The 144,179-nt window shown below is 40.4% G+C and overlaps 2 protein-coding genes, 2 long non-coding RNA genes and 1 pseudogene across 5 annotated transcripts in view; 3 read left to right on the forward strand and 2 right to left on the reverse strand.

The window, feature by feature from the left end:
• Window positions 1–17,499: 17,499 nt before the first annotated feature.
• Window positions 17,500–37,554, reverse strand: LOC115892426. 2 transcript variants are annotated; one of them, XR_004052325.1, is made up of 6 exons: window positions 37,147–37,554; window positions 34,715–34,869; window positions 29,995–30,095; window positions 29,253–29,360; window positions 22,348–22,468; window positions 17,500–18,618 (listed from the first exon to the last, which is right to left on the reverse strand). It is a non-coding gene; the product is annotated as an uncharacterized LOC115892426 (long non-coding RNA). The 2 variants fall into 2 exon arrangements; XR_004052320.1 differs by lacking the exon at window positions 37,147–37,554 and having other exon boundaries at window positions 34,715–36,273.
• Window positions 37,555–38,701: 1,147 nt separating this feature from the next.
• On the forward strand, window positions 38,702–39,130 carry LOC115894249 (annotated as a pseudogene).
• A 3,303-nt stretch (window positions 39,131–42,433) lies between these two features.
• Window positions 42,434–58,815, reverse strand: LOC115894252. Its single transcript, XR_004054322.1, has 3 exons — window positions 58,496–58,815; window positions 50,570–50,674; window positions 42,434–44,125 (listed from the first exon to the last, which is right to left on the reverse strand). It is a non-coding gene; the product is annotated as an uncharacterized LOC115894252 (long non-coding RNA).
• Window positions 58,816–58,962: 147 nt separating this feature from the next.
• BOD1L1 (biorientation of chromosomes in cell division 1 like 1) lies at window positions 58,963–118,144 on the forward strand. The gene is given in 27 exon segments (XM_030923594.1): window positions 58,963–59,335; window positions 66,758–66,882; window positions 71,879–72,069; window positions 72,571–73,185; window positions 73,714–73,863; window positions 76,289–76,455; window positions 77,987–78,098; window positions 78,727–78,865; window positions 80,203–80,275; window positions 82,301–88,063; window positions 88,065–88,422; window positions 90,183–90,247; window positions 91,390–91,474; window positions 95,092–95,135; window positions 96,447–96,507; window positions 98,107–98,177; window positions 99,123–99,192; window positions 100,419–100,498; window positions 104,251–104,335; window positions 104,670–104,743; window positions 105,741–105,816; window positions 105,895–105,929; window positions 106,975–107,020; window positions 109,329–109,378; window positions 109,470–109,554; window positions 109,957–110,110; window positions 116,756–118,144. Coding segments are annotated over 27 exon segments (9,129 nt in total). The 5' UTR covers window positions 58,963–59,098; the 3' UTR covers window positions 116,874–118,144.
• Window positions 118,145–141,243: 23,099 nt separating this feature from the next.
• The window catches only part of NKX3-2 (NK3 homeobox 2), a 3,665-nt gene continuing 729 nt past the window's right edge, over window positions 141,244–144,179 (forward strand). Inside the window, exons 1-2 of the mRNA XM_010355920.2 lie at window positions 141,244–141,796; window positions 143,205–144,179. The exon at window positions 143,205–144,179 is cut by the window's right edge and continues 729 nt beyond it. Of these exons, the coding sequence (XP_010354222.1) occupies window positions 141,331–141,796; window positions 143,205–143,740 (1,002 nt within the window). The 5' untranslated portion in view covers window positions 141,244–141,330 and the 3' untranslated portion in view covers window positions 143,741–144,179. The remainder of the gene's footprint in view (window positions 141,797–143,204) is intronic.

Genomic DNA, 144,179 nt, shown 5'->3' on the forward strand with positions numbered 1-144,179 from the left:
GATAATCAAAACAACCAGAAAAAAATTCACAAAATGACAGAAATAAGTAATCTCCTACCAATAATAACCTTGAATATAAATGAATTACAATCCCATTTAAGAGATGTAAACTGAATGAATTCCAAAAATTATCCAAGTATATGCTGCCTACAAGAAACTTACTTCACCTGTAAAGACAGATACAGACTGATAATAAAGGAATGGAAAAAGATATCACACAAGTAGAAACCAAAAGCTAGCAGAAGTAGCTATACTTATATCAGGTAAAATTGAATTAAGTCAAAAGCAGTAAAAAAAAAAGACAAGGAAGGTCATTTTATAAAGATAAAGGGTTCAATTAAGCAATACAATATAACAATTCTAAATATATACGTACCCAACACTTGAGCACCAGATATATATAGCAAACATTATTAGATCTGAAGGGAGAGATACACTCCAATGCAATAATATTTGGGAACTTTAACACCCCACTGTCAGCATTAGACAGATTATCTAGACAGAAGATCAACAAAGAAATACTAGACTTAAAGTACAATTTAGACCAAATGGACCTAACAGACATTTACAAAATGTTTTAAACAACAACTGCAGAATACACATTCTTCTCATCAACACATGGAACATTCTCCAAGGTAGACCACATGTTAGGCCACAAAACAAGTCTCAATAAATTTAAAAATTGAAATTATGTCAACTATCTTCTCAGACCACAGTGAAATAAAACTAAAAGTCAATAACAAGAAGAACCTAGAAATTCTATAAACACATGGAAATTAAACAATTTGCTCCTAAATGACTATTGGGTCAGTGAAGAAATTAAAAAGGAAATGTTTAAAATTTCTTGAAAAAAAAATTAAAAGACAGCATACCAAACCTATGGGAAATGGCAAAAGCAATGCTGAGATGGAAGTTTAAAGCAATAAACACCCACATCAAAAAAGCAGAAAGATTTCAAATAACCTAATGGTGCACCTCAATGAACTAGAAAAGAAAGAGCAAGTCAAACTCAAAATTTAAAAGAAAGCAATAATAAAGGTCACAGTAGAACAAAACAAAATAGATACTAAAAAGATACAAAGGATCAACAAAATAAAAGTAATGTTTTGTAAAGATAAACAAAATCAATAAACTGCCAGCTAGACTAACGAAGAAAAGACAGAAGACCAAAATAAAATCAGAAATGAAAAAAAAAAATGCATTGCAACTGATATCACAGAAATACAAAGGATCATCATAACTACTATAAACAACTATATACTAACAAATTGGAAAACCTAGAGGAAATGGGACATATACAAACTACCAAGATTTAACCAAGAAAAAGTCAAAAGCCTGAACAACCCAATGATGCATAATGAGACTGAATAAAATGTTTCCCAAAAAAGAAAAGCCCAAGATAGCTTTACTACTGAATTCTACCAAACTTACAAAGAAGAATTAACACCAATTATCAAATTATTCCAAAAAATTGAAGAGGAGGGAATTCTTTCTAAATCATTCTATGACACCAGCATTACCCTGATACCAAAATCATACAAGGACATGAGAAAAAGAGAAAACTACAGGCCAATATCTCTGATGAACATAGGTTCTAAAATTTCAGCAAAATACGAGCAAATCAAACCCCATATACATCAAAGAGATAGTAGGCCATGATCAAGTGGGATTTATCCCAGAGATGCAAGGATGGTTGAACATATGTAAGTTAATAAATGTGATACATCATATCAAAAGAATGAAGTAGAAAACCAATAAGATGGTATCAATAGATGCAGAAAAATATTTTATAAATTCAATATCTTTTCATGACAAAATTACTGACAAATTAGGTATAAAAGGAACATACCTCAATATAATGAAAGCCGTGTATGACAAACCCACAGGTAACATCATACTGAATGGGGAAAAGTTGAAGGCCGTTCCTCAAAGAACTGGAACAAGACAAAGATACTCATTTTCACCACTCCTATTTAATGTTGCACTAGAAGTCCTAGCTAAAACAATCAGACAAAAGAAAGAAATATAAATTGGAAAAAAAAAGGAAGTCAACATGTCCCTATTTGTGGATGACATGATCTTATAGAGAGAGAAATCTAAAAATTCCATCACAAAATCTCTTAGAACTGATAAAAGAATTCAGGAAAGTTGCAGGATACAGAATCAACATAAAAACTCAGTAGTCTTTCCATACACTCACAATGAATTAGCTGAAAAAGAAATTTTAAAAGCAATTCTTTTACAGTAACAACAACAACAAATACCTAGGAATAAAGGTAACCAAAGAGGTGAAAGACCTCTACAAGGAAAACTATGAAATACTATTGAATGAAATTGAAGACCCAACAAATTGAAAGACATCCCATGCTCACAGATGAATTAATATTGTTAAAATGTGCATACTACCAAAAGCAATCAACAGATTCAATGCAATCCCTATCATGATATCAATGACATTATTCATAGAAATTAAAATAATAATAATTCTAAAGTGTGTATCAAACCATAAAAGAGCCCAAATAGTCAAAGCAATCCTAAGCAAAAATAACAAAGCTGGAGACATCGCACTACCTGCCTTCAAAATAAACTACAAAACTATACTAACCAGAAACAGCATGGCACTGGCATAAAAACAGACACAAAACCAATGGAACACACTAGAGAACCCAGAAATGAATCTACAGACGTACAGCCAACTGATTTTCAAAAAAGGCACCAAGAACATGCATTGGCAAAATGACATCCTTTTCAGTAAATGCTGCTGAGGAAACTGGATATCCATATGCAAAAGAATGAAATTAGATGCCTATCTCTCACCACATACAAAAAATCAACTCAAAATTGATTAATGGCTTAAGCATAAGACTCAAAATTATAAAATTACTAAAAGAAAGCATAGCAAAAATGCTCTAGGACAGAAGTTCCCAACCCCTAGGCCATGAATCAATACCAGTCCTTCTCCTGTCACAAACCCCAGGTGGGAGCTTTACTGCTGGAGGTCCACTTCCCATCAGATCAGCTTCAGCTTTAGGTTCTCATAAGAGCATGAAACCTTTTGTGAACTGTGCATGTGAGGGATCTAGATTGTACATTCCTTATGACCATCTAATGCACCCTCCCACCCCCGCGACTGCAGGTCCGTGGAAAAATTGTCTTCCATGAAACTGGTCCCTGGTGCCACAAAGGTGGAGGCCGCTGCTCTAGGACATGGATCAGGACAAAAATTTTATGGCTAAGACCTCAAAAGCACAAGAAATTAAAAAACAAAAATAGGCAAATGGGGCTATATTAAACTAAAAAGCTTCTGCACAGCAAAGGAAACAATCAACAGAATAAAGGGATAATCTTTTGAATAGGAGAAAATATTTGCAAACTATGTATCTGACAAGGGACTGCTTTCTGGAATATAAAAGAAACTCAACAACTCAACAAGAAAAAATAATAATAATCTCATTAAAATGTGAGCAAAGGGTCTGAATAGACATTTCTCAAAAGAAGACATACAAATGGGCAACACACATTTTTAAATGCTTAACATCACTCATCATAAGGGAAATGCAAATCAAAACCATGATGCGATATCCCCAGTTAGAATGGCTATTATCTGCCAATTATTAAAAAGTCAGAAAATAACAGATGCTGGCGAGGTTGTAAAGAAAAAGGAATGCTTATACACTGTTGGCTGGAGTTTAAGTTAGTTCTGCCATTGTGGAAGACAGTGTGCTGATTATGCAAGGATCTAAAGACACAAATACCATCGCCTCAGCAATCCCATTACTCAGTATATAACCAAAGGAATATAAAGTGTTCTATTATAAAGACACACGAACATGTAAGTTCACTGCAGCACTATTTGCAATAACAAAGGCATGGAATCAACCTAAAATCCCATCAATAATAGACTGGATAAAGATAATGTGATTCTTACACAACATGGAATAATATGCAGCCATAAAAAAGAATAAGTTCATGTTCTTTGCAGGGACATGGATGGAGCTGGAGGCCATCATCTTTAGCAAACTAACACAGGAACAGAAAAGCAAATACTACACGTTCTCACTTATAAGCGGGACCTTAATGATGAGAACATGTGGACACATAGAGGGGATCAACACACACTAGGGCCTATTAGAGGGTGGAGGGTAGGAAGAGGGAGAGAATCAGGAAAAATAACTAATGAGTACTGGCTTAATATCTAAGTGTTAAGTAATAATATATAAAACAAACCCACATGACATGAGTTTACCTTTGTAACAAACCTTGCACTGTACCCTGAACTTAAAATACAGGTTATGTAAAAAAATCACTATTATTAAAAAGACAAAAAGTAACAAATGCTGGTGATAATGCAGAGAAATGGAAACTCTTCTACACTGTTGGTGGGAATGTAAATTAGTATAGCCATTAAAGAAAATAATATGGAGGCTCCTCAAAAAACTGAAAATAGAGCTACTACCTGATCCAACAATCCCACTACTGGGTATTTATCCAAGAGAAAGAAAATAAGTATAACAAAGGGATACCTGCACACCCATGTTTATTGCAGCACTATTCACAATAGCCAAGATATGGAATCAACTTAAGTATCTATCAATGAGTGTATGGATAAAGAATGTGTGGTATATATATATACACAATGGAGTGCTGTTAAGCTATAAAAGAGAACGAAATTCTGTCATTTGCAGCAACATGGTTAGAACTGGGGTTCATTGTGCTATGTCAAATAATTCAGGCACTGAAAGACAAATACCAAGTTTTCACTCATATGTAGGAGCTAAAAATGTTTACCTCATAGAGGTAGAGAGTAGACTGATGTGGAGTGGTGATAAAAGAGGTCAATAATGAGTACAAGCACATAGGCAGAAAGAAGAGGTTCTAGTGTTCAAAACACAAATAGGGTGATTATCATTAACAATAATAGATTGTATATTTCAAAACAGCTAGTAGAGAAGAAATGTTCTCAATACACAAAAAAATGATAAATGTTTGATATGCTGGGTAGGTAAACTAAGTAACATGGTTTGATAATTACACACTGTATGCATGTATCAAAATATCACATATACCCTCATAAAAATGTACCCATATTATGTATCAACTAATAAGCAAAGTCTACCCCAGACTAGGAGGTAACAACAGGTTAGTGATCACCCACAGAGGGAGCATCTGTTCTCACCCAACCCAAGTTGCTAAGTAGTGACCACCAATCCATGGTGTTCTTCTTATGCCTACCCTAGGTTGGGAGGCAAGCCCAAGTCTACATATAACTGTGGAGCATAGCCTTTTGCCCTCCCCACCCTAAGTGGTTGAGCATCAATCCCAGAGACCTCACCCAGCCTTACAGCGAAGCACATAGCCCTGTCCAACTACAGATTCCAAATAACAGCACTGCCCAGCCAGGAAGACAACTTCCCCAATATGCAACGCTGTCCCAGCAGAGATTATCACAAAGCCCAGGCAATAGTTCCACCTCACTACAGAGTCTGGTCAGTGTTCTCACCAGACCACAGAGCACAATAAACAGTACCATTCAACTTTAGAAAACAGAAAGCAACCAAGCCCAACTAGAGAGCTTGACACCAAGGTCTGCTCTCCTTAGATTGCTACTAGTGGCCCTTCCAGAATTTCAGGCTAGGCTAAACAGTAAAGGTCTATTACCACCAGATAATACCTGCAAAGGCCAGAAGTGGTGGTCACCCCTCCAAATGACCAGACATCAATGAATGGACACAAAGATTATGAAAAAATCAGAGAAATACAACGCCATCAGAAGTTACATAAATCTGCAGAGAATATGGAGATCTAGGAAATGATTAACAAATAATTCAGAAAAATTATTTTAAGGAAGTTCAGAAAATGACAAGAAAATATGGATAGAAAATTAAATAAAATTTGGAAAATTATTCATGAGAAGCTTGACAAGGAAATAGAAATAATGATAAAACAAATAGAAATCCTAAAAATAAAGAATACAATAACTGAATTTAAAAATTCATTGGAAGCTTCAATAGTAGAATTGATCAAGCAGAAGAAAGAATCAGTGAGCTTGAAAATAACCAATTTGAAATTATTCAATCTGAAGAGCAAAAAAAAAAAAGAATGAAAAAAGTCTACGGGAATTATAGAATATCAGTTGAACAAATATTTACAATACTAGTTTCTGAAGTAGAAAAAAAAAAGAAAGAAAGAAGCCTAGAAAGCACATTTAAGGAAATAATGATAAAAAGTTTTCAAAATCTTTTGAAACCAATAGGCCAGAGAAGAAAGCAAAAAGAAAATTAAAAAACAAAAACAAAAACAAAAAAACCTTAAACGAAAATTGAAACACAACACACCAAAACTTGTGACATGCCACAAAAGCAGTCCCAAAAGGGAAATTTGCAGTAATAAATGCCTATATCAAACAAGAAGATTACAGATAACATTACATTTAAGAAACTAAAAAAGGAAGAATAAACTAAGCCCAAAGTTAACAGAAGAAAGGAAGTAACAAAGATCAGAGCAGAAATTAAGAAACTAGAAAAAAATAGGAAAGTCAACAAAACTAAAGATGGGTTTTTTTTGAAGGAAGAGAAATGACAAATCCTTTGCTAGACGAACTAGGGAAAAAAGAATTTACAATTAAATATAACCTTGGAATTGATGGAAAAACGCTGATTTTTCCAAATTTATAAAGGCCAGGCACACTCTTTTGAACCTTTGAACACATAATGAGGAAACAATTTTTGACCTTTACACCATATACAAAAATCAATTCAAAATGTATTAAACACTTAAATATAAAATCTGAAACTCTAAAACTACTAGAAGAAAATATAGGAATAAAGCTCCATGGCATTGCTCTGCGCAATGCATTTTTTGGTATCACCCCAAAAGCACAAGCAGCAAAAGCAAAAATAGACAAATGTTATGGCATCAAACTAAAAAGCTTCTAGAAAGCAAAGAAAACAATTAACAAAGTGAAGACAACCCACTGAATCATGGAAAATATTTACAACCATACATCTGATAAGGGGTTAATATTTAAAATATGTAAGGAACTTGTATTAGTTCATTTTCATGCTGCTGATAAAGACATACCCAAGACTGGCTAATAAAGAAAGAAAAAGATGTTTAATAGACTCACAGTTCCATGTGGCTGGGAATGCCTCACGATCATGGCAGATGGCAAAAGGCACGTCTTACATGGCAGCAGGCAAAAGAGAGAATGAGAGCCAAGTGAAAGTGGAAATCCCTTATAAAACCATTAGATCTCGTGAGACTTACTACCATGAGAAGAATATAGGGGAACAGCCCCTATGATTCAATTATCTTTTGTCAGGTCCCTCCCACAGCATGTGGGAATTATGGGAGCTACAATTCAAGATGAGATTTGGGTGGGGACACAGCCAAACCATAACAGAATTCAAACAACTCAATAGCAAAAAAAAAAAAAAACCTGATTGAAAATGGACAAAGGACTTGAATAGACATACCTCAAAAGAAGACATACAAGCGGCCAATAAGTACACGAAAAAATGCTCAGCATCACTAATAATCAGGGAAATGCAAACTAAAACCACAGTAAGATGTCACTTTACACCTGTTAGAATGGCTTTTTAAAAAAGATAAAACATAAGTGTTTAAGAAGACACAAAGAAAAGGGTGATATTATATGTCGTTGGTGCAAATGTAAATTAATATAGCCATCATGAAAAACAGTATGGAAGTTCTTCAAAAAACTAAAAATAAAACTAAATTATGTTCCAGTAATCCTACTTCTAGGTATATAGCCAAAAAAAATGAAATCAATATGTTCAAGGCATATCTGCACTCCCATGTTCATTGCAGCAATATTTGCAATAGCTAATATATGGCATAAACCTAAGTGTCCAACGATTGAACAGACTTTTTAAAATGCAGTATATATACAGAATGGAATTCTATTTAGCATTAAATGGGGATGGGGGAAATTGTGCCATTTCTAACATCATGGATGAATGTGGAGGACAGTATGCTAAGTGAAATAAGTCAAGCAGAGAAAGACAAATATCACATGATCTCACTTATATGTGAAATGTAATGAAGTTCAACTCATAGAAGTAGAGTAGAATGAGAGTTACCAGGGGTTAGAGGACAAGAGAGGGAGGGAATGAGGAGCTGTTGATCAATAAGCACAAAGTTTAAGTAAACAGAAGAAATATGTTTTGAGACCTATTACACAGTAGGGTAATAGATCAATAATAATAATGTATTGTATATTTCAGAATAAGAGTAAATTTAAAATGCTTCACCATAAAAAAGACAGGTAAGGGAGGTAATATATATCTCAACTAGCTTGATGTAATCATTCCACATTGTATACATATATCAAAACTTCACATTGTGTCCCAGAAATGTATACAATTATGATTTTCCAATTGAAAATAACATAATAAAATAAAAAATTTAAAAATAATCTATGAGCTAGTTTTGTTGATACTATTATTACACATCTTCTGTAGACCTGAGATCAGAGTTGCTAACAAAAACCCTGGAAGAACTAGTCATATAAATGCCCATTTTAAAGCCTGTTTAAATCAACAGACACAATCTTTTTGAAAAGGAGTATTTCTTTTTTTTTTTTTTTTAATTATACTTTAAGTTCTGGGATACATGTGCAGAACATGCAGGTTTTTTACATAGGTATGCACGTGCCATGGTGGTTTGTTGCACCCATCAACACATCATCTACATTAGGTATTTCTCCTAATGCTATCCCTCCCCTAGTCCCCGACCCTCCAACAGACCCCAGTGTGTGATGTTCCCCAACAGGGAGTATTCTTAACAGTGTATTAAATTGTAGTCTTTCTTAGGTTTAGTGTTGCGTACTCTCAGTTTATTTCCAGAGACATGAGGATGGTAAAGTTTCTCAAAATTATATATTAAAAACAGATGGGTCAGTGTAGCGAGAATGGGAAGAGCAGAGTGGAAAGAGGCTTTGGTTTTATTCCTGCATGTAAATGAGCTTCATTCTCTGCTCTCAACCTTGGTTCTGCAGCAACCTTGAATCTGTAGCTTCCTGGGACAGCTCATAGCCCTAATGAATCAATCTGCCTGACTAAATTTTTCTTCATTTAAGAAATAAATAAACTTTCTCATTTGAAACCTCTGATGGCCAAGTGAAATAATCTATCTCTTGCTTTGGAGTTCACAGACTCCTAAGTCATTATAGATGGCTAAGATGTCTGCTTGTAGTTCTTTGTTCAAATTTCAGATCATATTCAGTTCTTAATCTTTCATCATAAATTAGTATGTCAGGTCTTTTCATCACTCTTGTGTGTTGTGTTCTGAACTGGTTCCAGAATAATAAATCAGTCAGTAAATGTTTATAAAGTGCTTTACAAGATTAAAAGTGTGGATAAGAGTAGCAGGTTATGGAAACAGAAAAGTACACTTAAAAGTGAATCTGGTGTTCTAGGTGTGGCCCTTGCATGCATGGGGGCTTGTTTCTCAGAAATTTCTCAGTAATCTCAATGAGGTGAATTGATTCATTTCCCCATTGATGTCTCCCTTGTTTCTTAGGAGCAAAGCAAATCATTTTTCTTTGCAATACTTGTTAGAGTTGAAGGACAAGGAGGGCCCCATTTTTACAGCAAGAGAGCTTATATGTGGCTACTAAAACTTTCCGATGGTCAAAAAAATGGTAACAAAGAAATAATCAGCAAATAAGACTGTGGAGTTTCTGTTAATGGAGATCCTCAGGAAAGTAAACAAACATGCAAAATAAAAAAGAGTGCTCTTGAATTAAGACTATGGATGGATGGCCGGGCGCGGTGGCTCAAGCCTGTAATCCCAGCACTTTGGGAGGCCGAGACAGGCGGATCACGAGGTCAGGAGATCGAGACCATCCTGGCTAACACGGTGAAACTCCGTCTCTACTAAAAAAAATACAAAAAACTAGCCGGGTGAGGTGGCGGGCCCCTGTAGTCCCAGCTACTCGGGAGGCTGAGGCAGGAGAATGGCGTAAACCCAGGAGGCGGAGCTTGCAGTGAGCTGAGATCTGGCCACTGCACTCCAGTCCGGGCAACAGAGCGAGACTCCGCCTCAAAAAAAAAAAAAAAAAAAAAAAAAAGACTATTGATGGCAAATAATCTTCAAAGTAAATGCCAATTTTGAACAATTGGTATTAGCTGTCTATAAAAAAAAGTTTTAAAAATAACATGAAGGCCATGTAAAGGAACGTATCACAATCAATTAATAATATTTGCCCTGCGTTTGCAGGAAGCCATTTGCCAGTAAACAACTTGAAGGCAAGATATATAGATGATGCTCTTACACAGGACAGGACTTCTCCTGCTTTAAAAGATTTCAGATTTCTATGAAAACAAACTTACAGTATGCTCTACATTCCTTACAAGACATAGGACCTATCAGTGAACATCAGCTGCATACCTATTCTATAGAGAGATTTATGCTAAGCTCTTGGAGATGAGCAGAACAGAATATATTGAATTTGTATCATACCCTAAGTTTACAAAGATTTGCATCTATGTTCTCTTATTTTACATTCTTTCATTTTTCAACAAGTATTGTGTTTATTACATGCCAGGTAGTATACTCTGAGTTAGATGTAACTGGTAAATTAATAAATAAAATAAATATTGACTCTACCTCTCTGGGGTTTACATTCTCAGTGGAAGATAAGAAATAAGAGTTAGGTATGGACTCCCTTTTGAAGATGAGAAAATTCATGCTCAAATAACACATAAGTCGCCCATGAAGAAAAATGACACTTGCAGGGATCAATACTGCAGCCAGAAGCTCCCACTGTAATTTCTCTCTTCCACTTAGTTATCCTGAGCTCCTATTCCATTGTCTCATGTGGCCCCTGATCTCAAACTGACATCTTCTAGATTGCACTACTCTGGTATCTTTTGTACAATGTTAACTTTTGGGGGCTATACATGGTACTATGAGATCTCCCCAATGATGTCCTCCATTCCACAGGTCCTGCAGCTCCTTCAGAGAATGATACTCCTGGTATGAAATAGGAAAAGGGGGTTTATAAATAATCTGGAATCAAGCCAGACTTCCAACAGCTACATTATAGATGACTAAGATGCCTGCCTGTAGTTTTTGTTCACAGCTCAGATCATATTTGGTTTTAATCTTTAATCATAAATTAGTACACCAGGCCTTATCATCACTCCTGTTTTGTGGTGTTGTGTTCTGAACTGGTTCAGATCTAAGATGGAGAAGAGGGGGAAAGGCATTGCAGGTGGAGAGAGTCACAGAGTAGAAAGAAAAAAAAATGATATAAGCTACATGTGAAGATAGAAAATCACAAAATGAGTGAGTTCAGGAAACAATGAGTAGACAGTTTTGGTTAACCCAAAGGAAAAATGAAAATATTATTTAGTGCATATGTGCCAGGTGCTTTAAGAAAAATGATTTCATTCATTAATCTTTATAACAACTGCATGAGCTAGGAAGGCAGACATCTTTTCTCTGTACATTCAGGGTAACTAATATTCATTGTGTCAAGTAACTTGTCCAAGGTCATAACCTAGTAAGTATCAGAGCCAGGATTTATGCCCATGGCCTTTCCATCTCCAAATCCAGAGCTCCCTCCACTCAAAACATTCACAATGGGGCGTGCAAGGTACTCAATGCACAATAGGGTGAGATTTATGGAAAGAGTAAAAGTAGACATCAAATTTGGACTGGAGAGAAGAAAGACAATCTTTGCCAATTTGACAATGTTGCTCTTACCTCCTCTTGCATGACATATAATGTGTTGAGAGGAAGGTGGGAGTCAACTCTTTATCAACAAAGCCAGGCCTTCTGTCTGCCACAAAAAGGATATTCTTGATTGTTTCTACTTTGAAAAATATTTAAAAACCTAAAGACAGATTCTTCATAAATCCTCTGCTTTCTCCTGCTCCCTTTTCTCTCCCTACCCCTTTGACTGTTGCTGAAGATACCACTGGTTGGCTTCTCAGTATCAACCCTCTCTTCTTCAACCTTCCTAAAGAATCTCAAATTAATTCATTCACCTCTACTCTCCCCTGTAAAACTATGTGCATCAGAGAAGACAGTATGCATTCCCAGCCTCAGCAGGTGACTTCTGCTTGATCTAAGCCAATCATGGTGTTTCCATTGCCCTTGGCAGTGTTGACATAGGTGTGAGTAGGTAATGCAACTGGGTCAATGAGACATGAGGATGAGTCTGCTGGGAAACTTCTGGGAGAGGGCTCTTCACTCTAAAGGAGATGGAAGGAAGAAATGGCCTCTACTTTCTCTGGATACTATTCTATCTCGTGATGCCTGGAACTGTGGCAGCTATTGTTGCACACACAAGGGTTCAAGGCTACGGACAGACCACCTTTGCCAATTTGACAATGTTACCTTTGCCTGCCATGTGATGTGTTGAAGGAATGATGATTCTTTGTGCATGGCAGAGGCTTTCTTTGGGGGTTTTGGCAATTAAGAGGTTCTTAAATGGGAGTATGGGCTATAAATGGGAGTATGGGCTATAGAGCAATGAGACAGAAGGAAACTATGATGAGAAGTATTGTTTTAGTAATTAAATGAGTGCTATATAATACATTTTGAGAGGAGGAAAAAAATAATATTTAAAAAAATTTTGGTTGTTGAATTATGTTTTTTTAATATGATGCCACTTTGAAACTAGACCACAATGATCACAGCTTCAATAGCATTAAGACAGGCCAAAAGGGAATGAATCACAACATAGGAGGAGAAAGTTGCTATTTGCACATTTGTTGATTTTGTGTAAACTCTTCAGTCCAGAACTGGGGTCAGTGAACTGGGGCCCTCGGGTCAAATCAAGCCTGCTGCTTGTTTTTTAAAATAAAGTTTTATTGAAAGATGGCCAAATCCATTTGTTTATCTATTGTCTGCTGCTACTTTTGTGCTTAAGTGACAGAGTAATTGAAGCTGAGACTATAAGGCTCGCAAAGCTGAAAATATTGTTTCTTAATCTGGCTCTTTACAGAAAGTTTGCTGGCTCCTGATCTAGAAGGAAGAGAATTGAACTGACAGAATATACAAACAATGGCCAGACTTTAAGACAAAATGAGTCCTAAGAGCCCATATGAACTCTGACCCATGATCTGCAGCAACCAGCTCAGGAAATCAACCCATTGTCTTCAGTACCCAGCCCAGGAGTCACACTAACAGGAAGTCAGTGAGTCACACTTACAGGAAGTCAGACAGTTATTAGGTTGGTGCAAAAGTAATCGCGGTTTTTGCCATTACTTTCAATAGCAAAAACCGTGATTACTTTTGCACCAACCTAATAATCTCCACCAACCAGTCCTGGAAGCCAAATAATAGCCCCTGTAACAATTGGCCCAAAACAACTAGGACTTGATTAATAACTGACAGCTTCTCTAATTTTTGTTCCTGCTTCCACCTTAGGACCAACCAAAGAAGTCAAACACATACCCCTAACCAATCTCATAGGATGCTCACTTCTTGTTAGCCACCTCCAGCATTTCCAGGCCAACAGTCTATAGCCAGGGCATACCAGAAGTCTTCCCTTTTTTCCTCTATTAAACTTTCTCATTACTCTGTCTGTCTTTAACAAGTGATAATAGTTGTTGACTCCCTTGCTATTGCAAGCTCTGAGTAAATAGCCTTTGCTTAATCTCATTCGGTGGGTCTTCATTTATTTCCACAGAACTTTGAGTCAAAGGATCTGCATCCTAATCCTGGGTCTGCCACACATTCCATATGTGACATGAATAACTCACCTTACCTGTTAAAACAAAAAATTAAAGAGGTAGTATCCCTGCCCATAAGTTGCTCATTGGCCATATATACTTTCAGAGTGCGATTACTGCCATACCTGAAGTATATGCAAAGGACAGAGGCAGCTCTAAGGAATGACAGATTGTATCTGGGTCATATATCTAGTAAATGCCTTGCATTGATTAACTAATCAATTATTATCTTTGACCACTATTAATATACTCATTAAGAAGATATCTTTCCCCTAAATTCACAAATCTCTTTTCTAAGGAAAATCTTAAGCCACTTATTTTAAAATATGGACTAGTCATTTGCTTGAAATCTAATTTCACAAATGGCTCATTTGTTAAAGTAATATTTTAATGGGTCCTGATTCAAACAGAGTCCTTGACTCAAACTGTCTTTTCTACGGTTTCCTCTAGTGGAATAATTTGAGTTTGCCTAAAGCACTGTCTAGTTTGGTTCTTAGATACTTGCAGATTTCAACAAATGATACAGTTTAAATGTTTTGAATTCCTTTGATCTTTCATAGAACACTTACTTGACTTATGATGTGCAAAACAAAGCTAATTGTACAGAACTTTCACTTGAGGTCCCATTAAGTGCCATTTAATTGTACTGTCTCAGTTTTATTGCTCATAAGCATTCTATAAATGTCCTAATTCAAGCCCTAAAAATGTTCATTGTTAAAATACCCTCTTAAAACTACAGGTTTCCATTTGTTAACAATGCAGTAGACGAATATTTGTTTAGATTTTTCAGCTTTAATTCAAATATTCTGTGATGTATTAGTAAAGCTCATTTTGTAAAGTTCATAATATTCCAAGTTTTCTTTCTATATGTAAATTGAAAAAGACATATACAGTGTTGGGCATCCTGGCTTCTAGTCTGTAATCTTCCCCTGACTGTGTAAGTTCCAGAAAGTAACCTCACATCTTTGGATCTCTATTTCTTCTCTTGTGGCCTATCATTAAGATTTCAAGACTAAAAATCTATGATCAGACCTGCACTCGTATATTCATCGCAGCACCATTCACAATAGCAAAGATATGGAATCAACCTAAATTTCCATCAATGAGGATTAAAGAAAATATGGGGGTGTGTGTGTGTGTGTATGTATACAGTATATATGTGTATATATATGCAAGTTCAGTATGTGCATATGTGTGTATATGTACAGTGTATATATGTGTGTACATGTGTGCACATGTGTACTGTGTTCTATATGTACAGTGTGTACATATGTGTGCGTATATGTATGGTACATACATATATGTGTGCACATATGTATGTGTGTATATATGTGTACATAAACATATATACATGTACACTGCACATATCCTTTTCAGCTTGCATATAGAAAAAACAGAATATTATGAATTTTGCAATGTGGGCTTTACTAATATGTCATATATTTGAATTAAAGCTGAAAAATCTAAACAAATACTCATCTTTTTTAGGATATACATAAGGATATTTATAGCATGTTCATATATACATACATATACACACACACACCATGGAATACTACTCAGCCATTAAAAAGAATACATCCATGTATTTTGCAGCAACATGGATGGAACTGGAGGCTATTATCCTAACTGAAATGACTCAGAAACAGAAAGTCAAATACTGAACATTCTCACGTATAAGTGGAAGCTAAGTAAAAATGGGTGCATATGGATATACAGAGTGAAATAATAGACACTGGAGACTACAAAATGTGAGAGGGTGGGAAGAAGGTGAAGGTTGAAAAATTACCTATTGGGTCCAATGTTCACTCTTTGGGTGATGGGTCCACTAAAAGCCCAGACTTCACCACTGCAAAATACATGCATGTGTGAAATCTGCACTTGTACCTCCTACATTTCTTTTACAATCTATGACCAGGGAGCTCCTGATAAACACAAGTGGAATACGGTATTTTCCAGGTGCCCAGCTGAATGGCTTCCATTCTAGAGGCAGCCTAATGTCCTGGAATTTCAACAAAGTATACCTCAAGCAAGAAGCATTGGATTCAAAGTGGAATCTAAAAAGACTTCCATCCAGGTGGTGTTCCCAGAAAGAACAATGCTTTATTAGCATCATCAACAAAAATACCATAATCAAAAAGGTAAATAAGGGGATAAGATTGACAGCTATTCATTGAGCAAGGGTTGAGCTTAGTGTTGAAAACTGGGGTAAAACACATCCCCTCCAGATGCCCACAGAAAGTAGGGAGAGAAATGGTTTGCAAATGAATAGAGACCATTCACTTGGCCATCTTGTCATGTTATTGTATGACGCCTTTGGAAAAGAAAGGGGTGTGTTGTTGTTATTATCAGAGGCAGCATATTAGTTACCAGTAAGATGCGTACAAGCAGGCTTCCTGGGTCCAAATACCCAATCTGCCACTTACTAACTGTGCTTTTGAGAGTTAACCTAAATGCCCTGTACCTTGGGCTTTTCTTATTTATAAAACTACCATTATCTACAACTATTAACTACCATTAGAGATAATAGTAGTACTTACCTTATGTGGCTTTCTGAGGATTAGTCAATATATGCACTTCATATAGTGCCTAGCCAATTATAAGCACTCTTTAAGCAGTAGTAATTATTAGCTATTTATTGAGCATTTTCTAAACAATGTATATGTATGATGTCATTTAACCCTCACTAAAATAGGTCCTATTATTCCCATTTTAGTGATAAAAGAAGTGTGGTTTAAACAGCTTAGGTGAGACCAACATTCACACTTGTTAATCTGCTTCTAGTGTTAGCAATAAAATGTGTACAGTACAATATTTAAGGATGGTTAAGATGATGCATTCCTTGGCTTTAACCATAGCAGCTTGCTATTTCACATTCTAATTGATGGTAATATATATAATAAGGTATAGTTATTGGAGAACTCTAGTTTCAACATATAAACGACAAAAATATTTTCATTTCCCATAATAAAAGTAACAAACCCCTATAAAATTTTGCTAACAATGTACAACAATCTAAATTAACAATGATGAAACAAACAAGCTGCCATTTATATCTAACAAGGATGATAGCAGCATGTGACAAGCACAACCATCTACCTTTGATATATAGCAACTGAGAGTTCATCCAGTGGGAGTGCCGCCACCTCGATGCGGCCATGCACAGACACTTCATGAGGCTGCCTGACTTCTGGCTGAGTGCCAATTTCATTTTCCCTGAAATGCCAGTCCTGGCAAATTTCAACTTTTAAAGGCTAAAATTTAATATTCTTTAATGATTCATTTGAAAGTAGAAGTATGTGAGAGGAAGGGAGGGAGAAAAAGAAAGCCTATGGAATCTGACATCATCCATCAATAAGAAGTAAAGATAAGGATGTTCTCTGAAAGCTTTTAAAACCTTTCCTTCCAAAGTCTAGGGTGCAACCCTGACTAAGTTTATCTAATCTTCTCATCAGTGCTCAAAAACTCAATAAGGTCATATACTCCAAAAGGGGAAATCCCATCTGGCTCTCTTAAGATTCCTGCCACCTCCACTTCACCAACCAATTAACAGCTCATAATTAGGTCCAGAGTAGAAATTTCTTTTGCCACTGGCCCTTGTGAAATGAAATTATCAGTTAAGAAAGAAAAAAATCATGTCACACTTCCCCACTTTCAGTCAGATAAAATGTGTAGCAGATATCTGGACAGTTAACATGAGTTTCCAACACTACAAAATCTTACTTTTGAGCCAGCTTGTGACACAGGAAACAAAGACATCAGTTCATTCCAATGTTCACATGGCGTTTTATTATACCTTTAAGAACATCACTTCAATTCATTTTTATTTATATCCTCACCCTAAGTTTGCTGGCCTGATTCCCCTCTCAGGACCTCTGATTTTCATAAATCTGTCTTTTGTTGTTGTTGTTAACACAAATTCCCTCCCCATGTAACAGGTATATTCTTCTTGTTTATGTTTATACCAAATAGCAATTTCTAGCCCACTTTTTGGTGACTTTGAAATATCACACCCACCACCTTTTCTCATTACTTTATTTTATATATTATGCCCTAGCAAATTGGGTGAAGATTCTAAGACCAAAATTTCTATCTTCCTCTAAATTTATTCTTTCCTGTATGTCCCAAGACACATTCTGCGTCTCTATTCTTCTCTCTAAGTCATACTTATTATCATCCAAATCAATTATTTCCATGAATGCTTCTTCCTTCCCATCTGTACTAGTTTCCTAGGGCTGTCGTAACAAAGTTCCACAAACTTGGTGGCTTAAAATTACAAAACTGTATTCTCTCACTGTTCTGAAAGCCAGAAGTACAAAATCAAGATATCAGCAAGCTTGTTTCCTTCTTCAGGCGCTGAGGGACAATCTGTTCCACGCCTCTCTTCTGGCTTCTGGTGTTTGCTTCTGGTGTTTGAAAGCAATGGCAAAAAATGCAGTTACTTTTGTACCAAACTAATAGATGCATCACCCCAATTTTTGCCTCCATCTTCATATAGTGCTCTCCCTGTGTGTCTCTGTTTTTACATGGCCTTCTTATAAAGACACCAGTTATTGGACTTACAGCTTCATTAACTCAGTATAATCTCTTCTTAACTAATTACATCTGTGAAGACCCTATTTCCAAATAAAGTCACATTCACAGGTTCCAGGGTTAGGACTACAACATATTATCTTGGGGAACACAATTCCTCCTACAATACCATCCATATTTATTTCATATCCATGCATGTTTGGTCAGCTAGACTTCAGGGGGAAAGTGTATTCTTCATCTTCAGTGATGTAGCCAGCCCAAGAAGCCATCACCATCTCCTCCTTTGCTCAGGATGTCAAATCCTATTGTTCAACCCCATCGATGCAGCCAGCCTTTCTCCTCCCAGACCTGTATCTCCATTCCAAGATCAAAGTATCTGTCAGAAAAATAAAAATAAAAACACGTGTGTGCTCTCAACTTCTCTAGCCTTCTGGATCCCTTTCCCTGATGGTGCTGCTTTTCCACACACAATTAGGAGGAACTGCTGACAAAGTGCAACAGGCTCTTAGCTGCACCCAAATATACCTATCATGAAGGCAGCCATGTTTCATTTGGCCAGCTTGGGTGGCAAGAATGAAGACTCTTCGTGGATGATCTATCTAATGCTGTCCGTGGGGTATTGAAGTCCCCCACTATTACCGTGTGGCTAAGTCTTTTTTTTAAGATCTGGTAGTAATTGCTTTATAAATCCAGGTGCTCCAATATTGGTGCATATATATTCAGGATGGTTAAACATTGTTGAATTGAACCCTTTATCATTATGAAATTTCCTTCTTTTTTTTTCTTCTTTAGTGTTATTGGTTTAAAGTCTGTTTTGTCTGATACAAGAACAGCAACCTCTGCTCTTTTTTGATTTTTACTTGCATAATACACCTTTCTCTATCCCTTGACTTTGAGCCTATGGCTGTCATTACATGTGAGCTGGGTCTCTTAAAGATAGCAGATGGTTGAGTCATGGTTTTCATCCAATTTTTCACTCTATGTCTTTTAAGTAGAGTATTTAGGCTACTTACATTCAAAGTTAATATTGATATGTGAAGTTTTGTTCCTGCCATGGTGTTGTTAGCTAGTTGTTGTGTAGTCTTGATTGCGTAGTTGCTTTATGAGGTCTGTGGGTAATGCACTTACCTGTATTTTTGTGGTGGCAAGTATCATTTTTTTGTTTTTATGTTTAGAACTCCCTTAAACATCTCTTGTAAAGCCAGTCTGGTGGTGACAAATTCCCTTAGAGATTGCTTGCCTGGGAAAGACTATAATTTCTCTTTTGTTTATGAAGTTTGGTTTGGCAGAATATGAAATTATTGGTTGGAATTCCTTTTCTTTTAAAATGCTAAAAACAGGCCCCTAATCTCTTCTGGCTTATAAGGTGTCTGCTAAGAAGTCCTGATGGAATTTCTTTTATAGGTAATATGGCCTTTTCCTGTAGCTGTCCTAAAGATTTTCTTTGGTGTTGACTTTGGAAAGTCTGATGAGTACAAGCCTTTGCAATGATCACCTTGTATAGTATCTTTCAGGAGTTCTCTGGATTTCCTGTATCTGCATGTCAACCCATCTAGTGAGATTGGAAACATTTTTCTGGATTATACCCTCAAATATGTTTTCCAAGATGCATACTTTCTCTTCTCTCTAAAGAGAGCCAATGAATCATAGGTTTGGTCACTTCGCATAATTCCATATTTCTCAGAGGCTTTGTTTATTTTTCTGAATTCTTTTTTCTTTATTTTTGCCTGACTAAGTTGATTCAAAAGACCAGTCTTCAGGATCTGAAATTCGTTCTTCCGCTTTGTCTAGTCTGTTATCAAGGCTTCCAATTACATTTTGAAATTTCTGTACTGAATTTTGCAAAGGAATGAAGACTCTTATCAGACAGAACTCTGTATAAATAAATTCTGGCTCTGCATTACCTTGTATGACCTTAAAGAAGATACCTGATCTCTTTTTGCCTCAAATTTTATATCTGTAAAATGCATATACTGACAGTACTAATCATGAAATTATGAAAGTTTAAACTCATTATATAAAATATATAACTTGATGTCTTTTGTAGGCTGGATTGTGCCTCTCCATCAAATTCATATGTTGATGTCTTAGCCCCAATACCTCAGAATGTGACTGTATTTGCAGACAACCTTTAAAGAAGTGGCTAAGTTAACACATTGCTGTCAGACTGTGCTCTAATCCAATCTGATTGGCGTCCTTACGAAAAGAAACTCAGACACACAGAAAGAAACCAGGGATGTGCTTACACAGAGGGCAGACTATGTGAGGACACAGTGAGACTCAAGTAGCCATCTGTAAGCCAAGGAGAGGAGCCTCAGGAAAAATCAAACCTGACAACACCTTTGCTTGGTTTTGTCATCTCTAGAGCTTTGAGCAAATGAATTTCGGTTATTTAAACCACCTCCTCTGTGGTCTTTTGTTATGGCAGCACTAGCAAACTAATACAGGTTCCAACACCTAATGAATGTTTGATTACTGTTAGCAATTGTTGTTATCATGGCAATGATGACTAAAGCTTCCTCTAAACCTGTGACGTTCAGGAAGGCAGCAAATGCTCACATGTGGGTATTGAGTACTCAAAACATGGTTAGGCCAAACTGTGATGTACTTTAAGTGTAAAATGAACATAGGATTTCAAAGATTTGCTACAAAAATATAAATATTTCCACTAATAACTTTTTTAGTATTGATTCCTGTTGATGATATTTTAGATATATTGAGTTAAATCAAATATATGATTAAAGTGAACTCCACATGTTTCTCTTCCTTTTTTAATGGGGCTAATAGTAAATTTAAAATTGCCTGTGTGGCTGGAATCATATGCTCTAAAGACTTCAATGGGAAGTGACCACCACAGCTCCAAGCTTGCCTTTTAAGGCCAACAGCAATGTTCTTTCCACTGCCAAGTCCTGGAAAATCTCCTTCTAGTACCAAAGTGTAGTGAAAGAAGCAGAAGGTTTAGAGTCCAACACAGCAGAAGGTTTGAAAGCCTACTTCACCCCTTACTTGACCTGTGACCTGGAACTTCTCTGAGCCTGCTGGCTTCTCCCCTGCAAAATGGGAATAATCAAGACTAGCTCAAAGGCAATACACATACAAAGTGCTTACCACTGTCCTTAGCACACAGAAAGTACGTGCTATAGACTGAATATTTGTGTCCCCAAAATCATACATTGAATTTTTCACCCCAATCTGATGGTATTTGGAGGTGGGGCATTTGGGAGGTGATTAAGTCATGAGGCAAGGCCTTTGTGGATGAGCTCAGTGCCCTTACAAAAAGCCCTGGAGAGCTCCCTTGTCCTTTCTGTCACATGAGGTTATACAAAATGGTACCATCTGTGAACCAGGAGGTGGGCTTTCTTCAGACTCCAAATCTGCTGGTGCTTTAGCTTGGACTTCCCAGCCCGCACAGCTGTGAGAAATAAATTTCTGTTGTTTATAAGCCATGCAGACCATGGCATTTTTGTTATAGCAACCTGAATGGACTAAGACAGTGAACAATAAAGGTTGACTTTTACTCTTAACTTTGTGAGACATGAAGGGTCTCTTCATCCTCCAGGGAGATGTGACAGGTGAAGGTTTCCAATGGTGAGATTGAGTGGAAAGCCCATGCTGAGGCTACCCTATTATCAGAGAAGAGCATCCAAAAATTTTAAGAGTCACATTTTCCTCTGCTGCAAACAGAAATCTCAAGCTTATCTGAAATGTCCTCTGCTTCCTTCAGCTCATCTTGGCCTTTCTCACCTCCATCCCTAGGCTCAGATGGTTCTGGATTTCTGAGCTATACTTCCTTCTCCTTCTATCAAAATCCAAGCATCTTTCAAGTCATGGGTAAAATTTTACCTCCTTCATGAATACTTTCATTAGGAATTATCTGCCATATCCCAGAGAGTTGAATATAGAGTCTGAATCCCCTTCAGTTTGCTTTCTCTATGTTATTGGGCACAGAGCCTGACAGATAAAATCTCTGTGGAATAAAGCAAAGTGAACAAAAAGTTGCAGCCTGGACTAGAGAAGAGGGAATGCCAAGACATTATCTACTCAGGGAATAGCTTTATATTTGAAATTTTCACAAAATGCAAAATAGAAAATCCCTATGACTTACATTTCAAATCCAATTGTGCTCACGAGGATTGAATTCTACAAACTCTTTGAAAAAGCATCCATCACTCAGGCACCATGAGTAAACATCCTCCACCTCCAAGATCCCAGATCCTCAGACCTTCCTAAATAAGAAAGACATGAATTGGTTCTAGCGAGGAATCAGTGTGGGCCACACCCACAGTAGTCTCTGAGGAACTGGAGATCCAAAGCTAAAATGACTTCAAATAGAAATTTGAATAAAAAAGAAAAAACCTCTAAGTATTGACAGAAACAAGTTGCAAAAGACTAAAACTCAGCATGTACTGCCCACAAACACACACTGAGACAACCCAACCATTACACAGGTGGACAAAGTACATCACGGATGAGAGCTCAATCACATAACCACATGGCCTGTATTCAAACCTTAGGTCCATTGTTTACCAACTGTGCAACTTTGGGCAGGACACTTAACCTTTCTGGGCCTCAGTTTTTCCTTATCCAAAAATACAGTCATATAAGTTAACATTAATTAAACTATTACTATATGCTAGATACTGCCAAATTCTACACAGCATACAACAGGATTAAATGGGTTAATATACATAAATCTCTTGATTCAGGATCAGGCTGCTATGGTCTGAATGTTTTTGTCCACTCAAATTTCATATGTTAAAATTTTAAACCCCAAGGTTATGGTATTAAGTGGTGGGGCCTTTGTAAGGTGATTAGATCATGAGAACAGAGCCCTCATTAGTGGAGTTGGTGTCCATGTCCTTATGAAAAAAAGAGACCTGAGAGAGACCCCTCACTCCTTCCACCATGTGGAGACACAGCAAGAAAGGACTATGAACCAGGGAGCAAGCCTTTACCAGACATCAAGTCTGCCAGCACCTTCACCTTGGACTTCCCAGACTCCTGAACGATGACAGATTTCTCATCTTTACAAAGCTACCCAACTTGTAGTATTTTGTTATAACAGCTCAAATTCACAAAGAAGATTGGAACCAAGAATTGGGGGCACTGCTATAACAAAGATCTAAAAATATGGAAGCAGATTTGGAATGGAATCATGGGTAGAAGTTAGAGAAGTTTTGAGGTATAGTCTAAAAAACAGCCTACATTGCCAGGTGGACTGTTAAGGGTGAACCTTGTGAGGGTCAGGATGGAAAGAAGAAAGCTGTTTAAACAGCCTCAACCTTCTAAGGAAATATTTAAGTGGTCATGAACAGAATGTTTGTAGAAATATGGATGTTTTAAAGGCCAGCCTGGTGAGGTTTCAGATAGAAATAAGGAACATGTTATTGGAAACCTGAGGAAAGGTTATCCTTGCTACAAAGTGGCACAGAACTTGGCTGAATTGCTGTGTCTTAGTGTTTTGTGAAAGGCAGAATTTGCACACAAAGAATAGGATATTTGACTGAGGAAATATCTAAGCAAAGTGTTAAAGGTATGGCTTGGCTCCTCTTAAATGTTTATAGTCAAATATAAGAAGAGAAAAATGATTTAAAGACAGAATTTTTAATCAAAAGGGAAACAGAATTTAAAGGTTAGGATATTTCACAGCCTACCCATATTAAAAGTATGAGAAAGTATATTCCGGAATAGGGTGTGGCCAAGCAACCTTTTGATAAGAAGATTAGTATGGATTATCCAGGACCTATTGGCCAAGACAAGGGAAAAATAACCCCAAGAGCATTTCAAAGATCATCAAGGCTGCCTTTACCTTCTCAGGCCCAGAGTTCAGAGCCTGCAGGACAGAACAATTTTAAAGGAAGAGCCTCAGACACCTGTGGGCCCTCAGCACTGGCTGCCTGGCACTATCTTAGGCTCTACTCCCTACTTTCCAATGGCAATTCCTGGGTGGCAATTCTCAGCCACCCAGGTGTGGCTCCAGTGAGGCCAGGTGTGTGACGACTGCCATAGTTACTACTTGAGACCATCATTACAGCAGTTATTACTGTTACTGCTTGAGACTATCATTACAACTGAATGAAGGGAAAAACATAGAAATGATAACAAAAAACAAAAGTAAGTATTTTAAGGAAAGGTTAGCATGGGGAAGAAGAAGAGAGAAGAAGAGAAGAGGAAAAGGGCTCCCTGCTTCTAGAGAGCAAAAGCAGCCACCCGAACTTCCACAGCCCTTCTTATTTATTGGGTAGAATGAGGAGGGAGGAGGAGGTAACGACGGGTGAGCTGCTTAATTGATCACAGGTTCATATTGTTACTAACAGGCTTAAATTATGCCTAATTACAAGAAACACTTGCACCTGGGTCATGACTGCCCTCAGCAGTCCTTCCGGGTGGCATATGCAGTTTGTCAATTTGCCAAAATGCTGCATTTATGAGAAACAGTTTGCTGCTTACTCATATAGCCTCCAGTGGTATACTGAGTTGATCATGACCCTCACTCTTTCAGTCTCCAACAAGGTGTGGTACAGGACACTGTGGCTGCCCCTCTGGAAGACACAAATGATAAGTTTTGGCAGCATCCACAGGGTACCATATCTGCCGGTAACAAAGTGCACGAACCATGGGTGTATGGCTGCCTCCACCCAGATTTAGGAAGATGGAGCTGCCCAGATCCTCAGACTCATGACTCAGGCTGAGAGTTGCCATGGGGTGCAACCACCACAGAGAGCCCCCACTATAGCAATGCTCAACAGAGCCATGGGATCAGGGTCACCATCCCAGTAACACTAGAGGACAGAGCCTGGAGTCAAAGAAAATCATTCTCAAGCCTTGAGATTTTAGACTAGCCCAGGACCTATCGCTCGTTTTTTCTTTTCTATTTCTCTCTTTTGGAATGTTAATGTCGTACTGTGCCTGTTCCACCATTGCAGTTTGGAAGCATATCACTTGTTTGGCTTCATAGTCTCACAGCTAGAAGGGAATTTGCCTCAGAATGAATCATATCTTGAGTCTCACCCACATCTGATATCTAAATATCATATTTAGATGAGACATTGGACTTAGACTTTAAAGTCATTGCTGGCACAAATTAAGATTTTTGAAGCTATTGGAATGGAATAGATGTATTTTGCATGTAGGAAAGACATGAATTTTGGGGGAAGCCAAAATAGAATGCTATGGACTGAATGTTGATGTCTCCCCAGAATTCATAAGTTGAAATCCTAGCCTCCCAAGTAATGGTATTTGAAGATGGAGCCTTTGGGAGGTGATTAGGTGATAGGTTTAAAGCCCTTATGAGTGGGATTAGTGCCCTTATGAAAGAGGCCCCAGAGAGACCTCTCACTCCTTCTATCATGTGAGGGCATGGTGAGAAGGTGTCGTCTGTCAACCAGAGAATAGGCCCTCACCAGACACTGAATCTACCAGCACCTTGATCTTGGATTTCTCAGCCTCCAGAACTGTGAGAAATAAATTTCTATTGTTTAAAAGCCACCCAGTCTATAATATTTTGTTATAGCAAGCAGAATTAAGACACTGGCACAGGGTACATACGTATAACAGTAAGTGGTAGTAATTGTGGTGGTGGTGGTTGGCTTTGTTTTGAATAAAGAAACTATCTCTATCGGTTATGGTCAGGTGAATGAACAGGTTCTTTATTTATGAAAAAGCTCAAGCACTAGCTGTATGGCTTTGGCTACACTTATGAAGCATCTCGGCCTTTGTTTCTCTGATCTCCCAAACATGCAACATGCATAGCAATCAGTTTTACAAGGTTGTTGGGAGACCCAAGTGGGATATTGGAGGTGAAAAGCTGTGAAACTTAACGTTTGTGGACATTATTCTTGCTTCTGCCTCCACCACTGGGTAATTTTCTGCCCCATTCCCGCAGTAAATGGCATGACTTAATGTTTAAAAGAAAAAAGAAAAAAAACTCCCAGCTTTCCTATGGGCAAATACATGGTAGTGAGTCATTACTCCTTGTCATGTCATCCCAGAGTCTGAGCCATGTAGTCTTCAAATTCAGGCAACAGTAATAAGCCACATCCTAGAAAGGTCAGCAGGGAAGTAAATGGACCAAATGCATAGAGCCAACCCATTTGCACCTCCAGTCACTCTCACACCATTCTGGCTGCTAGAAGGGCATCCAGTTAGAAGGTAGTTGCAATGCCAATGAGCAATATGGTGGTTTTCACCAAATAATGGTGGTGCAGGGGTGGGGTGAGTGGAAAGAGGACTATGGATCTTAGAGATACACAAGAAATGAACACTTCCAGCCCTGCTTATCTGTCACCTCCCACGGAAGTCTTTCTTGGCCACTCTGTCTAAAATGCCAACTGCTCCCCATTGCTTTCCAGCTCTTTATAAAATGGAATAATAACTTTATTACTCCTTGAAAGAATAAGATGTTGATAAGGATTAAACATGTAATACAGGCAAAGGTTTAAAACAGTGTGTGGGCCGGGCGCGGTGGCTCAAGCCTGTAATCCCAGCACTTTGGGAGGCCGAGACGGGCGGATCACGAGGTCAGGAGATCGAGACCATCCTGGCTAACACGGTGAAACCCCATCTCTACTAAAAAAATACAAAAAATTAGCCAGGCGAGATGGCGGGCGCCTGTAGTCCCAGCTACTTGGGAGGCTGAGGCGAGAGAATGGCGTAAACCCGGGAGGAGGAGCTTGCAGTGAGCTGAGATCCGGCCACTGCACTCCAGCCTGGGCGACAGAGCGAGACTCCGTCTCAACAAAAAAAAAAAAAAACAGTGTGTGGTTTATAGTATTTAATAAATGTTAGCTTTTATCATTATTATTACCATTACTATTTTTATCTAATTACCATTTCATTCTAGCATGTATGATATTCTAAAAGTATTATCTTGGTTGTCTATTTATTTACATAATTGCTATCTGACTTGCCCACTAGATCTTAACCTCTATAAGGAGGTGTCTATGTTACATCCCTACTAAATACTTAACAAATAGCAGTTGGTTGGATGAATGATTTAATGAGTGAATGAATAGACAACTATCACACTCAGCAGACTCATTTTGTCCCATATCCCAAGAACCTATTTGTAGGAGACACTTTCTTATCTGAATTTTAGGCATGAAGAAATAGTGACACTGAAAACATTGAGTGACTTCTTCACACAGGATGAGGATGAGCAGGAGATGAACCTTTATCAAATTCTGGCTCTACATCAAGCACGGTGAGAGACCCATTGATTTATCCAGGCTTCTGGTCATTCCACAAAAACATATTAAGTTTCCTCTCTGGGCCATGCATTGGGTCCCTGGCCCCATCCAAAAAGAGGAGCTTTAATCCTGGATTACATCCCACTTTTGTAATCTCAATAGGAAAGCAGGTCTCAGGGCAGACCTCATGGTGAGGAGGAAGCAGGGGCACCCCCTCCCCAGAAGCACAGGCCCTGAAGCGTTGTTGGGTCCTTTCTCCCTTTGACATCTAATTTCCTGATAGATGACTGGCATAGCCAGAATTCAATTGTCCCAGGACCAGCACATGTGGGTCCAGTTTTGTCAGCCTGCAAGGACATTGTGCAGCTTTGTTTGTTCCAGTGTGGGGGTGGGGAGGTGTTGATAAGCATCATCACAATCAGGATCTGCCATCCATGACTTACCATTCATTTCCTAATCAGTCATCACATTTTGTTCAAGCTTAATGCTGACCTATTGAATTTAACGCCACATTCCGCAGCAAAAAGCCACTGCTGTATTTACTGGGGGAAATCAGCCAGCTCTTGCCCTTGTTACTGTAGCACGCACAGGAAACTTAGATTTTCAGGCTATTCCCCCCCTCCCCTTGTTATCTAGGAGTTCTCATTTTGTTCAAAGATTGTTCCCTCTGTCTTCCCTCTTTCCCTCCATGGTGCCAAGACAACCTGAATTACATTAAAGCCCAGGTGGTTCGATATTCAGGCTACCCTCCTGCTCTCTTCCTTCCCCCATTCCCATCAACACACACGCACACACACATCTGTGTGCACACACGCGTGCACACACACAAATGGGATGTGAGCCAACAGAACACTGTGTGACCTTGGGCCGGTCACATCTTTCTAAGCTTCTATTTCATCAGCTGTAAAATGAGGAGGGCAGACTCAGTTATCCCTTTCTTTTCTAGTATTGCATGATTCTAATTTTCCCATGATTCTCAAATGATGGAATTAGAATTATAAAATGTCTGAAACGGAAGATATGCTGAAAACTAATCCACTATTATATCCCCATATTTCAATTATTTCTTATTTTTTGAGACAGCATCTCACTCTATCTCCCAGGCTGGAGTGCAGTGTCACAATCTTGGCTCACTGAAGCCTAAACCTCCTGGGCTCAAACAATCCTCTCACCTCAGTCTCCCAAGTGCCTGGGACTACATGTGCTCACCACTACACCAGGCTAATTTTGTTTATTGTTTTGTACAGAGAAGGTCTCACTTTGTTGCCCAGGCTGGTCTTGAACTCTTGGGCTCAAGTGATCCACCCACCTTGGCCTCCAAAGGGCCGGGCCTACAGGTGTGAACTGCTGCACCCAGCCCCCCCATCTTTCAATTATTTTAGTGACACTTTTATCCTTTTTGCCAAATCTCCACACTACTATCATTCACTCAACTGTTTTTTTCTTTAAATTGACCTTTTTACTTAAATACATATATTTAAAAGACATCCCTTATCATTACCACAAATAGAAAACTGTAATCATTTGCTATAAATGTAATCATAATTAAAGGAAAATAAGGCAATCTAAGAAAATTTTGGCTGGGCCCCACTGCCTGTCCAAAGACCCCAGCCTGCTGCTTGTCCCTCTCTGTGGAAATGGCAGCATGGTATATGTTTAAAGGCACTAAGGTCATGCTGGCATCAAGGAGACTCTTTTGGCCCTAATCAGAATTAAAAAGAGCCACATTCTCTCCCAAGGGATGTCCATTTTATTTAATACAGAGGCTAGGTGCCACCCAAGATTGCCCTCAAGAACTTCACTTTGGGTAAAATGTTCTCACCACTGGTATTTAGGTTAATGTTGTCATTAGTTCATCGAATCCTCCAAATTGCCAATATCTGCATCTTCTTCACCATTACCTTCACCTGCGACCATTGCCAGGCAGCTCCTATGAGAAAACAGATAGGCTCAGAAATACACACACACACAAGCACATGCTCCAAACAATTTTTTAAACAGCACAATGCTTCCCTGGCACTCCCCCAAGTCCACAGCTCTAGGAATCACTGACCTCAGGCAGGTCTATGTCACTACGTTTTCTAAAGAAATCACTGCCCATGTACAACAAAGAGCAGCTTCCATTGAGCATTTGGGGAGCTCTTGAAGCAACTTGCTTTTTTCCTTTTCTCTCTTCATAGACGCAACATGGAGTAGGGAGCAGGTGGTACACCCTTGTGAGAAAACAGGTACAGAGACAGGGGGGCGGACAGGGACGAGAGAGAGAGAGAGAGAGAGAGAGAGAGAGAGAGAGAGAGAGAGACTGCCTTCTGTTTATTTTGTGTGGTATAGGAAGAAAATATTTAAACGTCTCTACTTTAGATACAGTCTGGCTTCCAATTCCAATTCTATCATTTTCCAGCAACACAAATTTGGGCAAGTTGCTCAGCCCCCCTGAGCTTTAATCTCCTCCTTAGCAAAATGGCTCTAGTGACACACCCTTCCTTGCGTTCTGAGGGTGTAAGGCAGGTATAGTACCTGGCACCGAGATAAACATTCATCCAACACTCAGTCCCTTCTTTTACCTTTTTTTTTTTCCACTTTGGCACCATTCATGAAGGTCCAAAATTAATCCCCTTTTTATTTGTGTGTTTGTTTGTTTTGCCTTCTAAATCCTGAGTCTCATCTGCAAAATGGAAAAAAGATTGTGAATTTCCATAATGTAAGTTTTGTTTTCTGTGACTCGATTATGGCGAGTGATGTATGAAGGCTGAGTGGAGTGACAAGGAGAGGCACAGAGAAGAGGGAAGATAAACTTTACACCAGCAAACCCAACAATCAACCCCTTTTGAATAATCATTAGCAGCCTGCTGGAAGCTCCAAGTCTCCCAAAGATTTTGGATATGAGAGCGTAACAACATGAATCTAGAAAATGTGGTGCATTTCGTGCATAGATTTGAATTAGAGAATTCTTGGTCAGTTTTGCATATGAAGTTGGGGAGAAGGAGCGGGAGGCGCAAAGAAAAACAGAGAAACACCTCCCCCTGCTGCCTGGATGGCGAATAGCAGCAGAGATGTAAACAGAAAAAAAAAAAAAAATCCATGATCACACAAAAACCTTCACCCTATTCCAAGTGTTTGCCAAGGATTCACTATGTGCAGGTAGCTGAATTTTATGGAACGCATTTTCCTATCCTAAGTTACCTTCAAAGGTCATAAAAAATGATCTTAGGACACTATTACAATGATGATTCTTTCCACTGGGCAGGTTGTTATTTGTTTAACAGGAAATATATTAGCATAACTTTTCAATTAAAATGACATAAAAGTTATAAATTGAAAAGTCTTGTTTCTGACTGCCTTACGTATACCTAGCTACTTTTATTAGTTTTTCATATAAATATAAGTAAATGTGACTAGGTAGTCTTTTTTTCCTTCTTACACAACAATTAGCTATGTGACACTCTTCTGGACATTGTTTTTGTCACTGAACAACATAACCTGGTGATCCTTCCAAGGCAGAAAAGCTCTCCCAGATATGTTTCAGGGCAGAGTAAGCTTCCTTGTTCTTCCTTCCCTGAGCATGTTATATGTGGAAAGAACACAGCCCCTCTTGGGGAAATCAGATAAGTTGTTTAAATTATTGCAAATGTGAATGATTTTAATGTAGAAATAACCTTTTTTGGTCCACATTAATCACAAATACTGTTCACAACACTTCGCAATAAACTTGTCTCCTGCCCATATTTTTTTTCTGGCATTCCTTGTTATTAGACTCTCTCGCCTTGGTATCCACTGTGTTCAAGAGCAGAACAGAGCTTTGAACTTTATAGTCTAATGCTCAGAATTAAAAGTGCTTAATGCAACCAAGATTTCTATTTAAAAACCCAGGGTAAAGGAAAAAGCCTTTTGCTTCAGCTGAAATATTCTTGTAAAGGGCAAAATGGAAAATACAAACACCACTGCCGTTTGCTGGTTGCATGTCACAGCCATTGGCACCTCCTGGAAATGGCAAGCCCGCGAGTTCCTGATGGAAGCCAGGTTAGTCTCACTGCATTTGAGAGAGCTAGAAAAGTGTCTTCCAGTGTGATTGAGCCAGCAAGATTGTGAAGGTCAAAGAAAAAACCAATTATCCATAGCAAACACTGACCATACAATTAAATTACACCAGTCAGGAAAGCATCTGATCTTCTGCAACAGACTTCCTCCAGCAAATTTACCCTCGAATCAGTCTGGGCCATTCATTGGCATCCAGCTGATCAGTTTCCTTCTGCTGCCCCGCATGCCTGCAACATGTCTGTAGCGGATGCATCACTGCCCACCTACATCCCCTTGGCCCACCCCAGAGGTCACCTGCAGCTGCAGTGGTCAACTCCCAAGCACGAAGACATCTCAGCATCAAGATCCTGCTTCTCTCTGCCCAAGGGCTTTTTCTGGTCACAGAAGTATCCCCTGCACAGTCCACATATGCAGGGCAGGACAGAAGTTCCCGGGAGCTACCAGCCCCAAGAGCAAGCCTCAAGCAATGAGTCGGGGAATAAACAACCAGCTCCCTTGCTTGCCACTTGCTGGGGCAATCCCAAAGTGTGTGGTGCCCATACTCTCAGAGAGACACCAGTGCGACTGAGCCCCAGGTGGGACCTACTCATTAACATACTGCTTATTGGCTTTTCTCTCGTCCCTACTCTCTTATCATTTTTCTGGGATTGACTCCTGTGACAGCCTTGCTCCAGTCAAGAGACAGAAACCACACAGTAAGTTCAATAGGACAAATGTAACACAGAATCATTAACTACTATGAAGAGTATAGACATAAGGAAACTACAAAGCACCCTAGAGCTGAGAGGGAGAACTTAGGAAAAGATGAACTTGAGAGGGATTCAGACCTCTTGGGAAACGGTGAGGTTCAGCCCACGAGACAGCAAAGAAGTTAGCTGCTTTGGCCAGCCTGGAGCTGGCCTGGAATTGCTGGGAACCACCAGAGTGCAGCCAGCCTCCGGAGTGCACGCAGGGGGAGCCAGTCAGCAACTGATGGTGAGGGTTGGAGCCCGGGAGCTGGCGGGGGCTGCTGGAGGCTGCAGAAGCAGCGGCTACTCAACGCGTGACCCTGCCAGCTAAGTGCAACTGCACACAGGCCGAGCAGAAGCTTGTAAAGGGAGGCTGAGTTCCGGACCCAAGAGCAGCAAACAGGGAAAGGGAAGGTAATCCGGGTACCGGTACGGGCAGGAGCCCTTCGGAGCGCTCACTCTGTGCTGGGGGGCTCTGCTTTCCATGTCAAGAGGGCTGCACAAAAATTATCACCAAGCCGGGGCTGCAGAGTCACAGAAGGACCAGTTCCACCCGCTGTCCTTGCTCACCCACACTACTGAGCCGCTGTCCCCGCACAACCGGCAAGAACCCTCCTCCAGCTGTGGTGTCCTCCAGCGCCCTCTACTGAGGAAGCCTAGCATCGAGCGCACTTAAAGAAGACAGGCTCAAAGGCAGGCCTTTGTTAGGCCCAGAACATACATTAATAAAGGGTCCATTCAGAGCTGACAGGCATAAAAAAATATTTTTTAAAAAAGATAAATACACCTCCCAAAGTCCCACTTGCACTCAAACCCTTGTCTCAGGATCTGCTTTTGAAAGAACCCAAATCACAACAGTGTCAGACAGAGAGCTGATTTTTGTTGACAAAAAGAGTCAGACTCTAAAATATTTAAAGAAATTTATTCTGAGCCAAATACGAGTCACCAATGGCCCGTGACATAGCCTTCAGGAGATCCTAAGAACATGACCCCAAGGTGGTTGGGGCTTCGCCTAGATTTATACATTTTAGGGAGACATGAGACTTCAATCAAATACATTTAAGATACATATTCAGTCCGGAAATGTATCTTAAGGGAAACTGGGGGGTCTGCTTCCAGTTGTGGGTAGATTTAAAATTTGTCTGATTTGACAATTGGTTGAAAGAGTTATTATCAATAGAAAGAAATGTCTGGGTTACACTAAGGGGTTGTGGAGACCAAGGTTTTATCATGCAGATGAAGCCTCCAGGTAGCAGGCTTCAGAGAGAACAGAATGTAAATGTTTCTTATCAGACTTAAGGTCTGTGTTGATGTTAAATGCTGGTCACTTTTCCTGAATTCCTAAAGAGAGGAGGGTATAATGAGACATGTCTGACACCTCTTCCTGTCATGGCCTGAACCAGTTTTTCAGGTTAACTTTGGAGTGCCCTGGCCAAGAAGGGGTCCATTCAGTTGCTTGGAGGGGCTCTAGAATTTTATTTTTTGTTTATATTTTAATCTTGGCTCTGTATGAGCTCAAGAAAGGGTCTTATCAGCTTAGAGTGCCTGCTTTCTCATCTGTAAGATGGAGGTGATCTTAACAGTCCACCTCACAGGGACTATTCTTGAGAGAATGCAACAAAATAGACCACCTGCAATGCACTTGGTACAAAATAAGTGGTCAAAATAAGTGCTTGATATCACCTCCCTTCTGCCTTTTCTTTTTTTTTTTTTTTTTTTTTTTTTTGAGATGGAGTCTCGCTCTATCACCCAGGCTGGAGTGCAGTGGCCAGATCTCAGCTCACTGCAAGCTCCGCCTCCTGGGTTCACGCCATTCTCCTGCCTCAGCCTCCCGAGTAGCTGGGACTACAGGCGCCGCCACGTCAACCGGCTAGTTTTTTGTATTTTTAGTAGAGACGGGGTTTCACCATGTTAGCCAGGATGGTCTCGATCTCCTGACCTTGTGATCCGCCCGTCTCGGCCTCCCAAAGTGCTGGAATTACAGGCTTGAGCCACCGCGCCCGGCCCTCCTTCTGCCTTTTCAAACCAAATCAAAGCCCCAAAGGTTCTTCTTCCTTTCTTTAAGTAAGAGTCAAGGTATGAGAATGCTCCGAGCTACCCTGCTTAAGACATTTTTCCCTTCAATGTGGCCCCGAACATCTTGGAGGAAAATGGGGAGATTAGAAGGAGGCCTTGTCCTGGAAAGGAATGATTTGAAGTATTGGAAACAAATGATAAACAAGTGTTTCTCTACAGAGAAAAAAGTTCAAGTAGAGAAGTTCTCCAGGATATGACAATTCCTGTTGGCATTTAAATGAATGAGCTTTAAAGCAGGGAATAAGCAGTGTGATAATTGCTACCATTAATTAAGAGTTCACTATGTGCCAGGAATTCAAAGTCATAACCTCTCTTAGTCCTCATAACAATTCTTTAAGGTAAATGCTATTTTTAATCTCATTTATGCAAATGATGAAACAGAGGCTTGAAAAGATGGAGCAGTTTTCCCAAGGTCAGAGCCAGGATTGGATCCCAAGCCTACCTGACTCTAATCCTTGGCTTCAATTGCTGTGATGGATACAACTGGGATTGAGCCTAAGGAGTCAGAAGTCTGTGGTCCTGGTTCAGGCTTTATGTTTGAATCCCTATGTTTTCCAGCAAGTAATTCTTCCCTCCCCAAAGGGATGATTCTTTCATCTGTAAAATGAGAGAGCTGAGTTAGAATCAGGGTTTCTGCAGAGGTGGCACCACACCCAAGGATATTTTGGAAAACTGTGAGGATAGTTGGTGCTATGATGAGAGGGCACTCAATAGATTTCATGGTTGAGGACCAGGGTGAGTAGATGCCCTACATATCCCACAAGATATTTGTGTAATTGAAAAAGTTATGTGAACCTAGAACCTTGCTCCATTTTACATCTAAAAACAAAACATTATTATACCATTTAATATCCAGTGAATTTTCCAGGGTCAATTGAAGAAAGATTGTACTTTATTTTATGATAAATTTTACCAGGAGTTGGTCACTATTTGGTAAATCATATCACCAACAACAGTGCAAAACATGATATGCATTAGCAGATCATCCCCTCTCACTTTGCATTTGTACTGATTATGGATACAGTCACAAATGTCTGTGTATTTCATGGGGCCTTTGAGTGTAGTATTCCCCAGTTATTTGTATATTGAAACACTCATTACCTTATTATAAATTATTTTCTTTATAGTTTTCCTTTGTAGAATGGTTAGGATACAATATTAACAATAAAACACATGTGTAAACAGGTTGTATTATCTGTGAACTTCACTTCAAGACATTTAAGGAGGTATTATAAGATACTTGTTTCAAAAGAGGAATTCTGGATGCAGGGAGAGAGGTTCTGACTTCTCTATTCACTGAAACAATAGCCCTAATACAAAGCCAAGAACCAGGATACCCAAGATACAGACCTATTAATTTACTCAAAAATGACTTATTAGCACTGACTTTGAGTCAGGTATGGCTGTGGATTCTGGGGACATAGCAGAGAATAAGAGGACCTGAGTCTCTGACCTTGTGAAGCATTCCCTGTAAAAAGCAAATGTCTATGTCTTAGTCTCTTGCTGGTGTTATGACAAAATCCCATAGATTTGTTAATTTATAACAATAGAAATGTATTGCTCATAGCTCTGGAGGCTGAGAGATCCAAGATAAAGCACCAGCAGATTTGGTGTCTGGTGAGGGCCCGTTCCTTATAGATGGCACCTTCTATGTGTCCTCACACAGCGGAATGGGCAAAAGGACTCCCTCAAATCAATTTGCTAAGGGCATTAATCCCATTTGTGAGGGCTCCACCCTTATCTTAGAACATCACTACCTTACAAAGGCCCCACCTCTTAATACTATCACACTGACGATTATGTTTCAATACATGAATTTCAGTGGGACACCAACATTTAGATCACAGCAGCTCATATCTACTAAAGTTTAATATTCACCTAAATTATGGCAATTTCACTACTAGGTATATACTGAAGAGAAATAAAGTCACATGCCCACCCAAAGACATTATGAGCAAGTTCATAGAAGCTTTTTTCATAATAATCAAAAACTGCACAACCCAAATGTCACTCAAGAGGAGAACAGATAAATCATGGTATATTCATAAAATGGAGTACTACAAAGTAAATTAAAAAAAAGAAAAAGACTACTAACATGACAACATGGATGAATCTCATAGAGATTATGTTGAACAAAGAAACCAGACACGAAAGTGAAAATACTGTACAATTCCACTTGTATGAAATTGAAGAAGAGTCAAAATTAATTGATGGTGGTAAGTATCAGAATAGTAGCACACCTCCTGGAGACACTTTTGACCAGGAAGGTACCCAAGAGAAGCTTCTGGAATGGTAAGAAGTTCTATGTCATGGTCTGAGTGATGATTACACAAGTATATACAACTAATTAAATATTCATCAAGCTAGACCAGGTGTAGTGGCTCACGCCTGTAATCCCAGCACTTTGGGAGGCCAAGGTGGGTAGATCATCTGAGGTTAGGAGTTCAAGACCAGCCTGGCCGACATAGTGAAACTCCATTTCTACTAACAATACAAAAAAATTAGCTGGGTGTGGTGGTGCCCGCCTGTGGTCTCAGCTACTTGGGAGGTGGAGGCAGGAGAATTGCTTGAACCCAGGAGGCAGAGATTGCAGTGAGCCAAGATCATGCCATTGCACTCGAGCCTGGGCAATAAGAGCAAAACTCCATCTCAAAAAAAAAAAAGTTCATCAAGCTGAGCACTTAAGACTAATGCACTTGGACACACCTTAAAGTACCTACATTTTACCTCAGTATTTTCTTTTTTAAGACTCTATTTGAACACCCAAGTTTAAGTAGTCACAAACAAAAGGCTTCTGGAATCAGGCATCTGGGTCCAAATCTCAGATTCTTCGTACCACTTCTTACTTTGTAAGATCTTGAGAAAATGACTTACCTTGTCTACGATTCCATTTTCTTTCATACAGCGTGAGAATAATGGGAAGCAGATCACTATGCACTGGTTGCCAACTTGTCTGGGTGCAGTGAGACAGAACACATTCGCACACAGGGTTACATGAAGCAGATTACTTACAGATAGGCAGCAAGGATAACAGAAGACTTGGATTCATTGTAAGCTCATCCCCAAGGCTCAGAAAAGCTTCCTAAGGCAGATGATGCTCCGTCTGCCTGTGCCCTACTTGCACCGCAGCTAAGGAACCAGGGAAAGCAGCCCACACTCGGTTGTATTCCCTATGGTCACATGACATGATGGGCTAAAGCACTGAAGGACACCCTGTTTCTTTCTCTTTTTTCATATACTTTTAAGTTCTAGGGTACATGTACAGAACATGCAGGTTTGTTACATAGGTATACACGTGCCATGGTGGTTTGCTGTACCTATCAACCCATCATTTACATTAGGTATTTCTCCTAATGCTATCCCTCCCCTAGTCCCCCACCCCCTACAGGTCCCGGTGTGTAATGTTCTCCTCCCTGTGTCCATGTGTTCTCATTGTTCAACTCCAACTCCCACTTATGAGTGAGAAGATGCGGAGGACACCCTTTTTCTTTAGGAGGACAGGACAGGACTGGAACAGAACTCAGGCTGTTCCAGCCATCTCCCCCTTTATCTCAGATGCTACACTCGTGGCACATTCTATAGTTACTCTTGAGAATTACAAGTGGAAAAGGAGTAAAAACTGGTTCGTTCCAAGGCCACCTGGAGCACTGTCCTGCAAAGAGTAATTCATTCCTCTCCAGTTTGCTAAGTGCATTCAAGACATAACACATGTAAGAGTGTCTACCACTCTCCTTATGTTCAATAGCTATTCATTTCTTCTACACAAATTTTACACTCCATTAGCTCTGACTTCCCAAAACAGAGCTGTGTCAGTGATGGCAAATTTGTGACATTTGTGTTCCTCAATGCCCCCTCCTGAGCCTTGAAAGATATGGCTAATCCACTACAACACTCTTCCCTGCTGACCCTTAAAATCCAGCTCAACACAGTACTCCCTGAGGCTTCACCACTTCATGGGAGCTGGGCATGAAAGAAAACTTATTTGCCATCCTGGCCTATGTCATATTCATCTTTGCTTTGGCTGTAGTATCTAGTACTAGCACTTGTCAGGCTTGTGAGAAATGAAAAAAGAGCCGATATTTATTTCACATCTAAACAACACACTGAAGCTGGAGATTTTTTATACGTTGCCTCTTAAATCCACACACAAAAAATTCTGTGGGGGGAAAAAAAGCATAGTTCTTGTTAAGAAATTAAAAAAAAAAATCAAGCTTATTTAAATAAGAAAGGCCTGTCCACAGATGACAGATGGTTAAGCCAAGTTTAAATCCAGGTTTGTCTGCCCCAGATGCCCAAGGTCTGTCCTACCATGGCATGCCACACTTCATCAACTGTGGACACACAGTGCAAGTCCAACATTAGAAAGTAGGTATGTTCTCTCTTCCTTGGCACTGCCTATGGAGGTGGCAGCCATGTCCTCCTCAGCATCATGGCCGCCTTCATACCCCTTGTGAAGCCCAGAATAGTCAAAAAGAGAACCAAGAAGTTCACTGGGCACCAGTCAGACTGATATATTAAAATTAAGCGTGACTGGCAGAAATCCAGCGGTATTGACAACAGGGTCCGTAGAAGGTTCAAGCTCCAGATCTTGATGCCCAACAGTGGTTATGGGAGCAATAAAAAAACAAAGCATATGCTGCCCAGTGGCTTCCAGAAGTTTCTGGTTCACAACGTCAAGGAGCTGAAAGTACTGTTGATGTGCAACAAATCTTACTGTGCTGAGATTGATCACAATGTTTCCTCCAAGAACTGCAAAGCCATCATGGAAAGGGCCACCCAGCTGGCCATCAGAGTCGCCAACCCCAATGCCAGGCTGTGCAGTGAAGAAAATGAGTAGGCAGCTCATGGGCCTGCTTTGTGTTTACATAAAACTGTAAAAAATAAATAAATAACAGAAAAAAGAAAGTAGATATGCAATATCTACTGTCTTCCCTCAATAATAAAATCATCCAGAATTCAGAACGAGAGAAATAGATGTGCTATCCTATTAGAAGTGAGTTAAAAAGAGGATATAGGAAATTATTTCATGCCAAAAAATAAATAAAACTAAGTGAGTTCTGATGGTTAAAAAAGAGCAAGATATAATCAACAGCCTGCAAGACTAACAATTCACTGGCTGCTAATTCTGCAGATTTGCTTCTTCAAACACAAGCACATTAGGTATTCTGCTAATGGAGCCAAAAGCGCCTTCTCTAATCCCAAGTGAAGTGCAGATAGCCGCTCTCTGCCAAGCCTTGTTTTTCTTGCTTTCATTTTGGTTTGCTTCCTGTGGGTTTCATGTACCTCATCAGAAACTGAAGGTAGGAAAACAGAGCTGTCCCCTGACCAAAGTAAAGCTCTCATAGGGAGGGCCAAGGGGACTCACTAGAGCGCAGACCTCGTGCATGTCAAGGCCACTGTTTTGAATCTGAAAGTACACATTGTAATGCCGTCTCCGTTGAGGAGGACATGACCACAGAGAGGAAACAAGAGAAAAGATGGGGAGGAGGAGGAATGCTAGAATGTCACAGCCAGGAGGGCCTGTGGAGGTCGCTTTGCCCATTTTCCCAAATGTTAATCATGTTGGCCATAATCCTATACCACCTGCACTATTACTTATTCTCTTTCTTCAAGTAAGCTCACTTATTCAATTAAATGTAGCTTCATCTTAATCAATATCAATGAAATCACACATTTGATGTGATAGTTATATTTTTTTCCTAATACACTTTAAAATAAATGTAACTATGAAAACTTAAAATGTTCATCCATGCATCATATATAAGCTTGTATCTCCCTAGTGGGACCTGCACCACACACTGAGAAAGACTGATAGTTCATTGGATTCTAGGCTTGTTTTTTAGCAGTGGAAATACTTCAGGGTTTTAATGGACCCCAATCTGTCCAATAGATAACTGCTCTGAAGAAAGCTGCCCAGGGCGGCTTGGAAATCTGGACTTTTAGCATCTACATTGCTGCCCACCTTGCTCAAGACCCCAGAGGTCACTTGGCTCAAGGCTCAGTAAGCAGCATTTGAGGCCAGGCACAGTGGATCACACCTGTAATCCCGGCACTTTGGGAGGCCAAGGTGGGCAGATCAGCTGAGGTCAGGAGTTCGAGACCAGCCTGGACAACATGGTGAAACCCTGTCCCTACTAAAAATACAAAAAATTAGAAGGGTGTGGTGGTGTGTGCCTGTAGTCCCAGCTACTCGGGAGGCTGAGGCAGGAGAATCATTTGAACCCAGGAGGCAGAAGTTGCAGTGAGCTGAGATTGCACCACTGTACTCCAGCCTGGGCGAATGAGCAAGACTCTGTCCCAAAAAAAAAAAAAAAAAAAAAAAAAAGTTTGAAACTCTGTTCCAGCTCCAGCTCGTTTTACAGAAAAGTAAATTAAAGCATGAAGAAGAGAAATGATGACAAGTGGTTGCACAGAAAGTTACTGTAGAAATACATGTGGAAGCCAGAGCCCTTAATGCACATCTAGAGATCGTGGCACTACCCTGTACCCTGGAAAATCTTCAACATGGGCCACAAAGATGGCACATAGCCTTCCTCCACCTCTCTCCCTCCACACATGGTGGTTTGAAGAAACACTGGAGCTGAGAGGGGAGGAAATCTGTGGCTAGGTAGAAAGACAACGAGGTAGAATTTGGACAATTAATTGCTAGGGTGCTACTTGGGCTGAAAGTTGTTTGGACTGAGAATAGAAGACCAATGCATGGGAGCCTCAAGGTGACAGACACAACCCAAATGCACCACGTCATGTGGGCACCTTTGTTTCCCCAGTTTTCCTCAACTGACTGAAGCATCTAGAAATGCACCCAAATGCCCAAATCCTACCTGAGAAGCTTTGAAGAATAATTTGAGACAATTTCTACACCTTGACTCCTTCCTCATCTGCAGCTCCTCCTTCACCCTACCCCTATCCAGCCACGCCCTTCCAGCATCCCTTTGTGGGTCTTTACTTCTAGGGACATCCAGCATCTCCATGTAGAGCAAGTTTGCCATTGCAGCATCTTCAGGTCTCCTCCCCATCCATCATGCTGATCCACACAACACAGGCGGTGCAGCCCATTCTGCTGGTGATGACGTCTTCCTCCTTCAAAGGCTGGAGAGGGGGTCATAAATAATAACACTTTAATAGTTTTTCTCATCCATTGCAGCCTAGCTCAATATAAGAAATCATTTTCCAACAGCCAGAACTTCCCTCAGAAAGCTGAGCTGACTACTACACACAATGATATGCTTCCATCACTAGGGGATTGCTTGAAGGGGCACCAATGGACGATTCTGGCCTTATATGAGGAATTGCACCGAATGACCACTAATACCCCCTTCCAACCCTGTGTTCTCTGATTCTACAAGGGTTTTGTGGCCTTTGGGTCACAGTGAGGGGGATTATGAAACATACAGCAATTTGGGGGAGTATTTTTGACGGAGAAGCATCTTTGACTCTAGAGCAGGAATCAGGAAACTTTTTTCATAAAGAGCCAGAGAGTACAAATAAGTTATTATTGCAATTATTCAATTCTGTCACTGTAGCATGAAAGCAGCCATAGACAATATGTAAACAAGTAAGAGCTGTAATGTTCCAAGAAAACTTTATTTATAACACAGGTGGCAGTTGAGTCTGAAATCATTTCAAAATAAAAAGTTAATAAATGCTGACAGCAGGCGAGATTTGACCTGCTGGCTGAGGTCAACCAACTCTTGCTCCAGAGAAAACCTATCTACCTGGATAGCTCCCCTCTTCCTTCCTGCTTCACCCAGTCAATCATTGAGCCTAGTCAGTACCACCTCCTGAATATTATGTGACCACCCATGAGAGAGATAAACCAGTCCCCTTAGGTAATCAAATTCACATCATCCATGAGTGAGGATCCCAAACTGACCTCCCCTTTTAGGGACATGCATACATTTCTTAAAATGTCAATGGTCCAGCCTGGGCAACTTGGCAAAAACCTGTCTCTATGAAAAATACAAAAATTAGCTGGGTGTGGTGACACGTGCCTGTAGTCCCAGCAACTTAGGAGGCTAAGGTAGGAGGATAGCTTGAGCCCAGGAAGCAGAGGTTGCAGTGAGCCAAGATGGCACCACCACTGCACTGGGTGACAGAGTAAGGCCCTGTCTCAAAAAAAAAAAAAAAAAAAAAATCAGTGGTCAGTAAAACTCCAGGGTGGAAATGTTTTAGCCTTTCAATCAGGAGAACTATTGTCTATTTAGAAATGCTAAGTACAACCCTCCTCCCTTCCAGATTCCTAACTAACAGAGGGCAGAGGCAAGGAGCTCCATGAGAATCAAGACACAGTAAGTACCACACTTCCCTTAGGGAAGGCAAGTACCGAATAACTCCAGTACTTAATGTTTTGGCTTTACTCTGTTGGAGAACATGGATGATAACAGACCTTCTCCAGTATTCTCCTCAACCCCTGAAGACCTTTAGGCCAATCCAGAGGAAAACCAAAGCTCAGGAACTAACCCAAAGTCTACCTGAGCAAGAGCTGCTTTCTTGAATTTCTCTCACAACCAAAGCAGGAGACAGCAAGACAGCAAGTATCACTGATCCCACAGCCCTGCATTTCAATGCAGAGGCCCCATCACCCTGGCTAACATGACCATAATCTTAGTGGTGATGTGGTTGAGAATCTAGAATCCACTGGATTGTACTGACCAGAGGTCAGGGCCACCACACTGACTACAGGAAGGGCGCAGGAGGAACAGGAAGAGGGATGTTCACTGCCCAAAGGGGCAATTCTAATGAGATGCTGATTAGCTTAACTAATTAGTAACAGTGTCAGTAATAAAATATTACAAATTGATCTATCTACATCTTATCTCATGTATTATTCTCAACAACCCTGTGAGATGGACATTCATATCAACGGCATTTACATATAATGACTTGACTAGCGGAGATTGAATCCTAAAACTGGTTGAAACTAAGAAAACCTGGGTGTTTCATGTTCATGATGAAAACTTGAACTTACCTTTGGAGCAAGTCATCCCATTGTTCTGGAAATAATCACTCAGTGATTCCTTTGAGTTACATCTGGGTAAAGTAATTTCATTCCTACTCACTGGTTTTGGAATAGGGACTTATTTAAATTGGATATGCAGCTTGGAAAGAGCATGGGTTTAGAAGAAGCTGATAAGTAAACTGATGAAAGATCCTTTTTCATACTTTTTTTACATATATGAATCTACACACATATGTAGAAGGAACCAAGGATGCTTCTGGAAGAAGAGGGCTTGGTATTTAACTATTTATTAGAACACATCTGATGGACAAGACTGTACCCACCTGGGGCCAGGTGGTGGGAAGAAATGAAAGAAAATCACCAACAGGAAGATGGAGTGTGGACTGGGTAACCCAGACCTATGTTTTTGGAACAAAACGGTGGTTCTAGGCAGTAAGTGGATGGTGCTGTAACTCATTGCAGTGTGGCTCCCCAGGTGCTGAGCTGTGCCTTGGGAAGCCTGGCTTCACTTAGGTGAAGTAGAAGACCTGACCTCTTAAGGTCAGGTCTTATGGTCAGGTCAGGTTACCTCTTATGACACTGATCAACTTACCATTTCTAAGGTTCTGTTTCCTTGTCTGTAAAATGATGATATTAATGATACTCTCAAAGCAGTTTCTCAGATGAATACTCTCTTCCCTGGCAACCCAGGCCAACTGGGGAGAGAGTATTCTTGCCCAAGGATTACCCAGAGAAAGACCAGCATCCACTGTTCTCAGATGAACCACTGCAAAAGTTGGCATTTCTCCAGACCACGAGGCCTTCCAGCTTCAGTAAGTGAACAAGGATCTCAGTAGCTATTTTTCTCATCTGCAGAGCACCAACGGGGTTCTTGCACATTCCATGAAAGGGCTCCTGAAGACAAGAAGTTACAGATGACTGCACTGCCTGCCAATCTGAGCAGGCGGAGGGTTGGAGTTACAAAGTGACTGTTAGCAATGGATTGTTTTGTATGTTGTATTTACATGAGCTGTTGTGGTCCAGCGACATCCAGGTAATGAGCATGGCGGCCAGACGGGGTCCAGAGAGGCTTAATAAGAGAAGCTCAGCAGTTCCTAACATTCACTACACATAGTATTTCACTGAGAGCTTCCAAAATAGATGGATATTTGTGCTGAAACCTAGTCCAGTTGAATCAGTCTTTTGGAGCAGAGCCCAGGAATTAACTATTTTTGAAAAGCTCCCCAAGTAAATATAATGTGTAGCCAGGTTGTGAAGTACAGAGCTAGCCCAAGACAGATAAAAAGAGAGAGAGAGACAAAGAGAAAAAGAGAGAGAGAGAGGCATTTTGTAGATCAGGAAGCTAAAGATTAGAAATTCAAATGACCATCACAAGGTCATTCAGCTGATAAGTAGCAGAATCACATGTCATATTCAGGTCTGTCTGATTGCTGATCACATACTGATTTAACTCTAACATGGTATCTTGGGGATTCTGTAGAATGAGGAGAGAAATTGACAGATAAAAGGGAACAGAAAAGCACACCTTCTCCAACCTCAGCTTTCTCCTTAACCTGATAAAAACATCCTTGCAGTAAATAAAGGGGGAATCTTGCATAGAGACACAAAATACTACTTCTGCAAGTCAATGAAAAGCCATCAAGCCTAAATCAACATATTTCAAGATAAGTCTCTTCTCACACCCACCCCTTCGCCCCAACCACCACTTATTTACAGCTGAAAAATTTGTCAAGCTCAATACACTTAGGGTACCACTGGAAGGCAGGCACTGAACGGAATGGAAAAATATGTGCCTGGTGAGACTTGGAATGTACTGGAATCACACCTGTACTGGGGCTCCCAGCCCACATAGGGCACAGGCAGAGAAAGAGCGAGATACTGAGAAAGAGAGAGCGAGCTCATGGGGAAAATGGTACAAGTCAGGCTGGTTTAGAGGCATCAGACATTACCAGAAAGGCCTTTATGAAATGGTAGTTTACAAGTGCCCTCTGTTAAATCAAGTTTAGCATAAAGCTGCCTCCTTACATATTTTTATTTCAGCCTAAGGATTTATCTGTACATCGTGAACTATAACAAGTGGAGGTGTAAACAGACCATAACCTATGATTGTGCCAGTCACGAGTTCTGGTCAAGTAAATGTATAACTGTTCAAACCATGTTCAAATAAAGCAAACACCAAGCTGTAACCAATCCAATTCTGTAACTCACTTCTGTTTTCTGCACCTCACTTCCGTTTTCTGGGCATTACTTTCCTTTTCCCGTCCATAAATATTTCTCCACCACGTGGCTGTGCTGGAATCTCCGAGCCTACTCTGGCTGGGAAGGCTGCCCAATTCACAAGTCATTCATTGCTCAATTAAACTCCTTTAAATTTAATTCGGATGAAGTTTTTCTTTTATTACCTCTGAGCATGTGTGAGAACTTACTGAATAATATCATTAGAGCTATTATTTATGGAGAGCCAATGCACCAAGTCTTCAGCAAAGACTTTATGGGAACCATATCATTTACCACCCCATCCCATCCCCAACACGCCCCACCCTGCTGCCCATGCGCACATACATCTATACACAATGAGGTTGGTGGTATTATTCTCATTGTAATGATAATGAAACTGAGCCCTAGAGATGTAAATAAACTGATCAGCCAAAGTCCCAAAGTAAGTAGTTATGGAGCTGGTATTCAACCCTAGGGGGGAAAATGATAGCAAACCTCATTTGTTACTAGGAGTGTGGGGTCTATTTGACTACAGAACTTCTGGCAGTTTCTGATGGCAGTAAAAATGCAGGCAAGAAGCCAAAAGCCCATTGGCAGTTTCTCCTCTTTCCCTATCTTCTCCTTGTCCTATAACTAGGAAGAAAACAGGGAGAACCTGCAAGGCACTTGCAATGGTGTACTGCTAGGTCTCCAGAGTCTATAGGAGCTCAATGGGCTTTACCAAACCACCTGCTTTACAGCTCCCTCTCTTACAGACTGTTTGTTTCAAGCCCTGTGTGGAATGCAGCCACCTAGTCAGTTGAAACCAGTTTCTGACAGACCCCGGCAACTTATAGATGAACCCAAGTGAACTTTCCTCATTACCATGCTAATGTCTCCCGCCCAGAAGGAGCTATAAAGCAGGTGACCTATGTGCTGGCATGATGACTCACTGCATCTGCGCCACTGGGACCCCTTCCTTGCATGAGATGACACATTCTCTCCCCCTCCATCACCCCATAAAACTCTCCTGTCACTTTCCCTCAGAGAGACACTGCTTTAGAGAATGCTCCCAGTGCTCTCCTCACTTGTGATGAGTAATAAAACTCCTATGGATCAAAACCTGTGTTATTGTGGAGAGTTGTTGATTGCTTGCCAGGAAAATGAACCCTGGTTTTGTTTGGGTAACATCGCTAAGTGTTTAAAAACAGACTCTATGGGGAAAGAAAGCCCTGATTTGTGGCATTTGCCAGCTTCTGTGGCATAAATACAGCCACAAGGGCCATTTTAAAGCTACAAAGTTGTCATGAACTATTTCACAAATTTCCTGAAAATGTAACAGGAGTTGATTGAACTGACTCCAGTACACCATGGAATTGATTTCATTCTAAGAATATAATGCTTGTTAGTTAGAAAAGGGATCCCCCATCCTCCAGTCCAAAAGCATCCAGATTGTTTTAGCATCCCTCAGTGATCTCATTCAAGGTTCTTCTCACAAGAACCAATGCGTAATTTACTTCAGCTCAGCAGACCCACACAATCTGGTTGAGTTGATTGGCATAAACCATATACACTAATGAATTAAAGCTCCAGCCTGGATGGGCTGAAGATCCAAGGAAGTGACACTCTAGACCATAAAAATCGATTAAATGGCTCTTGATAAACTGGAGAAAAGTTTCACCCAAGTCAAGATTGGGTTCAATTACTGAAAGAACAAATTAGAACTTTTCAAAGTTAGAAAGCAGAGTGAGAGTAAACTGCACACATATATCTTGGGGGCAAAAAGAGGGCCCCAATGAATCAAAGACTACCAGTCTTTACAAATCAATATGAAATAAAACAGGTAATAATGGGATTCCAGTAAAAGAAATGAGTGATTCTTTTTTTACTGGGGACTGAGACCTCTTGGGTTCAGATTTGCTCTGTTGCTTCCTAGAACGCTGGCTTAATTTGCTCTTCCTGGGTGTAGGTACGATGGAGCGCTTAAATGCACAGGCTATGGTTTTCTTGTCTGTAAACTGGTGATATTAATAATACTGTCAAAGCAGTTTCTCAGATAAATTCAATGGAACATTGACACACATTTTATTTCAAGCTTGGTGGAAGGGAAAAGATTTCAAAAAAAAACTAGTTCAAAAATTTACTTTTGGGAGGAAAAAAATGACTTAATAAATATTATTCAGCTAGAGTTTGAAAAGAAGAATATCTGGTTTAAAGATTATTAGGATAGCATAAGGCTTAAAGAGTGTTGTGCCCTTAAATGTCTGGTTAAAGGTTACTGAACACATCTAAAATATAATAGCAGAGTGGTGCCAATCTAGCTTCCCAGAAGGACTCTAAACTTCATTAAAATCTATCAGAAAGGCCAGGTGCGGTGGCTAACACCTGTAATCCCAACACTTCGGGAGGCCAAGGTGGGCGAATCGCGAGGTCAGGAGTTCAAGACCAGCCTGGCCAACATGGTGAAACCCCTTCTCTACTAAAAATACAAAAAATTAGCTGGGTGTGGTGGCAGGTGCCTGTAATCCCAGCTACTTAGGAGGCTGAGGCAGGAGAATCACTTGAACCTGGGAGGCAGAGGTTGCAGTGAGCCAAGATCATGCCACTGCATTCCAGTGCAAGACTTCATCTCAAAAAAAAAAAAAAAAAAAAAAAAAAAAAAAAAAAAAAAAAACCAACTATCAATAAAATAAAATACTCCAGTGCTTTATCAGGAATGCTAGATCCTTTCCAAAGAGGCTGAAAATCCTATTAGCCTACAAAGTTCTGCCCCAGCTCAGGTTTGGGATAATTTCCTTTCATAGTAACCATCACATAGGGCTGGTGTGAGGATTAAATGAAATGGCAACAGCTAACATACACACACTTGGGTGTTTATCTTGTGCCAAGACTGGAAATGAGCTCTTTACATCTGTTATGAAGTCATGCCACTACCCACTTTAAAATTTTTGAGGGGCTTTGCACTGCACTTAGTACAAAACACACTTCCTTATCCTTGTTTTCAAAAACTTACATGATCTAATTTCATTCGCTGCCACTCTGCCTCTTGCCCATTAACCTCAGCTGCAATGACCTTATTTATGTTCTTCAAATACATCAAGCTGATTCCTGCCCCAGGACCTCAGCACCAGCTGTTCTCCCTGCCAGGGCTGCCCCTCCTTATTTTCTCACGGCTGACTTCAACGTGACGTTCGGAGGTGAGAAAGGCCTACCCTAACCTGTAAGTTGCTTCCAGTCACCCTTTATCATATCACTCCACTTAATCTTCTACAGAGTGCTTATCTCTATCTGATATTTTATTTGTGCGTTTCTTTTCTGACTAGCAATTCCACTAGAATGGAAGCACCATTAGGGAAAGGGTTTTGTCTGTTTTGCTCAACTGCTTTCTCTCCCATTCCTAGTACAACACCTGGCACATAATAGGAGCGCAAAACATATCTGTGAATGAAGGAGTGACCTCAATCAACCGTACCTAGAACCCTATGGCAAGGTCTGTAATTTTTACAATTTCAGAAGAAAAATGGCACAGAGAGGTTGAGCAACTTGCTCATGGTCATAAGCTGGAAAATAGCAGAGCTGAAATGCAAAGCTGACATGCAAAGACCCCAGGCTTCACCTCTTCATCCTTATGCCTGTAAAAAAAAACTTCTTCATCCATCCTTCCTGTTTTATACTAATACATTTCACATTTAGTCTAAGAAATTGAAACACGTCTGCCTTTGCTTTAGATTTCATTTAAATTATTTCCTCTACCATTCATTAAGCAAAGAGCTATCTAGTGTTTTCTGTAAATTAAGAAAACTGAATATACCTATGAATGTCTGAATATATATTTTCTTATGACTGATCTTGAAAGTTAAGCTGCTTACGACTTGTTCCTGTCTTCAGCCCATCATCTCCTGGTTCAAGGCCACTCTCTCCAGAGTGTTTCATTGGTTAGCTTAGCCCATCTCAGCCACCCTTCTATTAGGTTGGTACTAAAGTTAGCAATGCTGTTTTTTCCATTGAAAATAAAGGCAAAAAACCACAATTACTTTTGCACCAACCTAATACATAAATGCACATCATTTTCTACCACTTTGCCCTCATTTCTACTTATCCAACTACTCCTGTTGTATTTTATGTATGTATTGTGTATATAAGAAGCATGTTTTATGCTTACAATTAGCACATTGGCTCCCAGAGACTGGGGTCCATGCCCACTGGGCTTCCTATCCTAAGCACATCTACATGGGCACCAATAAGATGGTAAGAATCCCTGTACAGTTGCCTAATAACAGAAAATGTTAATATATAAACAAAATGCATCTCCTCCTCCCTTCTCTGTTGAAATGCTTTAATGAAAAATTGTTTAACCACCATCATAATTTGTTCAACATATTTGCCACATCAAAGTGCATTTCTAATAACTTAAAATAGTAGAAATTTAAATTTACACTCAATCAAGAAGAATCATAGCTGTCACTCAGTCTTTTTGTAATGATTGTTGGAATCTCAACTTTCAATCATAGTCTCTTATTCTCATCACAGGAAAAGGGATTCGTTTAACCACAATCACTTCACTTAAATACAAAAATGTACAATTGTCAATTTAGTATTCATTATTTAAAATAATCACTGATTAGTATTTTTATTCACTTTTCTTTCAAGAAATAGGCATATCTTCTCTTTTCTTTTACTATTTATTTATTATCTTAAAAAATGAACAGCCTGATTCCAACTTTTGAGGCATATGGTTAAACTCCATAGAAATCATTCTTGAATCAAATCTTTCTAGCAAGACAGTTCTTGTTTTAAAAGACTTGTCCCCATCCAATCCATGACCTCTCTAGAGCAACTGAGGCACCAGTATGAAAGGAACAACTCACCTAGCTTGAAGAGTATCAGACTTCTATTGATGTTTTGATGCATGCCAGTACTGGTGTGTCAAGCCAATGTTCAGTTTGCTTACAAAGGGGTAAATGATGCTGGTAAATGTTGACATTCACTAGATGCCTATCCACACTGCACAATTCCTCACAATCCCTACCTGTGTTAGTTTCCTTCCATCACTGTAACAATGCACATTTCCTATTAAAAATAGGACTTTTATTAGTTGTGAATTTGTTTCACATAATCAAATGATGGTACAAACAAGCATACCTGGTCCTCGGGAATATGTGGACTGCAGGCAGGGTGTTCGTTGTCCATCCTCATCTGTGCTTCACTCTGTAGATTAGTGGATTTCTTTTTTTCTTGGCAGATTGGCTTGATGAACAAGACAGAGGATCTGGTTATTACCTACTCGACATCTGCTTACAATATAGCCAGGAGAGGGATACCAATTACCTTCAAAAATCCCAAGGAAGGGTTCTAATTGGTCCAGCTTGGGTCAGGTCCTCATCTCCAGCCTATTCCCTGTTGTCAATTGACTTCTTTGTCTTTTCCTAGTTTTCTACAAGAAAGACTTCCTTTTCCTAGTTTACTAGTATTCTGCTCATTCTCTACAATTTAAGTTGTAATAATGACAACTTAAATTTAAAATATGGCCAATATAATTAAATGTTACCTAAGATAGGTCAGCTGGTCACCCTGACTGGACCCCCACAGCAACACTTCAATTTGTTGACCATAGTGTAGGGTCCAGCCTTCAGTCTTGTAAGGTAAGAGGTGACTATCAGTACAAAAAAAAAAAAAAAGATCTGAATCCTGCGTGGTTTAAAAATTCACCAAGCTCTTAAGGTTTTATGCATAAAAATCATTCATGGGGAGAGATGTAACTACCAAGTAGACAGTTTCCTCTATTTACTAATCAGCACTTTTCTTCCTATAGGCAAATCCAAATGTGAAGCCAAATATGATCCAAAAATTACTTAACAATCACAGAATCAGAGGAGAAATGAATGAGATCATCTTAATGGCTGGCACCCAATAGCAAATGCATGCTCTCCAGATTCCAGACACTTTGAATTCCTTCCTTTCATAGATGCATGCCAACCACCTTTTATTCTAAAAAAAAAAAAAAAAAAAAAAAAAAACCCTCTTTCTTCAAATGTAGAATACAATCTTTATTTAGGTATACAAATTTTTATTTATATTTAAATAAATCCTTCCCAGAATTTCTACCCAGATGACCTGGATTAGATTTGAGGTATTCAGATAATATTACATCATTTCTAGGGAAGTCCCTCCAGTTTCTACTTTTCCTAATTTTATTCCTGGAGGTGTGACTTTCAGTTTTCAGAATACCATGTACCATCTAGAATATTCAGGAAACACACACACACATACATACACACACACACACACACACACACACACACACACACACACACACACATATTAAGGCTATTTTTGAAATAAGAACAATTTTCACAAAGACTAAGTGGAAAATGCTAAATGCAAAGCTTCTTTCCATCTTTATAAGCATACAAAAGATACCTTGTATTTCAAGTCTTCTGTAATATTGACATCTCAATTTTCAAAATAGCCAGCAATTCAGTAGCATTAATAGACACAGGCTACCTAACTTCATAATAAATCTTACTTCTATAAATTTGATTGCTATCACTACCAGGAGTTTAAACCTTATGAGCAAAGAAATGTATAAAAATTAATGGAACTTGCATAAAAGGAGTATCATCTTATGAAAAAAAAAAAAAGTTCAAACTAGAAAGTATGGTTTCAATACAACTTTGTTTATAAAAACAGGTAGACTGGATTAGGCCTGTGGGCTGTGATTTGTCTAGTCCAGTGTTTCTCATATAGTGCTCTATCAGCATTTCTTAAATGCATTTGTTAACAATGGAAACTCTCAGGCTCTGTCCCAGACCTATCAAATCAGGGACTCAGGATGGCACACCTAGCACTCTATTTTAACAAGTCCTCTAGGAGATTTTGGTGCAGGCTAAAATTTGAGAACCACTATTAGTCTTCCAGATTACCTACAGAGGACTCCCCCATCCCATAAAGTATTAATAACTGATGTGATTGACAGGTCAAACTTCACCAAACCCCCTTCACCACTCTATTTCCCTCCTCTTCTGAAGTTCCTACCCCAATGTCCCAGGGGCTGATGTATCCCAATCCTCATCTCAGTTGACATTACTGCTGTCTTGCTGCCCCAGACACATCTTCCTTTTTCCCACCAACTAGGATGTGGTCACTCTCTTGAATTCTGCAGCTCCTCAAGGTAATGCATTCTCACAAAGCCACCATTTCCAAAGCACCCCTACCCTAGAACACTCCCAGCCTGGCAGGGAGCTGAAGTTTCCATTCTCTGCTAAATGTCCCAGAATCACCCTTCTCCCTCTCTGCCTTACCATTCCCCTGTACCACTCCACCTCCATGCCCTGACCCTAGGGCAAGTAACAATTCTTTCAAGGGAAAAATCAATACCCGCTTTTCACATTAACATTGTATAACACTCTGCAGCCCCACCGTCATGGCAGTCCTGCCTTATTTGAGGTTTTGCTTTCTGCAGTTTCAGTTACTCATGGTCAACTGTGGTCTGAAAATATTAAATGGAAAATTCCAGGAACAATGAACTACATTTTAAGTGTTGCACCATTCTGACAAGCATGCTGAAATCTCGCACCATCCCATGCCATCCCTTTGTCCAGCATATTGACTCTATATATGTTACCTGCCTGTTAGTCACTTACTAGCCATCTTGGTTATCAGATCAGAAAAAAATATATATATACACAGTATAGAGTTTTGGGGGTTTTGTTGTTGTTTTTGTTTTTGAGACAGAGTCTCACTCTATCACCCAGGCTGGAGTGCAGTGGCACAATCTTGGCTCACTGCAACCTCTGCCTTTCAGGTTCAAGCAGTTCTCCTGCCGTAGCCTCCCAAGTAGCTGGGATTACAGGCACATGCCACCACACACAGTTAATTTTGTATTTTTAGTAGAGATGGAGTTTCACCATGTTGCCCAGGCTGGTCTTGAACTCCTGCCTTCAGGTGATCCACCCGCCTCACCCTCCCAAAGTGCTGGGATTACAGGCATGACCCACTGCGCCCAGCCCACGGTATAGAGTTTGGTCCTCCATGGTTTCAAGCATCCTCTAGGGGTCTTGGAACATCTCCCCCATGGATAACAGGGCACTATTATACTGCAACAAAAATAGAATACGTGTGACCATGCCGCTTGCATTGGAAAGACAAATAATATTAACACATGTCCTCTCCCCCTCCTCCTGTGTTTTCTGTTATCATTGAAACATGAACTTTCAAAGTTTCTACTAAGCTTTGGGTTGATGAACAGTCATTTAGGAAATATTAATTTCCCTTTGATTATCAAAAGCCTAGTCAGGAATGGAGATGCCAAAGAGTCGGGATCCCATGGGGGTACAAGGGGAAGAAAATAAGGAAACAACTCTGCCGAATAATCAGATGGGATCCCTGGGGTTAGGAGATCAATGTTTGACTTTCACTGGACAAGCTCACAGAAACAGTCTGGAGGACTGGGTAGGGGTGGGGGACAGGCTGGACTGTACAAAGGAGAAATCCCAGGGGCCAACCATTTGTCAGGAATCTGGTGCCTAACCATACACATGGCTACCAGTAAGGCAGGCCATCATCACCTACTGTTGCTTCCCTAATTCACAAACAGTAAAGTCTGTCACCTTGACATCAGACTTGGGGAACAGAATGAGAGTCAATCCTGTTAAGGGAGAAAGTATCTGACCCCTGTTGGAATGTTCTGAATTCAGACAGGCATACAGTAGAGCAGGAGAAGGATGGAAATTTCTTTTGTGAAGATCTCACCTCTTCTATGCCCTAACTACTGCTAGAAATTACTATACTCTTTTCCTTTCAGCCGGAACCGCCATCTTCCAGTAATTTGCCAAACTGACGAACACAAAGGGAAAGAGGAGAGGCACCCAATAGATGTCCTCTAGGCCTTTTAGAAAACATGCAGTTGTTCCATGTATGTATCAATCCAGAAGAAAGGTGAGGCCGGGCTCGGGGGCTCACGCCTGTAATTCCAGCCCTTTGGGAGGCTGAGGTAGGCGGATTGCCTGAGCTCAGGAGTTCAAAACCAGCATAGACAATACAGTGAAACCCCGTCTCTACTAAAAATTAAAAAAAATTAGCCGGGCATGGCAGCGTACACCTGTAGTCCCAGCTACTCAGGAGGCTGAGGCAGGAGAATTGCTTGAACCCAGGAAGCGGAGGTTGCAGTGAGTGGAGATCACGCCACGGCACTATGGCCTGGAGGACAGAGCGAGATTCTGTCTCCTGTCTCAAAAAAAAAAAAAAAAAAAAAAAAAGTGATATTGTAGACATCAAGAGAATGGGTACTGTTCAAAAAGGAATGCCCCACAAGTGTTACCATGGCAAAACTAGAAGAGTCTACAATGTTACCCAGCATGATGTTGGCATTGTTGTATACAAACAAGGGCCTGATTCTTGCCAAGAGAATTAATGTGCGTATGGAGCACATTAAGCTCTCTAAGAACCAAAATAGCTTCTTAAAACGCGTGAAGGAAAATGACCAGAAAAAGAAGCCAAAGAGAAAGGTACCTGGGTTCAACTGAAGTGCCAGCCTGCTCCACCCAGGGAAGCACAGTTTGTGAGAACCAACAGGAAGGAGCCTGAGCTGCTGGAATCTATTCCCTATGGATTCATGGCAAAATAAGTACTAAAATAATAAAAGACCTCTGGACTGTAAAAATGTTTCTCTTCGGCTGGGCGGGGTGGCTCACACCTGTAATCCCAACACTTTGGGAGGCCCAGGCCGGCAGATCACGAGGTCAGGAGATCGAGACCATCCTGGCTAACACAGTGAAACCCCATCTCTACTAAAAATGCAAAAAAAAAAAAAAAAAAAAAAAAAAAATTAACTGGGCATGGTGGCGGCACCTGTAGTCCCAGCAATCAGGAGGCCAAGGCAGAATGGTGTGAACCTAGGAGGCAGAGCTTGCAGTGAGCCGAGATGACACCACTGCACTCCAGCCTAGGTGCAGAGCGAGACTCCGTCACAGAAAAAAAAAAAAAGTTTCTCTTCATTGAGTAGAAGTGTGGTGTCCTCTACCTTAAAGAAATATTTAAAGCAAATTTTAATTGTGTCCTAATTCATTATGTAATGTCTTTACTATTCAAATTTAACATATTTCTTGCTGAAAGATGTGAGGTAGCTTATTGTGCAACAAATTACTCAATTGTTTAGAAAATGGCCAGATACTATTTGTGAAATATTTGTACTGGTTTAAATATAGTACTTCTAAATCATGATTTGTACTTCTAAATCATCATGGAAGAAATAAAATGATTTACCAAAAAAAAAAAAAAAAAAAAAAGAAATTATATACTCTTTTCTAGAGAGACGATCAGGAGGAAACACAGCAAAGACGTCATTGGTAGGAAATGCTGACTGCTTAAAGCAGTCTTTTAAAAAAATTAAATGTATGCTTTTTGTTGTTGTTTTTCGAGTATTTAAAATACTCATCCCTAAGACCTGTATTCATATGAAAAGAAAATCACCTTTGAACAGCCAAGGCAGTACAGATCAGTGACCCAGATTCTTTTCAATGTATCTAGAATGTTTTTCAAGGCTACAAAATTGTTCAAGTTACACTGTAACCAGTATAATGTGTCTACCCAGTGTAACCTGAACTCAGAGATACAAATGATGTATCTTTTAGATTCAGTGTGAGTTATTCAATAAGGCAATTAGGGCACATTTGAGAAAATGGATTGTGAACTATTATAAAGATCTCATCTTACTGTATTGCAGAAAATATTTAATATTTTCTATATGCTGTTCACAAATCATTTATTAGTCACTGACCCAATTCATTTTTAGCAATAAATACCTTATTGTCTCATTAATTTTTTTAAACTTGGACATTATGCCTAACTAAATTTGTAAAGTTTTTCAGAACTTTAACAGATGATTTCTACTAGTAATCGCCAAAAAGCTAAATAAATTTGATTAACACATCCAAATATACCAAAGAAATACCATGCCTTTTATCATACTACACACTTAATAACTTATAAACTTAGAATTTAGCAACATACGTTGTATTGTTGGTAATTAAGTATTATAGTCTCACCTTTTCATGACTAATTTTTAAAATGAATAAAACATGTATATTTTACGCTATTTTAATCCTGTAATCTTGACGGCCTTTTCCTTTTTTTTTTTTTTTTTTTTTTGGAGACAGGGTGTCACTCTGTTAGCAAGGGTGGAGTGCAGTGGCACCGCCATAGCTTACTGCATCTTAACCTCCTGGGCTCAAGCAATCCTCCCACCTCAGCTTCTTGAGTAGCTAGAACTACAGGTCTGCACCATCACACCTGGTTACTTTTTGTTTTGTTTTGTTACTGGTCTTGAACTCCTGGCTTCAAGTGACCCACCTGCCCCAGTCTCACAAAGCTCTAGGATTACAGGGGTTTGCTGCCATGCCCAGCCTTGACTGCATATAGTAATTAATCTTTTAAGATTCATTCCATGATTTTTTCCTCTCTGCTGTCTTCATCAAACGCCTCAAAACACACAGGATACTTTGAATTGAAACAATGAAGTCAAACTGTTTCTGATTTAAAGTAAATCTGATGTGTCTAGTTTGACAATGAAAATGGGCTGTTTATTAGGTTATAAGGTAAACATTTAACATACTTGCAAATCTTTTTTTTTTTTTTCTTGTTTTTGAGAAGGGTCTCACTCTGTCGCTCAACCTGGAGTGCAGTGGCCCCACCATAGCTCACTGCAGACTGGACTTCCTGGGCTCAGGTGATCCTCCCACCTATCGCTCAACCTGGAGTGCAGTGGCCCCATCATGGCTCACTGCAGACTCGACTTCCTGGGCTCAAGTGATCCTCCCACCTAATCCTCCCAAGTAGGCAGGACTACAGATGCCCAGCACTACACCGCCTAATTTCTTTTATTTTTTTGTAGAGGTGGGGTCTTGCCATGTCGCCCAGGCTGGTCTTGAACTCTGGACTCAAGCAATCCTCCTGCCTCAGCCTCCCAAAGGGCTAGGATTACAGGCGTGAGACACTTGCCCAGTGACAAAGATTTTGAACTTGAATGAGCTAAATCTGCAGTTGCAAATTTTGACAAAAACATAATTTAACCACCTGATAACAAAAATAAATCTTATCCAAAACTATTTATGAAAATGAACAATGTTTAGATATTCTCTAAACTTTCAGTAAATCGGGTGAAAGGTTCATCTCATTGAAAAAATCAGGTCTAATTCATAGTCATTTGGTATCTTGATAAAACCTATCTGGTATATTTCCCAGAATCTGAAAAAGTGAAAAAATAAGTATTAAGTAAACAAATCCTTTGGCAAGTCAGGTGGTTTTCAGCTCTTTGCTTCTGATAAAATGGAAGGAGGGCCTAATTGAAGTCAGCTCATATTTTTTTATGTCAACCAACTTTTTGAGGTCAAGAATTGAATGATATTGCTACAACAAAATTCTTCCATTCCTAGGCACAGTACTTGTTTATATTAGCAAGGTTTCTCAGGGCACACAGCTATAAAAATTACAAATAGGAATAGAATTGATGTTCAACCCTTTTTCTCCTACTACTAAGACATATTCAGCCACAGATATAGGAACTCTAAAAAGCAACAATATGCATTTTTCAATAAAATTACATATACTATTTAATAATTATGAAATTTTCTAATATTTATGTTGCTTTGACCAGGTACTACTAATAATTTTAAGGATGATGTAGTCCTAAAGCAGGTGATTTGCTAGCTGTGTAACCTTACTCAACATACTTCATTTATCTGGGTCTTGGTTCCCTGATTTGCAAATCGGGGATAGTAATCGGACCTAGCTCTTAGTGTTTGTCCAAAGATTAAATGAGTTAATATGTGTAAAAGCACTTAACGCCACGCTTGCTACGTAGTATGTGCTATGGATGTTTTAACGGCTAAAATCATAGTAATCAATAGCAAAAAGCCTAAAACCAAAAGCCTGTCGGTTTGTCTTCACACACAGGAAGAAGGGGCTGGAGGGATACGGTCTAATCCACAGGCACACTGCCAGAAACAAGGGACTCCCAAAGGGAAAACGGGATGTGCAAGCAGAAGAGAGAGAGAAGGATCGTGGAGCTACCTGCTGGGACAAGAATAGTGCAGGTTCACAGGCTAAGAACGACGAGGGTTGGGCGAGTTTAGAATGAGCAGATTCACGTAGGGTTCGAATTATACATGTCTATGATCTCTCTATGCACTGCTCCGGGAAACAGGAGCAAGAGAGGCAGGCCTAAAATGCCGTCGCGGATGAAGCGGGGCCAGAACCTCACTGCTCCCGCTCAGACCTAAGGCCCCAGGTGTCGCGCGGGTCGAAGCCCTAACCTCCGGGGACTCCAGACCCCAGCCGGTGACCCAAACCCCACAACTCGCGGCCAGCACAGCCTTCTCGTCTCGGTCGCCACAGTCGCCGCCACTTCCGGTGCACCTCGGCCTCGCGAGGGCGCTCGCGCCCGGCGACGGCCGAAACTGGTTCCTCGCGGCCTCCGTCGCCGGACTTTCGTCAATGTTGTCACCGTCTTTTCCTCCTTTCCCCCAGTTCCCTTTTACTTCCGGGGTTGCTCTGGATCCTCTGGTTCCGTAACAACATCCCGTTGGCTTCCCTCAGGCAGCGGGACCAGTGCAGCCGCCGCCTCCCAGGTGCGCCCGCCGGTCAGGGCCCTTGCCCTCCCCGGCACAGGCCGCCATGGCCACCAACCCACAGCCGCAGCCGCCTCCTCCAGCGCCGCCACCTCCCCCGCCGCAGCCGCAGCCACCGCCGCCGCCGCCGGGCCCCGGGGCTGGCCCCGGCGCGGGCGGGGCGGGCGGCGCGGGTGCGGGCGCCGGGGACCCGCAGCTCGTGGCCATGATCGTGAACCACCTCAAGAGCCAGGGGCTCTTCGACCAGTTCCGCAGAGACTGCCTGGCCGACGTGGACACCAAGGTTCGGAGCGCGCCGGGTTTGGGGGTCTGCGAGGGAAGGGGAGGACCCAAGGGCGCGCTTCTTTTGCAGTGGCTTCCTCTTGGAGCTGCAGCTGGGTGCCACACACTGTGTAAAACACAGCGTGTTCATTCGTTAGCATGTCCATTGGTTCCTTTTACCGACTAGTGTTTAAGTACCTACTACGTGCCAGTCATGGTTTCGGCGCAGTGATTACGCCGGTCTGGTGAGCAAGACTAAGAAGGCATTGTTCTTACAGGAACTGGTTTGAAAATAGTAGCGCTAACAGTGGCTAGTTTTGTATTCATTCTCGTATATGATGATTTTACTTTGTATCGAAGTTATGTTTGCCTTTTTTCTTGAAGGTTTCTGGGCGGTAAGGGCCATGAACCTTTATCCTTTGGAGAAATCGCAAAATGGTAATTGAATCAAGTTATGTGCAATGTGCTTTGCTGGACATCGTGGGGGTGGGAGCGCAAAGATAAGGAGGCAAACCTGAGAAAGGACTTTAGTATGGTTTCTAGCAGTGACTACCTGATTTAGGTAACTTAGGCCATGTCACCATTCTAAGGTAAGAAGGGACAGGAAGGTGGGGTAGAGAGAACCGAGTCATGCAGTGGAGAAAAGATGCAGGAGAGGTGACAGCAGATACTGAAGTGGAGAAAGGACAGGAAAGAGCAGATTCAGGAGAGTAATGTAGAGAAGGGAAAGGTCAGCAACGAGGTTCCCTGTCCAAAACGAGAGGCTGGAAAGGGAAAGGGATTTTGTACCAAATGTCAGAGTGAAAGGGACATTAGCAGGAACAAGTAAACTTAGCTGGATTGGCAAAGAATTAGCCAAAGACACCAGGAAAGAGCAGTCAGTGAGGTGGTGGGAAAACCACAGTAGAGTCTAGAATTCTGGAAACAGAAAGCATGTTGGAAAATTTACTGGTTTGTGGGGGTTGCTTTTGTCTGCTTGTTAAATCTGGTTGGGTCCATTGGATAGGAGTTTTGATGAAATGAGGGTTTCCTTTTTTTTTCTTTTTCTTTTTCTTTTCTCTTCTTTTCTTTTTTTTTTTTTTTTTTTTTTTTTTTTTTTTTTTTTTGAGACGAAGTCTCGCTCTGTCGCCAGACTGGAATGCAGTGCCGCGATCTCGGCTCACTGTAACCTCCGCCTCCCGGGTTCAAGAAACTCTCCTGTCTCAGCCTCCCACGTAGCTGGGATTACAAACGCACGCCACCACGCCCCACTAATTTTTGTATTTTCAGTAGAGACGAGGTTTCACCATGTTGGCCAGGATGGTCTCCATCTCCTGACCTCCTGATTCGCCCAATAGGCGTGAGCCACCGCGCCGGCCGAGGGTTTTCTCATAGTATGTTTAGTTGTTCTGAGGAGCCTTGTTTCTTTGAGAAATGCACGTTTACAACATCCGCAGATTCTTCTAAATCTTTCAGGTGAACTACACACAGTTCCACTCTCTCTTCTGGGGAAACTCTCTTGAATATCCTGGTATATCTTTCTTTATAAGGACTCATACTGGGCCCACTATGTAAAATGTGGTTTTTCAGGATATTGGAAGTTTTGCACCACAGAGAATTCAATTCACTTGGGAGTGTTCATCTATTTAGGAAGTATGGTTTTTTTACTTTTGTCTTCAGGAATGTGCACTGCTACCTTTTAGAAATAATGCTATTGCCTTTATTATTTTTGTTATTTAATGGGAAAAGGTTAGACATGGCCAGGTAAATGTTACCAAATGAAGGTAGTTCCACAAGTAAAGGTATTCAACAAGTAAAATATTTACTTTGCTGTTCTCAGAAACCCATGAATCTGTGTGTTATCATTATGTATACAAACTAAAAATTGTAATGTACTGCTGCAATGTCTAAGGCTCAACTTTTTTATTATCCTATTCCCACAAAATGTTATTTGTATGTGTCTGTAATATCCCTCCCAGATCCTTCAAAGTAAAGGATTAAAACCGTTTTTGGAGGAAAGGAGAGAAGCACAGTAGCTCTGATCATCTGATGAAAGTTAGGACCTTCTCTCAAGAAAAATGTACAAGTAACACATTAAAATGCTGTTTTTCAGGCCGGGCGCGGTGGCTCAAGCCTGTAATCCCAGCACTTTGGGAGGCTGAGACGGGCGGATCACGAGGTCAGGAGACCTAGACCATCCTGGCTAACCCGATGAAACCCCGTCTCTACTAAAAAATACAAAAAACTAGCCAAGTGAGGTGGCAGGCGCCTGTGGTCCCAGCTACTCGGGAGGCTGAGGCAGGAGAAAGGCGTGAACCCGGGAGGCGGAGCTTGCAGTGAGCTGAAATCCGGCCACTGCACTCCAGCCTGGGTGACAGCGAGACTCCATCTCAAAGAAAAATGCTGTTTTTCTGCTTCAAAATGGTCAACTATAGACAATTTCATGAGAATCAATCTAATAATGTATACATTTTCAGGGAGCTCAGGAACCATGGAATAAGAACCTATTTTAATGTTCTTAGCCTCTTTTTTGAGGTCAAGAAATGAATGATATTGTTACAACAAAACTCTTCCATTCCTAGGCACAATACTTGTTTATATGAACAAGTTTTCTCAGGGCACATGACTATAACAATTAGAAATAGGAATAGAATTGATGATCAACCCTGCTTCTTCTATTAATAAGACATATTCAGCCACAGACTTAGGAACTTTAAAAAGCTGTGGCTCAGGCTTGTAATCACAGCACTTTGGGAGGCCGAGGCAGATGGATCATTTGAGGTCAGGAGTTCAAGGCCAGCCTGACCAAAATGGTGAAACCCCGTGTCTACTAAAAATACAAAAAAAAAATTAGCCATGTGTGGTGGCAGGCGCCTATAATCCCAGCTACTCGGGAGGCTGAGGCAGGAGAATTGCTTGAAACCGGGAGACAGAGGTTGCACTGAGCCAAGATTGTGCCACTGCACTCCAGCCTGGGAGACAGAGCAAGACTTGGTCTAAAAAAAAACAGTTTTTAAAAAAGCAACAATAATTTTTCAATACAATTACAAATACTATTTAATAATTATGAAAATGTCTAATATTTATGTTGCTTTGAGAAATTAGAACTGAAATGACACCCTCCCAGACAAAAAAGAACACTCGGTTATGGCTGAAGTTGTCACTCAGACGCTAGCTTAAACTTTCCCACAAAATCTCTCTCTCTCTCTCTCTCTCTCTCTCTCTCTCTCTCTCTCTCTCTCTCTCTCCCCCCCCCCCTCCCTCTCTCCCTCTCTCCCTCCCTCCCTCCCTGCTTGCCACCAACATCTGTACCTGCTCCTGGTTATGTTACAGGTTATGTTATGGTGCTTCCTTCCCTCCATGACTCTCTCCTTCTCTTCCACTCCCTTAGTTAGCAATTAGTAGATTTTAATTTGATTTAAAAGATTTGTTCTCGTTGAATGCCATTTTATACTTCATTTTCTTATTTGAAAAAAAAAAGTTATTTCCCCCCTGCTTCCCAAAAAGCCAAAGTTTTTTTCTTCAGAGCATAGCATTCATATCAATGTGATGAGTGGGCCAAAGTAGAAGATTCCCTATTCATGCAAAGAACCATCACTTTAATGGAATCCTTGAGTTTCATCTGCCACTTGAACCTCAAAGACTGACCTGCTTTCTGTCAAAAAGTCTTAACTTGTAGCATATAGTTATAGTGGATTATGTCAGTCACATACATGTTTAAGAATCAAGACATTTGTTACCTGCCAGGTGCTATCTAAGAGCAAAACTGTCATCCAGTTTAGTGTTTAAACCAGGATGAGAAGTACCAAAGTCTGCTGCTACACCAGAAGACCATAGAACCCACCTCCTAACTGTCCAGGGTCATTGATAGTCCTTAACCAGGAGAGAGATCTGACTGTAGCAGACCAAATCAACCCTTCCCACCCAAAGAAATGGTACCATGGGCAGCCCTAAGCTCCAACAACTGCGAAGACAACTCCGTTATAGACTACCAGTTTCCAGATCTCTGGAGCAAGCTTAGTGGTCACAAAGCCATTCTGTCTCCTTTGCACTGATTAGCATCTGGAGAGTGTGAGGAGGGATGATCAAGAGGCCCTTCAGGGAGTTCACCAACCAGGTAAATATGGCACCTCTCTTGTCAAGTAACAAAGTCTGATTTTTTTTGGACACTTCCTTAGTTATAAATAGCCCCTGGTCAATTTATTCACCCAACAAACATTGATTCAGCAACTCTTATGTACCAGTCATTTTTTTAGGTGCCAGGGATACAGCAGTGAACCAAACATCCCACTGTTATGGAGCTTACATCCTAGTGGAAAAAAAATAGACAACAAATAATGTATGATAAATCCTATGGAAAAAAGCAAGATGAGGATGGATGGGCTTACTGTTTTATTTCGAGTAAGCTGTTCAGGGCAGGTTTCAATGTGGTGATACCTAAGCCATCTGTGAAGGAATTGAAGGAGCAATGCAGCTGTCTGGGGCTTGAGCATTCCAAGAAGAGAGCATAGCAAGTATAGAAGCCCTGAGACCCGCTAAGGGGAAAGTGACAAGAGGTGAGGTAGGTATGCCTTCACAGATCCGGCAGGTCTTGGGAGCCATCAGAAGAGTTTGGCTTTTACTCGAGCTCAGAAGCCATTAGCAGGTTTTGAGCAAAAGAAGGACATGATCTGACTTCCATTTCAGATGGGTTGGCCATGTGTAATGGCTTCCCCTTTCATGCTAAGTTGTGATTTGAATGGGTCAGTGAATTACATGGTTACCCTATTTTTAGAAGACTTACTTTGTTGTAGGTAAGGATAGAAGCATGAGGGCAGTTATTATAATTCAGACAGGAGATGAGAATGCCTTGGAACAGAATGGGGTCAGTATAGTTAGTGGGAAGTGGTCAGATTCTGGGAGTATTTTCATGCTAATGTTGAGAGAATTTGCTAATGGTTTGCAAGTGAAGTAGAAGACAAAGGGAGGACTCAAGGATAACTCTAAGGCTTTTCACCATAGCACTGGAAAAGGAAGAAAGGGTATAAATATGTGTAATATGTGTGTGTGTGTGTGTGTGTATGTGTATATATATGTATATATGTACATGTGGGTACATACATGTTCCTAGGAGAATACTTCTCAATAAATACTTAATATTTCTCTAGTCACTCAACTTTTTACTGAAAGGAGAACTTGAAAACAAGGAAAATTACCTGAGTAGTTCAAATTTGAACTTGTTACAGGAAGACTAGACTAGAATGCCAAATGCATTGTGATGTTAGAGCCTAATGAATATGTGTTAGATTTGAGAATACTGGAAAGAGGAATTAGGCTTTAGAATCATTGGGGAGAAAGAATTGGCTAAGAATTAGTTTTAGGGCTGGGTATGGTGGCTGGCGTCTGTAATCCCAGCACTTTGGGAGGCCGAGGCAGATGGATCACTTCAGGTTAGGAGTTCGAGACCAACATGGCCAATATAGCAAGACCTTGTCTCTACTAAAAATACAAAAATTAGCCAAGTGTGGTGGCACATGCCTGTAGTCCCAGCTAATCGGGAGCCTGAGGCACTAGAATCACTTGAACCCGGAAGGTGGAGGTTCCAGTGAGCCGAGATCACACCACTACACTACAGCATGGGCAACTGAGCAAGACTCTGCCAAAAAAAAAAAATTAATTTTAGTTCATATTGATTTTGGATAAATGGACAGGCAGGTGGGAAATGATCATGAAACTACCTTGTAGGATAGGAAATAAGTATCAGCAAAGGCCTGAAAATTGGAACTGATGAAAGGGCATCAGAGGGATAAAATCTTTATCATTCTGTGTTAGAGATGGCTACCCATTCAGCTAACGGACTATATTTTAATTGCTCATTTGCCAAGCAGTGTGATACGCTATATGAAAACAAAGAGTAAGAGAGGTAGAGGAGGAGGCTTACACTTCAATGGAGAATAAATATGCCTTGCTCCTGAAAATACAATGTAGTACAAGAATTGCTCAAATGGTAAAATGTATAGAAAACAGTAGGAGTGTGGATGAAGAGCCCATAAGTGTCAAGATGATTTCACAGATTAGGGTGAGCTCTGAAGGTGAGAAATTTGTCAGATGGACAACCAGAGGGAATGGTAGTTGCAGGATGGTAAGTGCAGAGATGAGAATTTATCACTGGAGTATAAACTTTGAAGCTAAAAGGAGGCAAATGGCAGGTGAGGCTATACAGTACTTGCTTAGTATCAGTCAGGGACACTCAAACTCATCCCCACTGAAAGCTGTATAGAAGAAAGGTAGAAAGAACATCAGTGGTGGAGGACAGCCTCTAGAAATGGAATGCAGTCCTGAGTGCATGGTCACATATTCCTTCCAGGCAATGCCCCTTCAAGTAGAGATGATATGTGTTCCCCTCCATGCTCGCCTCAGGGAGCACATCAAGGGTTCTTCTCGGACTCAGCGCTGTCGACATTTGGGACTGGATAGTTATTTTGCTGTCAGGGGATTGTCCTGTGCATTGTAGGATATTCAGTAGCATCCTTACCCTTGACCCACTAGATGCCAATAGCACTCTCATCAGTTGTAACAACCTAAAATGTCTCCAGACATTGCCAAGTGTCCCTTGGGGGGTGGGACTGAAATCCTTCTTGGTAGAGAACCATTGTCTTACCTCAGATTTAATGCCTAGTTCAAGTAGTTGCCCCTCAGTAATTTCTCTTGGGTCTATGCCATTAGCTGGTTTCTGCCACCCCAGTACAGACCTTCCTCACTGTAGTTATTGCATGCTTTCCTAAAAGTATTTTGTGTCTGTTTACTCTTGCGCTGTAGGATGATTAACCATCAAAAAGCTTAGCTGTTTTATCACTCTGCCCATATGTGCAGTGGGCTCCCATTCTCTACCCCGTAATTCCAAACTTCTTGTACAAGTACCCAAAGCCTTTTAGCACCTGGCCCCAACCTCTCTGTCTTAACCTCATTTCTCTGCTTTTTGTATTCTCTGCTTTTTATATTCTCTTCTGTAGCCAAGCTGGACCACCGATCTGGGGGCTCACTAAATGCTCCTGGCCTCCAGTTTTCTCATCCACTTGCTCTTTGTTTACATTGACTGTATGAGCAAAGCCAGCCATTCCCATTCCCAGCTACCTTGTGCAATTGATTTTTCCAGCTCAAATGGCACATTTTCAATGAAGGCATGCTTCCTCAGATCTTCTCCCTTTTTTACTCCAAATCATCTAATAATAACACTTGTTTGTCTCTTATTTTCCAGTCCTCTGTCTATAAATAAGAGGTGTATCTTTCTTCTTTATATTCCTCATCTCTCCAAACACCTTGTCTTACACAAAAGCAGTAGTATTTGAATGAGTGTAAGTTATCTTGAAGCAGAATTGTCAGAAACTGTGAAACTTTGTTGTCCCATGGTAAAAATAATTTTCTGAGAGGTGAATATTGATACTGTATAACATTGAAGACTCAACCTTCCTTTTTTTCTCTCTAGCCTGCCTATCAGAATCTGAGACAGCGTGTTGACAACTTTGTTGCAAATCACTTGGCAACTCACACATGGAGTCCCCATCTCAATAAGAACCAGCTAAGAAACAACATTAGACAACAAGTCCTCAAGTAAGTGTCAGAAATAAGAGTTCTGGGCAGGTTTTAAAATGTCCTAACCTACTTTGCCTGAAAGCGGAGAAATTACATACAAGTTTGTTCACCTAATGATGTTGACAATTTTACTTGATTTGGTGTAGCTGTTTCCTGTGATTTAGCATAATTTTGGATTTGGGTCTAATCACTTCACATTTTCTTATACATTTTAACAGTCTGATTGTTCCTGTAGACCTTTGGAAATATTTGAAGGAAGGAAATAACAATATGACTTTCTAAAAAATCTAGATATAATATTAATAGATGATATACACAGTTGCCTTCACAACTATTTTCTTGACCCTAAGAGAGCAAGCAGGCTTTATTATTCTTATTTTACAAATAAAGACATTAAAGATTACTGAAATTAAAATATTTTCTCTTGATTTGAGGCCATGTCTTCTTTTAATACAGTGCCCCCGTCTTTTGCCTTTGACTATGACTTTTAACTGCTACTTATGGATGATATAGCTCCCCACCTCCCCTCAAAGTGTTGGACCTGTCAGAGCCATTTTGAGTGAACATAAGGTAATGAGAATTAGAAGAACTCGAATATTTGGAGCATCCTTAGAAAACTAGATTTACAGTCTTCTACTTTTTTTTTTTTTAAATGAAACAAAACAAAAAAGGGTCTCATTCTGTTCCCCAGGCTGGAATGTGGTGGCATGATGATAGCTTATTTCTGCCTCAATCTCCTGGGCTCAAGCAGACCTCCTAACGTCATCATCCTGAGCACCTGCCACCATGCCCAGCTTCTCATTTTGTTTTTTTGTAGAGACAGTGTCTCATTATGTTGCCCAGACTGGTCTCCAACTCAGGCTCAAGGGATCTTCTCTCCTTGGCTTCTAAAAGTGCTGGGATTACAGGCATAGGCCACCTCGCCTGGCCACTACTTGTTCTTGAATGTAAATATTTGCAAAGACAAGAAAGCCTTCTACCCCTGCTATAATACCCTTAAAAAAAGGGTGACTGAGTTATTTAGAGAGCATCCAGTCTCCCTGACTTGACAAGTATTTATGTTCAAGTACATCTTTGAGAATGAAGTGTAGCTTTTAAACAGTTAAACCAATCTGTTTTATACCTGCCACCTGTTAATTTCCTTGTGTCCCACAGGAACCTCTGGAAAGCCTATCTAGTCTGATAGTTTCAACCAACAGGAAGTCCCACAAATCAAAATTCACACCCTGACTAAAAGACAAACCTATTTAGCCACAGGTAATACTAGAAACCAGGAGCCTGGGGGCTCAGACAGTGTCTCCTTGTGCATAAGAGAAGAGGGAAATTCACAATAGCTTTTTTGTCTACATTTTAAAGGACGTCAGAGGAACCTGTAAAAGAGTCTAGGTGAGATCAAAAGATGCCATTAGAAGGCTGCATAATAATACCTGGTAGGAAAAGGTCAAAGCTGTTTCTAGAAAAAGTAGAAACAAAAGAGATCTGTTGGGTGACAGGCCTGCTGCCTGTCGTTTCCACAAAGGCCTTCAAAGAGAACAATGACCAAAATAACTTAGAACTGGGGGATAAGGGAGTGGAGGTAGGGTAGAGCACCCCTTCACAGACATTTATACAGAGCTCTACTGATTACTTTCATTCAACGATTTGCATAGCCACCTCCCTGTTCACAAATGATCGCATTGCTTTAAAAGCATATTTTTTGGGAGTCTGGCATTCTTTTTCTTCATATACTGACACTCAGATTAAAGGCAAACTTCTTAGAATTGCATTTACTTTTATAGCGTACAAAATCTATAAGGTAAGGGAACAGTCATTCTGTTCTTTTATTTAAGTGAGCTAAGTCTTACACATGTGAAAATTAAGTGACATGCGCATCCGTGTGACGAGACCACCAAACAGGCTTTGTGTGGGCAATAAGTCCGAAAAGATAGTTAGCTGATAAGGGTGGGGCCGTTTAATAGGATTTGGGTAGGTAAAGGAAAATTACAGTCAAAGGGGGGTTGTTCTCTGGCAGGCAGGAGTGGAGGTTACAAGGTGCTCAGTGGGGGAGCTTTTTGAGCCAGGAAAAGGACTTTCACAAGGTAATGTCATCACTTAAGGCAAGGACCAGCCATTTTCACTTCTTTTGTGGTGGAATGTCATCAGTTAAGGCGGGGCAGGGCATTTGCACTTCTTTTGTGATTCTTCAGTTACTTCAGGCCATCTGGGTGTGCAAGTCACAGGGGATACAATGGCTTGGCTTGGGCTCCGAGGCCTGACATTAAGCACTTAAAATTACTGCTGTACCAGTAAGACATTGTGATCACAAAATCATGTTTGGTGCGAGGTAAGGAGTTCTTGTGGCTGTGTCAGTGATTAAATGCTGGAGCAATTTGCCTATGAGTAATGAGGAATCTCTTTTTCTGGAGCCATTTTGAAAGAGGGAAGACAGCTGCCTTCTCTTGGATAATTTAGGCATTGCTTTTCCTGGGACATTTGTAAATTTTCTTCTAGCTGTATTTATTTTTTTTTAATGAACTATTTTCATTTAATATCCATTAGTAACATTTTATGATACTGATAATAACATTTTAAAGCTTCCTTAAAGAGATTATTTAGTTGTGTTCAATCGGAAGGTATAGGGTTGGACTAGCCCCTGTGAATAAATATAATTTCAAACAGTTTTTCGTACGTATGCTTTGAGACATACATACTCACTTGACTCCATTAGGTTGAGCTATCTGCACTTGCCATTTTTGTAAGACAAAAATGGTCTAATATCAGCAATTTCAGATGGTTCAACTTAATAGCTGATCTGCTGACTCAGTAGGAGGGAAAATTTTATTCTACTTAAGCTTTTATTTGTACAACAGAATCTGAAAATCCTAGATAACTGAATAATGATCTTAGATAAACATAATTTGAAAAGAAGACAAGGAAGTAACTTTAACCAGAAAAACGCCAGCTGTTGGCATTTTGGCTTTGCCCTTGACCGATGGCTGTAGCTTCTCCCCACTTGGGTGAGGCAGTTATGGCCGCTAAGTGCAGTATGATCATTAGTACTGGACTCCATTTTGCTATAAGATACCAGAGCTGACCTCTGTGTGAGAAAGGACTAAAGTAGAAGTGTTTTGTTTGTTTGCAGGACAAGAGGCTAGAACATAGGCAGACAGAGAAAGAGACTGAAGCAAAAATTTGGGAGTGGATCGTTTTAATTTTTTTTTTGTACTTTTTTTTCTTCTTCTTTTTCTTTTTGAGACAGAGTCTCGCTCTGTTGCCAGGGTGGAGTGCAGTGGCGCCATCTCGACTCACTGCAATCTCTGCCTTCTGGGTTCTAGCGATTCTCCTGCCTCAGCCTCCCAAGTAGCTGGAATTGCAGGCACAGCCAGCTAATTTTTGTATTTTTAGTAGAAATGGGGTTTCCCCATGTTGGCCAGAATGGTCTGGATCTCCTCAACTTGTGATCTGCCCGCCTCGGCCTCCCAGTGTGCTGGGATTACAGGCGTGAGCCACCGTGCCCGGCCCTTTTTGTACCTTTTTACTTATACTCTAAAACCTTTTTTAAGATTGCTTTTTCTTATTCCTTTTCTACCTACTACATTTTAAATACACCTCTAAGATGTAACAATGTTTGCAAGATTTCCGTTTTTTTTTTTAATCTTAGAACTTTAAAAAGCAGGTAACCTACTTTGTGCCGAATTGGCTCATTTTTCTCTATGCCCACATAAGTAGAATTATAGTTTCACAAGGCGATAAGGTGCCTCCAGAAATGAAAAACTAATCCATCCTGCACTCCAGATGGAACTACACTCAAAAATAGCATTTGTAAAGTGTAAGGAAAGATGGCTCCTCATCCGTTCCATAGAGAGAAATTGAGGCTAAAAGCTAGAAATGACTGGCACTTTGATCTTCCAGTCCTATCCCGGGTACCTTGACTTGTCCACTTCTTTTTTAGGAAGAAACAAGATTTAAGTGTGTTTCTTAAAATAAATTCATGTTCTCTTATTTTACTCAGATGCCTTTGTGCAGAAGCACATTTCATAGATAGTTGTCCTCATCTCTCTTTTGTCTTTTGTATATGATATTTCTTTAACTCCATGTACCTTTCTTCCCCTTCTCTTCTGTAGAAATCAAGACTTGGCTCAAATGTCTTCTCCTTTATGAAGCACTCCTAAATTATCTTAGATATATCTAATAATTTCTTATTCCTCTAATAAGCAAATAATTTCTTATTCCTCTCTTTTCCTATAGTACATGATGTGTACTAGTGCCTATCATCTCATGTCTTAATTGTGTGTACATCCCCATCCAGAACAAGGACCAGGTCAGTTTGTAGCTGTCAGTGGCCAGCATAGTACCTGTTATATAGAAGACACTTATAACATAATTGTTGAATGAATGAATCATCCAGTTTTTATAGCAGGAAGATAATAGAAAGCCAGAAGTCTTGTTTCTCCAATTTTTTTTCTCTAAAGTTTTCCTTCTTTTATTTTGTAATTTGATGAAATTATATTTTGTGTGTGTGTTGTTTGTTATTTTTCTGGGGACTCTAATGCTTATAAAAAGCTTACATTTTTTTTCTGTTAAAAAAAAAGTTACAGAGACCATAGGTTTGTTTTATCCCCAGAACTCAGCTTTTTAATGACCTTATTCCTATATGCCATGAGCAGAGTAGGGGTGAGATAAGCATCACTTCTATACTGGACCCTAGGTAGTGTACTGTGTCTAGTTCTAAGGGTGTTTTGTTTTGTCTGTTTCAGTATTTGCACTAGTGAAACAGTAGTAGAAAAGTTTACAGACTTTTATAGTATGGTATATCTAAAGCTACTATAGCATGAAACTTAGTTTCCATTGTCTGTCTATATCCAAGAAAATGGATTGGGACAATTTAAGTTGGATGGATGGATGGATGGATGGATGGATGGATAGATAGATGATAGATAGATAGACAAATAGATAGATAGAGTGTTATTTTAAAGTAATTAATGCGAATAATATATTATTTTTTCACATTTCCATAAATTATCTTGTGTTTCAGATCAGGAATGTTGGAGTCTGGTATTGACCGAATTATTTCTCAGGTTGTGGATCCAAAGATCAACCACACATTCAGACCTCAGGTGGAGAAAGCTGTGCATGAGTTTTTGGCCACGCTGAATCACAAAGAGGAAGCAAGTGGCAACACAGCTCCTGATGATGAGAAACCAGACTCTTCCCTTATTACACAAGGTGCTTTGCTTTTACTCTTGGTCAGTTCCGTTGTTTTTCTCCTTGAACTGAATATCAAGTTAGGGAGACTTGGCTCTTTAACACATTTTTTAATTTGGCTATTCCAGTGAAATTGTACTTACTTTAAATATCTCCTAAGTTCCTCAATTGTCATAACATTTCCTTTTTTAGATTAATAAAAATAATAAGCATATTATTAATGGGGTGTGTGAGTATGATAATAGAAGGAATAACTAAAATAATTAGAGAATATAGTCTTTTTCTAGGCATTAGACAGTTCCTCAGATTTGCATGGTGCCCTTCCTAAGATAATATATTAGAGAGATAGATAATTCAGAATATGGTATATACTAGTACTGGTACCTGAAAGTCTGAAAGAATATACAGATGGTCTGCACAGCATATGCATCGTATAAAGATGACAGTGATGTGTGGTATTGATTTAGCAGAGGTATCTTCCTTCTGATTAAATGTATTCTAAAACTTCTCTTTTTCTTTAAGGTGTTCCTGCTCCTGGGCCCAGTGCTAATGTAGCCAATGATGCCATGTCGATATTGGAAACCATAACTTCTCTTAACCAAGAAGCCAGTGCTGCTAGGGCTTCAACAGAAACATCAAATGCCAAGACCAATGAGAGAGCATCAAAAAAACTTCCATCTCAGCCAACCACTGATACTGGTACTGACAAAGAAAGAACTTCAGAGGACATGGCTGATAAAGAAAAATCTACAGCTGACTGTGGAGGTGAAGGACTAGAAACAGCCCCAAAGTCTGAAGAATTTAGCGACCTTCCTTGTCCAGTTGAAGAAATTAAAAATTACACAAAAGAGCATAATAATTTAATTCTGCTAAATAAGGATGTTCAACAGGAAAGCAGTGAGCAAAAAAATAAATCAACAGACAAAGGTGAAAAGAAGCCAGACAGCAATGAGAAAGGAGAAAGAAAGAAAGAAAAGAAGGAAAAGACTGAAAAGAAATTTGACCACTCAAAAAAGAGTGAAGATACACAGAAAGTTAAAGATGAAAAACAAGCAAAAGAAAAAGAAGTAGAGAGTTTAAAACTTCCTTCAGACAAGAACAGTAATAAAGCTAAAACTGTTGAAGGGACAAAAGAAGGTATATAAAAACTTGCAAACATCTACAAAGTTTAAAGAACAGTATTTTGGGATCAGGGAAGTATCAAATTTGCCTTCGTATTTTCATAAGTTTATTTAATACTTTTGGAAACTTAAATCCCCTTTGCCCAAGAAAAAAAACAAATATTTGTATTTTTGTATACTAATATATCTGTTCACAGAGTAAATTAACAGAGAAATTATGAATTTATAATTTGTCTTATAATTTATTCACATACATTATTTTAAGCAACTTAATTCATAGTTGGATATCCTAATCTTTATTAGGTAGTAAATACTTCAGTTACTTAAAATTCATTTTTTTATTATATCATACATTGTAAATTAATAGATCAGTTATTTTTACAGAAGTCTACTTTGCCTTTGTATTTTCTGTAAACCACTCTGCCTTGTTTAATAGTTTGACACGTATTTAAAGCAGAAAATTTTAAATGTAATTTAGTAATTGAGCTCTGAATATGTTCTTGTAACGAAATGATTTTTTTTCTGTTTTATTTTCCTCTTGAAGATTTATCTTTGATAGATTCTGATGTGGATGGACTTACAGACATCACAGTTAGCTCTGTTCATACCAGTGACCTTTCATCTTTTGAAGAAGATACTGAAGAGGAAGTTGTAACGTCTGATAGCGTGGAAGAAGGAGAGATTACGTCAGATGGTAAAGCATTTTACATAATAATGCCTCTGAAGCATCCTGTCAAGCATTATTTGTATATTCTGATGGCTATATCCTGAAAAACAGTGTGGTATAATAGCAAGAGCATGGGATTTTGTAGTTGAAAGATTTGTTTCTGAGACCCAGCTCCAAAGTTGTCTGTCTGGGCAAGCTTGGTAAGTTACTAAATCTCAACAACCTTTGGTTCTTCATTCTTTAACTCTATCCCCTAGTATGATTATTAATTTAAAATGTAGAGGAGATAAATATATGAAGATGCTTTTTATTTGTGTGTTTCACATTTGGGGGCAGCATAGTCCACAACACTGCCCTCAATTAATGGCACCAGTTGCAAGTTCAGGGTTCCCCAAGACCACCTTTAGATTTGATAATTTGCTAAAAGGGCTCATAGAACTTACTGAAAGGTGGTATACTCACAGCTGTGGTTGTTTACAGTTAAGGTACTCAGATTAAAATCTGCCAAGGGAAGAGGCACACAGGGTAGAGTCCAGGAAAGTTTCAAACTTCCAATTGTTCCCCCTTGGATTACTTCCTCTGCATTGATGTCTGACGACATATGCAGAATATTGCCAACCAGGGAAGTTCACCAGAGCCTTGGGATCCAAAGTTCTTACCAAGGCTCTAGCATATAGTCAAAGTTGGCTGCCCACATGGCTGATCTCAGTCTCTAACCCCTCTAGAGGTCAAACTCATACTCCATGACCCACCACTCCAACCCTAAATCACATTGTTAGACTGTTTAGCTTGACTCAAGAGCCTTCGCACTCTGAAACACTCCAGTCAGGCATAGCATTCCAGAGGCTTAGAGATTACCTCCCAGAAGCTAATGGTAAAGGCCAGACCTCTCTGGGCAAGGCTGAATTCTTTATCATACAGTTTGTTTTTCAGAAAACCCCTCCTGAGCACTTCCTATCTTCCAGGCGCTGTGCTAAGGACGTTCGTGTAATAACTCCTGTAGTCCTCAGAACAGCCCCAGGAAGTAGGTATAGGCAAGGAGACAAAGTCAGAGAGACCATGTCTTGTCCAGTCATGTAGCTAGTGAGCACCAGTGCAGATTTCAAACCTGAGTCTGTGCTTCTTACCAATATCTTATGCTGCTCTTACCACATGATTAAATTCTGTTTAGGACTATTAGTTTAGGAATAATAAAAATACTGAGTTTTATTTGCAATTGCCTATAGAGAGCATCTTAAAATTTGTTGCTAGCTTTCAGATAGGCTACCTAGAGAGAAAATCATAGAGGAGAAAACGTATAAGCTTGTAACACCATAGATGAATGTCTCAGTCCCTCCCTTTTTTTTTTTCTTCAATTTCACAAACTAAAAAAAGCAGCAGCAGCACTTTCTAATTGTCATATCTGTCCTCATGAGGTCAGCTCTGTGTTACCTGTATAGGAAGAATGCTCCTTATCCTGTGAACACTCCACTTTCTCTACCCTAACTAAAATTAATTCTTGATGCCTTTTTGGGTCTTCTTAAGTTTTTTCCTGGTAAGACTAGATTTTATATGTATGGAATTTAAAAAGTAAGAAGATGGCTATTTTAAGAGTATATGGTAGGAAATGAAAACCTTGTTTACTTTTTTTCTTCTTGCTGTGTCAAAGCAAAACAGATTACCTTCCAGTTATTGATCCAGTTATTGATTCAATCCAGTTATTGATTCTTGCCTCTTCCCTAAATGAGAAATTCAGAGGTGGTCATTAAAATCTCAAGTTTACTTTAAAGTACAGCTTCCAGTGGATTTGTTGAACTTAACAATGGTAAAGCATAAATATCAAGTCCAGTGAAAAATAAGAATTGTTTGTCCGGAGAACACTGAGGCACAGATGGAGGCTGTTAGGCTGAGATAGCTCCAATGCCTTGGTTTCCTACAAAGGCAAACTGAAGCTCAGTCTAAATAGTAAAACAGAGTTTAAACTTAGCTCATCAGAAACCTCCAGTTAACTTCTAACTAGGGACTTTCCACCAGATCATATTCAGATAAGGCACACACCTAGCTGTAGCCAATCCAGTCATGTATTTCGTCTGCTTTTGTGTTCAGCCTGTAAAAGCCCACTGCTTGTGTTGCCGAAGCAGAGCTCTCAGAACCTCTCCTCGTTCTGATGCCTGATTCATGAATCATTCTTTGCTCCAAAAAACTCTGTTAAATTTAATTTGTCTGAAATTTTCCTTTTAACAGCATAAATAACTATAATGTCTAACTTTTCTTTGTCTTATTTATGTGTGAGAAGCTGATAAGAAATAAAAATAAGAATTATAGCCTTTAAAAGTCAATTTCTGAAATTTTCACATCCTAATATTTCCCCTTTTGGACCTCCAATTGATCTTGCCTTTGCTGCTTGTACAGCATAATGTTGATTTTATGCTAATTCACAGACATACTCCTCTTTCTATTAACTTTCTTACAGATGAAGAGAAGAACAAACAGAATAAAACAAAAACTCAAACTACTGATTCTAGTGAAGGAAAAACAAAAAGTGTACGGCATGCGTATGTCCACAAACCTTATCTTTACTCAAAGTACTATAGTGATTCTGATGATGAGCTTACTGTAGAACAACGACGACAGTCCATTGTAAGTCCACTTTGTTCTGTTATTTTAACCTACTACATCAGGTTAACAAACTTAAATAGTCTATCTGCAAGGTACTGGTGTGCATGTGAAGCAGAGACATACAGGATTTGCCTGTAGGAACCTTGCCATTTAACTAGGTAGAGGAGATGTAAACATGTGACAGAGATGTTTGTGTCATCATTACTAATACAAGTGAATATCCCTTATCCGAAATGGGTGGACCAGAGGTGTTGCAAATTTTGGAATTTTTCACAATTTGGAATATTTGCATATACATAGTGAGAAATCTTAGGGATGGAACCCAAGTCTAAACATAAAATTCATTTGTGTGTCTTATATACCTATGCACATAGCCTGCCGATTATTCTATACAATGTTTTTCGTAATTTGGTGCATGAAACAAAGTTTTGACTACAGTTTGATTGCCACCTGTCACATGAAGTCAGGTATGGAATTTTCCACTTGTGACAGCATGTCAGTGCTAAAGAGTTCAGATTTTCAGATGATGGTTGCTCAACCTATAGTAGTGAAACTGGCAACAACCTAAATGCTTTACAGTATGGAAATGTTTAAACCAAGTGTAGATCCAGTCCTGCAAGGATATGATATGCAGCTATTAACATACTATTGAGATGGAAATGCTGTTCACCTATTTCTTGGATTCGAAAATATTTCTAATTATAAAATGTACCACTGAATTAATAACCGCTTTTTAAAGAAAATTACTAACTTATTATTACATATGTATGTTAGTTTTAAGATAGCTTACCATTTTAGAAACATTAAAGTATGAAAAGTTGTAAAATATGAAAAGTTCAGAATCAGGAAATATTGTTACATAGGAAAATGATTTGAAGAAACTGCCCCAAAATGCTAGTGGTGATTAGCTTTCACTTCAGGTTTATCTCTTGTAAAGGTTACTTGGTTAGAAGTTATGCACCTGCTTAGGATTTTTGGCACTCCGGGCCAGAAAAGAGTAGTAAGAGTAGCACAATGATTGTGAATTCTTTCTGCTGTAAAAGACAATAGCTGCAAGTCCCAAGTCCCTTGGGTCCCAAGCATATAACCATCAAGTCATATATGTTGTAGAACTAGCCTATCACTTGAATTTTTATTTCAACTGTTTTCTATAAGAATAGTTGGAAAGTTATAAACAGCTACCTATATATACTTAATGTTCATAGATATTTTCACAGCTGTCTTTTTAATTGAAACAACCAGCTTATTTAATCACTTTTTTCCCAAAATAATACCTTGCCCATTCTTTAAACTAATGGCATTCTGAAAGAGTAATGGCAAATTTTCATAATTGTTTATTTTATTCTGGTAACTTCCAGATTGAAACATACACATACATATGTATGTATACACATACAGATAAATGTGTGTATATATATGTAGTGTATGTGCATTTTTTCAGAGCCCATTAATTTGAACATCTGAAGGGTAAACTAAAACTTTTAAAAAATACAGTTTTTCAGTGTATTTCTGCCTTTGCCTAATAATCTGTTAGGATATTTTGTGGTTTTAGGCCAAAGAAAAAGAAGAGAGGCTTTTAAGAAGGCGAATTAATAGAGAGAAACTTGAAGAAAAACGAAAACAGAAAGCAGAAAAGACAAAGTCTTCAAAAACCAAGAGTCAAGGTATACATGTTAACTTTTAATATTTTAAACTATCTTATATATTTCATTATTTTCCAGGTACTCTTATGTTACTTATGAGACATGGATATAAAATAAAAGGAACTATTCTCAAATGTGGAAGGTTTCCTTACGTTTTAATCTCATGTGTTTATTCATTTTTCTTTTTTATTATATTGCTAAATCTTAATTAAACATTTTATCAGATACCAGCTTATGCAACTCGTTTGTTAGCAGTTTATTTTTCTGTAATGATTTGATTATCACTGGAAAGTAGATTGTTAACAATGAGTTATCAACCCTTGCTGATGATTAATGAAATTAATCTATGCTTATGTTAACTAAAATGTCAAACATTTACCTGTAAGATTGCATTGAACAAAATTGTATTCCCTCTGGTCACTAATCCTATGTAATATGTGAATTCACACATACACACACTTATGTGATCATTTGAAATAGGAAAGATAAGACTTCTTCATCCAAAATATTATGTCTGTTCTAGCACAGCTTAAAAATATTAAAGCCATTTTGGCTTTAACAATGATTAGAAAAATCTTAATGAAAAATTAATATTACACTGTTTCTAAAACTTTTCTGAAATACATTTTATTGATTGCTTCTTTTCTAGGCAGGAGTAGTGTGGACCTAGAGGACTCATCAACAAAGAGTTTGGAACCTAAAGCCCCCAGAATTAAAGAAGTCCTTAAAGAACGGAAAGTTTTAGAAAAAAAGGTAGCCTTAAGCAAAAAGAGAAAAAAAGATTCAAGGTACATATTTTGTCTGGGCATGTTTCCCTTGTAACACTCCCCCGGGTGCTTTCAGAAGAGAGGCATTGAAGTGACACTAAAGAGTTGTACTTAGGATGTGTATGTTGCTGCATATTTATGAAGGACCTTAGGATTTCGTATTTAGTATCAAAATGTTAATATCTATAACATTTCTAAGTAGTGTATCTTAATTTTTTCGCGTGTCCCAGATGTTTTTGTAAATTTGATGAGAGCTTTAGACCCTCTCCCCTGAAAAATGTACGTGCATAAGCTAACAATTATCCCTAGAGTTTCAGAGTTTATGGATCCTCTGGAAATTATCTGGAAGTATTCCTCTTGTTGGCGTTCAGTAACCACTTGTTTACAATTATTATTTCCAGTCTTTCCACGCTTTTAGTTTTACCAGTATTCCATGATTCTCCCCCAACCCAGAATCTGAGCCAGATTCCTTGTTAACACTGCATTATCTTGGTTAACTTTTTAAGAATTAGAAAGCTAAAGAGACTCTTGAGGGTAGCTATGAAGTCATGTGAGCCATGGGCTGCAATTTGTTTATTCCATCAAGTTGCGTTTATGTAACTTTATCACAGACTTCAAGATAACTGATTTGATAATTTGCAGAACTTGGTAAGAGTAGTAAGCTCTCAAATTTCTTACTGTTATTACATCTTATCCTTATTGATCTGAATAAATAAGACTTCCCTCTTTACTCAAAAGATAGTAATTTTGAAGTGTAATTATAGCTGATAAAATATTCATCTTTAAGCAACAAATTAGGAATTTTTGTTTCGGCTGTACTTTCCCTTAGCACCAAAAACAGTTCATGCCATATTTGGGATTGTGCTCTCCTTTGTTGACCAATAATTGATAGGATTTAAATTGAAATGTAACAAGTCTCCATTTATCGATTAAGTGTATAAATTATAGTAAACGGCCAGGCGCTGTGGCTCACGCCTTTAATCTCAGCACTTTGGGAGGCAGGGGCGGGTGGATCACATGAGGTCAGGAGTTTGAGACCAGCCTGACCAACATGGTGAAACCCTGTCTGTACTAAAAATACAAAATTAGCCAGGCATTGTGGCGCATGCCTGTAATCCCAGCTACTTGGAAGGCTGAGGCAGGAGAATTACTTGAACTCAGGAGTGGAGATTGCAGTGAACCAAGATTGCGCGATTGCACTCCAGCCTGGGCAACAAGAGCAAGACTCCACCTCAAAAAATAATAATAAAATAAGATAAATAAAACTTGTAGTAAAGGAAAGCTTTTTATTGTTTTCAACCTTCCTGAAAAATTTTCACATTTGATTCATGCTTTATATTTGACTCTTTCACCCTTAGGAATGTTGAAGAGAACTCCAAAAAGAAACAGCAATCTGAAGAAGATTCCAAAGAAACCTTTAAAACAAGTGAAGTATGTCTTAATAAAACCTCATTTCAAATGCTGTTTTGTTAGATAGAGGCTGTTTATTCCTTTGGAATAAAAGTTAGCATGTCATTTGACTTTTTTCAAGTTAAATAAAATGTCACTTACATTCAGCATTTTTGAAACCCCATTTTGTTATGTCCCAAATTGCCCATTTTGTTGAGTTGATTTATATATTTGTCTTTTATCTAGGTAATAGCTACTTTTCTTCTCTTTTCCCATTTCTTATAATTGCAATAACAAAAATGCCAGTAATGACAAAAAAACAGAAAAAGGGAGGCTAAAATTAAAATCTAAAATCCCCCCACTATAACAAATTATCCTTTTTATTCCCTTTCATTCCTTATCCACAAGTCCACATAATTTTTTAGAGTACAAGTAATCTGGCAAACTGTTTTTAACATTTTACTCATTTCATGTCACCTTCTAGGCTTCCTAATTATTTAATGATTGTGTAGTGTTACATGTAATGCAGATACCGTAATGTATTTAAGTATGTCCTTATATTTTAGCGCTTAGGTTGTTTCCAAGATTTGATCATTTTAAACAGTAAAACCAACGTACAATGTTTTCTTCCCCCTCTCAGGATTATTTTCGTGGGACAAACTTTTGCTTGAACTGGTTTAAAATTCTTATTTACAAAGCCACATTATCTATAGTTCTGTAGCTAAAATATCTTACTATTTCCAGAGGGAAAAAGTAATAGTGATTATTTGTTTATCATCAGCAAACATAAATTTATTTACTCAGAAATTAAAGGTGTATTTAGAAATATATAGTGATGGTTTAATGACATATTTTTAAAGATTTAGCTTTGTGATAACTCTCTATAAAAAATTATCTCATAAGATTGTATTCACATTGTTTAGAATTAGTTTTTTATTGTGAAGTTAGGTTGATGCAAACTCCTGTTAGTTCTTTGAGGAATTTAATTTTAAGCTATTTAATAAGGTCTTGTTATGACCTGGACTCTATTATTAGTAGAAATACATTAATCTTTGTGTTGACATTTAAGGATATGCAGTGTTAAACTGACCTAGAGGCACAAAGGTCTGTCTAAGAACTTTGGCCCATTATTTGCATAAGAATAATTATAGTTAGTAGTCAGTGGGTCTTTATTGAAGTAGATTTAGTCAACATCCCCTCATTAATATTAATCACCTACTTAGGGCCAAACCACAGGGCCAGGAGGAAGGTTTAGATGCTCTTGTCTCAGTATCTTTTTTGAATACATAAACATATGCATATGTTATATATGATATGGTTACTATGAGTTATTGTGTACATTTGAAGCTTCATGTATAGAATGTTGTACAAGTAGCCTAAATTCATGAGGTTTCCATGCATAATTCAGGTTTCTAAATCAAAATATAGGAAATCTATCTTTCAGTGTATTTCAATTTTAAATTGCCTTCATGTATTATGTTTTTGACTGTAAAGGACATTGAACTGTCATTTATTTAGCTTGTATTTATTATTGAGTACTGGGCATTAGTGAGCTCTAGTGATACAGAATTGAAGAATTCATAGACAAATCAGTGCCTGTGATATACTGGAAGGAGTACTAGACATGGAATGAAATAATCTAAACTCATTTCTAACACACCTACTTGAGGCCTGAGTGTCAAGTTATAGAATCATGCTGAGCTTCAATTTCCTGATGGTTTAATGGCATATTTTTAAGTATTTAACTTTATTTTGTGATAAATCTCTGTGAGAAGTAATCTCATCAAATTGTGTTCATATTGTTTAGAATTAGTTTTTTTATTGTGAAATGTGGTTGTTGTAAACTCCTGTTAGTTCTTTGAGGAATTTAGCTTTTTAAAATCAAGTTAATAATATCTATTTTTAAAAATCAGGTGAGTTTTTGACACCTACACGGGCTGCTTGCAAGAATTAAGTGAGATGTTACATATGTGACGGCACTCAACATATTAGTGCACCCAAATGTTACATTTGAATCTAAAGATTGATTTTGGTATTTCTCATATTTTAATCTTTGTTTTCTTTCAGCATTGTGAAAAGGAAAAAATGTCTTCTTCAAAAGAGCTGAAGCATGTTCATGCAAAAAGTGAACCAAGTAAACCTGCCCGGAGACTTTCAGAGTCTTTGCATATAGTTGATGAAAACAAAAATGAATCCAAAGTAGAAAGAGAACATAAAAGACGGACATCTACTCCTGTTATCATGGAGGGGGCACAGGAAGAGACTGACACAAGAGATGCAAAAAGGCAAGTAGAACGTGCAGAAATTTGCACTGAAGAGCCCCAGAAACAGAAAAGCACACTTAAAAATGAAAAACATCTAAAGAAAGAGGATTCTGAAACACCACATTTGAAAAGCCTACTTAAGAAAGAGGTGAAATCCTCCAAGGAGAAGCCTGAAAGAGAGAAAACTCCATCAGAAGACAAATTGCCTGTGAAACATAAATATAAAGGTGATTGTATGCATAAAACAGGTGATGAGACTGAGCTTCACTCTTCTGAGAAAGGTTTAAAGGTAGAGGAAAATATTCAAAAGCAAAGTCAACAAACAAAGCTTTCTTCAGATGATAAAGCCGAACGAAAAAGTAAACATAGGAATGAAAGGAAATTATCAGTATTAGGCAAAGATGGAAAGCCAGTTTCTGAATATATTATAAAAACAGATGAGAATGTTCGTAAAGAAAACAACAAAAAAGAGAGACGCTTGTCAGCTGAAAAAACTAAGGCAGAGCACAAATCAAGAAGGTTAAGTGATTCTAAAATTCAGAAAGATTCTCTGGGTTCCAAGCAACATGGTATCACATTACAGAGAAGAAGTGAAAGTTATTCGGAAGATAAATGTGATATGGACTCCACTAACATGGATAGTAACTTGAAACCAGAAGAGTTTGTGCACAAGGAGAAACGACGAACAAAGAGCTTGTTAGAAGAGAAACTTGTGTTGAAGTCTAAATCAAAAAGTCAAGGCAAACAGTTAAAAGTTGGAGAAACAGAATTACAAGAAGGTGTCACAAAACAGGCAACCACTCCAAAACCAGACAAGGAGAAGAACACAGAAGAAAATGACTCAGAAAAACAGCGAAAGTCTAAAGTTGAAGACAAACCTTTTGAAGAAACTGGTGTTGAACCTATATTAGAGGCTGCTTCTTCTTCAGCACATACTACACAGAAGGATTCTAGTCATAGAACCAAGTTACCCTTAGCAAAGGAGAAATATAAGAGTGATAAAGACTCCACTTCCACTAGGCTTGAGAGAAAGTTGTCAGATGGCCACAAAAGCAGAAGCTTAAAACATAGTAGTAAAGACATAAGAAAGAAGGAAGAAAATAAGGCAGATGACAAGGATGGTAAAGAAATTGACAGTAATCATGAAAAGGCCAGAGGTAATAGTTCACTCATGGAAAAGAAATTAAGCAGAAGATTGTGTGAAAATCGGAGAGGAAGCTTGTCACAAGAAATGACTAAAGGAGAAGAAAAGCTAGCAGCAAACACTTTGAGCACTCCCAGCGGTTCTTCCCTTCAGAGACCAAAAAAGAGTGGTGATACGACATTGATCCCTGAACAAGAGCCAATGGAAATTGATTCTGAGCCAGGTGTTGAAAATGTGTTTGAAGTATCTAAAACCCAAGACAGCCGCAATAATAATTCTCAGCAAGACATTGACTCTGAAAATATGAAACAAAAAACTTCTGCCACAGTTCTAAAGGACGAATTGAGAACTTGCACAGCAGATTCAAAAACAACAGCTCCAGCTTATAAGCCAGGCCGTGGAACAGGAGTTAATAGTAATTCTGAAAAGCATGCCGACCATAGAAGCACCCTGACCAAGAAAATGCATATCCAAAGTGCTGTGTCCAAACTCAACCCTGGGGAGAAAGAACCCATTCATAGAGGAACTAATGAAGTGAATATAGATTCTGAAACTGTTCATAGAATGTTACTGAGTGCCCCATCAGAAAATGATAGGGTACAGAAGAATTTGAAAAACACAGCTGCTGAAGAACATGTTGCTCAAGGAGATGCTGCTCTTGAACATTCCACAAATTTAGACTCCTCTCCATCCTTAAGTTTAGTGACTGTTGTGCCTCTGAGGGACTCTTATGATCCAGATGTAATTCCTGTGTTTGACAAAAGAACTGTTTTGGAAGGTGGCACAGCCAGCACCTCCCCTGTAGAGCACTCTGCTCTCTCTAATCAAAGTCTGACTGTTAGGGAATCAGAAGTCCTTAAGACAAGTGACAGCAAAGAAGGTGGTGAAGGTTTCACAGGAGATACACCAGCAAAAGCAAGCGTCACTAGCAAAAGACACATTCCAGAAGGTCACCAGGCTACTTTATTGGATGGTAAACAAGGAAAGGTAATCATGCCTCTTGCAAGCAAGTTAACAGGCATGATTGTGGAAAATGAGAATGTTACCAAAGAAGGTGGTTTAGTGGACATAGCCAAGAAAGAAAGTGACTTAAATGCAGAGCCCAATTTAAAGCAGACAGTTAAAGCAACAGTAGAAAATGGCAAGAAGGATGGCATTGCTGTTGATCACGTTGTAGGCATGAGTACAGAAAAATATGCTGAACCTATCAAACTTAAGCATAAAAGAGGCCCAGGTAAAGTGAAAGACATATCAATTGATGTTGACAGAAGGAATGAAAACAGTGAGGTAGACACCAGTGCTGGAAGTGGCTCTGCACCCTCTGTTTTGCACCAAAGGAATGGACAAACTGAGGATGTGGCAACTGGGCCTGGGAGAGCAGAAAAGACTTCTGTTGCCACTAGTACTGAAGGGAAGGACAAAGATGTCACCTTAAGTCCAGTGAAGGCTGGGCTTGCCACAACTACTTCTTCAGAAACAAGAGAGAGTGAGGTGGCTTTACCCTGCACCAGCATTGAGGCAGATGAAGGCCTTATAATAGGAACACATTCCAGAAATAATCCTCTTCATGTTGGTGCAGAAGCCAGTGAATGCACTGTTTTTGCTGCAGCTGAAGAAGGCGGGGCTGTTGTCACAGAAGGATTTGCTGAAAGTGAAACCTTCCTCACAAGCACTAAGGAAGGGGAAAGTGGGGAATGTGCTGTGGCTGAATCTGAGGACAGAGCAGCAGACCTGCTGGCTGTACATGCAGTTAAAATCGAAGCCAATGTAAATAGCGTTGTGACAGAGGAAAAGGATGATGCTGTAACCAGTGCAGGCTCTGAAGAAAAATGTGATGGTTCTTCAAGTAGAGACTCAGAAATAGTTGAAGGAACTATTACTTTTATTAGTGAAGTTGAAAGTGATGGAGCAGTTACAAGTGCTGGGACAGAAATAAGAGCAGGATCTATAAGCAGTGAAGAGGTGGATGGCTCCCAGGGAAATATGAGAATGGGTCCCAAAAAAGAAACAGAGGGCACTGTGACATGTACAGGAGCAGAAGGCAGAAGTGGTAACTTTATGATCTGCTCAGTAACCAGAGCAGGGCCCCGGGAGGAACGCATGGTTACAGGTGCAGGTGTTGCCCTGGGAGATAATGATGCACCACCAGGAACAAGTGCCAGTCAAGAAGGAGATGGTTCTGTGAATGATGGTACAGAAGGTGAGAGTGCAGTCACCAGCACAGGAATAACAGAAGATGGAGAGGGGCCAGCAAGTTGCACAGGTTCAGAAGATAGCAGTGAAGGTTTTGCTATAAGTTCTGAATCGGAAGAAAATGGAGAGAGTGCAATGGACAGCACAGTAGCCAAAGAAGGCACTAATGTACCGTTAGTTGCTGCTGGTCCTTGTGATGATGAAGGCATTGTGACTAGCACAGGCGCAAAAGAGGAAGACGAGGAAGGGGAGGGTGTTGTGACTAGTACTGGAAGAGGAAATGAAATTGGGCATGCTTCAACTTGTACAGGGTTAGGAGAAGAAAGTGAAGGGGTATTGATTTGTGAAAGTGCAGAAGGGGACAGTCAGATTGGTACTGTGGTAGAGCATGTGGAAGCTGAGGCTGGAGCTGCCATCATGAATGCAAATGAAAATAATGTTGACAGCATGAGTGGCACAGAGAAAGAAAGTAAAGACACAGATATCTGCTCCAGTGCAAAAGGGATTGTAGAAAGCAGTGTGACCAGTGCAGTCTCAGGAAAGGATGAAGTGACACCAGTTCCAGGAGGTTGTGAGGGTCCTATGACTAGTGCTGCATCTGATCAAAGTGACTGTCAGCTCGAAAAAGTTGAAGATACCACTATTTCCACTGGCCTGGTAGGGGGTAGTTACGATATTCTTGTATCTGGTGAAGTCCCAGAATGTGAAGTTGCCCACACATCACCAAGTGAAAAAGAAGATGAGGACATCATCACCTCTGTAGAAAATGAAGAGTGTGATGGCCTCATGGCAACTACAGCCAGTGATGATATTACCAACCAAAATAGCTTAGCTGGGGGTAAAGATCAAGGCAAAGGCTTGATGATTTCCACCAGTACCACAAATGATTACACCCCTCAGGTAAGCGCAATTACAGATGTGGAAGGAGGTCACTCAAATGCTCTGAGAACTGAAGAAAACATGGAAGGTACCAGAGTAAACACAGAAGAATTTGAGGCCCCCATGCCCAGTGCAGTCTCAGGAGATAACAGCCAACTCACTGTCAGTAGAAATGAAGAGAAAGATGAGTGTGCCATGATTTCCACAAGCATAGGGGAAGAATTTGAAGTGCCTATCTCCAGTGCAACAACCATCAAGTGTGCTGAAAGTCTCCAGCCAGTTGCAGCAGCAGTGGAAGAAAGGGCTACAGGTCCAGTCTTGATAAGCACCGCTGACTTTGAGGGGCCTATGCCCAGTGCTTCCCCAGAAGCTGAAAGTCCTCTTGCCTCAACCAGCAAGGAGGAGAAGGATGAATGTGCTCTCATTTCCACTAGCATAGCAGAAGAGTGTGAGGCTTCTGTTTCCGGTGTAGTTGTTGAAAGTGAAAATGAGCGAGCTGGTACAGTCATGGAAGAAAAAGACGGGAGTGCCATCATCTCCACGAGCTCGGTGGAAGACTGTGAGGGCCCAGTGTCCAGTGCTGTCCCTCAGGAGGAAGGCCACGCCTCAGTCACACCAGCAGAGGAGATGAGTGACACTGCCATGATTTCCACAAGCACCTCTGAAGGGTGTGAAGCAGTCATGATTGGTGCTGTCCTCCAGGATGAAGATCGGCTGACCATCACAAGAGTGGAAGACTTGAGCGATGCTGCCATCATCTCCACCAGCACAGCAGAATGTGTGCCAATTTCTGCCAGCATTGACAGACATGAAGAGAACCAGCTTACTGCAGACAACCCAGAAGGGAATGGTGACCTGTCAGCCACAGAAGTGAGCAAGCACAAGGTCCCCATGTCCAGCCTAATTGCTGAGAATAACTGTCGGTGTCCTGGGCCAGTCAGGGGAGGCAAAGAACGGGGTCCCTTGTTGACCGTGAGCACTGAGGAGGGGCACAACGGGCCATCAGTCCACAAACCCTCTGCAGGGCAAGGCCATCCAAGTGCTGTTTGTGCAGAAAAGGAAGAGAAGTATGGCGAGGAGTGCCCCGAAGTAGGACCATTTGTAGGAAGAGGACAGCAAGAGAGCACTTTACACCGCATAAATGCAGAAGAGAAGAATGTATTGTTGAACTCCCTTCAGAAAGAAGATAAGAGCCCAGAGACAGGGACAGCAGGGGGCAGTAGCACAGCAAGTTATTCAGCAGGAAGGGGCTTAGAGGGGAATGCTAACTCACCTGCCCACCTGAGAGGACCAGAACAGACGTCTGGGCAGACAGTTAAGGATCCCTCTGTCAGTGTTCGCTATTTGGCAGGCAGTAAATACCGGTGCTATAAAAGCTGATGACATGCCACCTGTTCAAGGCACAGTGGCTGAGCATTCCTTTCTTCCTCCTGAGCAGCAGGGGCCTAAAGACAACTTGAAAACCGGTACCACCAAATGTATTACTGGCCAAGAATCAAAATTTGCTCCTTCCCACACAATGATCCTTCCAGCTACCTACAGTGTAGCTCTGTTAGCTCCTAAGACTGTAAAGAGTGATTATAGTGGCAAATGGACTGATCAAGCATCTGCTGAGAAAACAGGAGATGGTAACAGCACAAGGAAATCATTCCCTGAGGAAGGAGACGTAATGGTTACTGTGTCTTCTGAAGAAAATGTGTGTGACATAGGTGAGAATCTGTACCTAATTGCAAATTTTAACATTTTACAAGGATGATTGTACAACAGAGTGCATTTAGGACAGTCTTCCAAAAGATGGTTTTGGTTCCAGAAAGATAAAATATCTCTAAATTTTTTTCTCATATCATAATGTTGCAAAATAAGCTCATCAAACTTGAAGGTCAAACTTCTCTAAAAGGTACTTGTGTTTAAAAGTTTAAAACCTCTGGCCCATTTCTCATGTGTGGGGAGAGAAAAAGCAGGAGGCTGAGGCATGGAAAGTCCACATGTTATTTACATGACTGCTGCAACTTACTAAACCTCTTTGACCTACAGGTTTCTTGTCAATCAAAAGGAGGAGTACCCTACCACAACCCAATGAAAGCAATATATATATTTTTTACCACCCTCATTTTACAAATGAGGAAATACAGTCAGAAAATTTAAATAGTGTTCATGGTCCTCGGGTGACTTTTAGAAGATAAAAAGCTTCCGAGCCTCCATTTCTTGTATAAAATGGGGATAATTAGATGGGATCACAATACAAAGGCAAACATGATTCCAACCCTCATCTGATTATAGGTTTGCAGTATGTATTTGTTCAGTCTGCTGGTTCCTTTGAATCAAGGGAGCACATTATTCTTTTTAACAGCTTATTTTTCAGGTGAAATGAGTTTCTAGTTTAGAATATATTTGAAAGTGAAAGGAAACATTTTTCCCTGCTGATAGATTTTGGACAGTGCTGGTCTTTTAGAAATAGTTAATAACTTTCAAGGATACTATATCAGTCATGCCTTATACCATCCAACTTCAGATACTTTAAGTGGACAGTGACACTTGAAAGCGTGACAATTGCGTAGAATGGTATTAAGCACAGGATGCTGTAAGAACCAAAGGGTCCTTATGCGCTGGACTTGAAGGGGCAGAGGAATTCTTTTCCATTCTGGCTGTATAAATTGTAGCATCCTGGACTTTTAACTGAAACAGACCTTAGCCATCAGCTAACCCACTCTCAGGAAACTGAGGCCAATAGATTTAGTCTTGTTCATTATAGAGACTTAGGAGAGTTTAAGAAATGCTCCAAGGGTTGAAACAAGTAACTTTACAAGTTTCTGTTGAATTTAGCCTAGAGTAAATTGAATGCTTCAGAAGTTTTTATGACTCAATCATTGCTACAATTACCCATCCCTCTTTTTTTCCTGAAGAAGTGAAAATAGAAGGGTTTCTACAGAAGCTTCTACACAATCTACAGAAGGATATAGGAAAGAGGCAAGACCAGAGTAGAATTGAATCTCTCCACCTGACAAAATTTTATTTTCTTTTTGTCTACCTCACAGTTTAACTTTGTGTTCAATATTTCTGTGTTCAATGTGAAGCAAGTAAAGTGAATCTGTTAATAAATCACCTTTACTGAGAATAGACCTTAGTGACTCAGAATATTTTTAAGGACAAACTTGATGGAGATCACTGCAGAAAATTACTTGGAAATGAAGATGTCTCCACAGATAATACTTTTGTCATTCTTTCTGGGCAGTTATCTTACTCTGCAAACAAGAATTTCACTCACCCAAAATGAGCAAGTAATCCCTGCCTTTCATCCAGATTCTTTTTATACAACATATTCCTTTTGGTCATTTTCTACTGACAGCAAAATAAACCAGAAAAGGAAGGTGGCACGGCATGTCAGATAACCACATTCCATTACTTTTGACCCCGGATGTATTTTGCAAGCAAATTCTTAAATTGTACTAAATGGCTTGAATTTTATTAGGCAATGAAGAGTCTCCATTGAATGTTTTGGGAGGATTGGAACTGAAAGCCAACTTGAAAATGGAGGTATGGCTTATAATTCAGCTGTGCTGAACTGTAAGTGATTAAATACTGTTTCATCACATATACACGTATTTATACTTATGTGATATATAGCTCCTGTTCTCATTGTACTTATGACACTTAGTGTTGTTATTGTCATATTCTGTGGGGGAGAAAGCTAAGAACCTCAGTAATCTTAGTAAATAGTGCCATCATCAGTTCCATTTACTCAAGCCAGAAACACAAGAGTCACCATCAGTTTCTCCGTCATCCCACATTTTATTTATCGCCATTTCTTACAGGTTCCATTTCCAAAATATAACATGAGTCCATCTATTTCTGTTTCTACGGTCACCACCTTAGGCTAAGCCACTACTTCAGTACCATTAGGCTTATTTCACTCCAGCCCTTCTCCAGTGTGATTCACACAGCCCTGCAGGTAGTCTTTAGAAACATAACCTAGGCCCTGTCATAGCTCTACTTAAAATTTGTGGTGGCTTCCCATCATGCTTAGAATAAAATCTTTTTTTTTTTTTTTAAGCATGGCTTTGGTGCTTACACAATTTAGTCTCCATATCCTCTTTCTAGCCTGATCTCAAGGCACCAACCAAGTATATGTGACAAGACGGCAGTGAACATGGGGGTTATGAACGCCACAGAGGAAACACAACTTGCCCAATAGGAGCAATGGGAAGGTAGACAGGGGGGCTTGAAAGGAGGACACTGAAATAGAATTTTGAAAGTAGAGTGGAAATTTCCCAGAAGAGAGAGCCTTCTAAGCAAAGAGAATGTTGTGTTCTAGAGAGAGACAGGAGGGCACGTGGTGTGTCTCAGGCACTGCAGTGGTTCATGGTGAGTTGTGGTGAGACTTAAGCCTGGAAGGCAGTGGGAGCCCATCAGGAAGAGTCTTGTGTGGTGTGCTGAGTTGGGGGTTTTACCTTTAAAGCAATAGAAGACCCATTGATGGATGAAATACAAAATTAAATTGATTTTTTACTTGCTTGGTTTTTAAAGTTTGATGTATTTATTTTTAAGTTTTGTGTACTCTTAAAAGTAGGCTTTTATATTGTTTCAGGATGCTAGGGTTTTTTGTTTAATTCACTTGAGGTTAGTCTTCTTGTAAAAACCCCGGTTAACTTATTTTTACGGTGCTTTGGATTTTTTAGGCTTATGTGCCTTCAGAGGAAGAGAAAAATCGTGAAATTCTGGCACCACCAGAAAGTCTGTGTGGGGGAAAGCCAAGTGGAATAGGTGAGCTCCTTAGAGTGGTTGTTGACATTGTTTTTGTTTTTGCCTTGCATGTGGTTTTACCTTTCTAAAAATCAATAGTTGATGCATAATAACATACAGTCTATATTAATTTGCCTCTCACTTTTTAAAATAGATTAGGGAGAATTCTTTACTATCTTATTTTTAACATACACTTTTCCTCATGAAATGTCAATCAACATTACGTAGGGTAATTGTTTAAATCTGATTACCTCCAAATAATAATGCAAAACCAAAGTTGTTTTGGAGCAAACGCTTGCTCTATCCCAGCAGTGTTTCTCCATACCCCTGCCTGTCTCCAGACACTATTGCAGCTCACTTCCAAAAGGCTAGTCTGAGCCTAAGTACCCACTTTACACCATTTGCTCTTGTCTCTTGCTCAGGCTTTTGCCCCAGTGGCTGCACAGAAACTACTCTCAGCTTATATAACCTCTTCTCAGTCTCTCTGTGCAACATTCTTCATTGTGGACTACAGATTTTAAGGGAGAGCCTCAGTATCAGAAAGGATAAAGGCAGGAGCTCTTAAAACGTTTTGGTCTCAAGGACCAAAAATTAATGAAAAATTACCGACGACCCCAAAGAGATTTTGTTATATGGCTTATACCTGTTGACATTTGCCAAATAAGAAATTAAAATTGAGAAAAGTAAATATTAAGTCACTATTAATTCAATATAATTAACTCACTATAAGTTAACTCTTTTTTCATGAAAAATAGCTAGATTTTCCAAAACAACACAATTAAGTGATAAAAGTGACCTTGTTTTGCATTTTTGCAAATCCCTTTAAGTCTGGCTTAATAAAAAACAGCTGTTTCTCATATCTGTTTTCACATTCAGTCCTGTTGCTATTTATTGTTTTGGTTAAAGTAAATGAAGAAAATCCAGCATTACAGATAGATGGTTGGGTTTTTGTTTTTGTTTTGTTTTGTTTTAGTTTAGTTTTGTTTTGTTTTGTTTGAGACGGAGTCTCACTCTGTTGCCAGGTTGGAGTACAGTGGCGCAATCTCGGCTCACTGCAACCTCCGACTCTCTGGTTCAAGCTGTTCTCCTGCCTCAGCCTCCTGAGTAGCTGGGATTATAGGCACACACCACCATGCCCAGCTAATTTTTGTATTTTTAGCAGAGACGGGGTTTCACCATATTGGGCAGGATGGGTCTCGATATCCTGACCTTGTGATCCGCCCGCCTTGGCCTCCCAAAGTGCTGGGATTACAGGCGTGAGCCACCGCACCCGGCCGATGGTTGGGTTTTAGTAGCCTTTTCAAATAATTATGGGTACATCTTGGCCTGTGGAAAATTCCATTGAGCACTCATGAGTCTGTAAGACAAATAATGTTAGTTTGGCCCTTGTGGATTCCTTGATGGAAAGCCTCAGGAATTCCCTAGAGAGGCTGGACCATACTGGCTTAAGGAAATGGAAATGAGAAGAACTGTGATAGTGAGGAATTATTTCTAATTTGTATTGCAAACATGATTGTGTGTTTTCTTCTCATTCCCACAATATTTTTTTTAAGTACTAGGAACTATAGAGTATGTGACCAAATTTAAGCCGGTCCTCCATTTTTTTCCACAGTGTTAAAATGTCCATGCAAGTCAGGTGGAATAAACAGTCAGGGTGATTTTGGTTGTAAACTAATTACTGTGACCAGAGGAATGTAGCTTACTAGTTGACTTAAGTCACGTGCTCTGTTCCTGGATCCACTTGGTATTCCAGACCACAGTCTGGGCTCTTGGGAAGGGTGCCAGGAGGGCAACTGTAATGTCTACTGTAGTTGGATTGGCTCTTTAAATTATTTCCCTGATAAACATCAAGTCTGCTACCTGTGAGTACTAGGGAAATCAACATGGAAATGACAGATGGAAATAAGTCATTCACTGAAATCAACCTGCAAATAAGGTACTATAATAAAGATACTTACTTGACTGTGGGAGTCAGCTTCCCTGAGGTAAGACCTCAGGGAAGACTTGTGTTGGCTCAATCAGTCTCTTCCTTCACCCCTCTCCTTTAATTATAGAAAGTAAGATATACAGAAATGCATAAAAAGTTTCCCACTCCCTATGAGTAACCACCTTCAGTACAATAAAATTATATTTATATTGTTCTAGAATTTTTTTTCACTCAACCATATATTGCAGGCACCCATCATTACTTTATCAGCATATACAGATCCACTTCTTTGTTTTAATAGCTAAATAATCGTCCCTAATACCAGTTTTAGATCTTTTAGTGGTCTCAGAGTTTCTACTGTTACAGGGCTGCAACAAACTTCCATAATGCATATCATATCACTACATGTGTTTTACCAGGTATTTTCATAAGATTGGATTGAGGGAGGGAGGGTCAAAAAATATGGAGGTTGAGTATCCCTAATCCAAAAGGTTTGAGATCAGAAGTATTTAGAATTTCAGATTTCTTAGGGTTTAGGAATATGCATTACACCTCATTGAGCATCCCATATCTAAAAATTCAAAGTCTGAAAGTTCCATTGAGCCTTTCCTTTGAGAGTCATGTTGGCACTCAAAGAATTTCAGATTTTTGGAGCATTTCAGAGTTCTCATTTTTGAATTTGGGATGCTCAACCTGTATACATTTTGAATTTTTATAAGTACTTGTTACTCATTTAGGGCTAAATATTGAGTAATCAGTAGGTATGCATTAGGTGTACAAGGCAAAGAGAAGGGCAGTAGATGTGGAGTGATTCAGATTAAGTGAATACTGCATATAAATCTCACCCATGACTTATCTGGGGAGGTTTGGGGAGTGGGAGCAGTTGAGGACTTTCTTACACAAAACCATCTGAAAGGGTCTCGAAGCCTTGTAAGAAGTGTCAGCCAGTCCTGGAAGACCACACCAAGACTTGGTAAGTCATTTATGCTGGCATGTTAAAACCCTCAAGATGACTAACCTATTCAAAACTTGGACAGATACATTAGTTAAAATGTGCATGGGTGTTTATATTACAAATAATTAACGTCTCATTTGTTAATTGTCAAGAAGCTAACATTTTTGGATTCTGAAGTCCATTGTTCCCACAGCTATATTTCAGATAGCTTTACTGTGTTTAGGTACAGTTCAGTAAGAGATCTACTTACGTAAAAGGAAGTTGTTTAAAAGAAAAATGTGTGTTCTGTCATTGTTGAGTAGAAACAGTAGACTTTGTACTTCATGTTTCCAAAGAATATAAACAGACCATTGCTGTTTGAGGGGATAGGATCTAACTTTTCATTTGACGCTATTATTTTAAATGAACCAGTGTTATACTGCAGCTTAACAGCTACATTAAGGTCTTTTACTTTTTTTCTAAGCTTCAGATCACCAACATAGTTAAATCACCTACAGTGATTTAATATACCACTGCCATTATTATAAAAATGCAGTCAACATTAATTTCTGTTGTCTTTTTCTGGTAGTAGTTTCTGGTAGTACAACATGGATTGATTGTGGGAAATAAGTAGTCAGAATGTTATAATTTATGAAGGCAACTAAGCCACTTGGTGACATAGGATAGGTTCCCTATCCTGAAAATCTTCAAATTTATTTCTCTACATTTCAGAAACAATACTCAGTTTCTTTATATCTCATTTTTGTTTTTGAACAGCTGAACTCCAGAAGGAGCCTTTGTTGGTGAATGAATCACTAAATGTAAGTCACTGTAATGATTTTGATTTTTGTGGTTATTGGATTTTTTTTTTATTTTTTGGAGAGCTATTGAGGAGGAGCCATCTGGAGGGGTTACGTGTATATTTCTGTAGGAGCCAGGAGGCATTTGGTAATGTACTCTTCATTTGAGTTCAGCATCCTGACAGCATCTTTCACTAGCTCTTTTCCATGTTCACCTATACCCACTGACGAAGCACTCTGAACTTTCTATTGTTTATTATTATAACAGGATTGAAAATTGGATTTTGATGTCTTAAATCATCCTGGTGCTATAGACAAAATAGATTTTAGTTTGAGAATTAAATTTCACTTTATGTTTTTAGACAACTTTTCTCAACATACTAACCTGTAACTGCTATGTGTCTGTATTTTTTTTCCCAGATGTGGCTCTCATAATCCCTTTCATTCTTGAAAGAGTCTTCTTTTGGGCTTTCTGTCTTAATGTATTTATAAGGAACCTCGTGTTGTACCAGGAGCGAACATTTTATAAAATGTTTCCAAATGTGCAGACAACTGCATTCTTTCCAATGCCCCTAGAGGAATTGGGGTACTATCAGTGAACCGTGGAATCAGAGTACTTCCTCATCAACCACCCTATTTTGTAGCTAGAAACTCATACACCATATACTGAATAAGAAGAAAGAGAAAAGCACCACTTGGTGTGGTTCGAGTTTGCCATCCAAGAGTTAAAAATATTTTGACTGGGCACAGTGGCATGGCCTATAGTCCCAGCTACTGAGGAAGTTGAGGTGGGAGGATCACTTGAGCCCAGGAGTTTGGGTCCAACCTGGGCAACATAGCAAGACCCTGTCTCTAAAAATAATTTTTTTTAATAAAATAAATTTTAAAAGTTAAAAAGACTTTAAATGGGGTTGAAGCTTACCGAGCCAGGTGGCATGTTCTCCATCCTACCTCAGTCCCCTGAGTCCACCAACAGCTGTCTTTTCCCCAGTCGAGCATAAATGTCCTTTCCAAATGTGTACAAAAGCCTGTGGCCAGGACTTAGGATATTATAGGATATTTCTCTTATTTATTCTTACTCTTTTGCCATTGGCTGCTTTAAGGACAGAAAGAATAAGCACAATAATTTGTTAAACTGAAACCTTTTCAAAAAGAAGATGCTGCGTGCTTCTGAGCTTCTGGGTGAAATTAAAAAGAATATGTACTCCAATTCCTTTTGGCATTTGTACAGATAGCCAGGTTATGTAAATTACCTTCTCTCCTCTCTCTGTCTTTTAGCCTTTACATTTTTTCTAAGACTATCCATAAATATCTTTTATATTATATATTTAGGTTGAAAATTCAGACTTCAGAACAAATGAAGAAATTCATAGCAAATCTTATAACAAAGGAGGTAAGTTAATGAATTTCATAGCCATAGTTTTAATATTAATTATAGTTGCCATTTGAGTGTGGTCTGTATACCAGGCCTTGTGTTAATTATTTTACATATTTTTCTCTCATTTAATTTGTAGTAATTCAGTAAAGTGATAGTTAACAGCATCACTCCTATAGTTGAGGAAAACGAGTCTTAGGCCAGGTGACTTATTCCAAGCCATACAGCCTAAAAGTGATGTCTCACTTTAAATAGCTACTAGAACTTTGCCATTAATCTCACAGTTGACTCAATCCAACATGAATACAAAACACATAGTCCCCTGTGGATTGCAAGTACCCAACTGTGAAATGTGTTAACTTCTGACAGACAGTTTAGGATGGTGGCATATCAAGGATGTCACATTTTTGAGGGTCTTCTCCCAGGGGTGAGGTCTGGTGGCCATACAACCTGTGCAGGCTGCCAACTCTGGACAGATAATTTCCTTCTCAAACAGAGCATAGAATTTTCTTGATGCTTACTAATTTTGTTAATTTTCTATTGTAAGAGTGGGAAAAGAGGCTTATTTACTTATAGTTATTTTTATAACATATACCATATTTCAAACAAAAGTAAAGCGGTAATAAACACCCATGTGCCCCCTAACCTCGTTTTGCCCTATCTTACAATTCAGTATATTTGCTTCACATACCTTTTAAAAAATATTAGTTATGGTGGAATCCCCATTTACCCCTTCCCAATCCCAATCTCTTTCCCTTTAATCTCACTCCAAAAGGAACCACTATTATGCATTAGTTATATATAGGTCCATAAACAATATGTAACATATGTTGCCTTCTTCAGATAAATGTGTGGTCTCACATTACATAAACCCTCCCCACTTTATTTGCTCATTTAGCAGTTTTCTGAGATTTTGTTCTGTTGATTTGTATTAACTCTAATTATTTTCATTGCTTTTGAATATACCACAGTTAGTATTTTTTGCCTCATTTGTACATTATTTTGCACATGTAGGTGTTTTGAAGCTTTTCCCAATTACAAAGAGTGCTACTGTGTATGTTCTCCTACCTTTCCCAGTGTATATGTAGTGTACTTGTATTTCTGGGTATGGAATTGCTCAGTTATAGGCACCTCTTCAACTTTACTGCATGTACTAAATTGACCCCAAGTAGTGTACCAGTTGTCACTCCATACCATCTCCATATTTGGTATTGTTTGACTAGTGAATGTTTGTTAGCCTGATGATTATGGTGCAGTGATTCATTGTTTTCATTGATGCTTCTTAATACTGTGTTGCTACACAAACTGGGGGGAAGGGCCTTGAAGTCTTCTGTGTAAAGTCCAGTGTTGTTACCCCAGACATGTTACTGACCTCTTTGAACCCCGTTCCCTCACATCTACAAGTGGAGGAAGAAAGAGAACTTAACTGACGGAGTTGTGTGGAGGATCCCATCAAAAATCATTTTTGAGCTATCTACCACAATGCCTTGTATATAGCTGATACTCAGTAAAGTTACTCACTCAGTTTTCTCCCAGCCCCCTAACACATACCTACAATAAGTATTGGAATATAAAAATATTTAAGATTTTTTTTTCTTTTTTGTATTTATTACTCAGAGATATCCAGTGATAGAAAAGACAATGCAGAACCCATAAGCAGTCACAGTGTTGAAGCAGATCCTAAAGAGGTGCGTTTTAATAAACTCAAGTGTTTGATATTTTATACATAATATTTTCACTGTGCACAAAAAAGGGCTTTAGAAAGGCTTTACTTCTTTGTATAAATTAAATATTAATGGGTATACTGAGAGTTCCACATGTCACTTTTACCTGTATATGCCCTTTCAATGTTTAAGCAAATAGCAGTTCTCAGGGCTGTCTGGAAGTGCCCATGTTATACAGTCAGAATGGTTTTTCATGCACCTTCATCAACCATAAGAAGTTCATGTTTAATCAGCCACTAAGCAGAAAAATACTACTAATTATGACATGCCATCAGTTGTAAGATATATATAGCTTGACTTCAGAGATGGTGAAATGATAAATAATTTTTTAAACATCTGTTTTAGAATTATTGAAATAGAGTATGTAGCTAGAAATAGCATGTTTTGTATGAATTTACATTCAAACCCAAAAAAAGACTAAAGCTTACAAAATTAGTCTAATCCAAATCTAAATATCAAGTGTTCTAGATTTTTTTTTTTTTTTTTTTTTTTTTTTGAGATGGAGTCTTGCTCTGTCGCCCAGGCTGGAGTGCAGTGGCATGAACGCTGCTCACTGCAAGCTCCGCCTCCCGGTTCACACCATTCTCCTGCCTCAGCCTCCAAGTAGCTGGGACTACAGGCACCCACCACCTCGCCCGGCTAATTTTTTTCTCTATTTTTAGTAGAGATGGGTTTTCACCATGTTAGCCAGGATGGTCTTTATCTCCTGACCTCGTGATCCACCCGCCTCAGCCTCCCAAAGTGCTGGGATTACAGGCGTGAACCACCGCGCCTGGCCAAGTGTTCTAGATTTTTAAAAATGTGTATATCAGCTTACTCCAAAGGTTAGAAACTAATACAATGTGCCCCCATTTCAGTTTATTTGAATCAAGATTCTATGGCCTTTGATCTAGTCATTCTTAATTCCAGGTTGAAGAGGAAGAAAGGCATATGCCTAAAAGAAAAAGAAAGCATTATCTCTCTTCAGAAGATGAACTGGGTATTTATATATGTTTCTGTTTTAGACATCTTTGAAAATCGTATTATTTTTATATCCAAAAGAGTGAGCCAAAAACATAGAGAATTTTTGAGGATAGTAACTGTCTACTTCACAAGTCTTGAGGCTAATTTGTTTCTAGACTGGCTTGATACCTCCAGGGTCCTTTCTGGACCTCAGTCTAGAAACTAGATTGTTTCCTGCAGAAGACCCAACCCCTGGATCTCAGACAAAGATAAACTCTCTCTGGAACCACACCCCGGGTCCCAGCCAGGTGCCACTGCAGTCTGTATTTTGTATCATAAGCAGATGCCCTACAGAGCTAGTGAAGCACGTTAGTTCCAAAGTGCCTCTAACACCCCTTCTGTGCTTCATACTATTGATTTTCTCATGGTCTGTAATGGTGCCCTCTAGTAGAACAGCAGTAATAGAAGTGTTGTACATTCATTTTGTCTAATACAGAAGCTACTAGCCACATGTCACTGTTGAGCACTTGAGAGTGGTCAGTGGAAACAAAAGACTGAATTTATAATTGTTTTTTAATTATTTTATATTTCAGTAGCCACATGTGGTTAGTGACTATCATGTTGAACAGTGCACTGACCTTTAATACTTGACATAAAGGAGAAGTTCAATACTTATTGAATGACTACATGAGAAAGAATGAAGAGTGAAGAATGGAATATTTATATTTTATATTATTTGGTAGCAATTTAATGAGTTCCTGATGTATTCAGGTACTATCTATGGTACATTATATACATTCCCATTTAATCTTTACAATAAACCTATAAGTTAGGTGGTGGTATCATCTTATAAATAAAGAGATTAAGATTCTAAAAAATTACGACTTTATCTTCACCACATAAATCTGATTCCAAAGCCCATGGTCTCAATTACTATACTATACCTCTTAGGTAGTAACTCATTTAGAAAGTTAAAGTATCTCTGGAAACTATACACTAAGCCCTTCCCACAGAACCCACTACTTCATTGGTGTCATGTGAACATATGGGGATTTTTGTATTTTGTTTTATTTTTACTTTGCCAGAGCAAAAGGCAAGTGTTCAGTGCTCATATCACATGATATTATAAATATAGAGTAACTTTTGGCTTCTCTGTATCACAGGCCTAAGAAAGAAGGCTCAAACAGTCTTAAAATAGAACTATGTATTTCATTTTTCATTTAGCTTTTGTTCATTTGTGATTCTGTCTAAACTGATTTACAGATGATAATCCAGATGTCCTGGATTCCAGAATAGAAACAGTACAAAGGCAGTGTTCTGAAACTGAGCCACGTGACACAAAGGTATTTTTTCCGCATATTAAAGTTTTGGGTGGGGGTAGGGAGGCCTAATTACAGCATTGTGAATACTTATTATAATATTTTTTTCATTTTAGTATCCCCCTTTATATGTCTCTAATAATAATCACTTTATTATAAAAGGTGTATATTTTTAGTCTCCTCCCCAAAATCAAATGTTGCACTTTATAATTCTTAAACTGCAAGATTGTCTTAATTATTACAATTTAAATATAACATTGCTTAGGTTTTTGTTCAGTAGTATTGATTTCTTAAGGTGTCTAAATGTTTTCTTCCAAAGTAGAATGTGCTTTATCACAGATATACTTGCACCAAAATATTGAAATAGTCACATATATTTAAATATTAGTACTTTACTCTCTAGCTTACCTCCTGTATTAGTCTGTTCTCATGCTGCTAATACAGACATACCTAAGACTGGGTAATTTATAAAGGAAAGAGGTTTAATTGACTCACAGTTCCACATGGCTGGGGAGGCCTCACAATCATGGTGGAAGGCAAAGGAGGAGCAAAGTCACGTCTTAACATAACGACAGGCAAGAGGGCATGTGCAGGGGAACTCCTCTTTATAAAAGCATCAGATCTCATGAGAGTTATTCCCTGTCAGGAGAACAGCGCAGGACAAACCTGCCCCCCTGATTCAATTACCTCCCACCACATCCTTCCCACTACAAGTGGGGATGATGGGACCTGTAATTCAAAATGAGATTTGAGTGGGGTCGCAGCCAAACCATATCACCTCCTACCTTTAAAATCTGGGTACTCTTAAGGATTGGCCTCACCCATTGCCTTTTTTCCTGTGGTCTTATTTTCATCTTATGACTCACAGAACCTCCTCACAAATTTTTATTTGTGCTCTGCTGTCTCTTTTGTTGTAGGCCCAGATTTTTTCATTCCCTACTAGATACCTCTTGGGTGTTCTTCCATTTCTGAGACTCAGTACTCTAAAATTTCTCATTGTCTGTCTAAACTAGTTCCATCTTTTCCTCTCTCTTTCCCGAATTTAGAGAACTGACTTCCAGTTCTCTAAAACCAGACTTTGGTCTCTTTTTTCCCCCAGTAACTGAAGAACTAAATAAAAAGTAGGAAAAGATTTAATAACCTAAGAGGGAAAGTGGCATATTGTCATGAATTTTAGTTGGTTGTGACCAAAGGAAGAAACGGGCTCTTAAGCTATGCCTGTCCAAAATCAAAAATCCTGAGACGATACTTCTAAATTTGAAAAAAAGTAGATTGAAGGGGTATTGTTTTATTTTCTCTTAAATTTCATGATTTTTTAATGTTAATTTAAATAAAATCTAATGTAACTATTTTCATTAAGCGGTTTTATGGACACGGTGTTTTCAGTTGCTACAAAAGAATCCTTTCTTACATGGAAAGCTGTCCTGCAATAGCATTTATTTGATGTCATCTTAATATTAGTGATTTTTGGACAGTAAATTGGGAGTGATTTCATCATTTCTGTTAAAGTTTTCTGTGTAGTAAATATGTACCATTTTATAAAAGCAATAAAGTCATTATTCTGAAATGTGTATAGTAAGACCAAAAGAAGACCAAAATTGAGTAAGTGAAAAAATTCCAGGCACTGGAAAAATAAAAGCAGGAAAGCGAGTTGCATGCATGTCATCAGGATCTGATGAAGTGCTTACAGGACCAAGTGTTGGCTCTGAAAGAGCCAGTTCAGAAACAGAAATGCAGTTCATCCAATGGTTTGAAGATTTGTGCAGAACATCTTCAGCCCCCGCTATATGAAACAGATATAAGTGTAGATGTTCTGGCTGAAATGAGGGAGAAGACCTCAAAAACTTCTGCCTGCTCCTAAACCCGCTCCAACACTCACTCTCTCTCTCTCTCTCTCTCTCTCTCTCTCTCTCTCTCTCTCTCTCTCTCTCTCTCTCTCTCTCTCTCTCTCTCTCTCTCTCTCTCTCTCTCTCTCTCCCTCCCTCCCTCCCTCCTTCTCTCCCTCCCTCTCTCCCTCCCTCCTTCTCTCCCTCCTTCTCTCCCTCCCTCTCTCCCTCTCTCCCTCTCTCCCCCTCGCCTCACACACACATGCTGCCTCGCTCCCTCTCACACACACATTCTCTGTCTCTCACACACACGCACGCGCGCACACACACACACACACACAGCACTTGAAGAGGTCCTGCGCTGAAAATGGCAGTGCAGCATGAGGGTCTCAGTGAAGCCTCAATGTTGATGTGTTCATAAGGTCAGAGCAAATAGGTTTCTCCTCAGCTTTCCCAAATGAGTGGACCTTCCATCCTCTAAATTAGCACTCTCCCAAGGTACCACAAGCCCTCAGAAAGTGAGAAGAAATGGTAGAACCACGATTTATATATGCCTTTTATCTAAAAATCTTAAAAATTAATCTCTACTAATATTTACTGTATAGATTGGCCCTGATGCCATCACTGAAAGTGAGCTCTCCTCTGACATCACCTGTTAGTCTTGTATTGTAATCGCACTTCTTGGACCTAGTTATGTAGTACGGTCAGAGTACCTTAAGGGAAGCTGGGAGTCCCACAACACAGAGGACTTGACATTGAGACCTTCACTTACTTGTTCACTTTCAGCATTTTATGACAATAGCTTACAAATGCTCAACTAAATGAATTTGCAGAGTTTGTTTACCTTGTTTACCTTGTTTTAATTGAACTGACCCTCCCAAAACAGACACTGGTTTGAGATTTCTGCAAAAATAACCACAACAAAAAACCCCACAAGATAAAGATAGTATTTGTAATGCAGATACAAACAAATAACAAGCGAAATGGCTGAACTGACACTTCTTTTACTAGGAAGTAACAGAAGCTCTGTGCCATCTTCATTGTTAGGTAAAAAAGAATGAAGATCTAATCATATCTGACGTGAAGTGGGTCAGAAATTACAGTGTTTCAGAAGACTGTGTGAAATGTGGATTTGCTTTTATATCCATCCCCTTCCAGTCCCTGAAAGGCTATATCAAAACCCAATGACATTGAAGTCTTCCAAGTAGGGAAGTCGGGGGTGAGGGCATTTCATTATAGATCCCTTTAAATTTTGAACCACGAGAATATGTTTCCATTCAAAAATAAGTAAAATTAAAATTAATGGAAATGAGGATTTACAGTTGTTTATAATGGGGCATTAAAGTAAAATTAATGCTTAGTTTCCTATTTCATCTTGATCTTATTCTACTTTATATATTTTTGTTTATATACTGTATAAGTATTATAGTATAAATGATTTGGCATTTCATGCTGAGAACTTTCTTGCCACTATAGGGGGATAATTTAATTGCTGAAAGATCACTGCTCCAAGTCAGCCCATCTGGATACCCATAAATTCCCTTTGGCACCTCCCAAATTATTGCTTCCCCACATCTCCCCCCTCCATCACCCCACAAAGATAAATATCTGTTGCCAATATCTGTCCATTTTTCCTTTGGAGTTTGTCTTAAAAAGACAAAATCCAAGCGGAGGTAGGAGAAGAGCAATTTCTATTTTGCAGGAAAGAAAATGGCCTTGATATTTTATACTTGAACCTTATCTCATGCTTTTCTGTTCTCAGAATGTTTATTTTTTTATAGTCTCACTAGCAGCAATAATAGTTACATTTCAAAAACATTTTCCAAAAAACTATCCTAAAAAAGAGATAGGGAGTTTTTTTGAAATAGAAAGGCATACTTGGGTGGGGAGGATGAATGGATGAAGGCTTCAGTTTGAAGAAGCTTCTGGTCTTTTTCAACTTCTCTATAGGAAGAGAACTCCGGAGATTTGGAAGAATTATCTAAAACCAGTTCTGAGACAAATAGCACTGCCTCAAGGGTCATGGAAGAAAAAGGTGAGTAAAACATCTGCTTAGGTAAATTGACTGAGCCTTCAAAGCAGCCATCGTATCTCTCAACAACCGAAACATCTATTCTGCTCATTTACTTTCCCTGTATAATAAAGAGCCTCATGCTTAAGATTAGGAATCATTTTTAATTTGGATCCTGCTATACCCAAAATGTGCTGTTTACTAATCACCCTAACTCAGGCTTACTAATTTTGATGGTAGAAACATGAAAATGGAGTGTGTGTTCATGTGTGGCTGCAGCTATGTAGGTCACCTGGGTAAAGATGGGGAAGGCTGACCGTGGTCACTAGCAGTGGACAAAGCTCTTCCTTTTCTACAGATGAATATAGCAGCAGTGAAACTACTGGTGAAAAGCCAGAGCAGAACGATGATGACACCATAAAATCTCAGGAGGTGAGATGTGCTTTTCATATTTATTTGTTCACAATTATTTAAGCACTAAAACCAAATTAAATTCGTTAAATACTGTTACCTTGAGTTTTTCTTAAGTACTTTGAAGGAGCTTGGGGTTTTTTTAGTGCAATGGGGCACCGTTTCATACAGTGCATTTTATCAGTGTCATTTTGATTAATTTTGTTGTCTTCATCTTTGTTTCTTCAAAACATTTATATGAGACCCACTTATGTCATAGCCAGATAGGATCAGCTCAGTGCTCTACATCAGTGTCAATGTCAGGTTCCTGGCCTGACATTGGAGGCTGTCTGAGCCATGGAGTCCAGCTAGGATGAAATGGGAACAGCAGCAGGGTGTGCAGAAGGCATGCAGGGAATACTGGAGGGGACCTAGTTCATGAGGCAAGGTCATGGATTCCTGGAGGCTGCAGGCACAGACAGCATCCCAGCCCTGCCCACTCTAACCCATAGATTTTCAGGGAGCCCGTGGAGCAGAGAATTGCAGTGGCTTGAGACTGAGCACCATAAATCAAGAGACACAGCCTGTGCACTAGCCAGATCTAGATAACCATCGCCAGGTTTGCCCATTTTAAATCTTTCGTTGTTGTTCTCACTTCTGTATGTATGATATATTCAGTGGACCCCTTTATTTTTTATAAGGGTTACCATTTGGTCATAACTAACTTGGGCTAAATCCCAATTTAAATGGACATACATATTTATTACAGAAGTAAAAGGTAACACTTTGATTACTTCATTGTCTCAAAATCCTCACGGCTCCTTTAATTTATGACAGTTAGTGATATTTATCAGGTTGAAGAAACTACAGTGAGATAAGTAAATAAAACACTAAGCCCTACATCACATATTTTTAAAGTGACAAAGCTAGGATTTGAGCTCTCTTAGACAGGAACTCTAAGTCTGATTTTTGAGAAAACTTTGTATAATAAAGGATTAAATTTTTTTTAAATTGCTGTTGTTTTTTATTTCCCCCTTAGGAAGATCAGCCAATAATTATTAAAAGGAAAAGAGGAAGACCTCGCAAATACCCTGTAGAAACAACGTTAAAAATGAGTAGGTACTTGGTGTGTTTTCAGTTCACACACAAGAAATTTCGAACCGATTTTCTAAGAGAATTTTTTTTTTTTTTAGAAGACGACTCCAAAACAGATACTGGCATTGCCACTGTAAGTAATTGCAAAACACGACAATTTCAAATACTTGCTCTTAACCTGAAAAGGGTATAATGCACTATCTAGTATTTTGAACTTTATTTTTTTAAGTACTTGAAAAGCTTTGAAAGAGTTTCTTAAATAAAATACTGAGTAACCATTCAAATATTTTGATTACTAGTATCTTTGTGTAAACAGAGTTATATTAGTTGTTCTTCATTCTTATTCCATTCTAATTCGTGAGTTTGATTTAAAACTTATCTAGGGATTTATCTTCCTGTGGCTACCCGTGGTTAAAATATGCAAATTAGCTATTTTATATGATTTTGAGATAGTGGCTTCTTTATAGAGACTTGTGAGTTGTCTTGCCATCTTACTACTTTCTATGGAATTCTTTTTAATCTAAAATATACACAGAGTTCAGTGCAGGAAAATCCTCAGTGATATTTTATGTTTGAACGTTCTTTATCTTTGACCCTGATGTATATACCCACCAAAATCATTGTATCAGTATTCCATCGCATGCATTTCAATGGATTATTATGAGAAGAGCATTATAAGGAGAACAGATGTGTATTCACTGACCTAACAAAAGAACATGGGATTCAAGCCTCAGCTTTGCCACTTACCCCGAGACCTGTGACTTAGGGTCAGTCATGGGACCCTCTGGTGACTCAGTTTCCTTGAATGTAAAGTGGTATGATGCCTGCAGTACTTATCTCATAGAATTATTATAAGACAAAACCAGAGAAGCACATGTGAATGCATTTACCAACATGTAAAATGGTTTGTCTTGGGGAATATTAACCACAGTGGCCATGCTGCATTGCCTCACTTCTCATCCTCTAGCATCGCAAAAGGGAAGTTACTTATTGGAAAGTCTGTATTTAGAAGCTCAGGCATCCATGTTTGCTAGGTATACTTAATTATAGAAAATAGGTCTCAAATATGCCTATGTAAATAAAGATCCTATACCACTTTTATATCATTGATTGCATTTCTATGTGATGATTATAAACTGCTGATTTTAATTTTTTTGTTGTTGTTTATTTAAACATAGGTAGAACAATCTCCACCTAGCAGCAAACTGAAAGTAATGCCAACAGGTATGTACCTATAGCATTCCTCTGTGTGTGATCTGAGGGAGGGGCAGGAGAGGCTGGCTCTTGGAGAACGTTTGGGACTTCCTATTCTGCTTCTCATTGAAGTGGGTGGCCCCCTTGGTAAAAATAGTTGTCCTTGTATCTGGGAGAGATTATCTATTGACTTACAGAGTCCAGGACTCAAGAATTGAAATTGTTTTGACTCTTTTTCTCCTCATTCCAAGGAGAAAAATATATTCCAAAATGTTGATAATGATTAGCTCTGGAGGGTGGAATAATGGGAGCATTCCATATTATTTGTCACTATTGCATGCATTTTCCAGATATTTTTTGCAATGTGTGTGTATCCGTTTTGTGGTCTAAAATTTTTTACATAAAAGCAAGAGGAGCCATTAGTGAGCTTTGAAGTGCTGATATCAACAACAAAGGTTAATGTGACAGCTATTTTGTATCAAATAAATAGCATGGTCAGATCAATAAAGTATATATTCTGATCAGCAAATAAAGCAAATAGGTAATATAAAATTTTTTCCACATTTATGTGTGATCGTACTTCATTTTTTCTTGTGTCTTGGTAAATTAAGGTTTGTTTATTTTTTAACAGAGGGAGGAGATTCTGCACGTTTGGTCTTCACCAGTTTGTATTAATGATTTTGTAGTATTCTGAATCCATACAAGAAGAAATCTTTGTAACTTCAGTGCCCTTTAAGGACGCTAATTAAAGCTGTGTGATTCAGAATGTTTTCTGAATGTGGGTAAAATGATGACCATTTTAAGACAGTCCTCTTTGTTGACCTTTCTATTGGGTTAACTTTTTCATTTTCATTGGTATTTTAAACCTGCAAAAAACAATGACTACTACAGTCACCAAAAAGAAGTACCTTTGAGTTTTTGAGTGCCTGATGTACATCCCCATAATCTCAGCTTCAACTAGTTCATTGAACTAATCTTTACTTTTCTTACCATGAAACAGTCTCAGAAAATTGTAACATCTGCAGAAAGCAAATGCATAAAGAATGTATGTATGCACCCTACAAACAGTTCATAAGATGTACTTTTTTAACTACCATGATGTATTTGGAATCAAAAGAATTCTACCTGTCACTCTACTTGTTACTTACGTGACTCTGAACAAATTACATAAATCAAGTTACTCAAGCCTGGTTTGTTCAGACTATAAGCTAGGATCATAATACTTGCAGAGCTACATTGAAATTGAAAAGTCCATATTAGACAGGTGTGGTGGCTGACACGTGTAATCTCAGCACTTTCCGAGGCCTCCACAGGAGAATCACTGGAGCCCAGGAGTTGGAGGCTGCAGTAAACTATGATTGCACCACTGCACTCTAGCCTGGACAACAGAGCAAGACCCTGTCTCATAAAAATAAAAGTACCAGTTATATATCCTTATTCGAAATGCCTAGGACATCAGAAGTGTTTCAGATTTTGAATTTATTCAGATTTTGGAATATTTGCATTTCCCAGTTGAGCATTCCTAATCAGAATTCAATATGCTCCAGTGGCATTTCCTTTGAGGGTCATGTTGGTGCTCAAAAAGTTTTGGACTCTAAAACATTTTAAATTTTGGATCGTCAGATTAGGGATGCTCTGCCTGTATATCATTCCAGCTTGCAGTTACTGGTACATATTGTGGGCTCCTTATATGCCCCTTTTTAATTCTTTCTTTGGGGTCAGAACACTGAAAGGGATCGTAAAAGTAGTCTAACCCAGCCAGGCGTGGTGGCTCAGAGGCCTGTAATCCCAGCATTTTGGGAGGCCGAGGCGAGTGGATCACCCGAGGTCAGGAGTTCAAGACTAGCCTGGCCAACATGGTGAAACCCTGTCTCTACTAAAAATACAAAAAACTAGCTGGGCGTGGTGGTTGGCACCTGTAATCCCAGCTACTCGGGAGGCTGAGGCAAGAGAATTGCTTGAACCCAGGAGGCGGAGGCTGCAGTGAACCAAGATCACGCCACTGCACTGCACTCCAGCCTGAGTGACTGAGTGAAACTCTGTCTTAGAAAAAAAAAGTAGTCTAATCCAACTTCCTATTTTGCAGCTGAAAAAACTGAGGGTCAGCAAATAAAATAAAATAAAATCTGAAATGAAAACTTAAGTTTTGTAACTCACAATCCAATGTGGTCTCTGCTAGATATTCTGATTCTATCTTTGCTTGACTGATAACAAAATAATAATGAAGTGTATAAAAGTGTATTAATTAATACTGATACACTGACAGATAAGCCAGACTGACTTGAAATTTAAATTTACAGTAATAAAATATTAATGCAGAGATTTCCTTTTCTTAAAGATGAATCCAATAAAGAAACAGCTAACCTACAAGAAAGAAGTATAAGCAATGTAAGTGTTAAATTTCTTATCAAGATATGTTTACAAATCAACTTAAATGCTCAACTGACCACCCTTTGAACTTTAATTTTATTGCTTCTAGGATGATGGTGAAGAAAAAACAGTAGCAAGTGTGCGTCGAAGAGGAAGAAAACCCAAACGTTCTCTCACTGTGTCAGATGATGCAGGTATGTTTCTAGCAAATTCTTAATAAGTCTTATTGTTTCAAAATCACCTTTTTTAAGAGTTTTTCTTTGAGGAAAAATCCAGTGATACGGCTAATATTAATATTACATAAATATGTGTGAAATAGGTCTAATCCCATGTCAGAAATGGTACATCCCAGATGCTTTTCTGAATACATGTGAATTTTTTATGAACGCTGGCTGTGAACTGCATATGTAAACTATCCAAAATGTGTTTGAGATTAAGTTAAACAGTTGTGAATCGCAAGTGCTGAAACAAAAAGGAAGTGGAAAACCACTTCTCTGCCTCCAAGTCCCTAATATCCTAAGTTCTAAACTCCATGACTCTCTCCCTTGGATCTTTGGGAATTGTATAATCCAGGTGTTACCCTTCTATTTGAACAGAATCCTCAGAGCCAGAAAGAAAACGCCAGAAATCAGTTTCTGAACCAGCAGAGGACAAGAAAGAGCAGGAGTCTGATGAGGAAGAGGAAGAAGAGGAAGAGGACGAGCCTTCAGGAGCCACCACAAGATCCACCACCAGATCAGAGGCTCAGAGGTAATGGGGGCAGCACAGAGCTGCCAGAGACCTTCACCAGCGTCTCCATCTGAAAACTGCTCTGGGTTTCCTGGGATTCTCTTTGAACTGAATCATTCATACTTCAGTGGAAGTGTTTCCCTTTCATTTTTATTGTTAGCAGTGGGCACATAGTTCTTGGAGAACACATTTTCTGTCCTAAACCATTTTGGGGGATTGCTTCAGAGTCTTTACCAGGTTTTAAACGTCTATTTGGTGGAACCCATTCAATTCTTTACAAATACTTTTTGAGCATCTGCCATCCTTCAGACATTGTATTGTGCACCATTCATGCATATGGACATACATAAAACATCATCCCTGCTCTCAGCATACTTATTTCAACCCAAAAAGCAGGAGGAACCAGGCCCATGCACCACCGTCATCACATGCATCTCACCAGTGCTATGCAATAGGTTGGTCATAGGAAAGTGCCCAAATTTGACCAATTTTGAGGTACATAATTTCATGTATTTCCCAAAATGTGTTCTCTCAAGCCCTATCGTAGCCAGAAACCTCTAAGAAAAAGAGTACCATGGTCAGATGAGTTTGGGAATGTCAGTGAATTCTCTCTCCTTCTCAGTTACATGTTCATTAAAACATTGAGGGTTTGGCAAACTCCAGGGCCCGGCGCGGTGGCTCACGCCCGTAATCCCAGCACTTTGGGAGGCCAAGGTGGGTGAATCATGAGGTCTGGAGATCGAGACTATCCTGGCCAACACAGTGAAACCCTGTCTGTACTAAAATGCAAAAAATTAGCCGGGCATGGTGGCGGGCGCCTGTAGTCCCAGCTACTCGGGAGGCTGAGGCAGGGGAATCACTTAAACCTGGGAGGCGGAGGTTGCCGTGAGCCGAGATGGCTCCACTGCACTCCAGCCTGGTGATAGAGCGAGACTCCATCTCAAAAAAAAAAAAAAAAAAAGAGGGGGGGGGAGTTGGCAAACTCCTAAAGGAAAGAAGCTGGTTGAACTTTGTTTAAACAAGCATTATTTGCTGATACCCCTTTTCTGTTGTTGACCTATATCATTATACCTGTTCATATCATCCAGTATTCCTTTTCCCATGGCACATTTGAGAAATGGTACGTAACTGTGTAGTCTCATCCTAACCGTTAATAACTTTCCCAAACATGAATATTTTCCAGGCTGAGCATGGTAGCTCATGCTTGTAATCCCAACACTTTGGGAGACAAAGATGGGAAAATCACTTGAGTCCAGGAGTTTGAGACCAGCCTGGGCAACACAAGGAGACCCCATCTCTACAAAAAAATCTTGAAAATTAGCTGGGCGTGGTGGCATGCGCCTGTAGTCCCAGCTGCTTGGGAGGCTGAAATGGGAGGATCACTTGAGCTCAGGAGGTTGAGGCTGCAGTGAGCTGTGATCACACCACTGCACTGTAGCCTGGGTGACAGTGAGACTCTGTCTCTGAAAAAATGTATATTTTTTAAATTTTTAATTAATGTGATTTATAAGGTGTTAATCTTGGTATCATCTTATTTAATTTCATTATTCAAGATCAAAAAGTTCAGGAAGATTTATTTCAAAAATAACGCTAACACCATAATATGATAGTATCTTGTGTTTACATAAAGACTTAAAATCGGGGCTGGGTACAGTGGCTCACACCTGTAATCCCAGCACTTTGGGAGGCTGAGGCCGGCGGATCATGAGGTCAGGAGTTCGAGACCAGCCTGGTCAATATGGTGAAACCCTGTCTCTACTAAAAATACAAAAAATTAGCCAGGCGTGGTGGCATATGCCTGTAATTCCAGCTACTCGGGAGGCTGAGGCAGGAGAATCGGTTGAACTCGGGAGACGGAGGTTGCAGTAAGCCGAGATCACGCCATTGCACTCCAGCCTGGGTGACAGAGTGAGACTCCATCTCAGAAAAAAAATACTTAAAATCAGCTTGTTTCTAATTCCTCCAAACTTAACACATTATTAGCCATTTGTGCCATGGTTTGATTTCTCAAAGAATCAGATTTTAGAGCCAGAGGACTCTAGAAGCTCACACGGCGAAAGTTATAAGGTGGTCTCATATTTGTTTTTTTAGGTGGAGCAGCTCAGATAAATAGAAAAGAAGTCACAGAATCCAAATTGCTGCTGCTAGGAGAGGGTGAGGGTGCTGGAGCCCAAAACCCATGCATTTGGGTATAGCATCCATCCCACCAGAATTACTGCTTCCCTCTAAAACAGTTGTGGAAAGTAGGGCTCAACTCAGAGAACGTTCCATAGGCCTTCTAGCCGTCCAGTGAGTGTCTAGAAATTGCTCTCGGATTTGCCTTTTATAAATTCTTTAAAAATCTTATTTGATGTATCTGGTTCTGTAATCACCTGGATTATTGAAGTTCTTCTTCATGCACTTTATAATATAAACTTTTGATTTACAAATGAGTTCTTTTCTCTCTAGTTTAGATTCCTTGGCATTGGTTGATCACTCCCAGGGCTCTGATGTTTTCATTATTTCACAAATTGTCTGGGTTGAGTGGGCTTTTGGTGGTCATGTAGTACCATTAGCCAGTCATGCCTGAGTCACTGCACCTGCATCTCCTCTGAAAGGGTCTTCCTGCTTATGCATGGACCTCAGTGGCCACATCCTCCTCAGCGCTCTCTGACTTGTGTTCAGTAGAAGCCGGCCTCCCTATGGCTTCTACTCTTGATTCTAGTTCTACTTTCAGAACCTTCTGTCTAATTTTCCCTTACATATTTGAGGGCAGCTTCCAGGTCTTCTCTGCTTGTTTCTTGAGCCCTTTCATCATCCCTGTTTGTGCTCCTCAGTTACTTTTATCCTCTTTTAGAAGCAAATGTGCAGCTGGGCGCAGTGGCTCATGCCGGTAATCCCAGTTACTCAGGAGGCTGAGGCAGGAAGACTGCTTGAGGCTGGGAGTTCGAGACCAGCCTAAGCAACATAACAAGATGCTGTCTCTTAAAAAAAAATTAATAAAAAATAAAAGAGGCCATGCACTGTGGCTCACGCCTGTAATCCCAGCAGTTTGGGAGTCCAAGGCTGGTGGATCACTTGAGGCCAGGAGTTCAAGACCAGCCTGGCCAACATGGTGAAACCTCATCTCTACTAAAAGTACAAAAAATAGCCAAGCGTCGTGGCAGACTCCTGTAATCCCAGCTACTTGGGAAGCTAAGGCAGGAGAATTGCTTGAACCTGGGAGGTGGATGTTGCAGTGAGAAGAGATTGTAGCACTGTACTCCAGCCTGGGTGACAGAGCGAGGCTCTTTCTCAAAAGAAAGAAAGAGGGAGGGAAAGAAAAAGGAAGGAAATGAAGGAAGGGAAAGGAAGGAAAGAGAAGGAAGCAAACTCTGTATACCAAGTGTGGTCTAATGAATCCAGAAGAGGACTGTTACACCTTATTTTCTGGATATTTTTCTTCAGTGTGCATCCTCATTACTGAGCCTCAAATTGAAAAACACACCAGCTAAACAAGTTCCTTTTTCAGAGTTTTTACTGGTTAATCAGAATTCCTTATCAAATTCTTATGCAGTTGACTACTTAGGCCTTAACACTTAGCTTTGTGAATTGTACTGTCATTAATCTTGGCCCTTTATTCTATCCTGATGAGCTCTTTTGTAATCTTTATTTTGTCAGCCAATATATTTTTCTATTTTTCACAGTACATCTTTTTTCTAAATCACAATAAAATACCACGCACAGTAAGAGCAAAGATAGTGTCACACAAGCAGAGGTAGTTGTAGATGACATTAAGATCGACTTATCAGCAGTGGTCAGGAAAACCAACCATTTTTCTGATTTTAGTTCCTATTGTTCTGACTTGCCCACAAGGAGCTTCATACTTCCTAAATAGTTCCAGAGACTGGAGTATTCAGTGCTACCATTGCCCAGTGTTTCTATAATCTGTTTCAGAAAGCAACATAGCAAGCCATCTGCACGTGCAACATCCAAACTTGGCAGCCCAGACACAGTTTCTCCTAGAAATCGCCACAAATTAGCAAAAGAGAAGTTACCTACCAGCGAAAAAGTTAGTAACTCTCCCCCATTAGGAAGGTAAGTCCCTGCTTACACTTCAAGTAATTTTTAACCCCCTAAGACTATTTTGGGTGCAATAATGCTTTCTTCCTAATTTCCTTTAAGATTTTGTCTCACCAAATAACTGTTTTTGGGGGTCATTGGTTTCCAAGAAGAATAGGAAGGGCTGCAGAAGGTGTCTCTGTGGCCTCACCAGTCTGGCCTTGCCACAGTGGACTGCCACACAGGCTTGTCCTTGACACCTATGAGCCTTATCTGCCTTCTCCCATCCGCTAAGACCAAAGGCAAGGCAGTGTGGTAAAGCATATAACAGCCCAGAATCATTTCTGTGTTAGCTAGGACATTGGAGAGGTGATGAGGTGATAAAGCTTCCTCTTTTAGGCACAGCCCCTGCCAGCTTACACCTTTCACTGCAGCCTTACTAGTCTTACTGCTTCCCAGAGGTGGTCCTGAGCCTTCCTTTCTTGCCTTTGCTTGAACTAGTGAGGAGTGCACCAGCACCCCCAATAAGTCAGATCCTTTCCATCCTGCTTCAGCCCATTTTCATCTCTTCTTGCTGCACTTCTGGTCAGTACTGGGCACTTGAGATGCCACATAGCATTGGTTTGGTATATTCCTTTTATTTACCCCTCTGAGCTCTAGCTTTCTTTCTTGAGATAGGAACTTGTCATATTTTCTATACATTATCATATTCCAAAGTAAAAGACTCTTCACTGTACACAAAAACCGTTTTGACCTCTTACCACATTTTCATCTTCACAGCATACTTGCATGTATGTGCTGTTTTCCCCACGTTCTAGAAACGAAAGCGAACTATAGTGCTAGGCACTTTCACATACATGCTCTCATTTAACTCTCATTGAGTGAATTGTAACAGTTACTTTTATTTTATGTGTGAGGGACAGAATCTCAGGAAGGTTTGCATGCATACTACTCAAAATTGAACATGCAGTCGAATCACTTGAGGCTCTTTGTAAAATGCAGATCCAGGGTCTGTAAGTCTAGGGTGGGGCCTGTGAGTTGGCATTTCCAACAAGCTCCTCAGTGACTAGTGCCCCTGGTCACAGACCACATTCTGGGAGAACTGGAAGGGCCTGGATAAGCTACGAAGCTCACATGGCTGGGGAGAAGCAGCCTGACTCAGAGCTTCTGTTAGCTGCCATTTGGCCCCCAGCACAATGCTGCACACGGCACCTTTACTGAAGAGGTGTTCATTGAGTGGCTGGTGGCTTTCCATGGAAATGGTTTGAAATGGATTATCAACAAACACATTTTCAGTCATTGTCAACACATGCCAAAACCACATCATCTGCAACAATTTTTGACTCAATTTGAGTTTATTTACTTTTGCTGTCAAATAATAAATGAAAGACGTGTCTTCGTATCAGTAGAGTCCCGTTTCTCCGTCTCCTGCAATTTTGGTTTTCCAAGCCTTTGATTCATTGACAGGACATTTACTGCCTGCTTGCCATGTTTTGGGCATTTCTCTAGGCACTGGAGTTAGAAAAATGAATAAATCTCAGCAGCTGCCCTAGAGAATCATTGTGTCTAATGGGAGAGATATATGTGTATAAGACTTTCAAACTTTTTTGACAACAACCCACTATCAGAATGTTTTGCAATACAGCTGGTGCTCACATTCCTGCTACTGTAACTGAAACAAAATTTTCATGAGTCAAATTTAGTAGATGTGATACAAGTGGTATTTTCTGTTGTGGCCTATTAATATATTGTTTTAAAATATTGATTGTAACTTGTAGTTACAAAATATTCATTGTAACTTGTAGAAACACAGCAGATAAATTACAGTGGTAAATGCTGTGGTAAAGACCTAAAGTCTTCATATCAATAAAGTCACATTTCTCTGTGGGGGATTCCAAAGATAGGGCATCTTGCTCTGTGATGTGGAAGGTGCAGGACTACAGTCCCAGATGGTGCACAAGTAGAAGGCAGAATTATAAAAGGCTCTGTGTTCTATGCTCTGGATGATTTTCTCCTGAAAGCATCAGAGACCCAAGAGGAACTACTTCATACATCTCCCGGACAGTAACATGATTAATTGGAGTTTCCAACAAATAATTTTAATCACAGACTGTATCAACAGGGTATGCTGGTTACAGGGAGATTGGTTAGAATGTTCTTCTGAAATTCCTGTGCCTTTTCTAACACAGCTATTTTCTGTAATCCTGTGCTACGAAGTATGATTTTGCACTTGGTCCGACCTAGGTTGAAATCCTGCTGTGTTCTTGCTAATTGTTTGAACTTAGAACAGTTTGTATATTGGTGGGACCTGCTGTTGATGTCTTTGTTTTATAGATGAAAGAACTAGGGCCCAGAGGAGGAAGTGGACTTGAGCACCATCAGCACCTAGAGTGTGGCAGAGCTGGAACCAGAGCACAGGCTTCACACTTCTTTTCCAGTGTCCTGTGTTTGTGTGTGAGGTTGACAGCAAATAACCAGTTAGCTGGAGCTCTTCGCGAAATAGCTCCTTTTCGTGTATAAATTTTACTGGGTTTTTCTCTTCTTAGCTGTCAAGTTCAAAACTCTTCCATTTTTTTAAGGAACTCCCAAGTTACTTGAAGCAACTGCTTTTAAACCTCACCATTGCCTTGACTTTGCTTAATGCAGATCAAAGACACAGCTCTCCCCTTCTATCAAGCGCAAGAGAGAAGTCAGCCCTCCTGGGGCCCGAACAAGAGGCCAGCAAAGGGTGGAGGAAGCCCCTGTGAAAAAAGCAAAGCGATAATCCTGACCACTGCTGCCCTGGGCTTATGGAGGAACACAGTGGAGAGGAAAGAGACATGCCTCGGTGGCCATAGGCTTCTCTTTAACCAGGAAAAAGATATGCATGTGCTGTAAGTCCCTAGGTGCAAGCTTTTTCTTGTTATGTTTTAAACAGCTTTATAAACTATTGTTCATAGAAGATATTATGTACATTTATTTCAGATAAAGGACAATAAGTTTACTTTGTATCTGAACTCAAAACAAAGTAGTTGTATATTTTAACATTCAAAATTGGGATTTCCCAATGTGACACATCATGAATGCAAACCCCTCCAGCCCATCAGACACCGGGCTGCCTACTGGTAATCTGTGTATAGTATATAAACATGTAAAAATAGGTTGTATTTTACTCTATGTATGATGCTAATCAATGAACACTATTTATTTTACAGAGAAAACTTATCTGTGAACTTTACTATATATCTGTTTATTTTACTTTATTATTATTTTTTTTTAAATAAAAAAGGGTTTTAAATGCTATGCAGTCATTAGTAGAAAATTTTTTAGGACTCTGCCTGCCCTGTAACTATCTTAATATGATCTGGCAGAAACTCGCATGTATCCAAGTAAAGTAGTGTAGCTAAAGAAAGTTTCTCCATTGCTTTTCTGTTCACAGTTGTGGCTCTGTTTTTTAAGAATGTAACGTTTTTAGATTATACTTGCATCTGTGACTGTACTACCAGCCCCATTGACATAAAACAGGTTCTGGTTCAGGTAAAGTTGCATCAGTCACCTGCAGCAGAAACTCCTCTGCTGGTGTTCATTCCCCTTCTCTGTGCTGTTCTGAAGCTTCTACCAATACTCTTTCCATATTGTCTTTTCCAGTGAAGAGAAATGCATTCAAGATTAGGTCCCTCCTGTCTATCCAGTTTCAGGATTTTATGTTGTTTTATACACAATTGTTTCAGTATAGAAACTGGCTTTATTGCCAGGTGTTTTTTTAAACATGTTTTAACTCTCATATGAGCAAACTGTCCAACTTCAGTTTTTCATAAGATTAAACTTCTTACGATCAAATTTGTCTCTTGCAATGATGTGATGAGTTGCCAAATAATTGAGATTATTTTTAAATGTTTTGTTCATATTCTTGTTTTATAATTAAAATTTACATTCAGTGTGTATGGGTTTTTTTTTTTTTTTTATTTTGACTCTTAATGTCAGGTGGATATTTCTGTCATTTTACATGGTTTCTTACTGAGATTTTATATATAAATTATAAAATGTTTACCAAAATTTGAGTGGTAAGAATTTTATTTATGTGTTTTAAAATTGGTCTGCATGAAAACCATTTCTTCTCTCTAAATAACTGGTCTTACCTATATCGTTCCATGTTCACATTCAAATTTGAGTCAGTGATGGCGTTTCTCAGTAGAACTGAACTCGGTAGAACTGAACTCTGTAGAACTGAACTTGGAAGAACTGAACTTTAGATCCAGAAAGGCCCTTAGAGACGAGGAACATGAGAGTTTCTCATTTTTATGTATGTGGATGACTTTTAACCAAAGCTCAAAAATCTAAAGTGATTTGTCTTAAAAGTAAGAAATGCAAATCAAAGCCACAGTGAGGTACCAGTTAGAAAGGCTTTTATTGAAAAGTCAAAAAATAACAGGTGTTGGCGAGAAAAGGGAACTCTTATACTCTTATACACTGTTGGTAGGATTGTAAATTAGTTCAGTTCTTGTGGAAAGCAGTTTGGAGATTTCTCAAAAAATTAAAATGAATTACCATTTGACCCAGCAATCCCATTACCAGGTATATGCCCAAAGGAAAGTAAATTGTTCTTCCAAAAAGACATCTGCACTTAGATGTTTATCACAGCACTACTCACAATAACAAAGACAAGGAATCAACCTAGGTGCCCATCAACAGTGGATTGGATAAAGGAAATGTGGAGCATACAAACCATGGAATTCTCTGTAGCCATAAAAAGGAACGAAATGATGTCCTTTACAGCAACACTGATGCAGCTGCAGGCCATTATTCTAAGTAAATGCACGCAGGAACAGAAAACCAAATCTAAAATACAAAATACAAGTAAAAAATGTAAAAAGTAAAAGGGTAGAAGCTGAACTAGTTTCCAAGGTTCCTGATTCTTTTGGTCATAGCCTTTGCACCAGTCAGTTTTAGACTGGTTCACCAGCAGTACATTCTGAAAATGCAGTCTTAACTGTGACACTGATGTTATTCAGCTTAGTAATGGCTGCTGTTGGCATGACCCTATAGGGACCGGGTAGTTGGAGTGTGCAGAAATGCGGCCTCTCGATAAAACTGGAACTAAATAGTGGAAATACGTGAAAAATTTTATGATGGAGAAGTCAGCTAAACCACATACCTTCCAATGGTTCTAATACAAGACTTTGGAAATAGGTGGAAGCAATTCTTAGTCATTACAATGATTTGCTACTACTAGTATTGAGCAGAAGGAAGGAGGTCAGGAATGCAAAACATACTGCAATTTACAGGACAGTCCCTGACTCCAAAAAAAATATCCAGCCTAAAATCCAGTAGCTTCCACTAACTCACTGAGAAGCACTTGCAGACCATCTCCAAATTTGACATTTCCCAGGCCTTGGCTTGCTTACCACTGCCACTGCCTCACTGCTTCTCCATGAGCAACCCGAACAAGAGCCCACCTGCTTTCCCATCCCGGAGCTGAGACAAGGCTAGGAGGATCACACAAGACTTAGTGAAGCCAGCAGAGCGCCCTGTGACTGAGGACGATGTGACTCAAAATGATGGCCGGTTCCTCTTCAGTTGAAGTTGGTCATCCACAACCACAATCCTTCCCTGCCTATTTGAGGCCTCTTTCCTCAGGATGGTACCACTTGACCCTTACCACCTAGACTTGACTTAAATACTAGAGTCTACTAACAGGTTTACCATAACCACGCCAATTAGGAATGGTCATCAGGTAACACTCCTCTTCCCAATGAGATTTCATGGCGAGCTGGTGGCAACACAGACTGAACACTTTGTCTTCTAACCCCCAGGCCAGAGTTATTTATATGAAAGCCCATGGGAGGGAGGCATTGATCTTTCCACCTCAACAGCAGGCTCACTGCTCTTAGGACCATAATATATCAGAGCCTTTCCCCAAACATCTCTGCCAGTGATTAAAACCTAACTGATTTGAGGTCAGAGGGAGATAGTTCTAACTAGAAGAAATGCTAGAAAAGGTTGCTTTTCTATTTATTATTATTATTATTATTATTATTATTATTATTATTATTATTTTGGGATGTCTTGTTCATCATTTGTACAAGAGCACCTTATATTGACTAAGATTACTGTGTAACCATCTTTGTATGATTAAATCAAGAACAAGATGCTTTTCAGAATACACTGACAGATACTGTTCTCAGGGGAAGAAAATAGTTCTAGAACCAGCACTTTTCCCACTGAAACTGCTGTGCTGGGAAAGGACACATTTGCTGAGCTACTACTCTGCTCAACACTAGGGACTCAAATGTTGGCTCAAGTCTCAAGGGCACAACCACATGAAGCAAACAGCTGGGTTGCACTGGCACTGTCACAGAACAGCAAGTGGGAGAAGAATACCTTCCTTAGAGAAGCAGGACAGAGGACTAACTCCTGGCAGATGAAGGGAGGAGTTTATTTTTAAAAGTCTAAAATGGAGTTTCAAGCAAGGTTGGAACCTAAAGAGAGTATTTTGGGAGCTGAAGAGCAGGGACGACTGGAGACAATAATGGATGCCATTTTTACCACTAAGTCAACCTTTCAGAAACTTCCTGGAGGAAGATACAGATAATGCTATCAATATATCTTGGCATTACACAAAACAGTAGTTCCAAGAGATGTTTCCTTACACAATAGCCCTTCTTGGAAGTTCATTGTGCACATTAACAGATATAAATTCTAAGAAATTATGAGAGGAATCAGGTTAATTTGTTGAACCTAGAATTTTCCAAGGTTATTATTAAACCTTTAGAGTACCTGCTTTCTTTTCCCTAAACCACACACACAGAAACTTAATTTAATGCCCATGGAAATTGATGTAGCAGAAAACTTTGAAAACCCTTAAGAGTTTCAGAATAGCCCTGTGAAAGAGTATCATACACCCAATTTCATAGTTGGGAGAATTGAAGCACAGGGCCATTACGTAACTTGCTTAAGAACACATATGAAGCATAACTAGTATTAGAACCAAGGTCTTGTTCAAGGATTTCCTCCATGTTCATTCACCTAGCTAGTGCCCACAACAGATCTAAGTGGAAAGAGCTTTCCCTTGACATTCTCTTGGAATATGTTTGATTTAAAAAAAAAAAAGAAAGAAAAGAAAAATAGCAGCGGGCATGGTGGCTCACGCCTGCAATCCCAGTACTTTGGGAGGCCAAGGCGAGCGGATCACTTGAGGTCAGGAGTTCGAGACCAGCCTGGTCAACATGCGAAAACCCCATTTCTACTGAAAATACAAAAATTAGCCGGGCGTGGTTGTGCATGCCTGTAATCCCAGCTACGTGGGAGGCTAAGATGGGAGGATTCCTTGAATCCAGGAGGCAGAGGTTGCAGTGAGCTGAGATTGCTCCACTGCACTCCAGCCTGGGAGACAGAGGGAGACTCCATCTCAAAAAAACAAAACAAAACAAACGTTATAAAATCTTAATTTTTCTTTATTATATGAGCAATGTTTCTATTGTAGAAAATTAAAAATAAACAATAAAGAGGAAAAAAATCACTGGTAATCCCAAAGTCAGATATCACTATTAACAGTCTGATGTGTAATTCTTCCAGGCCTTTTTCTATTTACCTATACTCAAAACTCATATACTACAAATCATTAATTCTAAAATGCTATTGACTATCAAATGTCCATGCACCATTACTTCGTATACTATTAGGAAGGAGAAACACCATAACACAAAAATTAATGATATTCTTAATGGCATGCATGAATCAGTTATATTAGCTTGTTGCTTTAAAATGTCTCTCCTCAATTACAAGGAATTTGGTGATTTCCCCACCTTTAGCTGTATGATTTGTCATGTATTAGGCAATTCTTTGCACATGTGTCAGGAACAAAATATAACAACATCACCTACTTGTAGATATCTTCCTTTCTTAAGTCACAGAAAGCACTTGGTTGTTGCTTTCTGAGAAAACATAGAATCATAGTTATTTCTCTTTTCCAACACTGAATATTTGCCTCATTGATATAAAATGTATTTCTCAGTCCTTTGTTCCTGTGCCCTTCTGAATATACAGTAACTCTGTTTTGATGCCAAGTCATACTCCAACCTTCTAAAAAAACTTTAAATGGTGTTTGAAATCAAAGGCTCTAGAACCAATGATATACATAATTCAGTTGAAATGATACATGAATAGTTAGGAACAACATCAGGCATGGCAATGACAAGTATATCATAATTGTAACTCATTCAATAGCAATTTCAAGACATATTCTAACTTCAGAGCTGTTAAAATACAGGGGAAAAAAAGCATGCCTTTCAATTAATGAAATAGTAGATTCTTTTTTACAAAAATGAGATTTTACATATCCACCTTTTTGCCCTTTTAAAACATGTCTATTCCTTATCCCAACTGTACCACTCTTTTTCCCCCTCAAGATTACCATCATTCTAAATAAAGGTTTATTATTTTATAGCTGTTTATCAGTTTTACTACATATGTATATATTCCTAACAATATATTCAGTTTTAACTTTTTTTTTTTTTTTTTTTGCTTTCCAAATAGAATCATTCTATGGATCATTTGAGACTTGCTTTTGTCTTCTACATTATATTTTAAAATTCATCTATGTTAATATGTATAGCTCGAGTTGGATTCATTTTCACTGCTGTATAGTATTCCATTGAAGGAATATATATTATCTCAGTATACTAAGCCATTCACCTCTTACTGGTCCTTGGGTTATTCACAGATTAATTTGCTTTGTTTTAAACATTTTTATGAAGCTTCTCTATGGTAGAGTTTCCTAAACTTATGAATTTTGTTGTACATATAGAAAGTGGTATTTGTAGGCATAGGATGTAAGTGGAAGGACCAGATTGGTTGCTACCTAAAGAGAGTATCAGCCTGTTAACCAGAAAAGCAGACTACTCAGCTACTTTGAAGCTAGGGAATTAATGTATCTTTACACCTGTATCCATTCTTTGCACTAAGATATATACAGCTTTCTGCTCCACAGTACAACTGCTAATTCCTAGGATAAGCATCTTTTCAGTTTTGGATAATAATGCCAAAATTTTTCCCAGATGCTTGTACCATATTGTACTCATACCAGTACTGTTTAAAAATTACTTCTCTTTCTGACATTGAGTAGTACAGGACTTCTAGATTTTCGCCTGTCTAGTAGGGATAATATGTATCATTGTGGCCTTTATTTGCATTGGTTACAAGAAGGTTGAGCATGCTTTCATGTGCTTATTTTCCAACCTTATTTCCTCTTCTGTGAAATGCCTGTTCATGGTTTTTGTCTATTTTTCCATTTGGTTATTTGTGTTTTTCTTATCAACTTTTAGGAGTTCTTTATATATCTTTATATATTCAGGATATTAATCCTTCATGTATATGTGTTGCAAACGTATCCCTCCCCCAAACACACACACACATACACACACACACGGCTTATATTTTCACTGTCTTTATGGTACTTTTTGATGAACAGATTTTATTTTTAATGTAATTGATATAAATTTAGTCTTGTGGCCAGCTTTTTTTGAGTCCTAAAGACTCTAAAGATCAAATATTCTAAAAGTTTTAATGTTTTGCCTCACATTTACTAGATAAAGAGAAAAGGAAGAGCTTTGGCAGCACACCAAGTATATAAAAGAATCTAGGTCAAACTCTCCCAGGTATGCCTAGATTTTAAAAGATGGTCCAAAGCCAGAAGGCATCTTGCTGAAGACAACTCTCCAACTGTTTATTGAGTCCTCCTGATGCAGTCTGGACTGGCTGCCATCTCATCCTGGAGGCTTCTCTAACCATTGTCCTAGGGTTACCCTTCACTTCTCTTCCCATTGGATCTCCTAATACCTGTATCCTATGTCTTCCTCTTGCTTGTATACTCCTGTATTTTGCTGAAGCACCTATAGCATTCTGAGCAAAGGTCTATGCAATACCATAAAGGATCAACTGTTAAATCAGACTCTTGAATCAGAGATCTTACCCAGCATCAAGCTTTACAAATAATTTCAAGGATATAAGTAGTTGCTAGACACAAGTGAAGCACACAGGTCCAGGCTAGCCAACTTATTCCCAGGCCCTTTCTCATCAGGACACATGTGCCTAGATTAACACATGAGGTCTCAAAAAAAATAAATAAATAAAATCTGCAGCTCCATTAGTTAGAAGAAAGCCGTTTCAGTCATGGAACTTCTGTATTCAGATGGCTACATAACTTGTGTGATATTTTCCAGGGAGCCATGTCCCACATATCAATAGATTCTAAGGGATTTTATTTGGTTTTTTGTTGCCATAAGCAATTCTGGACAGACCAGATATATCTTGCTAAAAGCATTTCATAAGTGCCAACTCTCCTACTAGTAAACACCATTAGCTCTTTTCCTGGAGGTCTATCATTATTAGCAAGTTTACAAGGATTTGAAACTAAAGATCACCTTTCTTTCAGAGGGGTGTGTCCCTGGTATTGGATGCAAGGCCTGATTCTAACTATATTCATGTTACCATATTATAGGAAATAAATTTTGGACCTTGTTTCAGTTATGGTCCAGTCAGTTATTAGAAACTGCACCAGCTATTTGAATAAATAACTGCTGTTTATTTTAATGTGTCCCCCAAAGTTCATATGTTGGGAACTTAATCCCCAATGCAACAGTGTTGAGAGGTGGGACATTTAAGAGGTGATTAAGTCATGAGGGCAATGAATTAATGTCATTAACATGGAAGTAGTTTCGTTATTGTGAGAGTGGGTTTGTTATAAAAGTGAGTTCAGCCCCCTCTTGCTAGCTCATGCTCTCTTTCCTTTCTGCCTCCCACTTTCCATCAAGAGATGACTCAGCAAAGAGGTCCTTGACAGATGCCAACCCTTTGATCTTGAACTTCTCAGCCTCCAGGAATGATAAGTAAATCTCTGTTCTTTCCACATTACCCAGTCTGTGGTATTCTATTATAGCAGCACAAAATGGACTAAGACAATAATTTAATGGGAACTAGTTAAACAGCTATTAGAGAACTAAGAGGGAAAAAGGTTAACACTGATATAATACAGAGTTATTTCTGAAGGCAACCAGGACTATCTCCGGGCTTGGAGAACAGAAAGACAAAAATTGAGGTTATTAGAAGTTTGAAGGAGAAGCCCTGCAAGGCTGGGATTTAGAACCTGAGGAGAGATACTACCCAGATAATTCTGGTATCTTTGAGAGAGGACAACGTGGCTTGTCCTAGGAGAGTGGGTGGAAACTTGGAAACTGGAACCAAGTGCCACTGCCATCATCTACCATTACTGAGATAAAGAAGTATTGCTGGAGTGATGGTAACGAAAGAGTAACCAAACAAGAAATAAGACCTCTTTTCAACCTCAGCCTTCTGGACTTCTGTTAGCATCCCCTATTGACTGAACTTAACAGTGGGCCTGCTAGCTAGGGAGAAATCTGGCTTGCAAAATCCCAATCCTAGCACCACGAAGCAGAATATAGAAGAGTTTGGAGTTAAGAGACAACAGCTTGACAATCAGCACAACCACAGTTCTGACTCTTCTCATCTATCCCATCTTTCAATATATATTTCAACTTCAATATAACAAGAACAACCTGTGGCGGTTGGGCATGGTGGCTCACGCCTGTAATCCCAGCACTTTGGGAGGCCGAGATGGGCGGATAACGAGGTCAAGAGATCGAGACCATCCTGGCCAACATGGTGAAACCCCATCTCTACTAAAAATACGAAAAGTAACCAGGCATGGTAGCGTGCGCCTGTAGTCCCAGCTACTTGGGAGGCTGAGGCAGGAGAATTGCTTGAACCTGGGAGGCAGAGTTTGCAGTGAGCCTAGATCATGCTACTGCACTCCAGCCTGGTGACAGAGAAAGACTCCTAAAAAAAAAAAAAAAAAAAAAAAAAAAAAAAAAAAAAAAAAGAACAATCTTTGGCTAGTGGATATCGCTTATTCTTTAGTAAACCCAGCAGTGTACATTAAGTATGCAATTCAAGTATGTAATTAATCCAGCATCTGGGTGTTTCGCTGCAGTAGGGTCATTGTAAGTACCTAATATTGTCATGCTATCTAAAGTGGAAACTCCAAATATATTTTCCAAATCCTCCAGAAATCATTTGTGTCCTCATTTGCTCAGTTTACATCTGAAGGATCAGCTTCCCAATTAGCTTTTAGTTAATGCATTCCCTATGACCACTAGTAGAATTTGTTCAATGCTGTTTTAAAAATGTCATTGATATGGTTTGGCTCTGTGTCCCCACCCAGATCTCATCTAAAATTGTAATCCTCATAATCCCCACGTGTCAAGGGAAGAACCTGGTGGGAGGTGATTGGATCATGGAGGTGGTTTCCCCCCATGCTCTTCTCATAATAGTGAGTGAGTTCTCATGATATCTGATGGTTTTATAAGTGTGTGACAGTTCCTCCTACACACGCTCTCTTGCGCCTGCTGTCACATAAGACATGCCTGCTTCCCCTTCTGCTGTGATTGTAAGATTCCTGAGGCCTCCCCAGTCATGCAGAACTGTGAGTCAACTAAAGCTCTTTCCTTTATCAATTCAGTCTCTGGTAGTATCTTTATAGCAGTGTGAAACAGGCTAATAAAGTTATCCTTTCCAAAATGAGTTGTTCTTATTTGAAGACACCAACTTGTCAGTCTTCAATGAGTCTTACTTAAAATAGTTAAACTGACTTTTTTTTTTCAGCCAAAAACAAATATTCAAGAAGAGCTTCCCTTTCCTTCTTTGAACATTGATGTTAATTTCATCCTTGTCATTTTGGGATTCTCCGGCTCTTCAAAAAATTATTTCCCAGTAAATACTGACAAGAGTGTCAAAGGATATAAGTGATCATTTCCAATTCCTAAAAGTAAATTGATGGGAACCTACTGGGCCCCTACTTCCTTCTGACCTGAACGCGGATTGACTTTAGAGAGATGACTTGCACAGAGACGCCTTTGCTTGTCCTTTTGATGGTTCACTCACAACTCTTTTCGACTTTACAGGAAACACACGTCCCCGTCCCCACTTCACCTGCATTTGTGTAAGGATTCCTCTGAAGGCTCCTCAGACTTCCTCCTTTGACAGTTCCCAGGACAGCTCCAACCCATCTGTTCATCTGACATTCCATTAAGCCCGTGCGTTACCACAATATCCTGTTTTTCCCTTCCTGTTTCTAGCCACACTTACTCAGATGCAATGACAGAGTTTGCTGCAAATTCCTCGACATAAATCTCTCCAGTGAGCTTTCTGCCCTTACCTTAAGCCTCTTTCTCTGAAAGCATAGCCCTCTGGCCCTTTCTCTTTGAAAACCCAGTCCAAAATATCCCATAATGGAAATAAACATCTCCAAGTTAGGTCCCAAAATACGATTTAACAACAACAAAAGAAACTAAAATCTGCTATTTGTGCTAAAAGGCTGGGGGAACAGCAATGTTACTTAGAATGATGGTGAGTTAACACACGTTATAGAGAGCTAGCTGTTTTAGCAGGGATCCTAATGTAGTGACCATGATCGGGGTGACTGGGAGCAAATCACTTGACCTCTCTACATTTCAGAAATTCTGATAACTGCCCTGCTAATCTCATGGGGTTGTGTTGAGGGTAAAATGAGACCATTCATTTAATAAATATTTGCTAAGAGTCTACCATGTGCCAGGCCCATTCTAGGCCCTAGGGATGTGACATTGAGTCATCTAAAACATTGCGTTTATGAACTTCCATCATATGGTTGCATGTAGATGTAGACTGGTTATTCTCATTGCTATATAGTATCCTATTCTGTGAATATACCACACTTGATTTATTCATTCCACGTTGAGCATTTGCCTAATTTCTAGGTTTGGAGCTACTGTCCAAAAAATGAGGCTATGAACATTCTGGCATATGTCTTTTGGTGAACTTAGGTGTGCATTTCTGTTGTGTCAGTTCCCTTTTAATCTGGCTAATCATGTCAAAGGAAGTTCCAGGTTGGAGCTGGCATTCGGTAACATCTCTGGAGCCCTTGTCAATGTGTCCCTATAACAAACAACCAACTTCATGTCCAGAGCCTTCAGCATCACACTGTAGCTAGCTAGAGTTTGCAAACACTGTTTTATTTATTTATTTATCTATCTATCTATTTATTTTTGAGATAGGGTCTTACTCTGTCACCCAGACTAGAGTGCCACTGCTTGATCGTAGCTCACTGTAGCCTCCTGGGCTCAAGGGATCCTCTAATCTTAGTCTCCCGAGTAGCTGGGACTAAAGGCATGTGCCACCATGCCCGGCTAATTTTTTGTTGTTGTTGTTTAGATTTAGGGTCCTCGCTATGTTACCCAGGCTGGTCTCAAATTCCTGACTGCAGGCAATCCTCCCAATGTGCTGGGATTACAAGCGTGAGTCACCACACCCAGCCCCAAACATTGTTTCAGCCCCAAACATTGTTTCATCTGCATTTTGTTTTTCTTTTTAGAGTTGGGGGTCTCACTCTGTCATCCAGGCTGGAGTACAATGTGGGATCATAGCTCACTGCAGCTTCAACTTCCTGGATTCATGAAATCCTCCCATCTTAGCCTCCCAAGTATCTGGGACTATAGACACAGACCACCATATCTGGCTAATTTTTATTTTTTTTAGAGATGGGGTCTTGCTCTGTTGCCCAGACTAGTATCGAATTCCTGGCCTCAAGATATCCTCTCGCCTCAGCTTCCTGAGTAGCTGGGATTACAGGCACAAACTGACTCCTTCAGTTTGCTTTATTTATAAGTTTAAATTACATATTGCAAGAGATTGTGTTCCATTTATTTACATATTTATAAATATATCTATATTACTCGTACGTTATTTATATAAAGTTTCCTTTGAAAATAAGTTCTTATCACACTTAACAGAAAATTAGAGATGGCAGAAAAAAGAATCAGTAAACTTGAAGGTATATCAGGCCGGGCGCAGTGGCTCACGCCTGTAATCCCAGCACTTTGGGAGGCCGAGGCGGGCAGATCACGAGGTCAGGAGATCGAGACCACCCTGCTAACACGATGAAACCCCGTCTCTACTAAAAATACAAAAAATTAGCCGGGCGTGGTGGCGGGCGCCTGTAGTCCCAGCTACTCCGGAGGCTGAGGCAGGAGAATGGCGTGAACCCAGGAGGCGGAGCTTGCAGTGAGCCGAGATCCCACCACTGCACTCCAGCCTGGGCGACAGAGTGAGACTCTGTCCACCCCCACCCTTCAAAAAAAAAAAAAGAAAACTTGAAGGTATATCAATTCCTCTGGAAGTTTTTCAAAGTACGTCACTTAAAAAGAGCAATCTCTTACCTTCTCAAGGATTTTGCTACTGCAATTTTCTCTTCTGTCTTGGATTATCAATAGTCACTCTCTAATGGCTTACTTACATTAACATGTATAACAGTATATTATAGTATCTTCTATCTAAAAATAAATCTCTAGATGCAGGATCCCCTCCATCTTCCATCTCACTGCTTTGCTCCTCTTCATGCCAAATTATTTAAAGAGTTACCTGTATTGACTACCTCTGCTTCTACCTCTACTACGTTCTTCTCAATGCACTCCAATCTGATGTGCTCCCTTCACTCTGTAAGATGGTTTCTATCAAAGTGACCAATAAGGTCCATCTTACCAAACCGAAGGGCCATTTCTTTGTCACATTGCTTGACCACAGCACATTTTACAACTGATCATTCTCTCCTTATGGCAACATTTTCCTGTCTCAGCTTCCTCAAGTTCCAACCTCCCCTGGTTCTTCCTACAAAACTAATGATTCCTTCCTAGTTCCTTTGGGTGAATATCCCTCTGCTAATAAATCTGTAAATGTTGAAAGGCCCTGATTGCTGCACCTGTAGTTCACTCTGGCCAGGCTACAATCATTTTTCTAGGTGACCACCTCCAGTTCTATCAATATCACCTATCATCTTAGCACTCCCAGATTTCTATTTCTAGCATTGAACTTTTCTTGAAATGTCATTTTCACTGCTGATTATTTTACACCTCCAAATGGATGTCTAATAAGCATCTCAGACGTAATATATTCCAAACTGAACACCTGCCTCCCACGCTCTCTCCCACCAAGTCTTTTCAGGTCTTTGCTACCTAGATCAATAGCACCATTACTCACCCAATCTCCTAAGCTCAAATCCAGGAGATACCTCGGATCTCCTAGAGTGAAGGACTCTTTCCCTCATCTCCATCTAATCTATCATGTCCTTCAAGAATACTGACAACTCACAGAATGGGAGAAAAGAATTTGCAAATCCATGTATTTAATAAAGGATCAACATCCAGAATATACGAAGAATTCCTGAATCTCAACAGCAAAATAAGAAACAACCAAATTCAAAAATGAGCAAAGTACTTGAATAGACATTTCTCCAAAGAAGATATACAAGTAGCCAATAAGTACATGAAAAGATGCTCACCATCACCAGTCATTAGGGAAATGCAAATCAAAACCACAGTGAGATGCTCTTCATAATGGTTAGAATGGTTACTACCACAAAAACAGAAAATAACAAGTATTGGTGAGGAAGCAGAGAAACTAAAATGCTTTTGCACTGTAAATGGGAATGTAAAATGATGCAGCCATTATAAAAACAGTATGGAGGTTTCTCAAAAAATTAAAAATAAAATTATATGATCTAGCAATTCCATTTCTGAGTACATATCCAGAAGAACATTAAGCAGGATCTCTAAGAGTTATTTTCACACACATTTTTATTGTAGCATTATTCCAAACAGCCAAGAAGTAGAAGGGGCATTAATTCAACCTAAATGGATGAATGGGTGAATAAAGTGAATAGAGAAAATGTGGTATATACATACAATAGAATATTATTCAGCATTCAAAAAGAAAGAAATCCTGCCACGTTTATGCTACAATATGAATTAACCTTGAGGGCATTATGCTAACTGAAATAAACCAGTCATAAAAATATAAATACTATATGATTTCATGCATATGAAGTATCTAAAGCAGTCAAACTTAGGCAAACAGAAAGTATAAGCTTAGTGGTGGCTAGGGGCTAGGGTGAGAGCAAAATAAGGAGTTGTTGTTCAATAAGTATAGAGTTTCAGTTTTGCAAAACGAAAAAGTTTTAGAGATCTGTTTCACAACAATTTGAAGAGGTTCAACCCCACTGAGAGGCACACTTAACAATTGTTAAGATGGTAAATTTTATGTCATATGTTTTCTCCTACAACTAAAAAAATATAAAATAATAAGTGTTGGTGAGGATGTGGAGAAATGGAATCCTTGTGCACTGCTGATGGGAATGCTAAATGGTGCAGCTGCTGTGAAAAATCATACGGTAGTTCCTCAAAAAATTAAACAGAATTATTGTATGATCAAGCAATTGCATTTCTGGGTATACACACACACAGAGATGAAAGCAGGGTCTCAAAGGGTATCTGTACACCCATGTTCATTGCAGCATTATGTACACTAGCTGAAATGTGAAAGCCACACATGTCCATTGACAGATGACTGGATAAACAAAATGTGGCATACATAGAGAATGGAATATTATTCAGCTTTAAAATGGAAGGAAATTCTGACACATGCTACAACATGGATGAACCTTGAAAACATCATGATAAATGAAATGAGCCAATCACAATAGGACAAATATTCTGTGATTCTATTCATACAAAGTACTTAGAGTAGTCAAATTCAGAGACAGAACATAGAATAGTGGTTGCCAGAGTCTGGGGAGAGGGGGAAATGGGCAGTTAGTATTTAGTAGGGAAAGAATTTTGGTTGCAAGATGAAAACGTTATGGGGATGGATGGCAGTGATGGTTGCACAACAATGTACTTAATGTTTCTGATCTGCACACTTAAAAATGGTTAAAATGGTAAATTTTTTATATGTGTGGGTTTTTTTTTTTTTTTTTTCACTTTTAGGATATTTTAAAAAGAATACTGCCAAAATAGGTGGCAATTCTGGCCATTCTCTCCATCTCAGTACTACCTAATCCAAGCCACCGTAATCTCTTGTTTGGACTTTTGCACTAGCTTCTAGTTTGTCTTCCTGATTTTCCTTTTTTTCACCCCACAATCATCTTGTCATAGAAAAGCCAATGTAATTTTTAAAAATGTAAATCATAGTCTGGTTCCCCTTTGTGTACAATTTTCCATGGTCTCCCATATACTTAGAATAAAGTTCATGCCCTTCACTGAGGCTTAAAAACCCTGCTTGATCTTGGACTCCAACTCTCATCACTCTGCCCCTCTCCCACTGTCCTCTGGCCACAGGAGCAAGCTGTTATGTCTGTAAGCACATTATGACTGCATCTTAGTCAGCTAGGGTTGCTATAACAAGCACACCATAGACTGGAGTCTCAATATTTATTTCTCACAGTTCTGGAGGCTGGGAAGTCCAAGATCAAAGTGCTGGTAGATCCAGTGTTTGGAGACAGACACTTTCTTGTTGTATCCTCACAAGGCAGAGAAAAAGAGAGAGACAGAGAGAAACAGATAGATGGGGGAGAGAGGGAGGAAGCAAGCTCTCTCTTGTCTCTTCTGGTAGGGGCACTAATCCCATTCGTCAGAGCTTCACCTTTATGACTTGATTATATCCTGAAAGCCTTATTTCCTAATCCCATCACACTGGGGATTAAGATCTCAATCTATCACTTTAAGGAGAACACTTTCAGCCCATAATGGCGGTTCCTACCTAATGTTTATTGCACTATTTCTTCCTCTCTCTGAAAATCTCTTTCTCAGTCTTCACAAGGTATCTCTTTCAGATTTGAATCTCACCCATGAAAAGTAGCCTCAAGTCACCCTCTATCATATCACTCTGTTTTTTGTTTCTATTTTCATTTTTAACTTTTCTTTTACACACAGGGGTACATGTGCAGGTTTGTTATATAGGTAAATTCATGTCACAGGAGTTTGTACACAAATCCATCACCCACATATTAAGCCTAGTACCCAATAGGTATTTTTCCTGATCCTCTCTCTCCTCCCACCCTCCACCATCAAGTAGGCCACAGTATCTATTGTTCCCCTTTGTGCACATGTGTACTCATCATTTACCACTCACTTATAAGTAAGAACATGCAATATTTGGTTTTCTGTTCCTGTATTAGTTTGCTAAGGATAATGGCCTCCAGCTCCATCTATGTTCCCACAAAGCACATGACCTTGTTCTTTTTTATGGCTGTGTAGTATTCCATGGTGTATATGTATTATTTTCTTGTCCATTCTATCATTGATGGGCATTTAGATTGATTTCATGTCTATTCCTGCCTATATTCATGTCTATATTCATACTATTGTGAGTAGTGCAACAATGAACTAGTGTTTAATAGGCAAAGAATTAGTGTTTAATAGGGAAAGAACATATAGGTCCATGTCCCTTTATGTCAGAACAATTTATATAGTTCTTTCGGTATATACCCAGTAATGGGATTGCTGGGTCGAATGGTAAATCTATTTTTAGCTCTTTGAAGAATCCCCACACTGCTTTCCACAGTGGTTGAACTACACTGATAGTGGGGTTACACTCCCACCAACAGCATATAAGTCTCCAGCTTCTGTTATTTTTTGACTAATAATAGCCATTATGACTGGCGTGAGATGTTATCTCATTGTGAGTTTGATTTGCATTTCTCTAATGATAAGTGACACTGAGCTTTTTTTCATACACTTGTTGGTTGCATGTATGTCTTCTCTTGAAAAGTGTCTGTTCATGTCCTTTGCCCACTTTTCAATGGAGTTGTTTATTTTTTGCTTGTAAATTTGTCTAATTTCCTTATATATGCTGGATATTAGACTTTTGTCAGATGCATACTTTGCAAATATTTTCTCCCATTCTGTAGGATTTACTCTGTTGTTTCTTTACTCTGTTGTTTTATTTATTCTGTTGATAGTTTCTTTTGCTGCACATAAGCTCTTAAGATTAATTAGATCCCATTTGTTAATTTTTGCTTGTAATTGCTTTTGGCATCTTCATCATGAAATCTTTACCCATTCCTATGTCCAAAACTGTATTGCCTAGTTTTCTTCCAGGGCTTTTATAGTTTTGGGTTTTACATTTAAGTCTTTAATCCATCTTGAGTTGATTTTTGTATGTGGTGTAAGGGAGGGGGTCCAATTTTAATTCTCTGTATATGGCTAGCCAGTTATCACAGCACTACTTATTGAATAGGGTGTTCTTTCCCCATTGCTCATTTTAATCTGCTTTATTGGTGATCAGATGATTGTAGGTGTGTGGCCTTATTACTGGGTTCTCTATTCTGTTCCATTGGTCTATATGTCTTGTTTTTGTACCAGCACCACACTGTTTTGGTTACTGTAGCCCTGTAGGATAGCTTCAAGTCAGTTAGTATGATGCCTCCAGTTTTGTTCTTTTTGCCTAGGATCGCCTTGGCTATTCGGGCTCTTTTTTGGTTCCATGTGAATTTTAAAATAGTTTTTTCTAGTTCTGTGAAGAATCTCATGATAGTTTAACAGTAATCGCATTGAATCTAGAAATTGCTTTTGGCAGTATAACCATTTTAATGCTATTAATTCTTCCTATCCACGAGCATGGAATGTTTTTCCATTTGTTTGTGTCCTCTCTCATTTCTTTGAGCAGTGTTTTGTGGTTCTCATCATAGAGATCTTTCGGCTACCTAGTTAGCTGTATTCCTAGGTATTTTATTCTTTTGTGGCAACTGTGAGTGGGATTAAATTCCTGATTTGGCTCTCGGCTTGGCTGTTGTTGGTGTATAGGAATGCTAGTGATTTCGGTACATTAAATTTGTATCCTGAGACTTTGCCAAAGTTGTTTATCAGCTGAAAGAATTTTGGGCAGAGATTATGGGGTTTTCTGAATATGGAATCATGTTGTCTGCAAACAGCGATAGTTTGACTTCCTCCCTTCCTATTTGGATGCCCTTTCTTTCTACTGCCTGATCACCCCGGCCAGGACTTCCAATACTATGTTAAATAGGAGAGGTGAGAGAGGGCATCCTTGTCTTATGCTGATTTTCAAGTAGAATGCTTCCAGCATTTGCCTATTCAGTATGATGTCAGCTGACATCACTCTTTTTAAGTTTTCTTCATAGTATATTTATTACTGCCTGATGTATTTTTCATTGTTTTGTTTAGGCATTTGTCTATTTATAGGTGTTCTTCCAACAGAATGTAGCCCGTTGAGAGTAGGAATTTACAAGACCTTGAACTACAGATCCTAGAATAATGCCTGACACAAAATAAGAACTCGCTGGAAATTTCCCAAGGAGAACTTGGCTTAGCACTGCAAGGGCTTTCAGAATAGTATCTTAGAAAAAAAAAAAAAAAAACATATAATAAATCCAGAACACTTTCGTTTTGTTTCACAAGCATCTGAAACTCAGCACAAGCAATTGACCATAGCATGTTTCTCTTCATCTACTCAAGCTGGCTCCTGCCCCTGCTCTCCTCCTCAAGCCCCCAAATACAACTGCCATCCACCCCCTGTCAAACAGACAACCTAAATACGAAAATAAAACCCTTCCAGGTGTGGTGGCTGTAATCCCAGCACTTTGGGAGGCTGAGGCGGGCAGATCACTTGAGGTCAGGAGTTCAAGACCAGTCTGGCCAACGTAGTAAAACCCCTTCTCTACTAAAAATACAAAAATTAGCCGGGCATAGTGGTGCATGCTGTGGTCCCAGATACTCAGGAGTCTGAGGCAGGAGAATTGCTTGAACCCAGGAGGCAGAGGTTGCAGTGAGTCGAGATTGTGCCACTTCACTCCAGCTTGGGCGAGAGAGTGAAACTGAAGGTTTGTTTTCAGTGCCTGTAATTTCTGATCTTTAGGGTGAAATACCTCAGTTTGTATCATGAATAAGTTAGTTTCTAAAAAAACACTCCTAGCTGGGAGCGGGGGCTCATGCCTGTAACCTCAACATTTTGGGAGGCTGAGGTGGGCGGATCACCTGAGGTCAGGAGTTCGAGACTAGCCTGGCCAACATGGTGGAACCCCCATCTCTGCTAAAAATACAAAAAATTAGCCGAGCGTGGTGGTGGGCACCTGTAATCCCAGTTACTCGGGAGGCTGAGGCAGGAGAATCGCTTGCACCTGGGAGACGGAGGTTGCAGTGAGCCGAGATTGCGCCACTGCACTCCATCCTGGGTGACAAGAGCGAGACTCCATCTCACAAACAAAAAACAAACAAAACAAACCAAAAAAAATTCCTATGACGCCAATAAAACACACAGGGATGCCTGTGCCCTTAATGATCATCCAGCGAGAGCTTTGGTTATATACTCACAGCAAGCAGCCTGCAGACCAGCAAGGTGGAATGCAGGATAGCGTAGGAGGTGGGCCAGGGCTTGCTGCAGCCTCCGTTCTAAAATTGATCCCAACACGCCTGCGTCCTGCTCCAGTCCCTCCCCCTTGGCCCTGGAGCGAGGCGAGTCTTCAGTGGAGGTGCTGACCATGCCTGGGTGAGTTTTTTTTTAATGAAACATCTCCGCTATTAGATCCCTGGCAGCGCAAGACTGTGTACACAAAACTACAAGCAAAACAGTCCGTTTTGTGTACTGCTTATTCCAGTACCTCCCTATAAAAGGTACGCACAACCCTAGAGGGATTCCCGCTAGGTGGCGCTCGTTCTCCATCGTACCCAGGCGGGTTCGAAGCTGGCACATGTCCTTTTAACACCCTGAGAGGTGATCTTCAACCCTGGTTTTTTAGGTAAGAAAACTAAGCCCCAAAGAGGGTCTTGCGTGAGGTCGCTTGGCTACCTCTCAGAACCGCGTGCACAATCTGGTTTCTGAACCTAATGAGTTTCCATCACCTGGCTGTCTCCCTCTACACACGGTTTAGTTTGTTGATTATAATAAAATAGTGTGTTTCCTTCTTTCTACACAACGAGGTTTATGTTCAGATCCTCAGGCCTTGGTGTGATTTGTTTTCAAATGCATGGGACAGAAAAAAAGTCATTAGATTTGTCTGACTGAATTTTTTCTTTGATTACCTTAAATCCGAACGAAGGTCCTTTTCCAATGAATAAGCAATTAAAAATGGATAAGGTCTATGATGGGAAACGATAAGTCTGAAGGTTAATGAGAAAAACCGATTAGAGTAGAAAATCCAACTGGATTTGACATCAGACAAAGCCTGATTTAAATTCTGACTTAGCCACTTACTGATAGTCAGGAGTCTCAGTTTCTTCATCTGTAAAACAGGAATAACAACGTTTTCTACTCGTTCCAGTCCCAAGGGTGTGTACATTCAATGAAACAATAGGCTTTGGTTCCGGGCACACTCTCAGTGAGCAATATTTGTTAAAATATAAAACTACCTTTTATATTATTATTTATAGTATTATAAGCTGGCCAGTTACAATACAGCCTCTCTCTGCAGTCTGATATATTTGGACCATGTACATGAAAAACGCTGCAGGGCGCTGGATGACTCAGGAACGAAGGCGTGGGTGCTCGACTCTTGGGATGCTTAGGTGGTTTGGATAGCCCTCGGGAGTCTGCGAATTGGGACCCACCGTCAGTGCTGGGCGCGACCTCTGCCTGGACCTGGCTCTGGAGAGCCTGCAACGCCGCCCCTCCCTCCTCCCGCCTCCACCCCCCCCCCCCCCCCCCCCCCCACACACACACACCCTTCTCGTGCTTACTCAGTGAAGCACCGGCTTCAGAAGGTACCGGATCCAAATCCTCGTTTTAAAGGACTGGAAGCTAGAGAAGGCAGGTGACTTCAGTCAAGGTCACCGGCATCTGAGGGACGAGCCCTGCATGGCCTTTCGTTGCTGGTCAGCACCCAGCGCGCGCGCCCACCGGCCGCTGGCGTCAGGGAAGACCGCCCAGGGCACAGGTGGCGGGCGTTGGGGGCGAGGCGCGCGGTGGCGCCGCCACGAAATCCTGAGCCCACTAGGCGCCCCACCCCACCCCCCCCCCGCCAGCACGGGCACGTGCTCAGCAGCTTACCGCGCGCCCGCGAGGGCGGGGGCTTCCCCTTCCCCGCCCCCTTGGCTTTCGCAGTCTAGTACCGCTCTCCGCCCGCCGCCCGCGGAAGTCTCACCGTGCAGCAGCACCCCCAGCCCGGCGGTTCCGGGGACCCGAGGGCGCGGCGCATAGGGGGCCCGTAGGATCCAAACTGCGAAAGAGGAGCAGGAGGAGTAAGAAGAGAAAGATGTGGAGGAGGAGGGGAGAGAGGGAAAAGGAAGAGAGGCAGAAGACGTAAAAAATGGGCTCGGGGGCGCAGAGTGGTTGCGGTGGGGTAGAGAGGCGCGGACGCCCAGCGAGTCCGGTGCCTCTCGAAAGCCTCGCGGGTCGCCCCGCCGGGCCGCGCAGCTCCGCCAACTCCCGGGCCGGCATAGGCCGGAGCGTGGCGCCAGTCGGGAGGTTGCAGAGTTCCTGGAGCTCACAGCTGAGCTCGAAGGAAGTCGCCCTCAATGGGCACAAAGCGGGACCCAGGCACGCCCGCGCGGTCACGTCCAGATCTGCGGTCCTCCGACAGGCGCAGGCCTGCTGCGCCTTCGCCACACACCTCCGCTTGTGGGCCTGGACTCCGACTCCGTAGTTACGCCGGGATATCTCTGGGCATCCAACCACCTCCCTTCCCCCATACTCTTTTCCTCTCCACCCGACCCCTTACTAGGAGCAGCTTCTAGTTGCAGCTCAACACTCGCGAGTTCACCCTCCGCGCCAAGCACCCACCTCCCGCCCTTGCCTACAGTCATCCACAGACCTAATGATCGACTGAGCGCCGCCGTAGTGGCCCGAGATGACACCAGGAGACTCCCTTGCTGTGCGCCTCCGGAAGACGCGGACGTAGCCCCTTTTCTCACATTCCTAGGACACAAAAATACCCGACAACTCAAAATCGCCGAACCACATCTTTTCATGCTTTGAAAACTTCTGCCCAAGCCTGTGGCAGGAGCATGTCCAACTGTGATTTGGGTTTCTTTTTAAACATCTAATCAAAGGGAAGAGGGGAGGGATTCGCAACTAAATGGTAGATGTTTTCAAGCAAGTCTTTACGTAGCCCCAAACCTACCATAGTATTCGGTTATTCAGCCCCCAAACATCTCTGCCTGCCTTTATGTTTGGATCTCACTCCCTTATTTGTCAGCACCAAGTCCTAAACCTACAAAGCGATAGCTGTGAGGGACACCAAACCCATACCTGCCCGTCCCCTACCTTCCAGGCAACCGGTGTCAATCTCCTCACTATTTATAATTCCCAACATCCCTGCCTGAAGTGAGGAGAACGGTAATTTAAATAATACAGCGGGAGCGGAGAGGATACACTGTTTTTGAAAGACTGTAAGCATTCTGCTGTGTTCCACTCTGCGTCCTTACACTTGCTGAGCACTGACAGCAAATTTAAACGGCGTTCCTTGAAAACTGATGTAATTATAAAGAGCTGTAAAGGGCAATGACCTCAAGTGGATGTTTTTTCCCAGGTACCCTACAAGGTTTGCACAAAGCAAGAAAGCATCGTGTAGCCGAAATGTTGGAAAGTATAGACGCTGCAAAACCTCGTTCTGAGGCTGAAAACTATGAATTGTGGGTGTATTTCCTTCTGCGGTGCATATAAAGAACAACCAAAAAGCAAGCAACAAGGGGAAATGTTATTTATTTTAATGACACCAAAACTACCAATCCTAGCAATTTATTAAATTAAAATCATAGTCCTTTAACTGTATTTAATGGTTCAAGTTTGTGTATTTAGTGTTAACTCTCTGTGAAAGTTTATGGAAAACAGTGAAGTACGTTAATTGAGCAAATTTTACATTAAAAAAGGAATAACACATTTAAAAATATTCTTATATACCCACAATATCTATATTTCTTAGCTTGGTTCCTACTATTACATAATACAATGCATTTTTTATTTTTTAAAGAGCAAAAAGTGTTGTCACTTCTGGATCACTTTATGGTAATTCCAAGGTATAATTTTAAGCAAACAAAGATACCTATTTATAATTTTATTCAACTCACAAGAGATATTTTTTAAAAACTGAAATTTTTTTTCTTCCTGATGCAAAACTTAACCAACTCCAGTTAAATTCAAAATTGATCTGCCAGGGAAACGACCATAAAATTTACAGAAACTCTCCCAAAGATGCCTTTCAATTCTTCTCCTGACTTTAGTTCTAATTATACCATTTTTTTCTAATTCCTCTATAAAAATCGAATCAAATCAAAGACGGCGAGGAAAGAAAAATATTTCTAGAGTGATCTTAATTAACTGATCATTTCAGCAAAGAACGTTAGCAGTGAGGAAGCGGCGAAACTGTAGAGAGAAAAAAATATGCATTTTTGTTCTGCGTGTTTATAATCCCTCCTAGAGAACAGAAACTACGAGCATGATTTATGGAACTGCATTATCTTGGATTTTCTCCGCAGATTTGACTCAACTTAGTATCAGTGTTCTATTAAAGCGCTGGAATAGGTGGATACATCTGCAGAGGTAAGAAACGTGGTTTGGGGTGGATGAGCCTCCTTGTTGCTGGAGGGTGCTTCGAGGACCAGGCTTAGGAGAGAAGGGGTTAAGTCAGACCCTGTCTTTAGCGGCGCAACGTGCCCAGTTTTGTCTGTTAAAGTCAACGTCGCCCAACTGGAGCCAACCAATGGACGGCCGGGAGCGCCCGGGACAGCCCAGTGGAGGGGTGTGGCCTGAGGCTGTCACTCAGCAGTGAGGAATGACACCCGGGCGGGAGGGGGTGGTACAGTGGAACGCAAGGGAAGGAAAGAGAAAAGAAACAGATAAAACCAGGGCAGGGGGTAAAAAGGTGCCCCGCGTCTCCTGGAATCCAGCGGCCGCGGCCGCCGCCGCCGCCGGGGGTGGGCTCCGGAAGAGCCTGCCCAGCAGGGAAGGGGAGGACGGGCCAGGAGAGAAATCCTGCAGGCGAGGAAGGGACAGACGCGCAAAGAAAAAGTGACTCGGGCCGTGCGCCCCGGCGGCGCTCGGGAGGGGACTGCTGCCACGGAGGGGCCCCCGCCAATCCTCCTTCACGTCCCCTGAGGGGGCAGACCCCGGCCCGCCCCTAAGGGCGAGAAGCGATGAGATAATCCAGCTGAGCTGCGAAAGGAGAGCGTCTGGCTCTGGATTCGGGGGGAGGGGGTCTCCGGGTGGGGTGGGCCTCTAAGGTGGGGGTGAGGGTCGGTGCAGATCCTGGGACGGAGTGGGGCGGGGGCTGCTGGGCCGCGCAGGAGTGGGCGGCGGCGGCCTCGCACACCCGGCTCACTTGCCCTGCGGCCGCCGGCGCTCCTGTCCAGCTCGGAGCTGCTCGCCGCCCCAGCTGCCCGCCCAGGCAGCTGCTCCGGCCCGCGGCGCAGATGGCTGTGCGCAGCGCCAACACCTTGACGCCCTTCTCCATCCAGGCGATCCTCAACAAAAAAGAGGAGCGCGGCGGGCTGGCCGCGCCAGAGGGGCGCCCGGCGTCCGGGGGCACAGCGGTGTCGGTGGCCGCGGCGCCCGCTGTCTGCTGTTGGCGGCTCTTTGGGGAGAGGGACGCGGGCGCGCTGGGGGGCGCCGAGGACTCTCTGCTGGCGTCTCCTGCCGGTACCAGAACAGCTGCGGGGCGGACTGCGGAGAGCCCGGAAGGCTGGGACTCGGACTCCGCGCTCAGCGAGGAGAACGAGAGCAGGCGGCGCTGCCCTGACGCGCCAGGGGCCAGCGGGGCCGGCCTCGCGGGGGGATCCTTGAGCCTCGGCCAGCCAGTCTGTGAGTTGGCCGCTTCCAAAGACCTAGAGGAGGAAGCCGCGGGCCGGAGCGACAGCGAGATGTCCGCCAGCGTCTCAGGTCTGCTGCGGCTTCGCGGGGATGGGGGCCGGGCTGAGGGGATGGACGCGGAGGGCAACCACGCCGAGTGGGGTGGTCGACTGTGAGCACCCTGCGCCCTGGGGCTCGGAGGCTGGCCAAGTCCCGAAGTTCTGCGCTCTGGCGCGAGCTGTTCTGCCACTTCGGGAACTGAGCCGGCGAGAGACCGGAATAGCTCCTCAGAACCCGGCGTCCTGGGGCGAGGCCTGAGAAGTCCTGGGCCAATGTGCATTATACTGGGTTGGGAGAACCGCTGACCCCTGCGGTCGGGAGTCTTTGAGTTCGTCGCCAGTGCTTTCTGCCATGTCTGTCCCCAAATCCCCAAAATCAGGGAAGCGGAGAAGTGAGGGCTGCAGAGACCTCAAGTAGCCAGTGCCCTAGCTCTGGACCAGAGACCCTGCCAGTTCAAGGTCCCAGGGCCGGGCCCCACAGTAGGTGGATAGGTGGTGAAGAACACCTCCGAGTGGGCCAGAGCTGAGAATTTGCAGAACTAGAGCTTTGGAGAAACGGCTGGTTTGGCTTTCTCAGACCCCAGGTCTGGGAGAGCAGCCCTAGGCCGAGGATCCCGGAGTGGGACTATAGTTCATCACGGAGGCAGGAGAGAGGCCTCCTCAGCCGTGGCCTGGCCTGTCCTGTGGTCTGGAAGACCTGGGTGTCCGCCCTAGTTGGGTACAAGCTTCTGTAGGCCTCAAGCACAGGGGGGAGCTGGACCTTTCTTCTGGAGTTCTTCGGAGGGGTGGGTAAGAGACCGAGAAGCTGGTGTGGGATCAGGGTCCAAAAACTCGAGGCAGTGGCAATCCTCTCTCTTTACTCTCCAGTCCATCCTCTCATCTAAGGCCTTGGCTCAGCCTGTTTCCATGTCCCTCACAGCAATCCCAGGCGGCTGAGGGTGAAAGATTCTAAATACCTTTGGCCCCAGTATCCGCCTCCACCTTCCCTTACCTGCACCAGACAAGTGTGTGCTGCGATGACGTGCGCGTGTGTGTGTGTGAACTGAGTGTGGAGAGGCTCGTGAACCCAAGCAGAGAGACGGAAATGCAGTCTAGAACCCCAGAGCCGGGAGGGCTTTCGCAGATGCTCGGGTCTAGTGCCCCAAGTTACTGAGGGGAGCCTAGGACCCAGAGAGGGTGGAGAGCAGGTCTCGACATCACAGCGTTGACACAGCGACTGAGTCCGCCGCCCTCCCCAGAAGAGGCCTAGATGGGATACCCAGTGGGGCAAGATTCTAAGACTGGTCTCCCGGGCGCAGGGCCTCCCAGACCTCGGCTCCGCTTGAGTGGGATCAAAGTGTATTTCCGCCCCACCCCCGTGACCCCTGCAGTTCAGGCCTGGCCTCACCTCGTCTGTGGCGCTGACAGTCTCTTGTTTCTGTTCCCACCGGGGTCCGCAGGCGACCGCAGCCCAAGGACCGAGGACGACGGTGTTGGCCCCAGAGGTGCACACATGTCCGCGCTGTGCAGCGGGGCCGGCGGCGGGGGCGGCAGCGGGCCGGCAGGCGTCGCGGAGGAGGAGGAGGAGCCGGCGGCGCCCAAGCCACGCAAGAAGAGGTCGCGGGCCGCCTTCTCCCACGCGCAGGTCTTCGAGCTGGAGCGCCGCTTTAACCACCAGCGCTACCTGTCCGGGCCCGAGCGCGCCGACCTGGCCGCGTCGCTGAAGCTCACCGAGACGCAGGTGAAAATCTGGTTCCAGAACCGTCGCTACAAGACCAAGCGCCGGCAGATGGCCGCCGACCTGCTGGCCTCGGCGCCCGCCGCCAAGAAGGTGGCGGTAAAGGTGCTGGTGCGCGACGACCAGAGACAATACCTGCCCGGCGAAGTGCTGCGGCCACCCTCGCTTCTGCCACTGCAGCCCTCCTACTATTACCCCTACTACTGCCTCCCAGGCTGGGCGCTCTCCACCTGCACGGCTGCCGCAGGGACCCAGTGAACCGGCCTGGGCTGAAGCAGCGAGTGATTCCCGCGCCCCGGCTCCGGACCGCCGCTGACAGCTGTAGGCTGTAGCCTGCACGGGGCGCCCAGCCAAGGAGGCACCTGGAGGTGAAACCCAGCTCCAGCTCCCGTTAGCCAGGACTTGTCCCCTGGCAGCTGGGCTGAGTCTGCCCCGAGGGGGCGCCTTTTACTAATTTGAACAGAGGCACCCTATGGCCTAGGGGCCCTGATAGCCCACCTGCCTGGAAGCCCCTGGGCTCTATTTATTATCACGACAGTGTTGGAATTGAATTTGGATTCGAATTATATCTGCCTGGGGGTGGGGTTTTCCCTAAGCGGGAACTCCTGGAGACCACATAGCCTGAATCCTCAGAATTTTCGGCCTGCTGGGAGCTTTCTGCACTAGGCCACACTAGTTCATGGTATCCATGCTACCA

Source organism: Rhinopithecus roxellana, chromosome 2 (assembly GCF_007565055.1).
Source record: "Rhinopithecus roxellana isolate Shanxi Qingling chromosome 2, ASM756505v1, whole genome shotgun sequence".
Lineage (NCBI taxonomy): Eukaryota > Metazoa > Chordata > Mammalia > Primates > Cercopithecidae > Rhinopithecus > Rhinopithecus roxellana.